Below are 103,873 nucleotides of genomic sequence, written 5' to 3'. Positions count from 1 at the left end.
TTTGTCTTGCAAAATAGCTTAATGGGGCAATATCAGAACTTCACAGAGTGTGGAAATGGCTAGCTGAACAAAATGTACTGTTCAGATGGCACTGTGAATACAAATGTATAGGATAATTAGTACTAGTACTAGTTTTCTCAAAACTAGTGTGATTTGTCCTCATGATGTGTATAGATCCCACCCAGCCTACTCTGTGCTCACATAAATGTTACACAGATAGGGCAAATCTATCCTTTTGTGTCCAGATAATACCTCTTCCCCACTACAGATGATCCCCACATTAATAAATCAGATTAAAACTTGCCACACTAAAGAAGGTGGATCTCCATAATAGCATTGGTCTCCCCACATCTACAATCCATGTTGCTCATGCATTTCAAGTTCTCACCAGACTTCGGTTCCAGCTGTGATTCATCCATTTTCAGTGCAAAGTATATTAGTTGGTAGGCAAGCAGGAAAATATTCCCCCCACCCACCCAATGTGTTCTAGAAATCTGGGCGTGGACTGAAAGACCCCTTTTACTCTGTGGAATTCTACTCCTTCCAAGGTTAAGTAAGTCGACTGATTGAATTGGAGCCTCCAGTCCAATGTCTGTGCAGCGTGGAGTATCAGAGCGGAAATAAAGAGGCCTGGTGTTGCATTAAGGTCTCCATTTCTATAAATCACATCCTACAAGGTGCTGAGGGTGGACAATCATTTAAAGCAGCAATTTTAAGAGAAAATTACTTTGATCCTCTTCCAACTTTGAGGCATAACTTTGACTTGGCAGTTCACTGTAAAGAATACATTAGTGTAGCTCAAGGTCGCGGTTTGTTTTTCCTAGCAAAAGCACCTAAAGTTAAAAAGGCAAGGCTAATTTCATTCTCCCATTAATTTGCCCTTTCTGTTGTGACAGAGTTAGCCTTTATTTTATCAAGCAAGAACTGTAAGCATGCCTAAAAGCTTCACATTCTTAGTCACACAAGTCTTTTAGTCAGGTAACGACGACAGGCTATGGTTCCTTGGCAATAACAGAAATGTTAGTTCCTCCATGGGCATCTGTGGACACAGACATACATACAGGTCATATACCTGTGCAGAGCCATGCTCATAACATTCTAGAGCTAAATAGCTTTTGGCAGCCATCATGGGGGCCCTTCCCAGCTCCACTGCATATATTTATTGTAAATGTCCCTCACCAAAGATCCCCGAGTTCCAGAGCAGAACAAATGAAATGTCACAGAAGGACAGAAGAGTGAGTTGCGTGAGTTCACAGATGCCCAAAGAGAGGTTCCTGAATGTTGCTATCTCCGTGGCAGATGAAAAGAAACGCAAGTAAAATGGAGGGAACCTGTGTGATATACGCAGCAGAGTCACCAGGGCTGCGAAAATGCTTGGGCCCAGCAGGGAACGATTCTGGGATGTTCTGTGCAGGCTTATTTGCTTGCATTCACAGAGACTACAATGAAGAACTATAATTACAGACAAGCAACCTGTTATTATTTGTATTCTCTGTGACTCATATACTGCATATGTATGGTTAACAAGGACGGGAGATATGGGGAGATGTCATATCGGAACAGACGCCAGAATGTTGACCAAACAATAAATCAGTCCATGCACAGGTATCCAGTCTCTAATGTCAGACAAATATGGATGGCTGAGACCATGTAACACCCCAAGAGGTGCAACCAAAGTTAATATTGTCTTTGTGGAGTGACTCTTTAGACATTCAGGCACGTGTAAATGAGCAAGTTCATAGGCTTGGGAAACAGCAGTCATGGCCCCATCTTGTGAAACACTGAAGCAGTATCACAGCTGGCGCTAAGAGAAGCATCTGAACAGCCAAATGGGCTGCTGGCAACAACTCTGATGTTAATGACTGCACTGCAGATGGTATGCTCAATTATGAGGAGAAGAGAGGAAAATAAGTAGCACACCATGCTGGGAGTCAGTAGTGAAGCCTAGGCAAGGCCTGATGGAGGTGTTGGCAACAGTGACAACTGAAATGCTTGAAGGGCAAAACCCAATATTGCTGACTGCACAATCAAAAATGTTGGTAGAGTTGTTTATAGTGGTGCTAAGCTAGAGAAAGAACTGAAGTAATTTTGTCACTGCTGCTGGACCCCACAGAGTTAGCCAGAACATTGCTAAGATTTATCTCAAATGGCCTCTCTCCATAAGACAATGGGTACTTCCTCTGATGAGATATGGGAAAGGATAACTCTCCATGTCAGGGTTACCTTGGTCCTGATAGGATAAGGGCCATAGTATCAGCGGTAAGAGACTGCTTGTAGGTGATCATGGAACAAAGACAGGCTAATTGCCTTAGAGAAAGAACAAAGGAGTTGACAACGGATGTCCGAGCCAGCGGAGCCTACAGGCAACGCCCTGAGAGCTCTTTTATTTATTTAGCATGATTTACATAATATGTTGTGAGAGACAGATAGGATACTAGTTACCTAATCGTAACCAGGATTGGCTGAAATAACCGTTTGATCTTATGTTCTAATTCTAAGCAAAAGGGCAGAATAAGGGGTTACCCCACCTGCTGGCAGCTGCCGCTTCCTGCCAGGAGTGTATGCACGTCACTGGAACAGAATGCAGCTACAACCTTTAAGCAGAAGTTTCCCACTACTGCTCTCCACTAAGTCCAGCAGTAATAAAAGAAGTCTGTTTAAGTATTAGAGTGATGGGAACATTAATAGGGATGGGAGGCTACATGCGCAATACTCCAAGATGGGATCTTGCCCCTATTTTACCTCCCCAGAAGAACCATTTTCAGGAAACGTCACCAGAGCACTGTCAAGCAGCCTCCATTTCGAATTGAGTTTAATGGTTGAGGGACTCTTGCAACTGGTCTCACAGTGAGATAACAATGCCACTGGAGCCAAAATCATGGTACTGTATGTATGTTTGCCAGTGGTGAGGTAGGAGAGTAGGAGAAACAAGAGGAAACTCTTCAGCCATAAGTGTGAGAAGCTCCTTATCAGCTTTTTGGGAACTCCCTTCTCCTTGTGTTCAGAAGAGCCCTATATTTTAATGCCTTTTTCATGAGCCAGCATCTCACTTTACCTGTTCATGGGGACTTCAAAACATTTGCTGCATGAGCTGCTTTTCCTCAGAAATAGGTCTTAATCCCAAAGGCTGGGGTGCAGGAATTCTCAGACTAACAAAGTTTTTTGATACTGGATGTTTCAGAATCTATTTCTTTGAAGTAGAGGATATTGACGGTTTTGATTTTGAGGTTTTCAAGCTTATAGGTGCAGAGAAGATCAACTGGAGTACCCTCAAAAGCAAAGGGGGGCTAAAATAGAAGTTGAAACAGTTAAGAGAGGCTGATTTTGAGTGGACCAAAGAGTGGCTTTTAGTAACTGTTCCCACTTGTACTGAGATTCTTAGTTTTTTTTTTTCATTTCTATCAAAGTGGAGCCTCCACAAATGGATCAAAGATGGACTAAATGTATTTCTCCCAAACAAAAAAGTTACCTAGAATATCTATCCAATTTTTCCCCTGCACTCAATGATTTTCTTTAAAAAAAATAAGGCCACAAAGGGCTTCGCAAATCCACAAAGGGCTGTTGCAGCTTAAAAAGGCAGAGCCCATAATTGTGTAAAAAGTGAAAAAAAAAGTCTGAAAAGTAAGTTTTCATGGGAGGCCAAGCTGGCCGCATCATTCCTCTCCTTCCAGAACCAGGCCAAGACATTTATTTTCAGGCAGGTTTTTCCTTACTGACAGACTGTCTAAAAGAGATTTTACAATAAGACGGTTTGCATTTTGTCATTTCTAAATCTGTTTTAGTAATACTTTACCTAACATTCTTAATATAATGTTATTAATACCAGAGCACAGAGTACTGTCCTCTGAAGATGCTGGCCACAGAGACTGGCGAAACGTTAGGAAGAACAACTTTCAGAACACGGCCAAAGAGTCCGAAGAACCCACAACAACCCAATTTGAATAATTCACCATTTTTAACTCTAATATTGTGTTTCCATGATGTAAGTCACATTGGGGTCCTTCCTTGGGAGAAAGGCAGGGTAAAAATATTTTAAATAAAATATTTTAATATCTACAGAACTACATACCAAATAAAGCCACTCAGTTGACAAGAAAAACTTGCTGATCAGGAGAATGTCCTGGAAAGCTGCTCATTGGGTGGTGGATGAAGAGGAAATGAAGGATCCTAGTTATGGTAAGCTGGGGGTGAGAGTCCGGCTTCCCCTCAAAAGCTACTGACTTTCAAATGACTGGGGTATGACTCTGCACAGGCATAAGACCTCTATATACACGAATCACAGAGACCAAGAAGAAGCAGCAGCAGCACTCTGCATTCTTAGGAACACTGCTTTTACTCATGCATTATATATTTCTGGGCTTTAAAAAAACCAGGCTGAAAAACTGAGTTTACCTTGATGTAAATCCTCAGTTCTAAGTCAAATTCTAGTAGGTAATAGCTAGTCTTTTGTTTCTGAAGTTTGGATCCTGTGTGTTAAGCAAATCTGTCTCTTGGCTTTCAAAGTGCTTTTAAATCATAGGTGCACAACTGTGACCCTCCAAGGCTATCTTGCTGCCTAAATGCTGTGCAGAAGGGAAAGGTCAAAGTGCTCCTACCAGACCAGAAGGCTCCTCACCACATGCCTGCCAAAGCAGGGAGGAGATGCTGACACAATTTCCCTTCTGCTCTGCATTTAGGCAACAGGATATCGGTTCCCATGTTTTGGGCTACCACTTTCAGAATCTGTCTCTATTGGCTTTGCTGGTTACTAGCACTGATGGGAGTTGCTTCCATGCTATATATACACCCTAACCCTACAACCAAGAACATCTATACAGTGGACCCTTGACTTACAGAATTAATCCGTATTGGAACGGTGGCTGCAGGTCAAAAAGTCTGTAGGTCAAGTCTCCATTGACCTACAGTGCATTGAAAACCGATTAATCCCGTAACAGGCCGTTTTTGTTCCATTTTGGTTTTTTTCTGGTCTGTAAGTCAATTCTCAGGCTGCAAGTCAAACCTAAATTTTGCGGCCAGAGAAGTCTGTAAGTCAAGCCGTCTGTAAGTCAAGGGTCCACTGTACTACATATTTTGTTGTTGTTACGTGCTGTCAAATTGAAACCAACATAGTGACCCTTACAGAGCTCTCAAGGTGAGATATTTAAGGAGCGGCTTTATCAGTTTCACATCCCCAGGGAGCTTCCATGGCTGAGGGAGGATTTGAACCCAGACTTCCAGAGTCCTAGTCCATCACTCTATCCACTACACCACACTGGTACATAGCTGGTTTGAAAACAGAGTATCATGGCTTCCTCTGAACTCAAGAGTCATGGTAACTATAAAATTAGGGCGGTATTCCGCACTCTTCCTTAAGAGACTTTTAGGGTAAATGTGCAACAGTTTTCACTCATCACACTACATCATACCAGCTATGAGCTATGCATACAGGCCCACACATAAAGATTGTGAAGCAGGTTCAATAGCTGGTTTGAATGTGTAGTGCAGACATGCCTTAGAACATGTATTCCTCCACTGTTTCCAGCAGTCTGCACTGCAAAAGGATTCGGAGAGGACAAAGGTGGGAGAGAACTCAGGGCTGAGATAACAGGGCTTTGACTGTCTTCCAAGCTGTGATCAATGGTGAAAGTTGACAGTTTCTCTCAATATATCCTTTCCTCCCCCTGAATGTTATTTTCTCTTATTTTATTTTATCCATAGGGAAGAAACCAGGGTTTGAGGGGTTTCAATTGGATTTATTTTGAATATTTAACTCAAATACTCATTTCCATGTACAAAAGTAAGATGTTAACATCCTTAAAGAAAGGGAACTAATGGTGAATCTGATGCTTGCGCCCCCTTGCGGACTAGGCAAAAGTGGTCCTTCTCCATGCACTGGGCTTCTTCCCCATCTCAAAATGGATGGAATTAGTGGAACAACCAGAAAGGGGCGGGGGGGGGGAGGCCAATCAAAATAGGCAATCAGAGCTTCTTTCCTTCATGGAAAGGCCAAAGCACTTCAGGTTTACTAGATTAGAGCAACAGTTATGTGCAATCAGCCAGCTGAGGACGAAAGTCATGCAGAGCAATTCTGCTTCGGGGGGGGGGTGACCTATGGTGCAGAAATTGCTCTCTCCAAAGCCCCTTGAGTGCTTGTCCTGGCCAGGATAGAGGTATATATTTTCTGTCCCACCCCCGTTTATAATGCATTTTTATAGTTCCCCTTCAATTTTTTCAATAGAAGGGAAAATATTTAAAATCAGTTCCAGGGTTTCAAGGTGACTGCTCGCCTCCAAGGAGATCCCTTTGAAGTTTACTGTGAATCTCTCCAGTGTATGGCTGATGTCTCCTTGCTGGAACAATTTAAAAATTGACAATGGCACTTTTGCTTGTGAATTAATCTGTTCACTTGAAATCACCTAAACTAAGCACAATCCCAAAACCTTAGCAGTAAGGTAAGTTGAAACAACAATAACAACAACAACAACAACAATAATTCAAAATAAACACTCTTTCACACATATTAAATACTTCAAACAGCTTAAATGCAAAGCAATACTGCACCAACGTTCAATATTATTATGGCTTCAGTCTGAAATGAGCGGATACATCTGCACAGTTTTGAAAACATATAAATCAACCGTTTAATCAGCACCATCTTTCAATCCATAGACTCAGTTTCTAAACAATTTTAAACATCACACAGAAGAGGAACACCATCTATCAAGGGACTCTAGAAGGAAGATCTTGCCAGCAACCGGGCCTGCAAGCATCCACCCAAGTCTGCTGCCATTCTTTCTGCAAGACACAATTTATTATCTGTTGTTATGGGGGGGAATCAGAGACAAAATTACACAGAAACTCTATCCTTGAAAATATTTATACCTCTTGTTCTTCTATTTTGTTAATTTTATTGCTGTAAATCAGTGGTTCCCAAAATGGTCTTGGATCCCCAGATATTATTAGACTAAAACTCCCAGAAGCCTTCACCACTAGCTGTGCTGGCCAAGATTTATGGGAATTGTGGTCCAAGAACACCTAAGGTTGGGAAACATTGCTATATATATATAATTCTTCTCTAATCAAGGTGGTAAACTTGTTCTAAAAATCCACATTATAGATCAGTGCTTCTGCTCTCTACTCTTATGGAACCCTTATTTATAGAGAACTCTGGAACACTGACCAATGAAGACATATATCACAAAGGATTCTGAGATCATCTCTAGAGCAGGGTTGTGAACGTTTGGCACTCCAGATGCTTCAAATCCCAAAATCCCCAGCCTATATTGCCAAAACCAAAGGACTGTGGGAGTTGTAGTCCAAAACATCTAGAGTGCCAAAGGTTTGTCTCCCCTGCTGTATGGTATGAATTCTCTTTGCTGGCCAGGTCTTTTATTTATTTACACAAGCATTTAGGACTACATCAGGGCCCCCAGAGATTTCTACAAAAATAATAAATTTAAAAACAGAAATATTACAATGCAATTTTTTCAGCAGTTCACACTTAGTAGCTTGGGAGTTTGAAGATTTCATTGTGATGTCCCAGGACCAGAGATGGGCACAAATCACATTTTGGCGGTTCGATCTAGTTTGGCACTGCACCCGAACAGGTGCCCTTCCCTCTCTCGCCTCCTCTGTGCACTTGCCCATTCACCAGCTGCAGTGTGCTTCCCTCCCCTGGGCCTTCTCTGCATAAGTGTCCATTCATTGGCAGAACTGCGAGCTTCCCTGCCCCACCTCCTCATCTGAGTGAATCATCTGGCAGAAAAGGCACAGGAGGGAAGCGCCCTGCAGCTGGAGAATGGGCAGATATTTTCCACGAATTGAAACCCAATTAAATCCTGAGCATGAAACACCACTGAACAACCTGAATGATCCATAGCTGACATTTTGAGTCTCACATGGATCTTAGAGACTGGCAATGGAGAGGGGGATACTGTCTGGTAGTAAAGATTTTAGGTAAAGGTAAAGGTTCCCCTTGACAATTTTTGTCCAGTCGTATTGGACTCTAGGGGGCGGTGCTCATCCCCGTTTCCAAGCCATAGAGCCAGCGTTTTGTCTGAAGACAATCTTCCGTGGTCACATGGCCAGTGCAACTTAGACACAGAACGCTGTTACCTTCCCACTGAGGTGGTCCCTATTAATCTACTCGCATTTGCATGCTTTCGAACCGCTAGGTTGGCGGGAGCTGGGACAAGCGACGGGCGCTCACTCCATCGCGTGGATTCGATCTTACGACTGCTTGGTCTTCTGACCCTGCAGCACAGGCTTCTGCGGTTTAGCCCACAGCGCCACCACGTCCCTTAGTAAAGATTTTGATACATTGAAATTGGGGAAACAATGACAAATCATAATCCCATGGATAAAATCATCTTGCTTGCTAGAAATGATTGGATATTTTCAGAACATATAAACATAAAACTTGATATGTGAATTTATAATGAAATATGAGGTTAAAAAATATGGCTGCTCAGAGCATTATTGTAACAGTTTGTCCTATAGCTATGTCACAGGTTGTTTACAATCTCCTCGGTACTGTTTTTCATAGCCTCTTGAAACATTCCACTCCAGTATATTTTTTGTTAGAAAATGGAGAAGAAAGGACCTAAAGCAGCGTACCTTGTCCGTGCCAGATATCAGTATCTTTTTTCCATCAAGTCACCCTGTGGAGAACTCCTCAAAGAGACAGACCTTCTTTCAAGGACATCATCAATTTCAGAATCAGTGGCTCCCTGCAAAACATTTTCTCCATTAACCTGAGCTGTTCCTCAGCAGCAGAACTGCTAAATGCTCCTGACCAAAAAAACAACAACAAATATATCAGCTGTTCCAGGAAATTTAAAGCAGCTTATTAGTGTATGTTCAGGGACAGCTAATGTACGACGCTGCCCTCAATAGATTGCTAGCCAAGGGTACCTTTATGTTAAAGTTCATTCAGTACATGCATCATTTTAGAGAGACAACAGCAAGTAATGTCAGTTTGGGTTAACTCAGGCATATCTGAGTTTTTATCCTAGGGATCCACCAATTAGGAAATGAAATCAGTTTCGAACTCGAACAAAGCATAAGATCAAGTTTCTGGAGGCAAGGAAAACGATCTAAGCATTTTATGAACAGAAAACAGCTCTTCTCAACATTCAAAGGGATAAATAGGGAGCTATGCACTCAGCTTTCAGAATGAGGCAAGGATCAATCAGTTTTTCACATGGATCTGGTATCTCTTCCCTCAAACTTGTACCTACTCCTAAAAGGATGCCAGTGTCAGAATCTTCACACCCCATTCCTTTTCATTTCTGCATTAATGTGTAATTTTTTGAATAAAAATAAACATGCATTTGTGTGCAATTTACCCTAAAAGTATATATATATATTTGTAAGCCTTTGGTATGCATTTTGATCCAGGAACTGTACTGCAGTATTGTAATGTGAAGGAGACTAGTGCTCACATCTGTGCAGCAGTGCACAAAAGTACAGTTGTCAAGATCAATTGTCCCTTACATTGTAAGCTGAAGGAAGTTATCCAACATCTCTAGTGTTTGCCCCTTCTGATGGCAGCTGCAGGTTTAAATTCATCTCTGAGCTAAGGATGGTGCAGATGATGCCATTTTGGATGCATAAAGTGTCGGCTTGGAGAAATGACTTCACCATTAATTGATGTATGTACTGCCTACAGTTCATGGGCCCATGAATAGCACACTTCAGTTGAGCAGCTTCTGTTGTCTTTTAACAAGAAGCTATAAGCTAGAGACAGGCATTGCTTGCTCTCTCTATACAGAACAGCTGTACGAAGAGTGGGAACCTCTTCCCACAGCTTGGGGTTCTGGCAGCTGACCAAATAAAATCTCTGCCCCTTGTATTCCATCTTCTGCAATGCCAAGCCTGATACATCTCTACTCTTTAGTCAGACATCTTAGATTTGAACTCAGGTTCAAAAAGGAGAATCAAACAACTATGTTTTCCCTAATTTGCTCCCATTCCTTAGTGGGTTTTAAAAATTGCTTTTATATTCCTTGAATTACAAAGTTACAGAAATATGCTTGTTTGTTTTAATATTTATCAATATTTATTTCTTTAACATGATGATTGCTTTTATTTCTTGTGTCAATTGTTTTATTTCTTGTGTGAACATATTGTGCAAATATGGTGTACAAATAAACCAGGTCTATGTTTGGCTTAGTTCTTACTTTTCAATTAAACTAAATTAAATTAAAATTAAATTAAATTCTGCACATAGAAAACTACCACTTCAACAAAAAAGCTGGGACAGAATACCTGCCACTGACACCTGACTTTCTATGTAGATGATTTAAATATATATATACAGTGGTGCCTCGCATAGCGAGGTGTCACATACAGCACTGATGGTACCTGTCTGTCATGGGTTTGGAGGGAAAGTTCCATCCTATGGGGAGTGGAAGGCGGGACATCAGGGGGGAGGAGCTGTACTGTATATATATTTGGAGCTTGTGTGGAGAAGAGGAGTTGGAGTCTGTGTGTCAGACTGGGTACAACTGTTTGTCAGTTAGTACATACCTGATAGGTTCAGGTTTCTGTTTAGGTAGCCAGAACTGATAGGTTCAGGGTCTGTGCGTTACCTTAAAGGGTTCAGTGGGAACCAAGCTGTTGTATGTGTGTGATTGGGGTTATGCCACGTTACATTATCCTATTTACCTGATTCTGTTATTTATCCTGTTTGTTATTTCAATAAACCTTGTCCTTTTATTTATTAAAATCCATTCCTGGTCTGTGTGACTCCTTTTAGGGAATGGTTGGTGGCAGCATAATTACAGGGTGGTATACTCCAGTAGGTCTGGGGTTGTCACATTGATTGGTGTCCAGCGTGTGGGATACGACTAGTCCAGTTGTCCAGTGGTCCAGCAAAGCCTTGGCAAGTGTGCCCAGAGCAAGGGGGGTCTAGTCAGGGACAATCTGAGGGCGCGTAGGTAATCTTCTAGGCTTACCTCACGGGGAGGTAGGCTAGTGGAAGAACGTGCAAACTCAGATTGGGGGACTAGATTAGGGAGCTCTGAGGCAACCCGTTTTGGCGGGAAAGGGCTGAGGCAAAGCTGCGTGAAGTAACAGTGATCTAGCCTGTCTGCTGAGAGGCCTAGCAGAGGGGGTGGATTCTGCCTGGCAACAGTTGCAAGTTGGTGCTGAAGGAACAGCAGCAGTCTATAGAAGGCTGTTTCTGAGGCAAAAGGAAAAAAGTCGTCGTTTTATTTTGAGGCTTGACTTTTGAAGGCAGCCTGTTCTGGGGGGATTATGCCCTTGACTCGAAGCCAGATGGCAGAAATGGGGGAAGTGAGAGAACCACAGGGAGACCAAGGTTCTGAGGAGGAATTTGGCTCAGTGCAGGATGAGAGCACAGGAGAACTGACCTCAGAACTCAGGAAAATGCTCCTAGCCCAACAGCATGAACTGAGGGTGAGGGAAATGGAAAAAGAAGAAAGATTAGAGAGAGAAAGAATGGAGGAAAGGGAAAGAGAGAAACAGAGACAATTTGAAATGGAAAAGGAGGAGAAACAGGAAAGGGAAAGAGAGAAACAGAGACAATTTGAAATGGAAAAGGAGGAGAAACAGGAAAGGGAAAGGGAGAAACAAAGACAATTTGAGTTAGAAAAAATGGCGTTTGAGCTGAAGAAGCTGGAGATGATGAGTGGAAATAGGAATAACAATAATAATGAGGGGAACCCAGGGAATGGGGAAGGCAGCCTGTCTAAAACTGACCTGAAGAAATTCCCTGTGTACCACAAGGGAGATTGCCCTGAGGTGTTCTTTTCCCTCGTGGAAAGAGCGTTTGTGGACTTCTCAGTAAGGGAAACTGAGAAGATGACTATTATGCGATCTTTAATCAGTGGCAGCCTGGCAGAAGTCTATGCAGAGATGCCAGTGGAACTGCTGAAAGACTTCGCTGAGTTTAAAAAACTGGTGTTTGCCCAACATGGGATAAATGCGGAACAGCTGAGGCAAAGATTCAGGTCACTCACAAAAAAACCAGAGCAGACTTTTACCCAAGTGGGGGCCCAACTGGTGAGGTTGCTAGAGAAATGGCTGTCTCAGGAGGGGACAGAGACCTTCCAGCAGCTCAAAGACCTGATAGCGCTGGAACAGTTTTATTCAGTCCTGCATGGGGAACTAAAGTTCCATGTTAGGGAGAGGAAACCTAAATCGGTGACAGAAGCGGCAGAGATCGCAGATTTTATTTACCAAATAAGGAAGCCCTTAGGTGCTGAGGGGAAAACTGTGGGTAAGCCCAAAGAAACCTACAGTAGGTACTCTCAGGGACCAGGGAAAAACCAGCAAGGGGGAGGGGCCCATGTTGAAGGGAAGCCCTCAGACATGAAACCACCAAGACCTCAGGTTTTGGAGGGAAAACCAAAACCAGATGAGAAAGACTCCAAGTACAGCAGAAAATGTTATTTCTGTCAAGGAAAGGGCCATCTAATCTCAGAGTGTGAGAAATTAAAGCAGCTAAAGGGAAATTTGCCTCATGATTTGAGTGGAACCAAGCCAAAAGCTGTGTTCTGTGTCCAGACAGAGCAAAGCTCCTTGCCACTGAGGGAGCCTGTTGCCATGGCGACTCACTCTGGACCTGTTACATCTGCTGATCAGGCTGAGGAAAATGGTCCTCTTGTGGAGGTCAAGCGCTGCTTACTAGTGAGGACAGATTCGCAATTGTTTGAGACCGCGGGGTGGACGTAGGAATACTTGACCATCAGTATAGGGGGCTAAGGGATACTTGTTCCCAGGTGACCCTGTGCCATCCAGACATTATTCCTAGGAAGTATATAATCCCAAATGAGAGCCTGAAGGTGGCAGGGATTGAGGGGCAGGTGATCTCACTGCCAGTAGCTGAGGTACCTGTGAGCTTTCAAGGCTGGAGGGGAGTTTGGTGGCTAGTGATTTCATCGACTCTGCCAGCAGCCGTGCTCGTGGGAAATGACCTGGCTGAACATGTGAAACGGGTGCTAGTGATTACACGCTCACAAGCTACCACGGGGACAGTTCAAGGGGGTACTGAAGAGCCCGAGGTTGAAGCAGATGAGGGTAGTCCCGAAGCCGTAGCAGAAACCTTAGCCACGGACAGCAAATTTGGCCAAGAGCAAAAGGCAGACGCCACTCTCCGAAAGTGTTTTGAAAAGGTGACAGACACCCAGCTAACACCTGAAACCCCAGCGAGATTTCGCGAGAAAAAGGGAATTTTATATAGAGAGACCCTGATGAATATCTCAAAAGGGGGAGATGGGATCAGAAGTCAGCTAGTGGTACCTGAAAAGTATCGCCCCATGATCTTACAAAGGGGGCACTCTGACGTGTTTGCTGCGCACTTGGGGGTGAACAAAACACAGCAGAGAATCACACAACATTTTTACTGGCCGGAAATAGGGAAGCAGATCAAGGAGTTCTGTAAACAATGTGATGTGTGTCAGAGGCAGGGGAATAACCGTGACAGGACCAAAGCGAAGTTGTGCCCTTTGCCTGTGATTGACACCCCGTTCAAATGTATAGGAGTGGATATTGTGGGACCTTTGCCCAAGGCCACAAAGAGGGGGAACCGGTTCATTCTCACCATTGTGGACCATGCCACGAGGTACCCCGAAGCCATACCCTTGACTAACATCGAAACTAACACAGTGGCAGATGCCTTGGTGGGGTATATGTCCAGGAGGGGATTTGCCTCAGAAATAATCACAGATTTGGGCACATCGTTTACATCAAAGCTCATGAAACGGTTATGGCAAATCTGTGGAATTAAACACAAGGAAACCACTGCCTATCACCCCGAAAGTAATGGGTTAACGGAGAAGTTCAATGGGACTCTGATGCGCATGATTAGGGCTTACTTGGCAGAGAATCCAAACAATTGGGACCAGAAGCTGCAATCCCTTTTGTTTGCTTATCGATCAGTGCCACAAGCCAGTACCGGGTTCAGTCCGTTTGAACTTTTGTTTGGGAGAAAAGTAAAAGGTCCACTTGAGTTAATCAAACAAAATTGGGAGCAGATCACCCAGGATGACCCACAAGATGTTGTGACGTATATAGACACGTTAATGAATGACCTGAACAGAAACCTAGAGCTAGCAGCAGAAAACCTGCAAGCTCAGAAGGTCAGACAGAAAACCTGGTATGACCAGAAAGCCAGGGAGAGGCACTTTAACCCAGGGGAGGAAGTGCTTTGGCTTAGGCCCTGCAAAGAGAACAAACTGCAGCTCAAATGGGCAGGACCATACAGGGTCATTTCCAAGATGTCAGATCTGAACTACCTTATAGAACAGGAGGAACACCAAACACGAAGGGTGGTACATGTGAATGCCCTGAAACCCTACTACAGAGGGGAACAGAGGGTTTTATTTGCCATAAAAGCAGCTGAGAGTGAGGAAGCTGAATTACCCTTCTGGGAGGGTAGAGGGGAAGTGAAATACAACCCAGATGAGGTGAAGATCAGTCCTGCACTCACCCAAGACCAGCAGCAAGAACTAAAAGTGCTGCTCACTAAATATCATAAGGTTTTTTCGAATAAGCCGGGGACAGTGAAGGGAGTGATGCATCGGATCCACACAGGGGATGCACCCCCGCAAGCAGTATCCCCATACCGAGTGACGGGACCCTATAGGGACAAGGTGCGGAAGGAGCTGGACGAGATGCTTAGGGAGAACATAATCGTCCCCTCTTCTAGTCCTTGGTCCTCTCCGATAGTCCTGGTGGACAAGCCTGATGGGAGCATTAGGTTTTGTGTAGATTACCGGAAATTAAACCGCATAACCACTCCTGATGCCTACCCAATGCCCAGGCTAGACAACCTGATTGAAACCATAGGGGGTTGTCGGTTCATTTCATCGTTGGACCTAGTAAAGGGTTACTGGCAATTAAGGATTGATCCCAGGGATCAGGAAAAGACCGCATTTTGCAGCCCTTTCGGTCTATATGAGTTTAGAGTCCTTAGTTTTGGTCTCAGAAATGCACCAGCCACATTCCAAAGGCTGATGGACCAGACCTTAGCAGGGCTCAGTGACTTTACTGTGGCCTACATTGACGATATAGGGATCTTCAGCAATACCTGGGAAGATCACCTGAAACACCTGGAGATAGTGCTGCAGAGGTTAAGTGCAGCAGGGCTAACAGTAAAGGCAAGCAAGTGTCAGCTGGGTAGCCCAGAAATAAAATACTTGGGTCACATAGTAGGGGGAGGAGTGATCAAACCCCTAGAGGCCAAGATAGAAGCAGTTCGTGATTGGCCCAGACCCAACACCAAGAAAAAAGTCAAATCATTTCTTGGGTTGGTGGGCTACTACAGAAAGTTCATCCCGAGGTTTAGCGAGATAGCGACTCCGCTGACCGATCTGATGCGGAAGAAGACTGATGACCGCATCCCGTGGACCAGCGACTGTGAGGAGGCGTTCCAGAGGTTGAAGCAGGCGCTCATCCATTATCCAGTGCTGCGTGCTCCTGACTTCGATCGGGAGTTCATCATCTACACCGATGCGTCTAACAGCGGGGTAGGAGCAGTTCTTTGCCAGGAGGATGAAAATGGTGACCAGCATCCAGTGTCCTACCTGAGTAGGAAACTCCAGAAAGGTGAGAGACATTTGGCAACCGTGGAAAAGGAGTGCCTGGCCATAGTGTACGCGATTCAGAAGGCCAAACCTTACATCTGGGGAAGACATTTTGTTCTGTGCACTGACCACTCACCACTGCAGTGGTTAAAGACAATGAAAACCCATAATAGTAAACTTATGAGGTGGGCTTTAAACCTGCAAGATTATGACTTTGAAGTGAAGGTGGTCAGAGGGTCAATGAACTGTGTGGCTGACGCCTTGTCAAGAAGACCCGACGAGTGAAGACGGCGAAAAACCATGGACTATGTATATTTTGGTGACCAAAAGTTAAATGTACCTGTTTATTGAACAGGCTTGGTTTGTATTAATAAAGGTAACTTGATGTATTGTAAATATTAATGTTTAAATGCATAGGTGATATGTTTGACCTAGAGTGAGTAAGTATGGTATTGTGTTATAATGTATAACTGTTTATATGTTTTGATCCTGGTTGTTTTTTTGGAGAAAAGCACTTTAGCTTTTCCCCTGCAAAACAACTTATAAAGAGGGGAGGTGTCACATACAGCACTGATGGTACCTGTCTGTCATGGGTTTGGAGGGAAAGTTCCATCCTATGGGGAGTGGAAGGCGGGACATCAGGGGGGAGGAGCTGTACTGTATATATATTTGGAGCTTGTGTGGAGAAGAGGAGTTGGAGTCTGTGTGTCAGACTGGGTACAACTGTTTGTCAGTTAGTACATACCTGATAGGTTCAGGTTTCTATTTAGGTAGCCAGAACTGATAGGTTCAGGGTCTGTGCGTTACCTTAAAGGGTTCAGTGGGAACCAAGCTGTTGTATGTGTGTGATTGGGGTTATGCCACGTTACATTATCCTATTTACCTGATTCTGTTATTTATCCTGTTTGTTATTTCAATAAACCTTGTCCTTTTATTTATTAAAATCCATTCCTGGTCTGTGTGACTCCTTTTAGGGAATGGTTGGTGGCAGCATAATTACAGGGTGGTATACTCCAGTAGGTCTGGGGTTGTCACACGAGGTTAATCCGTTCCGGATTAACCTTCGCTATAGTGAAACATCGCTGAACGGGACAGGGAAAGCCATTGGAACACATTAAACATTGTTTAATGCGTTCCAAAAGGCTCCTTTACTCACTGTTCAGCGATGCTTCCTATGGCCGGCAGCCATTTTCGCGCCCTCGTTAAGCGAGGGGAGGGCGCGAAAATGCTGCACGCGGCCATTTTGGGGCTTCCGGCGGCCATTTTGTCTGCCGAACAGCTGATCGTCGGGGCTTCGTTTTGCGAAGATCGGTAAGCGAAATGCTTACCGATCTTCGCAAAGCGAGTTTCGCCCTATCTAAAAGTCGTTAAGCGATCGCATTAGCGATCCCAAAAAGGGATCGCTATGCGATTTCGTCGTTGTACGGTGCGCTCGTTAAGCGAGGCACCACTGTATATATATATTACCACTTTTCAGGAGAGCAGTCAGTCATGTCAGCCCAACCTTGCAATTTGACATGACATATTCCAGATACGGGCTTAGCAGCTCACTGAGGGCCTGACTAGATGAAGTCAAGGGGCAGTTTCCCAACATTATCTTTTTGCTGGAATGCAACTGGGCAGGAGGGCTCAACACATTTAACGACAACAGTGGCAGCAAAAGTTCCCTAATACTTCCTCCTCAGACTGTTTCATCAAAACTGCTTATTTGGGAGGAATTATTACAGGGCTCCAGAACCTCTTTTATATATACTGTATTTATACACACTCGGAAAATGCTCACATACCTCCCACAACACATACCTCATTTAGTGCAGCTCTGAAAACCTAGCTTCAGGTTTACAAATATACTGTAAACTTTCTGTTTGTAAAGGTGACTTTTTGAAAAAGCCAGTATTAAATATTTGTGACTACCGTGGTGCCTCGACTTACGATCATCCTACTTATGACCATTTCAAGTTATTTATTTTATTTATTTATTGGACTTATATACCGCCCCATAGCGCTACAAGCACTCTCCAGGCGGTTTACAATTTAATTATACAGGCTACACATTGCCCCCCCAGCAAGCTGGGTACTCATTTTACCGACCTCGGAAGGATGGAAGGCTGAGTCAACCTTGAGCCGGCTACCTGGGATTTGAACCCCAGGTCGTGAGCACAGTTTTAGCTGCAGTACAGCGTTTTAACCACTGCGCCACCAGTTCCAGCTGCAAAATTTTGCTTCGACTTGCTGTCAGAGCTTCCAGTTACGAACAGAAAAAGGCAGGGGGAAAAGGGGAGAAATTGAAATTGCTAATTGTAGGTGGCAACGAGGCTGCTTCTTTGTAGCTCTCGCCCCAGCAGTTAGAGAATGTGCAATCCGAGGAGGCTGCCTGGTAAGGTAAGGTGCTGTTTTCTGCTTTTTAAAAACTGTTGTGAGTGGGTTTTGCAGCGTGCTTTTGGGCTGGGGTGTATGTTCCTGTGCTGTGTTGTTGTTTTGTTTTTTTGGTGATTTTTTTTTTGCAGCCCCAGCACCTTGCAAACAGGGCTTGCTCCTTTGTTTATTTTTCGTTTGGATTTTTTTTGGCAGTCCCAGCACCTTTGGGGCTTGCTTTGCTGTTTATTTTTGGTTTGGGTGTTTTTATAAAAGCCCCAGCGGCAGAGCTTGCTGTGTGCTTTATTTTGGGTTGTTTTTTTAAAAAGCCCCAGCGACACAGCTTGCTTTGCTGTTTATTTTTGGTTTTGGTTTTTTTTAAGCCCCAGTGCCTTCCAACCGGGCTTGCTGTGTGCATTATTATTATTGTTGTTGTTGTTGTTGTTGTGCTGCTGCTGCTGTTGTTACTGTTGTTGTTGTTACTGTTGTTGCTGCTGCTGCTGCTACTGTTGTTGTTGTTGTTGTTGACGGAACGGATTAATCGCATTCCAAAGCATTTCAATGGGAAATGGTGCTTCAACTTATGACCATTTCGAGTTATATCCATCTTCTGGAATGGATCATGGTGGTAAGTCAAGGCACCACTATATAGAGTAGGGTGATTTAGGACTTGAAGCACTCAGTAATAATTCCATTGTCTCTAGTAGTTCACCTTATGGAGCCAACCCCCCCGCCCCATGAGGGAGGGTCAGATAGCTGGCTTAAGCAGCAACTGTGGGACTGTCACAAAAGGGCAGCAAATCGTTGACTTGACTAATTATTATGACATTTGTATTTCTCAGGGATGTGAAGAGGCACTTGGTGGGATTTTCTGACTTGGGAAATATGGATCTGGATTTGAGTTACATGTGGTAATGGTAATGTTGAGGCGTCATTTGCTGTTCCACCCGGGGTAGCAAACTGGCCCTCATAAGCCCATCATACTCACCACAGAAAGTCTCTGCCTGGCTTCATCTGAGGTTAGGAGATTCCTCACTCTTTCATTAATCTCTTCCCAGGTGGGACTGGGGCTGGAGTATATCCTGGAAAATGCCAATGAATTCAAATCGCCTTAGGCTAATTTTTTTGTTTTCTACACACACAGGCGCAGTCACTTAAGCAATGCAATTCAAAACATGCATCTGCCTTCTGAAGCAGTGATCCTTAGCAACTTACTTGGAAGGAGCATTAAAATTATTAGAATCTACCCCTGTGCAAATATGTAAATGCCATTAAACTGAATCCATTACAAATACATGGATGCACAGAATAGATATGGCTCTAGCTCAGATATCAATCTTGCTTAGCCAGAGCAAAGCTCCATATCACTTTCCAACATCAGAAGCTGGGAATCTCCATTGTTCAATGCTGGTACATTGTTTTGGATCCTGTTGTGTACCAATAATGCATCACATTCTGTTCACACAGCAACATGGGATATCACACTTGCACAAAATGGCCTAAATTCTGTCTGTGTAACTTTGTGCTGCGTAAGCTGCTTGTGTCATCAGCTCACACCAGTAAAACTGAGGAGTTTCAGGATGGGGGGGAGGGAGCCTTAACTGTCAAAAATCATTACCAGATTACTACCTCTGGCAGTGATAGGCAGGAATATTTGACAACTCATCCCATCCCACCCCATCCCAAGGCTCCCAAAAACTTACCAGGGTAAAACAGAACCTCAAATGGGGTGGATGGGTAGGAAGGAATTATTTAGTTCATTTAAAATACATTTTACTGGTGCAAGCTGAAAATTATGCAAACAGGATTTGGGCCACAGAGTCAGTGCAAACAGAGATCCCCATTTTGGAAACACAGGTTATGCTTACATAAGGTCACAGATAACCTTTTCATGCAAAGATGCTAGATCCACTCCTGCTACATCTGTTGCATGAATTGTTTGACTCAATAGGGATCCTGGAAAAAGCTACTTAAAAAGAAGTTTCCAAGCTTTGGTCTGAATACAGATGTCCCACTGAGTTATTAAGCCTGATCTCTTATTCCAATATGGATCCTTTGTGCATCTGTCTTCTTTTGAAAAGCCATGCCAGCTAGGATAGCTTAACCAAATTATTTTACATATGAATAAACCTGCTTTGAATATGAATCCAAAATAAGCGCTGAAGATAAATGACTTTAATATGGAGAAAGATTAAGCCAAAACTATGCTTTCATTTCTCAGTGAAAGAACAAATGATAAGAGACAAACTCAAATAATGAATCATGAATATTTCTTCTTCATAGTAGGGCTATTTGCTCCCACAGAAATGCAAACCTACCTGTTGGTTTTGAAGCATTTCTCAAGGTACCTGCACCTTCAGGGGTGAGTCTGGGATGACCAATGAGGGACCTTTCCAGTCTAGGGGGTATCCTGGACCCTCTCCACCAGGGACAGCCCTTGGCATATGTTCAGCTATCTTTTAGCCACTATGTGAAAAGGATTCTCTTCCCTGATCTTGCTGTGGATAGCAGTGGGTGCTTGTTTTTGTTCCTTGCATGATTTTACCAATCTGTGGCTCTATTATTTACATTCAGTTGACAGTGATGATTGGCTTTTTAGGGGAAGTGTTGTTTATGACTTTCTTAACTTTGTTTTGTTTTTCAATTTTCAAAACCACATGCCTTAGTTCAGTGGTGGCAAACCTTTTTGGGCTTGCGTGGCCAAACTGAAAACAAAACAAAACAAAAACAACCCAGCAGGCAGCGTGCCACGGCAACGTGGCGATGGAACCAGACATGGCGGTGCAAGGGGGAATCCTGGGCACGGAGGTGCCTCAAGACCCCACTCCGGATCAGCTGCCAGCAGAGAGAGAGAGAGAAAGAGAGCGAGACTGAGACTTAGCTGGTAGGTGGCAGGGCTTTTCTTTTTGGGCTTTTTTGGCTTCTTTGCCACAGTGGGTCAGGTGGGGGGAAATTTTCCTAATTACCTTATACTGAGGGGGTGGGGCTTTGTTTAGGCAGGCAGGTCACATTTTAGTAAAAGAATTACACTGCCATCATTCCAAAAATAAAATTTACACACACAGTGTCTGACTCACTATTAGCTTCCTTCCTCAGTCTCCATTGCTTTATTTATTTATTTAGTTGGTTTGTTAGGCAGGCAGTAGAAAATGAAGGGATTTCTTCAGGGGCAATCCAAGGGGAAGAAGGCTGTGAAGTTACGCAGGCTAGGTAGCAGCACTGTCATCATGACCACCACGTGCACAGCCACGTCTACGATAACCAGTGCCACTCTCCCTCTTCCGGTGCCTTTCCAGGCAGGCAGGGACCAAAGCTTCCAAAAGAACTGCCACTCCTCTTCCTATAGGAATCTGAGGAGTTACTGGTTTCTGAAAATCCCCAGTCTGATTTGGAACCAGTAATGGCAGGGCAGGCTTCACAGCCCCCCACCCCACCCCTGTCCCCAGAGTCATCTGTTCCCTCCTCCCAGACCAGCAGCACCCCTGGGACACAGAGTTCTTCCCAGGCCAGCAGTCAGGGGCAGGCAGTGGGTCTTCGTTTGGGCAACATGGCAGAGGGGCCATGTGGGATCATTTCATGGTGCTCAGCGATGACCCACGGCTGGCATGCTGCAATATCTGCCTTGGGGTGGTCCGGAGGGGGTCAGACCCCAGGTATCTGTCCTCCAGGTATCACCTTCCGCCAACATCTGGAGAGGCACCACCCAAGGCTCCTGTCCAGCGAAGGCACTTCGTCCGCACCATCTGGGGGAGGGAAAAGAGCAGCTCCAGGGGAGGCAGAAGGGAGGCAGGAGGAGGCGCCTCCTTTCAAAAGGGCAGCCACAGGGGCTTCTGGGGCTGGGAGCATGGGGCAGGCCATGCTCCATGAAGTGGCACCCATTGAGTCCATCATGACCCTTAGCCGGCGGTCGAAGGGCAAGGCCCAGCAGGCAGCCACTTGTCTCATCGCTGAGATGATCACCCTGCTCAGACTTCCACTGTCCATCGCTTCCACTGGTTGCTGCATCTGCAGCAACTGGTGCTTCAGATGCAGCGCCCTGGTACAACCTCCTCTCATGCTCTCATCACCAGATACAGCTGGCCCTGTTGCCAGGGTGACAGAATCGTCTCTTTGTGTGAGTCTGTGAGAGTACAACCCCATTGCCTGTCCACCTATGAATCCAGAAATGCTGGAGGCGTGCCGATATACTGCCAAGACAACTGGGCCAAGAGTTCTTTCCCCACTGTTACATAACAACCCTCCCCCCCCCCAACCACCAACACTGCTCATTCCTCTTACTTCCCAAGGCTTCTGGCTGATAGTGATGGACATAAGGAGGAGCAACAGCAACTGCTCTCACTGATTAGCAACTGGGATTTCCTGCCATACAGAATGTTGACACTGGGCCTGGCTGATAATTGTCTAAAGGTGTTCTCAACCTGTGCTGAGAAGACGCCCATCCTGCACCAGGACTTGGTGACCGGTAGTGCTTTGAGGAGGCAAATGAAGCATTGTGGGAAACAGGAGGAGCGTTGCTTGAGTAACTGACAGGTGCTTTTGTTTCCAAAGATGAAGAAGCAGGATCCAAACTATAGTGCTCATTTGGCTCCCTGATAACCTGTGAAGAAAGGGAAAACTTATTGTAAAGACAGATTTTAGATTAACTTTGTGCAGAGACTGAATTCAGGGGTGCAGAATACTCTGAACATTAAAAGCAAGGCAAAACTAGGATTGTTATAGGGTTCTTCTGTTCTGATTTTGATAAGTATTGATAGCTCAGTTACCTCTTGCCTGTTTCAAAGAGCTTAACATCTTTGTCTAAAAGAAAAATATACCAGAATTAGCTATGACAAGATATCAGGAGACTAGACCATAGAAGGCAAGTACAGGCATTATGAAATAATTCTACGTACTCTTCACAGTAACAGTTCAGATACATGGCACTGGCTTATATCTGAGCTAGTTTTATATACTCCATTGTAGGAATGAAAATTATATTATTACAGGTTACATAAACTGTCCCCTCTGCCATCCACTCAAAATATTCTGATTTTTTCCCCCTTAGGCTTATTTTGTAAGCTCAAACAACACTGCAGGAAAGAACAAGTCTTTTAAAAAATCACAGATATTTCATTAGTGAAGTTGCTAACGATGCTTTTAGAGACTGTATTTCTAATATTACCTTAGCTGCTGGGCATGCTGCTTTCCAACTATCAAACGACAATGCTGCAAGAAACAAAAGAACAATCCAGTCTAAAGAATTCAAATACTGTACCTTTTATGTTGTGCATACACAAGGAGAGAGAAAGGAGGGCCTGAGAAAAGACTGCATGCTAGTTTAACTGCACCTGTTTCCTTTTGGCCAAGGCTCTACATTAGTTTGTATCCAGACCTGAGAAACGTCTTTTGATAACTGCAATGTCAACAGTGGCCCTAAGTCTGTTATGTCATCAATTCGGTAGACAATATATAACAGTGCCCCACAGAATAATACTGAAATAATAGATTCTTGCTAGACAGAACCTAGGGGTGGAGATTTCTGAATCTAAAGTAAAGCTTGAAAATGTTAGGGTTTTCTTTGTTTTGTCTTGTCTTGTTTTATTTCTGGGTTATAACTCCCAGAATCCCTGGGAGTTGCTATCAAAAAAACCTAACATTTCCAAGCTTTAGTCCGAAGGAAGAATCCAGAAAAGCTGTGGATAGCCTATGTCACGTTTCCACATGGCCCTTGGTTGTTTCACCAATCAAAGGCACAAGCTACGCGTCATTCAGCTGCCACCAATTGATTACATCAGCTTTGTTCACTATTAATGACAGAGGTCTGGGCAACGTATCATTTAATGATCAATTAGAATTTTTTTATTGTTTCAAGTGATAAAAGACCAGTCAAAGTTGTTAACTCTCAACTAAAACCTTCTTTCTTCTAATCTCTCCCCTCTCTTTCTCTCTCTCTCCCCTTTTTGTTTTCCCCTCACTTAACTCCACCCCCATCAACTCCTATTGGTGCATGAAAATATCAACATAAATATTCATGAGCATGGTGAACACTACAGCCTAGCTGTGGATATTCCATGGTAAGGAATTCTGAGGGCAGCAACCCAAAAACCTGGTAGGACAATAGTTGCCCACTCTTCTCTAAAAGATGCAGATTTGTTGGGAATGGCTTAACTTCCTTGGCTTTTGGTCTAAAAGGAAAAGGAGAAGAAAAGCATCGAGCCTTTGTGCGTATTGAGGGGCAGGAGGCTGAATACTTGGAAACCCCTACGTCATGGTATCTAGTGTGTTAGGGTGAACACAGTGAAGGGACCGCCACAGCAAGATGCTTCCACCAACATTTGCTCCTGTTCTTGTCATGCTTTTTGGCAAAGAATAGCAGTACTTCCAGGGCTGGAGAGGACAGACTAGAGATAGGGGCATGGGTTTCTCTGTCAGCATTTAATAAAAAAGGAAATTGGCAAATGTTTTTGAGGCCCATTTTGTATACATGCTGGAATGGGAAAAATGGATCCAAGGCTCAGCTGAATTCTTCTTGCAGCTGGTTGGGGGGAGTTAACACAACAGAGAAGGGGGGGAAACACTTTTTCCTGGCAGTGGTGTGATCTCTGTGTAGGAGGCAGCATGAGTTGCATCCCCTCCTGGTAGATCTCTCGTGTTGTTGGTCAATCAAAAGCTGGGAGTTGCTAAGCTTGGAAGCCAAACTTGCCAAGTGGAGCTGGCAGGGATAGTTTCTCCTCAAGTCTCGCTGAGGAGCATAAAACTGTTTCCCAGTGCCTTTCCAGAGCAGCCTTCATCAGTCTTGAGTGGCAGAATGGGAAAGCACAGAAAGTTTCCCTTCAGCCAGAACTACACATTAGTCACCCAGCATCTAGAAAGCAGTGCTCTCTCAAGTTTCAGAACTGTTGGCTGTAGAAAGACATTAGTGCTCTAAGCTATGGCTCTCCCATTTCTTAACTAAGACACATGACTGTGCAATCCCACATCACAGCTCCTTGCCATAGATTGAAAATAGTGTCAGGAATAATCTGTGCATCTACATAAGAACACCCACCCCATGCATTCCCATGTTAAAACAAATCAGAACTCTTCCGCCAATGCCCAGAGAGAACAAAAAGTGTGTTTTGTAGAGCGTTGGGAATCAAAAACAGATAAATCCAGATCCCAAGTTCCCCATAGACACATTCTTGGGCTCCATTGCAATATAAAGCATCTTCTTCCTGACAGGCATATTATTATTAGAAAAACCCAAGGTTTCTACTGGCAGCAAAAGAGGAAGATATACCCAGAGGGGCAGGAAGAACAGAATCCTGTGATAATGGAGGATTTCACCAGGACACATGTAAATGCTCAAAATGTATATGCAGGCATTTTTTATATGTCTGATTGCATATTCACTCATTCCAAAAGAAAATGGTGCTGTTGGAATTAAGACATCATAAGAGCAGGAAATATGATTTTCTTTGAACATCTGTTTCTAGCCTCGGACTTGGAACAAGTGGAAGAGAACTGCAGCTTGCATCCTGATCCAAACTCCATCATTTTGAGCCACAGCCTGTTCTTTTCCATGGGATTGACTTAATAAATGTGTTGAACGCAAGACATACTGTCTAAAGAGGTACTCCGCTTTCCACTGAAACCACTGAGTGATGGGTACCCAAAGTGAATCTGAAGGAGTAAGGATGACAGATTTCCATCTACACAGTTGAACAATAGCTTAATTATATGCTATACCTATTTATTTATTTCCATTTCTTATTCTTGTTTCTTTCCTACCAGCGCCTGGAAATCAACACAGCTATTTCAACCTCTGGTTTGACACTTAAATCCAGTAAATATTGATGTAATTCTGTTTACCTCGTTTTAACTGAGATTTGTGATGACTTCTTGAAGGACTTGTATTTCGACCCAGTACTCGCAGCGGAGTTTGTTCGGCAAATGATTTAGAAGTATCTACCTAAAAAATGAAGGAACAATGAGATTGCATTCTCAATGCAGTTTACATAGGTGTTAGCATTTAAATATAATTATTACACTAAGAGCTTCACCAGAATAGAAGTGAAAAATCCCCTCCTTTTTGCCTGTTTTGTACTTTGGAGAGAAGGAAATTGCTGCAAGAATTTTTGATAAACCCACTACCTGCCCACTGAACCAAAACCTCTTTTCTTGCTTGTCTTTTTTTCCCCTCTTCTTTACAATCTTCCTAATAGGCTGGACTATTCGAGTTTTGGACTTTAATTTGTTAATATAAACCACATCTTGATGAATATTTACCACAATTTTGCTAAAACTGAAAACATTCTTATCAGCCTTGCTTCTGGAAAGCATGGAATCAGCTTAATCGATTAGAATATGTGAGTGCCAATATCTGTGATAGTTAGCATGCTTGTCCTTTCTGCCAGCTAAAAACACCACCAATGAGCTAGTTTAAAAACACTTTGAACAAATGAAAAAAATGTGTTTTCAGCTATTCAGAGAAAGCAAGGGTGACTGTAATTCTCCCAACAAGTTGGCTGCAAGAGAACTCTGGGTCATTAACAACAATATAAACACCAATATTAAAACACAATAAAATAATACATAGCAACAAGATAAATTAAAATGGATGGCAATGAAGGTGGTAAAAGGGTGATGAAAAGGATGGCAAAAAGGATGGTAAAAGGGGGCTGAGATCTTAATGGTCAGGAAAAGGCTGGTGGAAGAGCCAAGTCTTCAATGCTCATCTGAACCCATCCAGCGAAGGTGCCAGATGGATCTCAGTGAGCAGGTTGTTCCACAGGCGGAGGGCGACCGCTGAGAAGGCCTGGTTTCTTGTTCTTTTCCTCCAGGCCTCCTTTGGGGTCAAGGCCCTCAACCGCCCTGCCTGTGAAGAACAGATATTACAGACAGATCTGGCTGGGAGCAGGTGTTCTGATAGGTACCAAGGTCCTAAACCGTTTAGGGCTTTGAATGTTATCATCATAACCTTGAAGTCGATACAGAAATGAACTGGTAACCAAGGAAGGATGGCCAGAGTGGGGGAGATGTGTTGGAATTTCTTCACTCAGTTATTAATCTGGCCACCAAATTTTGGACCAGTTGAAGTCTCCACATCAGCCTTAAGGGTAGCCCCACGGAGAGAGCACTGCAGTAGTCTTGAGATTACAAGGGCATGAATCAGTGTCATGAGTGCCCCTGAGTCCAGATAGGGATGCAGCTGGGCAATCCTCCGAAGATGGAAATGGGCTGCCTGGACCACAGATGCCACCTGGGTTCCTTGGTGAGATCCGGGTCCAGACAGACGCCCAAGCTGCGAACCTCATTCTTTGTGGGAAAAGTCACTCCCCCAAAGGAGAGGGAGTTTCTCAACCCGCTGACACCAGGGCCGCCCATGATTTCCATCTTGTCTGGATTCAACCTCAGTCCATTTGCCCTCATCCACTCCAGAACGGTCCTCAAGCAGCATTCAAGGGTCAGAACAGCATCCATTGCAGTTGGAAAAAGGAGAGTTAGAGCTGGGTGTCATCAGCATACTGATGGCACTGGGCCTCACAACTCCAGATGACCTCACCCACCAGCCTGATATAGATATTAAATAGCATTGGCAGGATGATCAACCCCTGAGGAACCCCACAATTGAGGATCCCCACAACTCTGGATGACCTCACTCAGCGGCCTCATATAGATATTAAATAGCATTGGCAAGATGATCAACCCCTGCAGAACCCTACAATTGAGGATCCACAGGGTGGAAGTCATCTCGCCAAGCTGCACTCTCTGGGGACGGTCCTCATAGAAGGAATGGAACCGTGCCAAATCGAGGCCACTGATCCCCAACTCGGAGAGCTGGCCCAGGAGGATACCATTGTCGACGGTATCAAAGGTTGCTGAGCTATCGAGGAGGACCAACAAGGACATATTGCCCCTGTCGGCCTCCCTCAGGAGGTCATCCTGCAGGGAGACCAATGCTGATTTGTATTCCTGGGTGACCAATGCCGATTAATGTCATTAATTCATGGGGTGTGTTTTTTTTCTGTCTAGCAAAAAGTTCAATAAAGGCTTCCAGGTTGTTTTAAAGTTTGTCAATGACTTGTCCTTTATAAGGTCTGAGTTTTGCCATTTCAGCAATGTCCAGCACCTTAAATAGGCATTCTTCTGTTGTAGGTGCTTGCTCCACTTTCCAATATTGTACATAAAAAAGTTTTGCTGTTGTTGTCGTATATCTTATGCTACTTTACTCTTTTCCACCTGATTATCTACTATACTCAGAAGAAACAATTCTGGTTTCAATTGCAGATTAACTTTCAATACATTTTGCATTGTTATGTGAATTGACTTACATAACTTTTTAGCTATTTTACATGTCTATCACAAGTGGAAAAAAGAACCATCTTTCTCTCGGCATTTCCAGCACTTGTTGGTAACCCCTTTATACACTTTAGACAACTGCTCTGTTGTCAAATACCATTTGTACATAATTTTATAGAAAGTTCCTTTAAGATTTTAACACAATATAAATTTCAATCCATGCTTCCACATTCCCTCCCATTGTTCCATTTGGATATTATATCAGAAATTTGTGTCCATTTTACCAAACATTCTTTACCTTGCTCTTCCTCTGTATCAAATTTCAAAATCATTTTATACATCTTAGCAATCAAATGATCTTCATCGTTACACAATTCTTTTTCAAAGATAGTCTTTTCTTCCTCAAGTTCAAATATTTTCCTATCTGTTTTAAATCTTTCTGATAATTCTACATATGCAAACCACTGACCTCCATTAAATCTACTCTTGACTTCACCATTCCAATTTTAAAATATCTTTGTAGGTTAACCATTTACCTTTGGGTGTCATTTCCCTTTTAAACAATGCCTCATGTGGGGATACCCATAGTGGCATTTTAGGTGAGAGTTTTGATTTGAAAAAGTTCCAGATCCCTAAAATAGCTTGCTGTATATAATGGTTATTAAAATCAGCATTTATTTTCATTTTATTATACCAAAGATACCTCATGTCACCCATGTGCCAAATTGTGACCTTCCAAATCTAGTAATCTTCTCTTACTCAAGCTGCCTGGAATGCTACATAGCATGGAAGCGGCTCATCATCATCATTTGTTGCTCAATGTAATCCATTCTTTCAACCAAAGTAAACCGCCTGGCAGATATCCTTTGATTTGGATCCCCTGGGGCTTCTCATTGGCCAACAGGGAAGGGAGCCCCTCTGCCAGCTTTCATTGGCTGGTGGGGAATTCAGTCTGAAGTCTGTGAGACAATGGGACAAAGAGACAGCCATTTCCACTCAGGTCCACCTGCCCAGCATAAAACCAGAGCGTGCAGGTCAGTCTGCAGATCACCAGCCTTTTTCCTTCATCTCTCCCCCGTGTTTTATGGTGGTGGAAAAACGTGACAGTTAAGGTTTGCTGCTTGAGTACTTGGAGTTACAGTGGTGCCTCGTTAGAGAGTTACCCCGCATGACAGTCTTTTCGCTAGACATTGGCTTTTTGCGATCGCTATAGCGATTCGCAAAAGAGTGATTCCTATGGGGAAATTTCGCTGGACAATGTTTGGCCCCTGATTCGCAAACCGATTTTCGCTAGACGATGATTTTGACAGCTCCCTCCGTGCTCACAAATAGGTGTTTTCAGGACCTAAGCTTCGCAAGACAGCGATTTAAACAGCTGATCGGCGGTTCGCAAAGCGGCTTTCCTATGGCCGATCTTCGCTAGACAATAACAATTCTTCCCCATTGAAACACATTAAACAGGTTTCAATGCATACCAATGGGGAAATGCTTTTCGCTAGACAATGATTTCACTAAACAGCGAGTTCAGTGGAACGGATTATCATCGTCTAGCGAGGCACCACTGTATTGGTCAGGAGTTCTGGGCACTCTTGGGTTCAGTGTTCTCTCCATTAATTTTGTCCCAACTTTGCTGTCAGTGGGGACCTGATGGCAGAGCCCCACAATACACTAAGCCTCCCGGGAAGAACTGGGACAGGAAGTAGGTTCCAGACAGCTTACTGTCCTACTTCAGCGGACAGCAGTGGTGGAGGGAAGGAGGAGGCAGCTTGGAGAGAGTAAGCAAGTGCTGGGGCCCATGAAGGAAGCTTTTGGGGGGGGGTGGGATGAAGGGAAACAAAACACCAATGATGAAAAAGTTCATTGTTTCATTTCGCTTCATGAAAGCACAGTTCCCCAAACTGCCCACAAATGAACCACGAATCAGCCGGGTTCATATTCTGTTTTGGTTCATGGTTTGTTTTGTGCCCATCTATAATAACGACCTTTTAAGCACAAGCTGGATCGCACCAAATTTCACAGTGTGGACAGGACTCCAGTATGAGTCTACAATACAAATCAGTTGCAACCACACTGTATGTACTAGTTTTAACACTGCATATTCATACTCTGTAATTGCATTAGTTGTGAATAACCATAAATATATGGTTACTCATACCTGTTCAATTTTTCTGGGTTTTTAAAAAATTGTTGTTGTTGTAACTAAAGGTATATACTTTGAACAGTGATAATTTCCCAGCCATAATGTGCAAGCATAAACTCATTATTAAAGCTTTTTTGTGTTCATTCAAAATGACCATTAAATGACAGTCTATCAACAGACCAAAAATGGGTTGAATACTCTCTTCATGACAGAAGTTTCTTGCTCACTCCATACAGCTCTTCATTGCTTGACACCCTGAAAATAAACATTTAATGCCTGCATTCCCCAAATGGCTCTTACAAATTCATATTACTGATGTAATAATCTGCTCTGTTAAGTCTTGGTGTGATGTATCTCATTTGTTCCTGCAGTACTGAAGCAAGGCTGTGGAAATTTGTGAGAGGTCAATTCCAGCATAATTTTTTGTTGTTTTCAGCACTATCCTACTAAATTAAAAGCACTAATAGGCAGTATGATGTAATGCCTAGACTTGACAGTGGTGGCAAGAACCGAAGTCCCACAGTAAAGGCTTTTCATGAGACCAGGGTGTATGAGCCTCTGAAATGGCTGGAGTATATCAATTATGGATACACCCCTCCCTGTGCCCCACAGAAGGAGGCTTCTTGGCACAGGAAACTACACTTCTCATGATATCGCCATCAAAAAGCTTAAGCATAAAGAGCAGCATCCTAGATTCCAGGATAGTTATGGAGCAAGTGTAACAACAAGACCTTCCTGCCAACTTAACAGACCCTGGATGGCTCTACCAGAACAACAGGGCATGCTTCATTATTGACACACAGGCCGCAGCCTGGCTGGTCCTCTGGACCCCATTAAAACCCAATGGCATCATCAGCACATAGTAGGTTCCTTAGCAATCAGTTTAGACTCTGCATTGGTACCTGAATCAAATCCAAATTGGAGCCCATCCTTAATTATTGAATCTCCAGTTAGCACCACTGAAAAATCAACAATGTCTAAATGTTAGCTGGGTGGTATCATTCTCAGGACTTACATGTCTAACTACAAAAGGTGGCTTGTGGTCAGCTTCTGCTTTGAACTTTACGGACCTCAAGCCCTGCTGCTGGCTGTCCCTGAGGAGCTCGTGCCGACGCCTTGCTGGACTTGGAGATGGAGAGCGGGACTGTAAGGACCTTGTAAGTCTCTGACAGGTCTTTTTCTTTGTCGTCCTCCATCGTGCCGGTGAGACACTCTTTCGCTGGGGCGATGCTGAGGTGGCCCTTCGTGACCTTGTCCTATTTCTGTCCTGCAAAACATACTGTAGTCTGCACTTCCTATCGCAAACTGCAAAAAGCAATGGAGCAAATATCCAAAGAGTAACAAACTCCACCCCAGCAAAACTTCATAAGTTCAGACTGTATAATGAGAAAGGCCCTTGAAATGGAAAGGGAGAAGTCATGTCAGAAGGGAGAAGCTAACTGTAGACTGCCTGAAACCTTCATTCTATGAAACAGGTGGTGATCAATGGACAGCAAGTGGACTATGGGGCCTGAGTGATAAACTTAAGAAAGATGCCTCCAACAAGAGCCAGCTGAAAACTTCAGACAAGCCTACAAACATAGCTAAACAGTCAAACTCATTTCTGAATGTTTGTTCCCCAAATGATTCTGATTCTAGTATATATATTCTAGTAAATATAACCTGTCAGTTGAGCTGCTAGAATCTCAAATGTGCATGTTGAGGGAAAATACCTCCATGTAACTTTCATATTAAAATGAGAAAATGTTTGATTATATACAGGAAAGTCAGTGTCACAATGAAATCAGCAACACTCTGAGAAGTTATTTTGCCCACAACTTCCAAAGTAGCCTAGTCAGCATAGCCACTGAGAGATGTACAGTGGTACCTCAGTTTATGAACGCCTCGCTTAATGTAATTTTCAGTTTACAAAGCAAAATCCATTGAAATTAGTGCCTCAGTTTAAGGGTTTTTTTATGGGTTTTTCGGTTTACGAAGAAAGTTTCCCCAGAATGCATTGTGCCTGGAGGTTTATGGTGCCGCCCCCATCCCTATGGCAATCCGCATTTCAGTTTTAGGAATTTTTCGCATGACGTAATGTCTTGTAGAACACATTAAGTTCGTAAACCGAGGTACACCTGTAGCTTTAAAAAGTAACTTTTCCAAGCTCTGGGAAGAAATAGAAAAAACATTTCATTATTTCTGCCCAAGTCTTATAACTCAGCATTCTCTAGCATTCTGTGAAGAATAAAGCAAATGAAATCTACTTTAGAGAATAATTTCTTAAAGCAGATTTCATTTCCCTCTCCACTGATTTGAAAGCATAAAGACCTTCATGAAAACCATGCAGCAAATAGATTAAGCCCCAAGAAAATATTTTTAAGATCCAAATGGTACTGGACGGATATCCTTGATGCTCTAAGGATCAAGTGCTCAGCCTCTCTGACACAGACTCTCTCCAGACTACTGTGTTGATACATAGTCTACTATCAGTTTTCCAATGAAGAACAAACCATTTATTTTACCTTCAATTCTAAAACACCAGCTGAAAGTGTGTTAAGTAGATCTGCTTGTGCAATCGGAATGACATCACCATCAGATTGCTGCTGATTAAAGGCTTCCTTTTAAAATCTCAGTGAGCACATGATTCATTGCATTGTGTACAAACTGTGTGCACAATGAAGCCACAAAAGGAAGCCTTGATCAACAGCGACCTGCCACCACTGGTGAGGGCATCACTGCTGCAGAGGTGAAGTTGTGCAACAAGGTTTCAGTCACTTCCATTTTGCCAAACAGCCAATTTCAGCCCTACTTTTAGATTATCAATGAATGAAAGCTCCCACTCATTGTTAATTTATCTTTAAAGATTTCCTCACATTTCACTGAGTGACCAATCAGTAAGACAATTTTATTTATTTATTTATTAAATTTCTGTACCGCACCATCTAATGGCATGGATGGTTTCCAACAAAAGGATAAACATGAGTATAGTGAAAACAACCATCCCCCCATCCACATCACTATATATATATATAAAGCAGCTCACAAAGAGCACAAGATGGTGAATACAGACAAAACAACAAAAATAAATACGTAAAAAAATTATAAAGGAAGAATGTGATGATCAAGGAACAAAACTTTGTTTAAACAATGGATTTTTTGTTCTTGGCCCCAAATCCAGAAAGAGAGATTTGTGCCTGCAGCCTTCCCTAGCCATTTCTATTTGAAATACGTATCTGAATCCTAATAAATGAGTGGCTACATCTACTTTAACATTACTTTTTTAAAAATAAGAATAATAATACAATGTAAATAAGGATTTTTTAAAAGTGCAAAATGGAAGAAGACAAAGCAGCTTATAAAGGAAGAACAATGAAAACAAAAGGAGGAAAATGCATCTGCTGATGCCAAAGGGCAACCTGTTGCATTTTTAGCAACCAGTTATTGGCAAAAAGTCTGTTGCATAGCTACGCAAATGGTGAAGCTTTTGGAGGCAAATTGCCCTGGGTTAACAAAAAATTATAGACACTATCAGTTGCACACAGAGTCATGCAACTCAGCATACAAGAGAAAATGTTTACAGCAATTTCTTAACTTCAGGCAATTTTCCTCCAAATGTTATGTCATTCATGTTGCACCACCATAGCTAGAGTCAAGAAGATTTGGACTATTATGTGCAACTAGCTATTTGCCTGCAAATTTGACTGTACTGTATCCTCTATAATATTAAAAGCAGATACTAGTTTATTGATCTTGAATTATGGGGGGATACGTACAGATTAGTGAGGAAATGCACAACATTTCTGACAAAATTAACTACTGTTGGGATTATTAAAAGGTTAGATAAATGGTATTTTTCAGATTTTGAGGCTTTTCAAGGTTGCCATTAATCTAAGTAATAGGTGAAAGATCTGCCTCAAAGTGAAATCAGTATGATTCCTTCCATACTATGTGGATTGCTATAATGAAGTAAGGAGCAAAATTAAAGTGTGCTGTTTAAACAGTGCTCCACAGGGCTTAAAGCTCAATCTGGGCAGTTTACAATTTAATTCTGCAGGTTACACATTGCACCACCACCCCGCCCACAAGGGAACTGGGTACGGAATTTATTGACCTTAGACGGACAGAAGGCTGAGTCACCCTCGAGCTGCTGACCTGAGTCCAAGATTGAACTCAGGCAGAGTCTTCACTGCAGTACTGCCGTTTAACCTCTATACTGCAATGATGCTTAAATTAAAATTAAATGTGATCAGACACATTTCTCTCCTTATGAGAGTAACTAGTTAGCATTTCTTACCCAATACCACCTTCTGGGCATAAGCGGGAGTTCTGTAATAGTTGTTCTTGTGGAAAATTCTAATTTTGGTGCAATGCCCTAGAAAATATTAGGAGGAGTCAAATTATTGTAAATAAATGCAGTAAACAGTCAGCACATGAGATTAAAGAACTGCATATATTTTTAGTGCATTCCTCTCATCTTAACTGGAAAGACCTGAGTAAAAAAAAAATTTGCGACACCACACAGAGAAAATGAATTCAAACTGGCTGTCCAGACATATAAAACCTGCAATCCTAGCCACACTTACTTGAGAGTAAGCATCATTCAACTCACTGGGACTTATTTCCAAATAAGCATGTAAAAGATTGTACAGTAAGCATATCAAAAGCCTCCCAATGAAGATAATTTATTCATAGAATGAGTGTGTATCTAGCAGTTAACGATGAATTATGGCAATATTGTTGTTACCACAGGAAACACCTCTCTCTCTCTCTCTCTCTCTCTCTCTCTCTCTCTCTCTCTCTCTCTCTCTCTCTCTGTATGTGTGTGTGTGTGTGATTAGCAATTACTCAGGTCTACATTTTTTTAACATGCATAATGATATACTTAAAGAGACACAAATACAAACTGATTCTGTATAATCAGTTTTCACCGCTGAAGCCTCTGTGCTGCAAGGTCAGAAGACCTGCAGTCGTAAGATCGAATCCACGCAATGGAGTGAGCCCCTATCGCTTGTCCCAGCTCCCGCCAACCTAGCGGTTCGAAAGCATGCAAAATGCAAAAATGCAAGTAGATGAATAGGTACCACCTCGGTGGGAAGGTAAACAGTGTTCCGTGTCTAGTCACGCTGGCCACGTGACCACAGAGGACTGTCTATGGACAAACGCTAGCTCTATGAGTTGGAAACAGAGATGAGTACCGCCCCCTAGAGTCAGACACGACTGGACAAATTGTCAAGGGGAACCTTTACCTTTACCAAGAAGTACAAAGTACTTCAAGAAGTATAAAGAAAGGAGCTGTTAGGTTTTGAAGTGGTGCAAATCCTCACTTCTTCGTACCACTGACTTAAGGCAGACTATAATGTCAAAACCTAGCAAGGTCTAGAACTCCCTCCTCAACACGACAGCGGGATGGCATGGACAGTCTCCTAATCGACTTGACAAAGTGTTACATGTGAACCAATTGCCACAGTGCGATAGTCCGTGAGGAGCCACAAAAGAATGAATGTGAGGCAAGAGCAGAGGTGTGCGTTTATTGTTGTAGGCAACTTTGGCAAATTTGGAGACCAAATCTGGGTGCCCAGCACCTGTAGGCAGATTGCATGAGATCTTGAATTTATTTATTTTTTTTTAAGGAAAGGCAACAACATAAACACTGGAAATGGCTGGACATCCCTTTCTGGTTTTGATTGTGGGTTTGGCAGATGATGGGGTTGGAGAAGTACCCCCAAACCTGTTTGATGTGGAAATGGCTCTCTTGGAAATCTTCAAGAGCAGAAGACACATACTACTCACCAAACTTATTTTTCTGATTTTTGTTTAAACTATGTGTCATGGGAAGGAATTTTTACAAAAATCTCTTGTGGGTAACACACAAGCTGTGTCCTGCATGCTTACAGACTTTGTCTTTTTAGAGCACCTGCAAATATTTTATTCAGACCAGCCTAAGAGGCCAATACATGATTCAGATTCTCTGTAGACTGAAAAGACTTATGATCCACCAGAGATAACAGTCCTCAAGCCACCTACTCCATCTGATAAATTCTCCTTTTGTTGTTGTTCAGTCGTTAGATCGTGTCTGACTCTTCGTGACCCCATGGACCAGAGCACACCAGGCCCTCCTGCCTTCCACTGCCTCCCAGAGTTGGGTAAAATTCATGTTGGTAGCTTCGATGACACTGTCCAACCATCTCGTCCTCTGTCGTCCCCTTCTCCTCTTGCCTTCGCTCTTTCCCAACACCAGGGGCTTTTCCAGGGAGTCTTCTCTTCTCATGAGATGGCCAAAATATTGGAGCCTCAGTTTCAGGATCTGTCGTTCCAGTGAGTACTCAAGGCCGATTTCCTCCAAAATGGATAAGTTTGATCTCTTTGCAGTCCAGGGGACTCTTAAGAGTCTCCTCCAGCACCACAATTCAAAAGCATCAATTCTTCAGCGGTCAGCCTTCTTTATGGTTCAGCTCTCACTTCCATACATCACTACAGGAAAAACGATAGTTTTCACTATGCAGACCTTTGTCGGCAAGGTGATGTCTCTTGCTTTTTAAGATGCTGTCTAGCTTTGTCATCCCTTTCCTCCCAAGAAGCAGGAGTCTTTTACTTTCGTGGCTGCTGTCACCATCTGCAGTGATCATGGAGCCCAAAAATGTAAAATCTGTTGCTGCCTCCATATCTTCCCCTTCTATTTGCCAGGAGGCAATGGGACCCGTGGCCATGATCTTAATTTTCTTGATGTCGAGCTTCAGATCATTTTTTGCAATCTCCTCTTTCAACCTCATTAAGAGGTTCCTTAATTTCTCCTCACTTTCTGCCATCAGAGTGTGATCATCTGCATATTGGAGGTTGTTGATATTTCTTCCAGCAATCTTAATTCTGGCTTGGGATTCATCCAGTCCAGCCTTTTGCATGATGTATTGTGCATATAAATTAAACAAGCAAGGAGACAATATACAGCCTTGTTGTACTCCTTTCTCAATTTTTTAAACATTTATTGATTTTTCACTCTATCTGCATTTGATTTGTGCTTGTCAAACATCGTGTTACATGATTTGCTTACAATTATTTGTTTTTTACATCTCAGTGTCTTCCCAGTTGTCTCCCCAAATTCCAGACACCTTTCAAACATTCAAACCATTCATGTACATATTTTAGTACAGTGGTGCCTCGCATGACGACGTTAATTCGTTCCAGCGAAATCACTGTAGAACGAAAACGTCATAAAACGAAAATTTTAAAAGCCATTGAAACGCATTAAAACCTGGTTAATGCGTTCCAATCAGCTAACAACTCACCGTCCAGCGAAGATCCTCCATAGGGGCGGCCATTTTTGGGGGCCTGTGCAGCGAAAAATGGCTCCTAAACACAGCGGGGAGCCATTTTGAGCACTCGGCGGCCATTTTGACAACCTGACGGTCAGCTGTTTTGATCATCGGGAAGTGAAAATCGGTTCTCGAAACAGGGAACCGATCATCGCACAGCGAAATTCCCCCATTCAAAACGTCGTTTTGCAATCACTTTTCCAATCGCAAAAACCTCATAGTAATGCAGATTCATCGTTAAACAAAGTGCCCGTCTTGCGAGGCACCACTGTATATAATATGGCTACTATCATAATATTAGTGTACAATATTCTCAAGATCTTCTAATAACATTCTTAATAAAAGTAGTTCCAGATCCATGCCCCAACCTTATATCTAGTTTAATTTACCTTAAAAAAACCCACCATATTACATCTTTACCCTGGTTAAAGCTCCCTCATTTCAATTTAATTCTCGTTTTTAATATAAGTGATATGCTCCTTTACAATTCCCGAAGTTAAATATATACATGTTTTTCAACATTACGGGCCCCCTTCCTACTTTTCCCCTTTTCATCTTTCTAAGTAATTCCCTCTCTTATTTCTCTTTTTTCACTTTTTGTTTCTGTCTCTCTAAGCATTCTGCCATTTTTCATGCCCTCTGAAACCATTTTGTGCATCTGATTTATCTCCACTAAATCTTTATGCACTTGGTCTATCTTCAATAGATCTTCCAAGGCTTTTTAAAATTAATTTTGCTGATTTCCCCCCTTGTCTACCCTTAATACTCTCCTTGGATCCAAGATTGAAGTTGTTTCTCTTAGGTTTTCCCCATTAATTTCCTTCAGTTTCTCTTTTGATTGGCATACATCATCCGGCACACTCTTATTTCTTTCTTCGTTATTCCTTATCTCTTGTTGACTATAATTTTTCAGATGTTCATTGAATAATTTTGCCTCTTGGTCATGGGATCTCACTATTTCTAGTATTGTTTGAAGGGTAGATTTTGCTTCTTCCCAAAATTGTCCTTGTTGTGCCATTCTGTTCTAGCTGCCCAAGAACTTAAGCCAAGATTTGAAGCCCCCAAGTCTCACAGTCCAGTGTCCTAACTGATCCCTGGCAAATTGATGCCAGCTAAACAGATATTCCAAGTCTCCAGAGTCAGTCTAAAGAGTCCACTTTGGCTAAATAGGCCTGAACCAAGATTTAAACCCCCAAAGTACCAAGGTGCAATGCAATGGTTGTATCTGTGGCCTGATGGCCTAATTCCCACAGGTTTACACCAGCTAATCAAACACAAACACTTCCAGCTCCCGGGGCAGTTTCAGATGATCTACTTTGGCCAAATAGGCCTGAACCGAGGTTCAAAACCCCCAAATATCACAGTCCAATCCAGTGTTTGTATCCATGTCCTGGTAGCCTAGTTCCCGCAATTCTGCATCGGCCAAAAGTGGAATTCCAAGTCCCTGGATGTGGTTCCAAAAAGTTCACTTTGGCCCATATACTAATTCCAAAAGTACAGTTTAAAAAGATCCACTTTAGGGTTAATTTGTCTATGTTCCAGCTAGGCATGAAAAAATCAAAAAGAAATAAAAAAACAGGTTTCCAAGCTTTAAACAGCAGTAGAGTGCTCAAGGTCACTGTTCTGGGCATTATGCCAAAAGACTTCAAGTAGTCAAAACATAACTCCAGACTTAACCAGTAATAACTTACGAGAAAATTTCTTAAGATTTATAGCGCCAAATTATAATATTCTTAAAGTATATTTTAAATGTATTTAAATTAGTAGTTAATGTCCCATTAATCTTTAAATTATTTTCTTTGCATCAACTATCCTTCTCTCCAGATTTTCTGCCGCTCTATGATTGATGATAGATGATTGATGATTGATAAGAGATTCTTTTTTCTGTATATAGGAATTGTCTTCTCCAGGGGTAATCATAAGCAATTAGTTGTAAAAATATATCTCACCTGATAATAACACTGATGTTGAGTAGCTGATTGTTGCTTCTCTTATTGCCGGTTGCCGACAACTTGCAAGCAAGCTTCCTAGCTGCTTGTTTCTGCCCGTTGGCTGATTAGGGAGTTTCCTGGATCAAACGGGGATGACGGCCATCTCCCCCCCCCCCCCCCGTGATCAGAAGGCTTCCCCCCCCAGTTCACCACCTCTCCGGGGTGGTTTCGACACCCTGGGGTGTCCCAAACAGGTCAGAATTCAGCCCAGGGGACAGAGCTCTGTCCTCCTGCTGCTGTCTCGTCGCGGCATCAAGCCAGTCTCCACCTCCTTTCCCAATTTTGAACCAATCAGTTGTTCCATATCCAGTTCTGTTGTTTCCTGTCCTACATATAGATTTCTCAGGAGATAGATAAGGTGGTCAGGCACTCCCATTTCTTTAAGAACTTGCCATAGTTTGCTGTGATCCACACAGTCAAAGGCTTTTGCATAGTCAATGAAGCAGAAGTATATGTTTTTTCTGGAACTCTCTGGTTTTCTCCATAATCCAATGCATGTTAGCAATTTGGTCTCTAGTTCCTTTGCCCCTTCGAAATCCAGCTTGTACTTCTGGGAGTTCTCCGTTGACATACTGCTGAAGCCTACCTTGTAGGATTTTGAGCATAACCTTGCTAGCGTGTGACATGAGTGCAATTGTACGGTAGTTGGAGCATTCTTTGGCACTGTCCTTCTTTGGGATTGGGATGTAGACTGATCTTTTCCAATCCTCTGGCCACTGCTGAGTTTTCCAATCTCGCTGGCATATTGAGTGTAACACCTTAATAGCATCATCTTTTGACTGGAATGCCATCACCTACACTGGCCTTATTGTTAGCCATGCTTTCATCATCATCATCATCATCATCATCATCATCATCATCATCATCATCATCATCATCATCATCATCATCATCATCATCATCATCATTATTATTATTATTATTATTATTATTATTATTATTATTATTATTATTATTATTATTATTATTATTATTATTATTATTATTAAAAACAATTTTTATTTAAGCATACAAGTACAAAACACCTAACATCCAGCAACTACAACGAAAATGCAAAAATAGAAAACCCATAAACAAACTGGTTTCAGTATTGCCCATCTGGTGATGTCCATGTGTAGAGTCGCCTCTTGTGTTGCTGGAAAAGAGTGTTTGTGATGACCAGCTTGGTCTCTTGACAAAACTCTATTAGCCTTTGCCCTGCTTCGTTTTGAACTCCAAGGCCAAACTTACCCGTTGTTCCTTTTACCTCTTGACTCCCTACTTTAGCATTCCAGTCCCCTATAAGGAGAAGAACATCTTTCTTCGGTGTCAGTTCTAGAAGCTGTTGTAAATCTTCATAGAATTGGTCAAGTTCAGCCTCTTCAGCATTGGTGGTTGGTGCATAAACTTGGATTACTGTGATGTTGAAAGGTCTGCCTTGGATTCTTATTGAAATCATTCTATCATTTTTGAGATTGTATCCCAGTACTGTTTTTCCCACTTTTTGACTATGAGGGCTATTCCATTTCTTCTACAGGATTCTTGCCCACAATAGTACAAGATATGATCATCGTCTGAATTGAATTTGCCCATTCCCATCCATTTTAGTTCACTGACGCCCAGGATGCCAATGTTTAATCTTGCCATCTCCTGTTTGACCACATCCAACTTACCAAGGTCCTTAGATCTTACATTCCAGGTTCCTATGCAGTATTTTTCTTTGCAGCATCGGACTTTCCTTTCACTTCCAGGCACGTCCACAGCTGAGTGTCCTTTCAGCTTTGGCCCAATCACTTCATTAGCACCGGAGCTACTCGTACTTGTCCTTTGCTCTTCCTCAGTAACATGCTGAACGCCTTCCAACCTGAGGGGACCATCTTCCAGCATCATCTCTTTTAGCCTTTTGTTTCTGTCCATGGAGTTTTCTTGGCAAAGGTACTGGAGTGGCTTGCCAGCTCCTGCTCCAGGTGGATTGCGTTTAGTCAGAACTCTCCACTAGGACCTGTCCGTCTTGTCCCTGCATGACATAGCCCATAGTTTCTCTGAATTACTCAAGCCCCTTCGCCATGACAAGGCAGCAATCCGTGAAGCAATCCCTGGCTTAAACAGAGGACTTACTTTTGAAATACTATGCAACACTGACAAGAAAATAACCTGGATTAAAAGGGACAAATGACCTAGCAATTATGTAAAGGACTGCTGTGCAAATTCAGTACCACTGAAAGTGTTTGGATTTATTCCTGAACAGATATGCATAGGATTGTTCTGTCAGATAGTCTTGCAATGAAAAGACTTCATTAAAATGTAAAATGGAAGCACATTTATAGGTTAAATTCAAGGGAAATTAGCCGAAAGTACCAACTGTTGTGCAATGCAGGGTTGCAATTTTGTGATGGAATGATTGTGTGTGCTTTCTGAAACAGAGTCTGATAAGATAGTGACTTTAATATATTTGTAGTAAACCATTACAAGGTATTGAAAGGAGCTTAATTTTTAACAGCCTTTCAGATTATTTTTCAATCTGGAGGCAAAAGTCAAAGTTTTTGCCCGCTTTTGGAGAGCACGAAGAGGTCTATTAGCCAAGGGCTGCCGCTTCTGCTTTCCTAAACTTCCTCCCTTTAACGCATCGGTTTCATCATTAATTACAGTCATTTGCTCCTTTGGCTTCATTACTGTATCAAAAAAAAATGTGGAGAGACGCAAGGTCATTGGTGGCTACCTAGGATTCTTTTGTTCCAAATCAAATTATTCAAGTTTACCATCATTCCTGCTAAGAATTGGAAATATGGTTGTTGTGGGTTTTTCGGGCTTCTTGGCCGTGTTCTGAAGGTGGTTCTTCCTAACGTTTCGCCAGAACAAAAACAGCCACCCACAAACAAAGTATTTCTGCCATACATCAAAGGGGTCACAGACCGCATGGGGAAACTTCTGGAAAAACACAACTTACAAACAGTATTCAAGCCCACCACAAAAATACAACAAATGTTACGGTCAGCAAAGGACAGAAGGGACCCCCTCACCACTGCAGGAGTATACCGGATACCTTGCAGTTGTGGCCAGGTATACATTGGAACCACAAAACGAAGCATCCACACCAGAATCAAAGAACATGAGAGACACTGCAGACTAAAACAACCAGAAAAATCTGCAGTAGCTGAACATGCCCTAAAACAAACTGGACATGAAGTTCTATTTCAAAATACTGAAAGACTGGACAACACCAGCAATCATTACGTCAGACTGCACAGGGAAGCCACTGAAATCCACAAGCATCAACAAAACTTCAACCGGAAGGAGGAAAGTCTGAAACTCAACAAAACCTGGCTCCCAGCTCTCAAAAACACAGAGTGCAAAAGGTCAACGAACTCCACCCAGCCACAAGGTCAGGGGATTACTACACACAAAAGACCAGCTAATGACACCCATCAACCGCAGGGACAGATAAATTCCCCTCCTTATCAAAACAATACAGCCACAACAAAACATACTAATTAACCATCTCCTGATAGGACAATAGCCTTCTCACAAACAAGCCTTCTCACAGCCATAAATACTCCACTCTCAAGCCTTACCCAGAGCAGGGTTTGCTGTCCTCTGAAGATGCCGGCCACAGAGACTGGCGAAACGTTAGGAAGAACCACCTTCAGAACACGGCCAAGAAGCCCGAAAAACCCACAACAACCATTAGATCCTGGCCGTGAAAGCCTTCACGAACAAATTGGAAATATCTTTTTTTTAAAAATTAACTATTTTTGTCCCCAAATGCTGTAGGGTTGGGACACTGCCAGCTGTGAGGGCTCTTTGACCAACTCAAAGCTACATGCACAGCTCAACTTCATGGCGAAAAATTGTTATAATGGGGTTGCCACTCTTGGGTTTGCAGCAATGCAAGCATACAAAACAACCTATTCCATCTCTCATCCTATCAAGTTACAAGAACATTCCTAAAGAAGCAGCCATCATCCAGCCAGAAATTAGAAAAGTAACTCTTAGGGCTGGTGATTGTCTTGGCTGGAGGAGTCTGTAAATCTGAAAAAGTGATTTTTCCAAGCTTTCAATTAGCAAAATAGGGCAAATCATGTAGATGCAGTTACAGAATTCCCAAGAAATATGAGAAGCTATGGCAGTCTGCCTATTGTCAGGAGCTGGTCATACTTATTTCCTGATTGCACTTCTATACTGCTTTTTGGCCAATGCCTTTGAGAGGTACATGATCAAGGCACATAGCACATATTACTTTAAGCTTGGTGCAGTTGCACTGGGTACCTATTTTCTTATTCTGATGTGTTTCTATTCTACACACAGACTGAAATCCTGTTGCATAGTTATGCAAGCATGAACTGCCATAAGTTGAGAAATTATAGCCATTATCTGTTGCACTCTAAGGATGCTACTACACAGAGAGGGAAATGTGAATTAATTCACATTCTTTCACTGTGAAACAAAACCTTTCCATTTAACATAAGCATCAATTACAATTTTATACATCTCAAAACAAAAACTTACAGTTTGTTTATAGCTCTTTGGAGCTGGAATATCTGTCTGTTAAATGCAGACCTTTTTACCTTCCACGGGAATTCAGCGTTGTTATTATTCTTGTTGTTTATATTCCGCCGGATGCAAATGCGGATTTGGCGCTGGGTCATCTGGGCGATGAAATTGGCAACTTGCAAAGTAAATTTCCGGATGCTGTATACATTATTGCAGGAGACTTCAATCATGTAGATCTACGTGCAGTCCTCCCCAAATTCCAACAACATGTAAGGTGTGCTACTAGGGGGCTGAACACCTTAGATAAGGTCTACACGAATATTGCAAATGGATACAGGATATTACAATTGCCACACTTGGGCCAGTCTGACCATATGTCCCTGTTTTTAGCTCCGGAGTATATTCCTCTGAGAAAACAGTCAGGGCCAGTAGTCAAGACAGTGAAAAGCTGGCCGGAGGGAGCAATGGAGCAGTTAAAGAACTGTTTTGAACAAACGAATTGGGAAGTTTTTGACCATCCTGATCTGGAAGAACATACAGCTGCAGTGTTAGGGTATATGGCACACTGTATTGACACGGTCACAGTGGATAAACGTATCCGGGTTTATCCCAATCAAAAACCTTGGATGACCGGGAAGGTTAGACGCCTGTTGTATGCTAGAAATAAGGCTTTTAAGTCTGGGGATGATCTAGACTACAGTGCAGCAAGAACGAATTTGAGGAGAGGCATTAAGCAAGCTAAGGCCGAATACAAGAGGAGAATTGAAGACTGCTTTCTCAGCAATAACATGAGGCAAGTTTGGCAGGGGGTTCAACAACTAACAAACTACAAAGCAAAAAAGGTTTCCTCGGGCGGAGGCGTGGAGGTGGCTGAGGAGTTGAACAACTTTTTTGCTCGATTCGAGATTGATCAAACTGAAACTGTTCGTTTGCCATCATTTACTCAGCAGAGTCCCCCCTTCATTGTGAATGAGCAGGATGTGAGACAGACTATGAAAGTGGTTAACTCCAGAAAAGCAGCTGGACCCGACTTGATTCCTGGTCGGGTGGTAAAAGACTGTGCTGATCAGCTAGCCGGGATATGGACTGTAATTTTTAATCGATCCCTGACACTATGCGCAGTTCCCGTCTGTCTCAAGGCTTCCGTCATCGTTCCACTGCCTAAAAAGTTGCCTACAAACAGTCCGAATGACTACAGGCCGGTGGCACTAACTTCAATCTTAATGAAGTGCTTTGAGCAGTTAGTTCGGAAATATATTATCTCCTGCCTTCCTGATCCCTTTGATGGGCTTCAGTTTGCTTATAAAGAAAATAGATCAACCGAGGATGCGATCAATACTGTGCTTCATATGGCTTTATCCCACTTGGAAACACAAGGGAATTATGTAAGAATGCTGTTCGCGGACTTTAGCTCTGCTTTTAACACCATTATACCCCACAGATTAATAGACAAACTTAAAGATCTTGATTTTCCAGATTCTATCTGTCTGTGGATTTTGGATTTTTTAACAAATCGTCCACAAAGGGTTAAACTGAATGACTACATCTCTACTGACAAGATACTCAGCACTGGCACTCCACAAGGCTGTGTCCTTAGTCCACTACTGTTCTCCATTTATTCATCGGATTGCACCAATAACCATCCCAGTAATAGGATTATCAAATTTGCAGACGATACTACACTAGTAGGACTTATCTCTGGGGATGATGAGTATGCATATCGGGACGAGGTATTACAGCTATCCCGCTGGTGCAAAAAAAACAATCTTTTATTTAACATCCAAAAAACCAAGGAATTCATAGTGGACTATAGGAAAAAAAGAGCAGACATTCAGCCACTGTATATAGATGGAGTTTGTGTGGAACAGGTGGTTGAATATAAGTTTCTTGGGACTATCATAACAAATGACCTGACTTGGAGTGCAAACACCGCTGCGTTAATCAGGAAGGCACAACAACGGTTGTATTTTCTAAGGATTCTTAGAAAGCAACAATTGACTGAGAGTTTGTTGATCACCTTCTATCGGAGTTCGATTGAGAGCATATTATCCTACTGTCTCTGTGTATGGTTCACGAGCTGCACAGTGGCAGAGAAAAAGGCAATTCAAAGGGTGATTAAAACGGCCCAAAACATCATTGGCTGTTCACTCCCCTCTTTGGAAGAATTGTATAAGAACAGATGTAAGAGGAAGATATCTAACATACTGAAAGACTCCTCTCATCCGGGACATCAGCTCTTTAAATTATTACCATCAGGAAGGAGATTCAGGGTATTGAAAGCAAGGACAAGCAGATTCAAGAACAGTTTTTACCCAAGTGCAGTATTGAGTTTAAATGTGGGGCCATAGGTTTTTGGTGGAATTTAAATTGCTGAGAGAAAACGGGGTATCTATATTTGGATGGTGAAAGTTGTGTATATTTTAACTTTTTTTGTAGTGTTGTCCAGTTTTACTTTGGGGAAGAGCACCTCATTTCGTTGCACCCACTTGTGAGCGCAATGACAAATAAATTTCTTATGTCTTATGTCTTATGTCTTATGTCTTATATAACACTCATAAGCAATATGAGTTACCAGTTCAACTGCAGTAGTAACCAAATAACCAATAGGCTACTAATGCACATGGATCTTAAGTTCCTATTTTAAGTATAAGAAGCAAAGTCAGATCTTGCAGTAGGCAGGGACATTCCACAATCTAGGCGTCACCACAGAAAGGCATCCTCCTCTGTCCACTTCCTACTGCCTGATAAAGTTTGGTGGGAGGTGGAGAGCTCAGCCAAAGGAATCTTGTGGCCAGAAGGCTCCTTTGCTGCCACGGGCCATTTGCTTGCACCATCAGCCAGAGGGACAAGGTAAGGCCAGTGGAGATTACTGCTGCTCCCACTCCCTTTGCTTCTTTTCAGAGGGCAGATGAATAGAAGCAAGGACAGGTAGGAACGTGAAGATTCCAGGCTTCATTCACACAGCCCTTACTTGGAGGCACAGGCTGCAACAGGTTCCTGACGATGCCATCCACTGATGCCAATCCTCTGATGCCATCCACCACATTTCTAATGGCACAAAGATGCATAGCCCAGTTCCTGGGTGTAAGGCTTGAGGAGGCTTATATGGCTTCCAGCTCCAATTCCAAGTACTCGTCACTAATCTTTAGTGGCCTAGGTGAATTTGGAGTTGTATAATTTAGATAACATCTTCTCTCTGTCCCTCCAAGGTCAGCTCTAGTTCTTCCAGTCAGGGTTAGAACTCTAAGGTACAAGACCAGGTTTTCTTAGTGATTGCACATTATGGAAAAGTCTCCCTATGGAAGCCCATCAAGCAATTTCATCCTTTTTTTCTGTCCTCAGCTTTTCCAAACATGGAGGTTTATCTCTGTCCGCTTCTCTTAAATGTGCTGAGCCTGTGTCCGCAATGGCCGCAATGACATTGTTGTGAGTATTAACTATTTCAGCATGCTAAGCAATTCTCAGTTAAAGTGAGCTGGTCTATAATATGAAAAATAGGTAGATAAACAATCACTACCAAATATTAGGAATAATTGAAAAATTCATGTCAAAATTAAGCACTCAGAAGACACTTTCATCTTTAGCAAATGACTGACCATTCCCAAACAATAATAACTTACTGGGAAAGAAGGATATGTGTTCATTAGTAACTCTCTATCCACTCCTGGATACGTAGGTGTCAGCTTGGGTTCAGGAAATAAAAAATCTCTAGTGTTCTCTTCATAAAAAGCTAGCTCTTCTCTCTCTGAAACACAAAAATAAAAGAGTTAAGTGTATTGAGATAAGACTCATCAATCAATTGACTCAATCACAGTCTCTCCAATGGAACACAATGTCCTCACAGAGTATGGCAAAAAGGACTTTTTAATTGAAATATAGCACTCTTCTCCAAGGAACATACTACTCCACTGTGCATAGGCCACGCTGGCCTGCTAAAACCAGCGAAGAAAATGTTGTTTCTTCACTTTCAAAACAGTTCAGCTGTAGGTGTCTAATTTTTAGGTTTTGGCTCAAGAACAAATGCCTTTCATTTAGAAAAAGCAAGAGTAACATCCTAATTCTTAAAGATGAACACGTTGGTAGAAAATGGTTAACTTCTTTGTTAACTGTTACTGAGCTCAAAAATCCAGTTTACAGAAAAAAGAGATTGCTATTTCCAAGAGGTCCTTTGACTGCCGCTTTATAAACAAGGGGTGTTTTAGTATAAGGTTTTTTTTTCTGTAATAGAACACATGAAATAAAAATCAGTGTATGGCTACAATGCCAGAATCTATGAGAGTACTTGAATCATCATTACGGTAGTAAAAGTTTTATTGGAATTCAGAAGAACTAAGAATAAAGCTGCAAAAGGATACAAGTATGTATGAGCCCTGTATTTTTTCACCCATGATTAACAAAAAAAATTGAGCTTCTTAAAGTAACTTTTCTCTCCTATGATACATTGTGTGGAGGGATTGTTATCTGAAGCATACATAGGCTGAAATCCTACAACCACTACTATAGGTGTAAGCCTCTTAAGGCACAATGGCTGAAATCCTGTTGCTTGGTGTAATAAGTAGCAACTGGAGTTAGCCCACTGAATCAGTGAGGAGCTGATAAGTCAACTCTTTTGTATGTTCCATTGATTCAATGAGCCTATGCTAGTTTTGACTTACTAAGCTAAGAAACAGATTTCAGATTTCAGTGGGACGTGATTTGCATATTTTAAAAGCCTTAATTTTCTACAATGTGCAAAATTACAGGTTTTGCCTGCAACAAGTATAGATTCTTCTATAGGACTGAGGCAACCCATGATTCATCCTGGTTTTCTCTGATGCCTTTTGGAGTTGAAAAATGATTATTCTCTTCCATCTCTCCCTCTCTCCCTCTCTCTCTCTCTCTCTCTCTCACACACACACACACACACACACAGAGAGAGAGAGAGAGTGCATTTCTCTATTTTGTACATATGACACACATACACACACACTCTTCATTACTGTTGGCAAAACAAAAGAAAAGAGAGAAAAATATTGTAGCACTGGGAAAACTAACACTTTATTTCAGTGTGAGCTTCTTGGATCAAAGCTCACCTTCTCAGATAATAAAATAATAATCATGTGCTGTTAAGTCAATTCTGACTTATTCAGGGTTTTCCAGATACAGAGTAACAGAAGTGGTTACCATCCCCTTCTTCTGAGGATGTCTTGGGACAGTGCAGCTTGCCCATGACTACACAGGATGGCTCTATCCACATGCTAAGCCACAAATGCATTTACACATATCCCCATGACCAGGTGAGGATATAGACAATAGACAATGTGGCAGTGCTTTGTTACTTTGATTTATTGTTCATGGGAATATATATAAACGTATGTCATGTATTTGCACTCCAATGTCTGAGGAAGTGGGCGGTGCTCCATGAAAGATAATATTGAAGTAAAAATCAAAGAATGTCATAGTAGACCCCGGTATCCACAGAATCAGCATCTGTGATTTCACTTATCCATGGTCTGAAGAGATTTAAAAATTCCAGAAAAAACTATTTTCACATGTATTACCAGAACTAGCCACTTGATGGAGCCTGGGTCCAAGCTATGAATACTTTAAAGCAGTGGTCACCAACCTTGGGCCTCCAGATGTTCTTGGACTACAACTCCCAGAAGCCTTCATTACCACCTCTGCTGGCCAGGATTTCTGGGAGTTGAAGTTCAAGAACATCTGGAGGCCCAAGGTTGGGGACTGCTGCTTTAAAGAACACATCGCATGTTGTAGTCACTAGATCTGCTCTCTCTCTCTCTCTCTCCCACCTCATGGGGGGCTTGAAACCAATCCCCAGTGCATATGGGGGTCCCATGGTAATTTAATCTTTCAAGTACTTCAATATTTCTCTTTCTTTCTTTTCTTTTCTAAACATATTGAAACAGACTAACACAGCTCCTTCTTTGGAAATCTCTTCACTACTGAAGAAATATCTTTAAGAGGTTCAGACCCCTCTGCCAATTCAGACCTAGATAAAATTCAGTACTTACAGGCATCATTTGCTGTTTTGACATTTTGTATACACCCAGGAGCTATTTCCCATATTCTAGAACCAAGTCATATAATTGCATTGTGAGCTAAAATTCATCCTCAGAGCTGAAATTAATTTTAATGGTATATTCTCAAGGAATTATGTGGTTACGTAATGCAATTCCCACATCATACTGCCCAAATGCAACCAAATCAAATCAGTTGTGTCTAAAAATTAAATTGACTATATCTTACTCTTGTTTGTGGAATGTATAACAATTACCACTAACACCATTAAATTTAAGACATTTTGTTGCCCTCTGGGCACTGATATTCTTGCACATGTCACTGAGATTATTCTGTAGTTGGATCAGTTATGAACTGTACAGTCTGAATGATCCCACAAGGCACAGTTCATTAGACTAGCAGCAAAAACTGAAGAGACAGAACACAGACAAAGAATGAGAAGGAATGAGAAAGACATACAGTATTTGAGTTTGGTCTACTTGGATGAACATACAGAAGTGCTTAATGGACGATTTAAAATACTGTCTGCCCTTAAAGTGAATGAGAATTGGGTTTGAGAAATGAAATGATGCATTCCCAGCACCGGAAAACTCTTATTATGAGGAAAATACTCTTGCAAACATTGAACAAAGTGAATTGATGTCCTCTCTAAGCAACTTGATCCCTATCTACTGTACTATATGCAATCTTTCCTGCAAGCCAGTTTCCACCCACCTGCAGTTAAACTTCAGTCCTCACCTAGTTTATAGTGGTCCCAGCTTCAGTGAATATGGTAAGCTAGTAATATTCCAAAACCTCTATTGTTACAGATTTTTCTTCTACTTTTTCTTCTAGGGGATCCACCACATGCCACATAAATACTTTATATCCTATAGAGTTCCAGGTTATGTTTTAGGGAGCACAGGCATTTCCCACAAAATGCTGGACAAAGTGCTGTGTCACTACTAAGAATGAATGAGAACTGATGCTACAACACAGCCAGCTCTCCCCTATCTCGGCATACTGGAGAGGGGAACCAGAAAGAATGGTCAAAACTGGAAGGGTTAGGAAAAATGGTAGGAAGTTTGTCCATCATTATCATATTTCTCAATGGAAAATGCCAATAAATTTTTAAGAACTGCCCCCTACAATTTTTCCCCAGAACATCATTTGAGACCACTTTCAGATTTCCTCTTGGCTTAAAAACAAACAAACAAACAAAACTGTTGATACATTTTCTACTCTTAAACTTTGCGCCCTCTTTTCTTCCTGTGTTTCATCTGATTGATCTCTCCTTTTTGAGTTTCCTGACATCTTTCTTGCATAAAATTAAACTCAGGATCAAACAAGAAGGCTTGTTCTGCCACCCTGTGTTCACTTTTTAGAAAGCTACAACAAAATGTTGCCACACTGCAGTTCACCCTCCAGCTCAGTCGACGGAAACCCAATGAAAGTAAACCTACTGTATTAATGGAACTTACTAATTACTAATTAGTTCACATACTAATTTCCCATTTATTTAGAGTGTCTCCTCTACATGGTATTGACACTTTGAACTGTAAATTATATTGTGGTGTCTGCAAATAAAAACTCTGGCAGAGGTGGGAATCCCAGACAGAAAGAGAATATCGCTAACCAAATATCATCAAAGAGAGTTACACTTTTATTACAGAGCAGACAAAAGTTCTGGCGAACAATCTCTGCCCACCCCACCCCGCTTACCTGAAGGTATCAGTTCAGATAATCGAAATTGAGTTACATTTTCTAAAAGAAGAAAGGGAAGGAACATTATTCACAGCATATGAAGGATTGTATGGCACTTAAATTATACTTTCAGTGCAAAGATAAGCAAATTTTGAGACTCTGTGAGAATTTTTTAAAAGTTTATTTGGCTGAAAGTTTAATTTAGTTTCCCTCTCCATTTCTCCCACTCTCTACCCCCAAAAGCTCAAATTTCCCCTTAGTAGCCTCTTGCCTTTGATGCTACCAAACCAACTTGGATTATTTTCATAGGCAGAAGGAATAAATATTTCATCTGACGATTTGAGATAGTCAAATGAAATATTCCCAATCCTATCTTTCAGCATGAAAGGAGAAGACTGACCTACCAGTGTGGTGTTCACCCTCGTGCCCCTTGCTTGACCCTCAAGCCTCAGAGCACACAAAGGCAAACACTCCCCTCTTTTATACTGCTGCCACCAGGTGATCACTAAATCACCATAACTTCAGGAAGATTCAGGTTCACACTTCAAGGTCTTTTAAACAGAACTTTTGTTTATTGAATACAGAAACTTAAACTGATTCACGGATGTCTTCTTTAAATCAATTCATCATTAACAACAACCTTCTATTAGATAATACACTCCTAAGTCTAATCACACCTCAGAATTCCCCAAACTTCACACTCTATCCCCTTCTCTCATATTCCACTCTTACTGACTGTTACTCTTACTGTCTCTGTGACTCTGACTGACTGCCTCTGACTCTCTGACTCCGCCTCTTATAGCATCTCTCTCGGCTCTGCTTCTCAGCAACATGAATATGCACGAGCAATTACATCACAAAACATGAACCATTGACCTAATAAATGGGGAACACTACAGACCTCCCCCCTTAAATATTTTTTTTGGGAGGGGAAACACATTTGTGTGTTTGGGTAGTATGGGCGGTATATAAATTAAATAAATAAACAAACAAACAAGCAAACAAACAAACAAACAAACAGGCACAATTGCATAACTTACATAACATTTCACAGTTCTATAGGTAACATCACATTCAATATAACAATTTCCATTCCTATTACTCTAAAAATTTTAAACAATTCCAATTCCTATTACTCTAAAAATTTTAAACAATTCCCATTCCTTATACTCTAAACATTTCAAACAATTACCATTCCTTATACTCTAAACATTTTATTAATAATCAATAATATACTTTACCTTATCATTTACACTTTACTATTATTATTTATTAACATTACCAACCTTACAGAAATCACAATCAGGAAACTTTTACATAAATAATTAAACTGTGAATCAAAGTCCATTTCAGTTTATAATAAAAGTCCTGGTATCATTCTTCACATCTCTGTCCATGAATATTCAATTTTTAATCTCATTTACAAACAGAACATTTATAATACAATATCAGCTTGGGTTATCCATTCCCATCAGTCATTGGGCTTTCAAGGCACGATCTGAGTCTCTTTTGCCAAGTCCAGGTTTGCAAAGTCCAAGACAGGCTCACTCCCGCAATCATCTGCAAGGCACCGCACCTTTCCAAGTCCATAGCTTGAAGCATCTGTAAAGAGGGTGAACTCATTGTGGTAGCCAGGTGCGCTGAAGACTGGTCTGGATGTTACCGCCTCCTTCAGCTGGACACACAACTGCTGGCACTCAGGAGTCCCTCTGTCAACCATTGGCTCCTTTCTCCACAGCCTTTTTCGTCAACTGGCGGTCACCGGCCACTTGGTTGTCCACAGGATGTTGTCTGCTGGTCGTTTTATTTATTTATTTATTTATTTATTTATTTATTTATTTATTTATTTATTTATTTATTTATTTAACTTATATGCCACCCACACTACCCGAAGGTCTCTGGGCGGCTTTATAATGAAGCCTGCTCTCTTTCTGGCTTGAGGCTTCACTATCTCATTTGGGGAAAGGGTAGGCAGTTCCCTCTCCTCCTCCCAACCATCTCTGGATGCGTCCCTCTTTAAGACATCAAAGCAGATGCCTGTCTCTTCATTCACATATTGACCCACAGGTACTTTTACTGAAATGTTTTCCCTATGTGGGGGACCACTATCAAGGGTCTCTTGAAGCTTCTTAAGTGAGGGTCTTTTAAATGCAATCTTAAACGATTGGTTGGTTTTCAATGCACTGCACTTGTCATCTGATTCTGTTTCTTTATTCAGGGATATGTCAGGTAGGGGTTTACTTTGCAAAGTTTTAAGATCTACTTGTTCTGCCCCTGCCAAAAGCAATTTTCTCCCCACTATAGTTCTCAGTTCTACTACTAGGTCCTCAGAACAGACTGCTCTTTCCTGGGCCTCATACAAGCTCTTCTCTTTTCCAGCAGCACTTCCCAAGCTTGGCTCTGCCATCTCTAAGGACTTTTCTTTATATAAAAGCTCCTTATACAGGCAAGACCTTTCAGGGTATTCAGGTGACAACAAAGTGGGTGTACTCGTTTCTGCTTCAAAGCAATCTACCAAACTAATCTCCTCCTGCTGCTCCTGAGCCAAATTATTTTTAATTGAGTTTTTCACAAGCATGAGATCAGCTTCAGAACCACTCTTAAGCTGGGTATCCACGGAAACCTCTCCCTCCAGGCTCCCTTGTGCTACAGTATCCAATTCTACTGCAGAAGGAGATTCCTGGCCTCCTGGTGAGAGTGTAAGTGCAAAAGCACTCTTAACATGCTCTATCAAATGCAACCCATCTCCATATATCAAGTCTTTGTCAGTCACAGATTTCTCTGGCTGTTCAGGGGTTAGTGTAATACAATCTTTCAAAGTACTAACTTCCATCTGTTTCTCAATACAGGAAGAAATATTAAGGGTTTTCAAAATGCTCTCATCAGCCATTTTGGTTACTTCATGGTTAATTTCTGAACTGGGGCGTCCCTGAATAGATTCAGAGGTGAGGGAATCAATTTTTCCCTCAGGGATTGCTAACTGCTCCCTCATGGAACACGTTACTTCAAAAGCACTCTGCACATGCTCTATTAAGTCCAAACCAAGTAGAAAAGCTGCTGGTATTTCATCTGAAATGGCTACCTGCCACTTTCCAGACCAATTCCTATAGCTTATTTGAATTTCAGCCACTTTTAACTCCACAGTTTCCTAAGGTCATTGTTCTATTTGGAATTATATCATCCGTGGTTATCAGATCAGAATGTACTATAGAAATCTGAGATCCTGTGTCCTTTATAGCAATGTATTTTTTTTCCTCCCACCATTATCTCTTCACCAGAGTTTCTGAGAAGGGTATTGTCATTTCTAATGTAAAAACAATGAACTACAGGGGCTTCAGGAATGTCCTCCTCAAGATCAGTGGAAGCTGTGATTGCCATGGAAACAGGACAATGTTTACTGTTTCCCTCAGACGATTCAACTTGTTTTAAACAGTAAACCTTTTTGGTTTGATTATCATTCTTCCATGTATTAGGATTATTCCGCACACACTGGAATTGTAAATGGCCTGGCTGTCCGCAGTTAAAACATTTATAGTTCTTTCTCTCATTCTGAGGCGATTTAATGAACTTTGACGCAGGGTTTATTTGCTTTGGCGGGCTAGGTCTTGGCAATTTAGGGGAAAGACTACCCTGGCCTTCTCCTCCTGTTGTTTTCCCCTCAGGATTGGATTTATTATTATTATAGTTTTGGACTTTTAATTCCATCAGTTTTACTCTCAGTTCAGCTCTGAGCTGTAATATCTCTTCCTCAGCCCTCATTTCTAGTTGTTTTTGCTCCTGCTCAAAATCAATGCAAAAACATTCGGGACAGTCCCCTCTTTTGTATTGGGAAAACTTCTTAAAATCAATTTTTTTGAGAATTCCCCCTCCAACATTGTTGTTATTGTTACGATTAATGTTTGGAGCAGAAATTTCTAATTGTCTCATCTGTAATTGAAAATCCATCTCTTTTTGACTTAGTTTCATTTCTCTTTGTCGTAACTCCATTTGTCTAGCCTCTTGCTCAGCTTTGAGCTGTAGTTCCTTAAATTTAAATTCCCGTTCCAGCTTCCATTTTTCAAACTCCTAGGAGCTTAATTCCTTTTGTTCCTCTGAGGCACCCTCATCAATTTCCTCCTGCTCTATTTCAGATAAGGTTAAGTCACTGTTTCCCTCCATTTCTTGAGGTAAAACCTCAGCCTCAGGATTCCCTCTTTTGGTACGTTTAGGTGGCGTATTTACTTCTGGGATGATTAGTACAGAGTGTTTACTTATTTTTAAAGGACCTGTCTTCTTTTACTTCCAGTCACTAAAATAATTCTATTTCAAGCAAAGGCCTTTTCTTCTCCTCCCTCAGATCTGCTCTGACCCCTGGCTTCGGCTTTTTCACAAGTGCACTCTAAACTCTTAGAGCCTTGAGCCTTAAGCTAGCCCACTGGTCCTCAGATCCTGAGGTAAAATACAATAATTTTCTTTCAGAGTCGTTCCCTATCTCAGACCTTTCAGATCTGGGTTCAGAAGCCCCCACCACTAAGCTTTTCCCAAAAGCTCTAGTGAGGAACCAAACTTCTTTGCCACAGATCTCTGTCTAAAAGGTACCCTTGATTCAAGAAAAATTATTTTTAAACTCAGGCTTGACCGGAGTTCTTCAAGTCCAAACTCAAGCTTCACTGGATTCCTTCATATCCTGCCGCTGGACACCAATTGTGGTGTTCACCCTCGTGCCCCTTGCTTGACCCTCAAGCCTCAGAGCACACAAAGGCAAACACTCCCCTCTTTTATACTGCTGCCACCAGGTGATCACTAAATCACCATAACTTCAGGAAGATTCAGGTCCACACTTCAAGGTCTTTTAAATAGAACTTTTTGTTTATTGATTACAGAGACTTAAACTGATTCATGGATGTCTTCTTTAAATCAATTTGCTATTAACAACAACCTTCTATTAGATAATACACTCCTAAGTCTAATCACACCTCAGAATTCCCCACACTCTATCCCCTTCTCTCATATTCCACTCTTACTAACTCTGTTACTCTTACTGTCTCTGTGACTCTGACTGACTGACTCTGACTCCACCTCTTATAGCATCTCTCTCAGCTCTGCCTCTCAGCAACATGAATATGCATGAACAATTACATCACAAAACATGAACCATTGACCTAATACATGGGGAACGCTACAACCAGCTTGTCTCAATACATGTAAAACAAGAATCAAGACATACAGTACTAGCTGGAACAGAGATAAGAGGAAATCATGGCTTTCTGTTACAGTACAGTTACAGTTTGAGTCTGCTTGATCTGTCCTTTCAGGCCCACAAGAAGGAGATCAAAAGCTGTCACTGATCTACAACCTATGACTTTGATTAACTTGCTTCTTCAAACTAGCTACTAGAACAGATCAGGAGTTGAAATCATGGTTTGATCCTGGCCTGTTATCACTAACTTGAGTTAAAATGTCACAAGGATCTTTACCTAGTTTTAATATTAGTTTCTTAGATGAAAGAATATGTAAGCTTGAGGCTATATTGTATCATTATAGCTGCACCAGTTCATTAGCTATATCTATCTGAAATCACTAGAGTATATTCAGCCTAAAACATTGCTCAGGCAATGTGACTTAATATATACTATCAGAACATGACGGGAACTAAGGTTCCTGGGACTAACCTTATCTCTGACACTGCACACTCAAACTAGCCTGCACACCAGTGTCATCTACACACATAGCATGAATATTTGTAGAGAAGGGAACTTCTTTTGTAGAGCTGTAAAGGTGATGGCTCCTTCCTCGCAGACATACATGTTGCATTCATGAGTAACGGCGGAGGCTGCTTAAGAATGTGTGAACTCAGAGGTGGGATTATCTAGTCCATAAACCAGTTCAGTTGAATGGGGCTACCAATAATAGGAGGAAGATGTTTTCAGAAACTTACTTGCCAGCAGTTCTACAACAGTGACAGGATCTGTAGCCTTTTCAAATACCTACAGAACAGAAACAAGAACGATCAACTGATCAGAGTATTTGCTAGATTGGTATACAGTGGGGTCTCTACTTAAGAACTTAATCCGTATTGGAAGGTGGTTCTTAAGTTGAAAAGTTCTTATGTTGAATCTGCATTTCCCATAGGAATGCATTGAAAACCATTTAATCTGTATCTGCTCTTTTCCATCCATAGAAACTACAGTGGAACCTCTACTTAAGAACTTAATCCATTTTGGAATGGTGTTCTTAAGTTGAAACGTTCTTAAGTTGAAGCAAAATTTCCCATAGGAATGGACTGAAAACCAATTAATCCGTTCTGGCTGTTTTTTTGTTATGTAGAGGTGCGTTCGTACATTGAAGCATTAGTTCCCCTAGGAACTAATGCAAAGCTGGTTAATACGTACTCTACCACTAGGGGGAGAAATTTTTTTTAACCTAAGATGACCTAAGGTTAAAAAAAGAGCAGGAAAGGTTTTTTTCCTGTTCTTATCTTGGATTTCTGTTCTCAAGTAGAAGCAAAATTTAGCAAATGGAGCTGTTCTTAAGTCGGATTGTTCTTAAGTAGGGACGTTCTTAAGTAGAGACCCCACTGTAATACATGTTTACTGATTTATTTAATTACTCATATATTTGCACTCCAGTGTAAAAGACTGCATCTCTCTATACGAGCCTGCCAGGGCTTTAAGATCATCAGGGGAGGCCTTTCTCTCAGTTCCGTCACCTTCACAAGTACATCTGACAGGGACGCAGGAGAGGGCCTTCTCTGTTGCTGCTCTCCAGCTCTGCAACTCCCTCCCACAGGAGGCCAAACTGGCCCCATCTTTACTGTCCTTCTGCAAGCAGGCAAAGATCTTTCTGTTGAGGCAAGCTTTCCTTTAATAACTGGTAGGCTGAGAAGAGTTTTTAAATGAATGGTTGTAATCTATTGTTTTAAATGACTTTTTAGTATTGACTTTATTACTGTTTTTAATGTAACACTTGTTTAATTCCTTTTTAATATGTGCATATCTACTGTTTTTAGCTTCTAAATATTGTCTTTTTAATTATGTAAGCTGCCTTAGGTTCTTTTTAAGAAGGCGGGACAAAAATAAATAAATAAACAAACAAATAGATGGACAGGCAGACAGACAGACAGACTTACCTGTATTTTATAGTTCTATATCACATCAATGTATCAGATGTAATATTGTCTCAAAAAATGTGAAGTGTCCTTTTGGCTTGCAGACCCATTGATGAAAATGAAAGTTCAGGTCATTGCTATTAATAAAGCCAAGGAACAGCTCAGTCCTAGGCGTGTCTACTCAGAAGCAGGTCCCACTGAGTTCAATGGAACTTACTTCTGGATAACTAATTTGAGGATTGTAACCTAACAGTAATTTTTTTAAAAAAAAAAAAGCTTGAAATGGTCTAATACATATGACAGCCCCTGCACTGTGAAGAAGAACAAATGCCACTGGGCAAAATCAAAATCAAACCATGCTAGAGGAGTTCAGACAAAATCTTCAACAAGGATGGTTTGAGTGGGCTCTGGGCAAGATGCTCTATTCCGCACCTTCTGCCTGTGTTCTAAGGATGGCTGGCGCTGGCAGGGGGCAAGTCAACACTGAAAAGAAACACAGAAAGCAAAGCAGCAGGTGCACCTGCCAGCATTTTAATTTACCCAGAATGCCAAGAAATATTTACAAAGAAGGCTAAGATGGTAGTGGCAGCTGCCTTGCCTGGTGTTTCTCTTCAAAGAGCTAGGCCATTTTGAAAAATTGTGTTTTCTTTTTAAATTTTAAGGAGGGACATGATCAACTGAAGGGCATCCACTATCATGCCATGCACTGTAAACTTCACATACATTATTCTCATATCTCACATGAAAATACTCATGTGTATTCCTACGAGTTCCCAAACATAGACTACATTTCTCCAAATTTTTTTAAAATTTCAAGCTATATTAAAAGCTTCCAATCTTTTTTAGAATTTGCCCTGATTTGAATAAGCATTCCCTATGGACAGCGTTCAGATCCTAGATAAAAAAAAAATCTTAGGATCATAAAGACTCTTGTGGCTGCTAGCCAGCAAGCAGTGAGTAACAGCCCATCTCAAAACAAAGATCTTTTACATTGGGGCTGTAATTACATGGACCCAGATGAAACAATTTAGTATCTTTCTCAAGTTCTAGAACAGCAGTGGGGAACCTGGTACTTTCCAGTTGTTGTTGAACTCCTGTTCCCATCAGCTTCAGGCAGCACAGCCAATGGTTTAGAGATGATAAGTCCAGTAACACCTGGAGGGCCACATGTTTCCCATTTTTGTTTCAGATTATTTAAGGAATAAGGAACCACTGCTGCTCTAGAGCACTATCCTCTGGACCAGTGGTTCCCAACCTTGGGTACCCAGATGTTCTTGGACTATGACTCCTAGAAATCCTGGCCAGCACAGGGGAAATGAATAATATAATATCTAAAATCCCTGTTCCATTCTGTACAGTTATCTGAAAGGCTACCATATAAGTGGAAAATAATAATTGTTTTTTGTTCCAGAGGAAGAACTAGATGGATAGAAATGGCAAGAAATGAGATTTCAGCTAGATGTTGAATGATGGGGAATTTTATGTGTGTGCATGTGTCTGGTCTCTGGGTGTCTGTGAATTTCGTTGTATGTGTATATACTTACAATGACAATAAATAAATTATTATAATTATTATAATTATTATTATTATGTTAGGGGACTCTTCTTCATGGAACAAACTTTCATGGGCATGCCTTTCCTAGAGACATATCATCCCATGTCAAAACTGAATCCAGTATTGCAGACCTCTGACTAAGCAGAGCGTGGGACTAGATAAACGTCAGGGTCCCTTCCAACTCTTCCAGCTGTGTGGTTGAATGGTGCTAACAAGGCTGCAGCCCCTACATTCTTCTTGTGAACTTTCCAGAGGCATCCAGCAGAGCTGTGGCCTAACTCAATAAAACCGTGCCTATGCTCAGAGAAAAATCAATGCAAAGACTGTGATAAAATCCCAAGTTACCTTTTCAAACCACATTTTCTCATGAAATAAGAGAGGAAAGATGGGAGGAAGGCAACCAGTTTCCTTGCACTGACCCAGGAGGCCAACGTGGAGATAAACATCTTTCTTCTCTGTCAGGTACACTCCAGGACAAGAGATCTTTAAAGAGAGAAGAGGCAGAGGGCAATTAGAAAGGAATTAGGAAATCATTGAAGCCGTGTGGAACAGAAGATCAGTGGGCTGGGGGGGGTAGCTATTTCACACGATTCTGTCAAATTACAAAAGGAGGAATAGACATAATAAGAGATGGGACAACCACAACCATTTGTGGATCTGAAAATCTCCCAAACATTTACTTTGTCCATTTATGCCACAAAAGGCAGGTGAAGGTAAAGAAAGAGCCAACACGTGGGTAGAGCTCAGACTGACAACAGACAAATAATATAATAATGTGTTTAATATATTTAGTATAAATATTTGTTACAAGTTACATTTTGTAAAGAGCATTACTTTTCTAGCACTGGAAAGAGTAACAATAGTGGGCTTCTTTTAAAACACTAGAAGGAGCAAAACAGCCACGTGTCATGAAGACTGGCTCTCAGGCCAGGCAAGATGTCAGCTTTCTGGTGCTGCTGTGCAGTCCCCCTTGTTGGATGCACAGCTTAACATAGTGAGGGGGTTTGTGTGTGTCAGAGGACCCAAGAACAATGCCGTCAGGAAGCTAGACTCCATGACAAGCCTGAACTCCTAGCAGAGCCACCCAAGGCAGAATATTCACAGCTGAGACACCAGACGAAGTTGCATCCATCTTCTTCAAGAGTAATGGATTGACACATGGAGACAAAGTGAACTATTAAAATGGCTGATGCAAAGAAATAGAAAAGAACAATAAAAGGGGGAAAAACAAGATCTCTTCCAGAAGTTCCAAGAAATCAAAGGGAAATTTCAGCCTAGAGTAGGAATGTTGAAAGACCAACAAGGAAGCACACTTTCTGACCAGGAGAAAATAAAGTGAAGATAAAAACAGTATACAGACCTCCTCTGAAACCACAAGGAAAAAATAAATCACCAAGAGTAGATAGGATACTGATAAAAACTATTTCAAGCCACAGAGAATGAATCTGTCAAAATTCCAACAAGAAAATGCCAACAAATATGGAAAACGAAGTACCTGTAATGGCCCACAGGTTGGCAATATTCAATATACATTCCAGTTGCTAAAAGAGATGCCAAAGAATGCAGTAATGATAGGACCATTGTTCTAATTTCCCTGGCAAACAAAGTGATGTTCAAGGTGTTGCAATAGAGGCTTTTGCAACACCAAGAAACATTCAAGATCATATTGCAAATATTACAAATATCTGCTGGGTACTGAAGCACATCTACACCTTTCAGAAAAACATATTTCTGTGCTTTATATACTACAGCAAAGCTTTTGAAAAACTATGGGTCACTCTGAAAGAAATGGATGGGCCTCAGCACTTGATTGTCCTGATGCGTAACTTCTATTGTGGACAAGAAACTACCATTAGGACAGGAGATGGAGAGACAGAATGGTTTCCTGTAAGCAAAGGTACCAAACAAGAGTGCATTTTATCCCCTTATCTGTTCAGTCTCCATGCAGAATGTATAATACGGAAATCCAGATGAAGGAGGAGTGAAAACTGGTAGAAAAAAAAATCAATCATTTAAGATACTGTATATAAATGACACCATCTTACTGGCAGAAAGTAGCAATGACTTGAAACAATTGTTACAGAAAGTGACAGCTGTTGGTCTTTCCTGCCAAAGCAGGAGGGCAGTTGAATGTTAAGATAACAAAAATCTATACAATACAGTACTGAAGAACGACACAATTTTAATGTTGACAGTAAAGAAATTGAAAATCTTAAATGGTTCAGTCAATCCAAGTAGATACTGCTGCCAGGAAATCAGAAGGTGGCTGAGACTTGGATTAGCAGCAATGAAGAAACTAGAAAAATCATCACGTATGTGTCACTGGAGACCAAGGCCAAGGTACTCAACACTGTTGTATTCCTGATCACTATGTACAAGTGAGAAGTCTAGGCAGTGAAGAAGTCTGACAAGAAAAAAATTATTTTGAAATATAGTGCTGGAGAAGAGCTTTGCTGATATCCTAGGTTGCCAGAAAGATGAATAGTGGGCCCTAGAGCAAATCAAGTTTGAACTATCTCTGGAAGCAAAAAAATGATTAAACTGAGGTTTTGATACTTTGGGCACATCATAAGAAGGCAAGATTTCCTGTAAAGGACAATAATGCTAGGAACAGTTGAAGGAAAAGAGGAATGCCAAATATCAGATGGATTGATTCCATAAAGGAAGTCAAAAGCTAGAGTTTAGAAGAATGGAGCAGGGCTGTTGATGACAGGAGTTTTTGGAAATTGTTCATTCATAGGGTCGCCATGAGTTGGAGGTGACTTGAGGGCAAGAAATAAATACAAGAAACGAACGTGCATTCTTCCTCTTCTTCTTCACCCAGAGAGTCCTGGGCAATTAAGAAAAATAAACTCTTGTCTTAAAAATAGTCCTTGCTGCTGCCCATTCTTGTAAACAACGTTTTGTCATCAAAAATCTATCTTTCTGACTTTTCATTCGAAAAGGGAAAATTTGGGAAAGATTCAACAGCAATGATAACAATAGCGAGGTCTCTGGGAACGTGCAGAATGCCGCCAATCTCTCTCTCTCACACACACACACACACACGCACACAATCTCTCTCTCTCTCTCCCCGGTTGGCCACGCACACGACCGTATAAACACGCGCGGGAGAGCACTCCCGCCCCTCTCACCGCGTGGATCTGCAGTTCCACCACTACCTTCAACGGCATCGCACCCTCGGTCTAGTCTTGGGGTGGGGGGGGTGTCGGGAGTACGAGGAAGAGGGGATCGCTCGCTCGCTCGCTCTGCCGCCGCACCTGCTGGCTGGCGCGCGAATGGCGGGGGGCGGGAGGAGGAGGAAAGCGTCGTATCGCCATGGAGACGCCAACGTTCTAACGTTCCACCCGAGGAAGAGGGAGGGGCTACCTCCGAGGCGAGGCACGCGGAGATCTGTGGCGCCCGTCGCGCGCCTCCCTTTTCAGAAGCACTCTCTATTGACACGTGTCGGCCTGTTTCCGAGAAAGGACTCTTAGCTTTTGCTGCGGCAAGAACGGTCGATACTCCCGTGGGTTTGAGTCCGTGAAAGTTCGAGCAGGAATGAACTGACACCCCCCCCCCCGCCCGAGAGGCGCCTCTGACTCTGGCCTAGCCTTGCGTGCCAGCCTCTCTTCTGAAGAGGCTTTCGTGGGGGTGGGGGGGGGAGAGGATTCGGCACAAAAGCGGGGGGGCGGAGTTGGGGGGAAGAGAGGTCCCCTTGCTGGTCGTGCGCCTGGAGAAAGGCCGTCGCCCATCGAAACTTAGTTTCTGGTCCGAACGGTTCCCAGCCCGGTATCGCCCCATGTAAGAAAGGGAAGCGAATCCCCTCCTCCCGAGAATCTGGTGACTCCCAAACGCAGCCGCTTCCTCCTGAAGCCCCGAGCTTGGACGATTCGTTTTATCCTCAAAAAAGGGAATCTCGTGAAGAGCGTTAAGATTGCCCTGCGGGCCCCGAACCTCCTTCCCCCGCCCAGCGTCCTGTTCGCAGGGAGGCCACCCCACTCTGCCGGTGAGCTCCATTCATCTGCGGGGTTTAGTAAATAACTGCATTTCTGCCTGTTGGGGGAATTAAAGAGGGTGAGAGGGAAAGCAGAATATTGTCCTGCTTCGAAGACTTAACAGATTTATTTCATTTGTCTTTCCAAATCCATTTCATACACAACTGCGTCTGTGTAAAAAAAAAAAAAAAAAAAAGGCAGTCTTGATCCACGGAAACTCACTCTCAAATAAATCTTAGACTTTATTAAAGCTTCCCCGTATTACGTGTTTTCCCCCTTTCCTACTTTTCTTTGCTCCATTAATTTTACTTTTGGTTGTTGTGGGTTTTTCCGGGCTCTTTGGCCGTGTTCTGAAGGTTGTTCTTCCTAACGTTTCACCAGTCTCTGTGGCCATGGGTATCTTCAGAGGACAGGACTCAGAGAGAACAGAGTGCTGTCCTCTGAAGATGCCCATGGCCACAGAGACTGGCGAAACGTTAGGAAGAACAACCTTCAGAACACGGCCAAAGAGCCCGGAAAACCCGCAACAACCATTAGATCCCGGCCGCGAAAGCCTTCGCAAATACAATTGTACTTTTATTGCCCCGGCTCCATCCCACGGAGTCGTAGGAGATGTAGTTATGATGATAAAAGGCAGGCTCGGCCGGTAGAGCGCGCTAGTTAGTGCTCGTCCTCGAACTACAACAGGGAATTTCCAAACTGCAAATCCCAGGATCCTACAGGATGGAGCCCTGATGGCATCCTTTCCCTTCTCTGTGTCCTGCAGAGATGCCCGACATGCCGAGGATGGCGCAGGGAAGGCGTCCCTTTCTCTCAAGGGTCCACAAAACCCTCCCCGCTGCTTCTCTTCTTCCCCCCTCCCCCGGCCCGGGTATCGCTCAGGCTTCGCGAAGGAGCCCAGCTTTCCAAAGAAGAAGAGTCGGCGCCACGCGCCCCCCCCGCAGGCCAGCACGCGCTTCACAAGCCAAGCCCTCCCCGTCTCCTAGCAACCACTGAGGCTTCCTTGTTCTCACGTGACAGAGCCAGCGTGGGGAACGCCTAACGGAGGGACGCCGCCTTGTTGCTGCTGCTGTTATTGCCGGAAGTAGCTGGGGACTCTGTTTCCGGTCGGGGTCCGTAACAGCCCCGGGTGGCAGCGGAAGTCCGGTGAAGGGGGTCCGATTATTTGGTTTCTCCTTTTGGGCGACGCGAGAGGGGATGGCGTTGTGGCGGCCGCCGCCGCCGCTGCCCTCCCGTGATCTCTGCCCCGCGCGGGAGGAGGAGATGCCACAGCCAAACGCGCAGGTATACCGTCGATCGCGCCGTTGCTCCCTCACGTACGGCCTGCCGCGGGGAGGGGTGGGGTGGGGTGCGCACAAATGCGGGGAGCCGAACCTCCCGTTCCAGGTGCCAGAGGAGGCGGAGGGAGGGTTCCCCTTCTTTATCCCTCAGTCGGCAGTAGCCAAGCAGAGGGGCGGCCTCGGGACTCGAACACAGCTTCTCGGGCTCGGAAGAGATGGCAGGGCGCTCCCCTTGCCCTTCCCTCGTGTTGTTCTTGAAGATAGGGTTTGGCCTTCTGAACTGGGCGTGGGCGTCATTTGGTGCATCAGAGTTAATGAGAGAACTCCTAAAAATGTCCTCTTTATTTTTTAGTATTGGGTGAGGTTTGAAGTTGCCCAAAAAGGTCTGCCAAGGGACTGTTTTGTGGAAATATGGGATGAAATGTGTTGAAGCCAAGCTGAGGTTTCTGCAGCTGGTTCACCCTCGCCCCTAAATGCGCCAAGAGGGATGAGGGGCCCTGAGGAATGAGATTTGTACAATGAGGTGTGACAGAGATCATCTTCGGTGGACAGCCTTCCCTGTTTCCTATCAGTTCTGTGTTGCTGCAATATGGCATGTGACCGATCACATGTACCAATTTGCCACCTCTGTGGTCCACGTGATGTGGTTCCAGATGTGTTACTGTGAAAATTTATTCTGCCAAACTGTTTCCAGGTCACGTTTGGACATGTTTAAACAAATGTGTTTGATAGGATTGTAGCTTTAGACAACAATCCTGTGCATAGTTAATCCAGGAGAACGTTTTATTGCACTCAAGAGGTTTTTACTTTTTTGTATATGTGTATGGGATCACACTATTGGTAGGACAGGATCACTAAAGGGAACCATAGTTATTGTTAACTTTAATTCCTTTACTTATTTTTTAGCGGTGTTGTATTTATAAGCAGTCTCTGTGTATGGATGATGCTGATATTTTATTATAGAAATCATTGTAATATGAAATTTAGGAGTGCCATATGTTTTAAATTAACATGATTATGAGCCCTTTGTGCTGCAGCATGTTAAGTGTGTTTGCCTATCCAATCACACCCTATCAAAGCACTTTAAAAGGCTCAAATAAATCCCTATTTTCCTCTTTCTTTTACTTTAACTTCAAAAGCTTTAGTGCAGTGACTGGCTAAGAGCACTCTTGAATGACCCCAAATGGTAAGATAGAATATATCATTGTAAAAGCATAAGAACAAAAATGCAACACAAATCTCAGTGCAACCTTAGTTTTATATGAGTGGTAGCCTTAAGTTAAGAGGCGTGGTGACGCTGGGGGCTAAACCGCAGAAGCCTGTGCTGTAGGGTCAGAAGACCAAGCAGTCGTAAGATTGAATCCACGTGACAGAGTGAGCACCCGTCACTTGTCCCAGCTTCCGCCAACCTAGCGGTTCGAAAGCATGCAAATGCGAGTAGATTAATAGGGACCACCTCGGTGGGAAGGTAACAGCGTTCTGTGTCTAAGTTGCACTGGCCATGTGACCACGGAAGATTGTCTTCGGACAAAACGCTGGCTCTATGGCTTGGAAACGGGGATGAGCACCGCCCCCTAGAGTCGAAGACGACTGAACAAAAATTGTCAAGGGGAACCTTTACCTTTGCCTAGCCTTAAGTTATTGAAAATACTTATTACAGTAATTATCATTGTGATGTTCTCTGCAAATATCTAGTTGGATCTGGCCATAGAAATGATACCCTCAGAAGTAGTGTATCCTTCTTCTTTTAATTCTTAGCTTTTTAAGCTGCAAACCCCTCATTTTAGATAATTTTCTGTATAGTCCTTGGGGCATGTCTGTCTCAGAAATGAGCTCATTTGTCTGCAAGTTTTATTGCAAGCCCTGCCTGTCTTACTCTCAAGAAATGTAAAGCTTTCCTCCCTTTAACATGCAGATTTATAATGATGGGATTGAACTGGCATGTCAGCAACAAAAGGAATTTGTAAAGAATTCTGTGGAATGCAAATGGAATTTAGCAGAAGCCCAGCAGAAACTTGGCAGCTTAGCACTACACAATTCTGAATCCCTGGATCAGGAACATGCCAAAGCACAGGCTGAAGTTGCCGAATTGCGGTGGAGGGAGGAAGAGTGGCGCCGCAAAGAAGAGGCATTAAGGCAAAAAGAAAGACAGGATCTGTGGAACACTGATGTTTGCAGCAAGGAGGTATTTAATAAGGTATGGAACAAGCTGGCTTGCATAAAACCAAAACCACCCTTCCATAAGAGGCACTGGTGTCACATAATAAATTTAGAGCATTTATATAGCACCTGTCCAAATTCTGGCTTCTGCCAGTGTTTCTGACAGGATTAATATCTGCCCAAATTTGTCTTTTGCTACTTCATAGGAATAGTGTCCGTGTTCAGATTTCAAAGTGCAGATTTTTTTTGGTACACCGGCTTGGCTCGAAAGAGCCTCGTGGCGCAGTGGTTAAACCGCTGTACTGCAGCCAAAACTGTGCTCACGACCTGGGGTTAAATCCCAGGTAGCCGGCTCAAGGTTGACTCAGCCTTCCATCCTTCCGAGGTCAGTAAAATGAATACCCAGCTCGCGGGGGGGGGGGGGCAATATGTAGCCTGCATAATTAACTTGTAAACCGCCCAGAGAGTTCTTGAAGCACTATGGGGCAGTATATAAGCAGCACGCTTTGCAAATTCAGAAACAGGGCTTTGATCTAAAAGCAATTAAGCCAGAGTGCTTTGCTGCTCCCATTTAGTTTAGTAGTCTGACTCTTGGATCAGTACACTAACAATGCCATCCTGCATACAACTATTCAGAAATAAGCTCCATTGGGTTCAAAGATCCTCACTCCAAAGTCGATGGGTATAGGACTGCAACCTAGAATAGTTAAATTTAGGTTTGCTTTCATACTTGGGCACTTTAGTATGCATAGCTTTGACACTGTTGGATAGAAGTGGAACTAAAATATACCACATCTATGGCACTAACATTTTTACAAATTTGGATCTATCCATCCTTTGGGCAAGATTCAATTACATGCGCACTCAGAATGAAGTGTCATTCAACAGAATTCCTACTCTCATTTAAATTGTCCTAGAATTAATAGCTTCCCTCATGCCCCTTATTAGTTTCATCTGTTCAGTCCTTATGACTTTGGTATTACTGAATTGTCAATATTTAGTCTATTCCTGGTGTGGGTAGTTCTGAACAGCAATGATGGACAACTTAGTTCAGTGAGCAGATTACAATTTCTCATAAAAAGATAAGGGGCAAGCTGCTGATAAGGGAGATTCAGTATCACTTTTTCATTCCACACTGGCCAAGCCAGTGTTCCAAAAAAAATCACCATAATACAGTATTTAAAAAAGATGGAATCTGGTAAAAGGTGGGAAGGACAACCAGAAAAACTGGACTCTAATAAATTAGCCAAGTGATTGTCAGTTCTTTCTAAAATCTCAGGTTCAAAAAATCAAATTTTGAGTTGCTTTGATAAGTTCTTCCATTTTCTCCTTATGTGTATGAAGCAAATTTTACTGATATTGCCCTGGAATCTGAACTTGGAACAATTACCATCTGTTTTCTCCAAACCCATTTCTCTAGCATTGTTTTGTTCTTAGGATGAATTATTTGAAAAATTGCTTGTAAGCTGCTAAAGCATGATTTACTTATTCATTTTGTGTCTGTTCTGCTTTTCCGCTGTGATGTAGAGTCCCAAGACATTTTACAGCATGTTTTAAAAACAGTAAATGCAACTAAAATCAGTAGTAAGTTGTAATTTTAAAATTTATGTAAACACATTTAATTAGCTTAAAGCAATTGAAAACATTTAAAATACATTGGAGAGAGTGAAAGTGTGTTATCACTCTGTAAAAGGTCCTTTTACCACAGTCCATTCAGTTGTCAAAGGTCTGCCAGAGGAGAAATGTGTTTGTCTGCCACCAGAAGAACAGTGTGAAAGACTTGCACAGATTCAGAACGCCCATCTACAAGTCTCCACATGCTCCCCAAAGATCTTAAAATCAAGAAGCCTCTGATGGGGACATACAAATCCTTTAGATAGCCTAGATCCAAGTAATATAGGTTACTCAATTTATGCTGTGCTACAGAGATTCTTTTTGAGGAAGAATCAAGGCATGAAGGCAAAAAAACCCACCTTTTCACACGCTGCCACCAGTTGATCACTAAATCAACGTACTTAGGAAAGATGAAGGTCAATTCATCACTGTCTTTTGAATAAAACAGGTTTACTGATTATAGATGTTTCTATAATAATTCATAAGTATCTTCTTCAGGTTCATCAAGCATCAATAACAATCTTCTATATTATCTTACAGGTTACTATTCACTCCTCAGACTAATCACTCCTCAGATTCCCAAACTAACTCAGCATAATATTCAGCATAATAAGGGTGAACCTCGTGGCGCAGTGGTTAAACTGCTGTACTGCAGCTAAAACTGCTCATGACCTGGGGTTCAAATCCCAGGTAGCCGGCTCAAGGTTGACTCAGCCTTCTATCCTTCTGAGGTCGGTAAAATGAGTACCCAGCTCGCTGGGGGGGCAATGTGTAGCCTGCATAATTAAATTGTAAACCGCCCAGAGAGTGCTTGAAGCGCTATGGGGCGGTATATAAGCAGCACGCTTTGCTTTGCTTTTGAACACCACAGTGAGTTTCAAAAAAGGTAGCTGTGCAATAATCATGTCTTCTTACTAAACTATTTATGATTTCCTAAATACTCAGTCAGCAGTGTTATTCTGTTTGCCAGAGTTTCATTAATCAAAAGGAGATGACAGAAACTGAAGATGATGCATCTAAGTCATTCATGCAAAAGCATGAGCAGAAAATTAGGCATTTTGGTAAGTTCACTTTTTTCTCCTGAATCTTTATGTATTATACCATGTAACAGTATCATATCAACTATGTGAAGTCCCATTTTAGAAAGTGTCACATTTAGCATAAATTCCATATTCATGCTCCCTTCCTAGCATTAACCTTAAGTGATGAGAAATATGGAAAACAATCTCTGTTAAATTCATAGGCTGAAGTCTTGTTGGCAGTTCTAAATATGCAGTGGTGATGACAGCAGTGTATGGGGATTTCATACTGTATACAAGTTTGTTGAATTGTGTACAAGTTGTGTGCGCCTGAAAATCACCTTTAATTAGCAGCAAATCTCCTTGGTCACTTTTCAAGAGGATTTCAGCCAGAGTATACTTCAGGATGATTACAGCAACATACCTTACTTGCATGCTGTGATGATTTCATACAGTAGGACCCCCATAACTGTGGGATTGGTATCTGTTGTTTTACTTATCCATAGTTTGCCACATCCCCATATGCAACATACAAGGGCATCCTCTTACGGCCTTTGTCCTTTTGTATATAGGATTCCCCATATCCATGTTTTCAGCCATCCACAGTAGATCATGGAACCAATTCCCTGCAGATATGGGGGTCTTACTGTATTCATCTTAGGGCCCAAAGTGTTACAGAACATTTCTTTGCAAAAGAACTGTTTTGGTTTAATGTCATTATTTTTCCAGGCATGTTGAATAGATGGTTGGACAGTCAGAGATTCCTCTCTGAACACCCATATCTTGTCTGTGAAGAAACCGCTAAATATCTCCTCTTATGGTGTTTTCATCTAGAAGCTGAGCAGGTATAATTTAGAAGTTATCCTCATTTAAAAGGGAGCAGAAGTTTCTTCTTCTTTACCTCATTTTGTTGCTAGTAGAGATTTCTAGATTTTTCCTACTTTTTTGCTTCATCTGGTTCTAGACGTCTTGACTTCCTAATGGAGCACATAAACACAAAGTTCCCAGTCTATACCAAAACTCAGATGTTCTTCAGTTGTCAGATGGCACTATAGGACACTATAATGATATCATCTTTTCTGCTTGGCTGAACCATCACAGAATCAGCAGAGGGCAACAAGAAGATCTGATTTTGAAGAACCTGAAGTAACAAATTTCTGTCTGTAGCATAAGCCTACTTATACTGATTTCAGATTTAGGCTTATAAATTAAATTTAAAAGCCTAAATCCCAAATCTGTGTGTTATATATCATACAGTAGTGCCCCGCATAGCGACGATAATCCGTTCCGGAAAAATCATCGCTATACGGATTCGTCGCTATGCGGAACAAAAAGGCCCATAGGAATGCATTAAAACGCGTTTAATGCGTTCCTATGGGCAAAAAACTCAGTTATGCAAAAATCCTCCATACGGCCGCCATATTCGCTGCCCAGTAAGCGAGGAAAGGGTGCGAAAACACTGCGGGCGGCCATTTTTTTTACCCGGTGGCCATTTTGGAACCGCCGATCAGCTGTTAGAAAAAACATCACTATGCAAAAATCGGTAAGCGAAACAGCTTACCGATCGTCACAAAGCGATGTTTTACCATTTAAAACATTGCAATGCGATCACTTTTGCGATCGCAAAAAAAGCCATCGCTATGCGGATTTGTCGTTAAACGGGGCACCCATTATGCGGGGCACCACTGTATTTGCAATTTGATATTTAACAAGACTTAGATACCTTTTAAAAGGTAATGACCAGAATTCTTTGGGTGTTTGTATAAAGTTTGCCCAACCTGCTGTGGCTAACTGCATCTAATTGATGAGGTGCTGGAGTACAGTTAGGCACATGGCCAAGTACTGGCACCTTGGTAATTAATTAGTCACAGCTAGCCATGGCAAGTTACGCATGACTTATTAAGAATTAGCAGGATTCTGGTCAATGTTTTGTTCTGAATTGACAGCTAGTCTTCATATCCTCTTGCTAGCTGTGAATTGGCCTCTTTAAAAAGCATCAGCATAGAAAGTTTTCACACTGACGCTACACCATGGTGGCTGCAGTTTGCCCACACTTTGTCCTCTTTTGAGCACACTTTACTATGGTTTTCTTTTCCAGTTCTATTAATTATTTTCAAATTTAGATGTTTTTGAATTTATTTCATTACTTGTAGGGATTTTCAGAAGAGGAGTATCCGAGTAGCTTATACATCTTTCTCAGATCTATGTACTCATCATTTGAAGCGATTAGTATAGCTAATTGTTTTAGACGATGAGCTAAGATGTTCACATGTGAGAACTCATCTGTCCCAGCAGATTAAGTGACAGCTGTCTAGATAATTAAGAGGCTAAAGGGGAAAATCATTTCACATTAACCCCCACTGAAAATAGCTTTGTCTCTGGTAGCTGCTGAGAGCTAACAACTGTGGAAAAGACTTATGTGTGGCATGGGTAAGATCCAGTTTTGCTACAGTGTAACATAGGTTAATGGCACGTTATTTGATGCTAATCTGTTGTGGTGAGAAAGAAAAAATGTGTTGCATGTTAACTTGTTATAACTGCCTTCTTTTCAGAAAGGAGCTCTGATGGAACAAGTAGCTCATCAAGCAGTGGTGATGCAGTTTATTATAGAAATGGCCAAGAGCTGCAATGTGGATCCACGGGGATGTTTTCGTCTTTTTTTCCAAAAAGCTAAAGTGAGTTATGGAGAGTGAGGATAGAGGGCTGCCTTGCATTGGTTGCCTGTTCACTTCCACATCGATTTTAAAGTCCTAATGATTACATACAAAGCCCTAAACGGTTTAGAACCTCGATACTTGGTGGAGCGCCTCCTCTCCCCAGATCTACCAGCACCACTCAAACTAGTCAGGAGGGGCAATTGAGGGGGCCTAATGGCAAGGGAGGTCCAGAAAGAAAAGGCAAGACACCGGGCCTTCTCGGCAATGGCCCCTTCTCTTTGGAACAAACTCCCCTCCGAGATCCATTTGGCTCCCTCGCTGGGCATCTTTAAAAACCAGCTTAAGACCTGGTTATTAAGACAGGCCTTCCCTCCAGGCACTACATAATTTATTCTTTCATCCCATCTTGAGTTATTGTTATTGTATATTGTTGATAAATTGTTATTATATATTAATTGTTTTTATTTTCTCTGTTGTGAGCTGCCCAGAGTAGACAATGTCTAGATGGGCGGCATATAAGTGCAATCAATCAATCAATATTGTTTGAGGAATCCATTTTAAAGCTTAGGAGGAAAAAAATAATCTTTGGTAGCTGGATGTGAAAATACGTAAGAAGTACTCCAGACTATGTGGGTGCTGAGGGTCTATCATTGTCCATCTGTTTCCTCCCACTAAAGAACTTTGTATCTAGAGAGAGAGAGAGAGCACTGTCTAGTGGACTTCTTCCAAACTGCTCAGTCTCTTTTAAAGTGATGAAATTCATTACAGCAAATAGCTACTGAATGTTCCCCTCTTTAAAGAGTGCCTCTATACAAATGAACAACTAAGAATATTGGTATTTATCAAGCAGGTTTATTATAAAACTTCACATTCTGCTATAATAGCAAGTTTCAATGCTTGACTTAATTCTGAAAAACTTAATTCATTGAAAGCTATTACCGTAATCCTTTACTTGAATCCTTAATTCTATAATGATACCATAGCCGTAAACATATCTACTTTGAAGAGATTTCCATTTGTTTGGGATCCAGTTTTTTTAAAAGTACCTATTTTTTACTTGCTTTGTAGCAAAATGTCTTGGGTGGGGTGCAATAAATGAAAGCAGACTAAAATAAGGTAATGTAAAACAAGTTAATAAACTAAAACCCACAATCTAGTAGATCCAAGAAGACCACATTCTTACTAAGTTAATAAATGCCAGGCCTTAATTTGACATCAAAATGGGGACAATGTATTACCTCAAAGAGGAAGGTATTTCACATCCAGAATGCTACAGCTGAGACGGCCCTTTCCCACATCCGCATTAAGTGTACCATGTCCAGTGATAAGGCATGGCGGAGGGCCCTTTGTAATATAAATTGTACCAACACTGTTTAAATTGCTTTATGAAAATGAAATATAATGTTGACATTTGGGTTCAGAAACAAGGAAGGAAAGGTAAAAAGTTGGTTTTTTAAAAATTGGATACATAGTTGTACAAGTTGCCAGTCTGGTGTAGTGAACAGAATGATGGATTGGGACTTGGAAGACCTCGGTTTGTGTTTCCACTCAGTCATGGAAACTCATCTTACATGTCTTTTACACTTTGTTAGGATAACAATATCATAGTCAATATCACACCGAGGGTGACAAAGTGGATCTATCTCATGGTTGCATGGGACCCTTGTTTTGAGACGTTTAATGTAAGAGATTTATACTGTACTCAAATTGCCATCCTAATGATGTGTCTTAAGAAAGAAAAACTTTTGTACTTTATGGTAGCAGCCCAAGTGGATTTAATTTAAATCAGTTTTTTTGTGTTGGCTGAGAGTTTAGAGTTCATCTTTTGGGCTTCAGTTTGTCAAAGGCAGTTTTAGCTCTTGATGACTGATCATTGCCATCATAAACTTCAAAAACATCAGGGAAGACTAAATAAAAATTTTATAGGCTGAAGTTGAAGTGTCATTATTCTGCAGTGCTGCTTTTCCCCATCATTACTTGGGAAATTATTAAAAAAAACTTGTGCTAATCCATAAAATAAAAATGAAGGATCTATGCACAGTATGAGAAACTATGAATATCTCATAAAATGTATGTATTTATGAAAATCACATAATTAAACTTCCTTTAAAGCAGAATTTGGCTTACCTATCTGTAGAATCTTACCTTGTAGATTTTTCCCCAGAAGATATACAGTGGCCAGAATCCAACAAAAAAGAAAGCATAAAAGAAAAAAAGCTTCATAACCAATGAACAGGTGCCCATTTAAATCCATGAAATACAGTATATTAAAGTATTTGTCAGAATTAATATTTTTTGGTTTGGCACATAAACAGTAGCGTTGGTGCTAAGTGAGGAACATAGGCAGAGATTTGTCATCAAATGCTATGTAGTGCCATTTGTTTATAATTCTTTTTTTGTGGCTTTCTATGTAAAGGGTTTGATTGACATAAAAAGGTGGGCCTCTCGCTCTTCTTGTTCTTCAGTCAGTTGTGCATTTTGCTACTTTCCAAATAAACCATTAAAAACATTTGATCCACCACCACCCCTGCAAAGGTTTTGACTGATTCTTCCTCTCCTTGCTAAAGCATAAAGCCATCTAGCAACCAAGTAGAACAACAGTATTTGTTGTGATTGCATGTTGCAATTGCATGAGTTCCTTCCAGTGGCCGAAATCCCATTGGTGTTAATTTACCTGAAAGGGGAATGGGGCTTTTAAAATTAAATTAAAGATATCTTCAGATGATGACATCATCTAGCTTTCCCAGTATAAATTTGTGCCGACTGGGTTTCAGCTAATATCTTTATTTTACTTAATAAATTCAAAAATTACCAGGAGTTTATTCTGAAGTTATTTGATTGTACAATATATGTACATTTTCTTTGCTTCCTTAGCTATGTGCACAAATTCATTGCTACTCAAAATCAGTACAGTGGAACCTTGCAAATGATAGAAATATTTAAAAACTCTGACTTAAAAAAAACTAGTCGTTCAACATGCTCAAATCATTTCCTTTTACTAGAGTATCTATTTTAATTGTATTTTAATTGTTTTATCTTTTTATTGTATTTTAATTGTTGTAAGCCGCCCAGAGACCTTTGGGTAGAGTGGGCGGCATACAAGTTAAACAAACAAACAACAGGTGATTTAGATTTATGCAATTTGGGTAGTTTAAATCATGGTAACAAATTGCTTCTCATTCATGAATTGCTGGATCCATGCCTGGGAGCCTGTTTCAGTGCAGTTCCAGAAAACAACAAGCCTCTTGTTAGTTAGTAGCAATCTCCTGTTACAGCATGTGCCATTTCTTACAGTTGATGTAAAGCTGCAGTTGGCTTCTGGCCAGTGAAACAAGTGCGCTGTGTACAGTAATTGCTTTTTGGTCTGTTTCTCAGACAGGGGAAGAAGGCTATTTGGACGCATTTAAAAACGAACTGGAAGCATTCAAAACAAGAGTGAGGATTTGTTCCCAATCACAGAAATTTCAAGCAATGCCTGTTCAGAAGCCCTTGTTTCACACTGATAATTCTATAGGAGGACTTGCATCTTTTCCACAGGTAAGACCTGCTTAACTGTATTTCTAGTGAATTTATACCTAGTTTAAGGTAGTTTCTGCCATCTTTACACTTAAATGTCTTTCTAGGAAAAGTGGTGTGTTTGTTGTTTTTTGTTTTTGTAACTTTTTTGTAACATGATTCATCTTACGAGTAATTTGTTTCTCACCACTAAATGCAGTAAAAGCCTGGAAAAGCACCATGCACACACAGAGTTTGGGGCCTCCCTGGCTAAGGGAAAACCCATCTTGTTTTGAGTTTTGCTGCTGTGAAGAAAGTGGTTGGGCTAGCACAGTCTTGTCTTGAATGAGTAGATGACTTGAAATTCCATCAGGCCAGCAAGCAGAGAGATGGAGTCCTCTGTTTCTTCTCTCCCTAGCACAGAGACTGAATTAGTCACTGGAAGAAGAAATCCTCCATACCCAGCATCAAAACACAGTTCACCATCCCACCTGAACTAATTTCTGTCAGACTAGCACAAAGATAAAATAGTGCCACTGGTTGGGTGGGTGATTACAGAACCAGGTCACAGATATGGTGGTAGGTCTTGAAGGATTTTAGAAGCTGGCTTGTTCAAAACGATCTTCTTTCATAGCTCATGAGCACAGTTAATCTATATAAGAAATGTTGCTTCTGGTCAGCCTGATATGAGCTGTAAGTAAGAAATACCATCCCAAGGATAGGACAAGGAAGTCTTTAATTACCAAAAATTACCACTACTGGAAGCAGTGATTTTTGGTAATTAAAGACTTCCTCTTTCCATCCCATTTTCCCTATGGCTTCTCAACAATGGAAGGATTTACTGAGAACCTGTAGGCCCTTGGATAGAAGGGGAAATGTTTAATCTTCAAAAAAATTGCTGTGGCTGATGACAACATCAGTCTTTTGCCACAGAACATTCATGAACAGGCAGGCTGTCAGCCAGTGCTTTGAAATTATCTGTTTTGGGATATGAAGTGGAAGACACACTGTTGAAAATACATGGAACATCAGTGAGTTTTATAAGACTTGCCTACTCAGATATCTCACCTCCAGTTCTGTTTGTGCCTTGGGACCTTTCCTAACATAGGTCAGCTTTCATTTCCATGTAATGGATCCCAGCAGATAGTGTGCATGCCATTATTTCTGGCTCCGGATAGCATGTATGATCTCTCTCTCTCATCCTGATAAGAACTCTGGAAGTTATTTTAAGTGAGATAGTGTGACTTTCTCAAAGTCATCTAGTTAGCTTTGTGGCTAAGCAGGTAGTTGAACTTAAGCCAGCTTGCTCTAAGTCCAGCAGTCCAAACTAGATGTTGTGAAGTGGCAACTTCCATCAGCTCTAGCCAGCATAGCCAGTGGGATGGGATCATGGGAGCTGAACCAGCAACATCTACAAGGCCACACATTCCCCTCCCTTGCTCTAACCGCTACATTGCTGTGGCTGCTACTCCCCATGTTCTAGGCTGTGGAGTGACTCCGTGAAACTGTAAATTTGCAGTCACCCTTTGGACTCAGTCATTGTTGAAACATATACACTTACAGTGGATAGAAGGGAGCATTCCAGCCTCATTCTCTATGATTCCCGTTTCAGAGTCCTCCTACATGTGGAGGGCGATGAGACTGAAGAGGAGAGACTGCACTGTTTGTGGGTGTTCTTTGTGTGAATCAGGCCCTGGAAAGTCAGTGCCCCGACTCACTTGAAGAGCTCTCCTTTCTCTGCAGTTCATATGTCGGGGAATAGTGAATCCAGAAAAGGTGGTGGGATAGTGTGCTCTCCTCTACCCATTATAAGTGTATCTTCTTTAATAATGACGAATAGAACTGATTTCTTCTCCTAACCAGCTTCATTGGTATCAAGATCTCAAGTAGCTGGCATAGCTGATCAAAATATTGCTGTTACTACCAAGTTAAACTGTTGAGGAATTCTTCAGGCTCTGGAACATACCAGCGTGTTGTATCCTATGATGCCCTGCCTTTCCTGGAATCAGTTTCTTGGGTTCATTTTCATTACTTAAAATGATGGAGACGATGATCTGACTTCTGCACTAAATGGTTTGATTGACATGAAACAAGCTGCTGGTGCTAGTAACAGTTGCATAGAGGAAAACTCGATGGAATATGTGAGATGCCAACTCATATATGAGGATTGGTAGTAAGTAGTATAGGGTGAATGGTGCAAGTTGCAGTGTCCACAGGCCTGTGGGTGGTTAAGAGAGTGGAAGCCTGTTGCATCTTGGAGCAGAACAGCTGTTTTCCTTTGATGGAAATTGACTTTTGTGCTTATTGTGCTGTTCTTTGTTGCAGAATGCAGATTTACTTCAGGGTTGCAGCTTAAACTCAGTGGTACACAGAGAAGAGGAAGAACCTAAAATGATGGATACAGTATAGTGCTTCTGAGACTGAATCAATCACTCATATTACAAAGAGAAGAACACAACAGCTTTCTTCAGACTTATTTTTATGGGTGCTGCACTTTATTTTGAAGTTTTTTGTTTGTTTGTTTGAGCGGATAATCCAGAAACATTCTTGTCTTTTGTTTAGAAAATATGCTGCTAAGTTTTTTCATTTTTTAGAACAGGAGAATTCTTGTGTGTTGCTGAATGTGAAACTGGATGTTTTCTGCTACTACTAAACTTTGCCTTTTTAATTTTAGGATTGTAGTATGAAAAAAGGATCTGCACAATTGCAATGTTTACAGTTGATTGATTCTTGGAGGAATCTGCTTTAATCTTGTTAGAGATGCCCATGTCTCACTCTAAATGCTGGTGATCATTCTAATGCGTTCTATTGTTTGCATAATAGGCGCTTAAATCTGATTTTATCATGAATAGCAATAAATCACTGGTTGCTATTAGCATTGCATATTTGGGTGGCTCCTCAGATAAAATCATGTCCTTTTAACTCTTCTGCAGGGGTGAAATTGTTGTTTCCTGCTTTAAGATAAAGGCCTTTTACTGTTTATTTCAACACTTCCATCTTGATGTGTTAGTGACCACAGTTAACTAATAACAGAATTAGAAGCAGCATTTATATTTAGGAGCCATGCCCCCTGAGAAGTTGGATGCCTTTGAAAGAGAAAACTGAGAATTCTCAGTCACTGATGCGTGCCTGAGATGAAGAGAAATCAGTACTCCTTGGTTACCTCTATACTTTAGAATTTTTTCATAGTGTCTTCAAATGGCAGGCATAGGCAAGATATCACCTGTCAAGTGCTGTTGGACCACAGCTACCATCAGGCCTAGTCAGTGCAGCTGGTAGCTTGGGAGGCTGGGAGTTTCCGCACAGCAAGATCTGAAGGGCTGTGCTTTGCCTCTCGCTGACTTAAGGAAATTCTGGGTGCCAAATTAACTTAAAACTGTTTTAAATTGCATCTTGTGAGTATGAGCTGTGAAGTATTCTATTTTTGGTAGGTTGTTGGATGTTTCAGAACCAATAATCAGTTGACCATCTTCAAACCAAGACATGTTCAGTAGCCAAAAATGATTTTGACCTGGTCTTGGTTCCAGTATGAGGTCAATATAAACTGAACTCATTCAGTTTTCCCTGTGTATTAGCTGTGCAGTACCAAAAGTACAGTATGGAAAATTACCATCCCCAGTGCGTTGCTGTATCACAGTTCTCAGTGCTTCCATATAAGTATACTTTGGTGTGGGGATGTGTTGTAAAGATGAATGTGGTATTATCATTTCCTGCCAATGCACAGCCAGATCCACTGAGTGCATCTTAACCATGAAGCATCTTGAGTTGAGTATGTCCCTGAACCAGAAAGGTATTGTTGATTTGAAGGATTCTGCTGTTCATTTGGTCATGTTCCTTTGTTGCTATTTCAACTGGTAAGTAGGACTACGCATATAACCCTTTCACTGAGTTTGGCAATGGGAACTGCTATGGAGAAAGCTACTGAAACTCAAGCCATGTGCAAGTTCTCCCAGACTTCTGGGATTTTGGCCTATATCTGCAATATAATGTAAGCATTGGCTAAAAATAAACCATAAGTGTTGGGGAGTGAGTCCACATACCGTTGTGGCCTAGAACCTACAGTTAAAAGGGAAAGGCTGTGTTCTCTTTCTTCCGAGTGATAGTCTTTATTGCTGGAAGACTGAGAGGAGTAGTGTTGATTGTGAGATGTGAGGAATCATGACTATTTTATATTTTGTATAGAAGCAATGCCTAAGCTATGAGGATAAAATTGTCAGAAAGGTTAAATTGAATCTGTAGAGATTATGTATCAATAACATTGAGTGCTTGCGCGCAGAAACTTCTTCCATGTAAAGAATCATATTTTGAACAGCAGCTTCTTTGAATAATATTGTGTACATGTGTGTATTAAATAAAGCTTCTTGAACTTTATATTGAAAATTTTAACCCCAGACTCCACAGTGTGTTTGGAGTAGGAGCAGAAACCTGCAGCAAGGGGTCAACCACACTAGAATTGGTTAATCAGCTGCTAGTGGAACAGAAGATTGGAGCCTGTTGTTTTCATTAGAACTATTGAAAGTGTGACCCAGCCCGATAATCAGCCCATTGTCAGTATAAAGGACAGTATCAGAGCGTTTATTGAGTTATATAAGCATAAATAATGATATTGGCAAGATGCCTCCATTCCTTCAAAATCCTATATGAAAAACTAATACCTTGAGTACCTTGTAGGCCTATTAGTCCCTCCACCAGTATAGCTTAATAACAAAAAAATGAAAGATGATTTAAATAAATTTGTGCAACTCATTCTTATATTTGAATCTGTAATATATAGTTCTAATATTTGTCATTGGTGAGAACAGAACTCACATAATAAGGAAGGCATGTCATGTTTAAAAGACAGCATGGTGTGGATCAGAGAACTGAGCTGAAATATCACGTAGAAGAGGATACATGTTTTGGATATCAGGGAGCTACATATTGAGGCATTCCTGCTCCCCTGCCAGAGTAGCTAATGTGTCTTTACGCCTGCAGTCCCCCAATTTATACTAAAAACCTGCATCAAGCTAGAAGCAAGAGAGCAGGACGGTTGGAAAGTCCTCACTCCCCTGGCACTAGATACAGAAGCCAAGCACTGGATTTTGACCAGTATCTGTACCTGACATCTAGAAACATTAGAACCTGCCTCCTTGAATTCCAGCTTAATATGTTAAATGCTATTGACCTGAAACACTAACTGCTAGTATTAATATAAGAACTGCAGTTTGTTTGTCCCTATGATGATACTTTGCTGAAGAACATATCTGGCCAAGAAATCAAGATTTTTTTTAAAAAAAAACCTATTTTGTAAGGGGTAGAGGACAATGGGAGAGCCATAAGAAGTAAATAAACAAGTAACAAGATTCAAATACTGTATTGCTAACGTTACCTTGGCCATTTAATGCTATCCTGCTTCCATGGGACCTCCCATGTCCTTTGCACGTTTCATTGGTGAATGGCATTGTCTTTACTACTCAGATATTTGCAACACAAACCATACATTCATGGAAGCAACTCCCAATGAGTGTCATTTCCAGTTAGACTTGGGTGGATTATATACCTCTTAAGATTTCTCAAGGAAATTTCCTTGAAAGAAGGTAAGCATAATGAGGGAATACAAATTCAAGACATTTGCAGAAATCCTCAGCAAGAAGATTAAATCAAAGGAATGGTTTTTGCTTAAATGCACAGTGAATTGGCAAATTTGGAGAAAATCGTTGTGGAAGTGTCAGAGAGAAAAAATAATAGAGTTCCTTCCAGTCTTGAAGTGTTTAGCTGTTAAAAAGTGAGGAGATAATGTGCATAGCAGTGAGCCTTCACTACACCATAGTCTTAGATGCTTTTATCTGAGCTTGGAAGTCTTAGTGGTGTTGTCTATACTGTATCATGTTACTCTTGGGGATACTAAGAGCAGAAGAATGGTTTATTTGCAAAACTCTTAATAACCTCATATAATGCAAAATGTTTACTTATTGTTTGAAGGGAGCATTTTAGGCATTTTCTTACAAAAGTTACCACGTTTAAGTAATATTTTGTTGATGTCACTGATAGTGGGTTACTTTTAGGGTTTCATAAAATGAATTACTTTTAAAAGTTACTTTCAAAGTTCTGACTTTGATGCTCCTACCACACCATTCTTGGACAGGACACATCATTTTATATGATTCCTTGGACTCTATTGGTGAATATCACCTGGGTTTCAATACAATTTGTTAATTTAAAATGTACCCTCACCATCTTTTGCATCAAGTATAACCAGTTCCTGGCAAAGAAAAAATAACTGCCAGTTATTCATACAAATAGACAACACAAAGCCACCCTGTTTCATTTTACAAAGGCTCCCAACTAGTCTGATATTTGGGTCATGTGCAGCTGTCAGCAGAATCTACAAACTTCAGTTTCCTGCAATTTCTGCTAGAATTGCAGTTCCAAGTGTCAAAGGGGTTAGGATGTTTGATGGGGAGATTTAAAGTATTAATTTTGTACCTGTTCTAAACCTGGATGTCAATTGAAATTAATGCATTTTCCAGATATGTTTAAGGTGGTTGTCTTAAACATCATACATCATGCAGAAGCATATTTGCATTTACTGTTCAGTAAATCCAAAGAACCAAAGCCATTCCCTAACAGTTTTAACTATAAATACAAAGGCCTACAAATACTTTTTGCGTGCATGTCTATTTGGACCTGCAATTAATTCATCTGTTGTTTTTTTCCTAAAGATGGAGATTGTGGCTGTTCTCACCACAAAAGAGGGTTTTAATTACTAACCATGATCAGCTCCCAGTACAGAAGCAGGATGAACTAGACCTGGGACTAAAGCTGGTGAATATTACACCCTGCTTCACAGAACTCTGCTTTTAAAAACAAGCATATCTGCCATTTCACAAAGCCAAACTACAGTTGCTAAAATATGAGCTACAGGTATGCTTTGATTTGTTTGTTGGACCAAAACAAGGACAATCAGTCCATCAGGATGCTCAGGAGTCTTATAGTGATCTCAATAGGCGCTCTAGCCTGTGGAGTTCTTAGCAGGACATGCTGCTTTGTAATGTCATTAAAGGAAGATAATTTTAGAAACCTTAAGAGTGTGACAAGTTTGCTCCGCAGTATAATGTAACTTGTAAGGCTGCCCCAGGTGAGTTTTGAAAATGAAAAAATAACTAGCTGTTAATAAAATGTAATGTGTGTTCTAGTCAATGACATTTGGGGTACAGCAGGAAATATGTTTTAAAATCACAGGATGGCACAGTGCTGCTTAGTTGCATCAGTTGGTACATAGCTTTGAGCAAGGTGGGCATTCTCCAGAGATGTGGGCCTCCACTCACCCCTCCATGGCTCTCTGAGGGCACTCTTGTGCAAACAAAAGTATGGGAGAGGGTACTGAAAAAGCTACTTCTCAAAACAAATTGTGCCCTCATGCCCCCCCAAAAGGCACAAACTTCCTAAGCCCTAAAAATTTGAGGGAGAAAAGATGCCACTGACAACACACAAGAATACTGGGCACATTTTGCCTGTTGCCTTCAAGTTGGAACCAACTTACAGCAACTCTAATAGGGCTCTCAAGGTAAATGCCTGGGTGGACATTCAAACCCTTCTAAGTCCTAGTCCACCTTCTGAGTCCTAGTCCATCTTCTGAGTCTTAGTCCACTCTATCCACTATACCACACTGGGTATCCCACATATTGCCCATCCCTGACTAACCTCATTGAACAGAAAAGTTACTGTGGAAGGTCTTGCATTAGCATTGACATTCAGCTGAATTAGCAAGCCTGAGCTCTGGGAACCTAAATGGACATCCATAAACAAAAAAACCCTTTGACCCTTTGCAACTGCTAAAAGGGCATGTTCCAGTCCTGCCCCTTTCTTGAAGGTACTGAAGCTCCTTTAGGTTCTGTCTTACTAGAAGGAAATAGGAGTCCTGTAGTTCTCCAGATGTTGATTACTAACATCGTCCCTCACCATAGGCCAGGCTAGGAAGTCCTGGAGTCCAACTACATCAGTTCATCTATGGAGTCCAACAGGGCAACACCTAGAGTAGCTCCCTCTCAGTTATGGAAATCATTGCCCTGAAAACTGATGGGAGCCGTAAGAGTTTTCAGTGCAAAGTTTGGTAAGTTGCTGTAAAGATCTTCAGTACTGCATCGGCCTTTCAAACTACTGCCTTTTAACAAAATGCATAGATCTGTGTTGTACTTTATTAAAAATCAGCTTAATATTAAATTAATTTTACAAAATCCAGTACATCTAATATAAAAATAGCACTTCACCATTAAACTACAAGAGGACAGGAAAACTAGGTGATGACACAGAATTGAAATGTGATCATTGCAGAGGTTTCTCTTGGCTATTCATCAGTATGGCACATTATTTTCTAATTCCCCATTCCCAGATCACCATTATTCTAGTACAGACAAGAACATCTATTTCTGGAAGCTTGGCTATATGCCATTAGCTTTTACTTCTCAGGAGAGTAACGGCTCTTGCTTCAGTTGTGCGTAGTGGCTCCATTCTGACTGATTTCAGGCAGCTTGGTTTGAAGGAAATTATGAACGTGTGGCCAGATTTTGTTGGTCTCTGTTCCAGAGAAAGTATGAAGCACCGCTTTATGGCTATAGAAGAGAGAAGAAATACATTAGTCTCACCTGCTCTTTCAAGTTCCTTACCTCTTGGTAGAACTGCAGCAGAGGTAGGAACTGTGCAGCCCATAGCCTCATTGTGGCTGGAAAGAAGCTTTTGTGTGAAGGAGAATTCTCCCATCACCAGAAATATAAATGGTGTTCGTTCAGAATAGAGAATTCTGCCCCCTCAGAAGCGTTCTCCATTTGATTATCCCACACACAGCCCCTGCAACTGATACCAATTCCACAATAAGGATTTGTAGAAATCGAAAGTGACCAGAGCATCACTTCTGATTTCAGAAAAATGAACCGCTGTAGCCTGCCATAGAAACTCAATGGCAGGGGAAAAAATTTTAAGGGGGGCTTTTTAAGGAGAAAGGCAGGGTAAAAACAATTTAAATAAATAAATAAATGAGGGAGCCTTGGAACTTCTGTGAGGGGAAACCTGGAAATTTTTAATTTCCTATATATATCACAGTTGCTAATGACATCTTCAGGTTTATGCAGCATAAGTTGTGAAACATGATTTCAAGCCATTGTTTATTAAAAGTGCTTATACATTGCTTTCCTCCTCACCAGGAAAGCAAGGTGTAATAAAATCACAATCCTACATAGGACCACTGCATGACTCGCTATAGGAAATAGTATGTACTGTAAATAAATAAATCTAAATAAATAGTCTGTTTAGTAATGTAATTATAACAAATGGTTTACTTTTGGTAACTAGGGTGCATTGAAATTACATTTTGAAATAATGTAACAAATAGGAATAAAGCTCCCTTGTTGGTGCATTTTAAAAGACATACTGTACTTGGATGCATTTTGACAGGAATTCTTCAAGATTTATGCCACTCTCCCTAAGAGACCTTTTTCCATTAAAAAGCAACAAGTAGGACAACAATTTAACACAACGACTCTACTTTGAAGGATGACGGCCATTTGGAAAGCAAGGAGGTCATGAACGAGATTAGCACACAAGAACTTGCAAGTTGTCAGCAAGAGTCTGAGTGGAGCTCAGCACCTCATCTCATTACAGAGCTCTTAGCTCACCAATGTGAGTGGTCAGGGTTTAAAATAAATGCTCAGACATGAAACATGCCCATGTGACCTCAAACAAATCATTCTCAGCTTCACCTATATTACTAATGGCATAAATCAGAAGAGCTGTAGTGATGAACAAAACAAACTTCTATGTAGTACAACATTCTCTATCCACATCAGCCAACCAGATAAGGAGACGCCAGAAGGAGCACATGAGAGCAGTAACACCTGTCCACTCACATTCCCCAGCAACTGATAATGAGAACAGTAATACATAGCCACCCAAGTTTAGTAGCTTGTACAAAAATTCTCCCACTGCAACAAGAGCTTCCTCCTCACTCTTTTGAACTTCATTCAGGGGCAGAGTCTACATGGCCCCCTTTGCACAAACCACATAAAGAGTGGGGTGGAAGTAAAATCACTCCTGTTTCTACATCACTGCTTCTGTACAATACATAAAGCAGTTCTAAGTTTGTCTGAGGATTTTAAAGAGAAAAGGGTTAGAGATCATGCTGCATTCTGAAATGTGTCCAACACAAAATAATATTGATTGATTGATCGATTGATTGATTTGATTTGATTTGATTTGATTTGATTTGATTTGTACCCCGCCCATCTGGTCTATGCGACCACTCTTAAGGCACTTACCGGTAATATTCAAGGACAGGTTTGGTTTCCGCTTCATACGATTTCAGCCTCTTCATAACAGTTTCAGGCTTGTCATCATCACGTTGAACCAGAGGCTCTCCTGTGTTATCATCAAGGCCCTGAGTATGGAAGGCACAAGCATCCTGTAATTCATTCATCCATTCAATTTTTCCCCACTCCTATTAGTGTCACAGCACTACTCTGGGTGGGTTGTAACTCGTAAAATAGAAAACAAAAATAAAAATAGAGAGATCAAAACAAATGGCAATAACCCTTAAAAAAAAAAGATGGTACCGATTAATCCCAGAGCAGATGGAAGAAAAGAGAGGAGGGAAAAAGAGGAAGGGAAAGAAAGAAGGGAGGGGAGAAGGTAGTCAGCTGGGGTCAGTGTGGAAAGCCTCCTTGAAAAGCAATGTCTTCAATTGCTTCCTAAAAGTTCACAGGGAGGGGACTAGGCAGAACTCCTCTGGAAGCTGGTTCCATAAAGCTGGAGCCACTGCAAAGAAGGCTGTACCTAGACCCGCTGAAGTCTCCAGATCAGGTTCAAGGGGAGACCCATGTAGAGGTCATTGCAGTAGTCAATCTGGGAAATGACCAGGGCCTGCACCTATGTCCTGAGGGAGTTCTCATCTAGGTAGGGGCAATGCTGGGTGATTAGCCTAAGCTGGTTAAAGACTGATCTGGACAAGGTTGCAATCTGGGACTCCCAAGAAAAAGCTGGGTCCAGAAGAACGCCCACTTGGTCCCTAAACTGGAGGGGAGGACCATCCCTCATAAACTATCAGAGGTCTGCCCCAGAAGCAGAATCTCTGTTTTGTCCAGGTTCAGTTTGAGCCTGTTAGCCCTGGTCTATTCCAGTACTGCAACCAGGCAACACTCCAGTGTCTGGACGGCACCCACTGCAGAGGTGGTAATGGAGAGATAGGGTTGCATGTCATTAGCATACTGATGGCACCTTACTCCAAAATTCCTGGTGACCTCCCCCAATGGCTTAACAAAGATATTAAACAGCATTGGGAATAGTGCTGACCCCTGAGGAACCCCACACCAAAGGGTCCAAGGTGACAACACCACCTCCCCTAGCTGAACTCTCCGGACACAGTCCTTGAGGAAGGATTGTAGCCAGCTCAATACACACTAAGCCCTTAATCCCAACCTCAGAGAGCCTATCTAGGAGTACCAACAGGGTGCATCTGCCCCCCTTAAAAGGTCATCCCGCAGCGCGACCAATGTCATCTCAGTACCGTCGCAGCCTGAATCCAGACTGGAATGGGTCAAGGCAATCCTGCTCCTCCAGGTATGACTACAGTTGATTGGCCACCACCTTCTTGATCACCTTGGCTAGGAATAGTATGTTAGCGATTGGACAGAAATTGTTAAGGTTGTCCAACGCTAACTGGGGGCACTTGATGATGGTTCTGGCGATGGTTTATCAATTATCAATTGATAATGTTCACAACGCAATCCATCATAGCCCCCTTCATGGCTCTGATCAGCCACTCTGGGCAAAGATCCAGCAAGGAGGTGGTGGGTCTACAGCTAGCCATCACCCTGGAGGATTCTTCCTTTACTACTATTTCACTGTCCATTGCTTCTATGAAAGGCACTGTTGACTCATTTGTCTTCCAAACTGAGCTGTAAATTACGCAATCTGGACATCCCGTTTTAAAGTCCTCCTTTCTCCATTTCGTCCATTTGTGTTTCTAAACCAGAAGTCAATACATCATAAAGTAAGGAATATCTTCATATTTAATAGTCAGTTTTCTTACAGTTAGCCACAATCTACTCTAATATCTAATAATGGAAGGACACGGAATGCATAACAATAAAATTGTAGCCCAAGGAATCATCTGAACAATTAAGAGCCAGCTAATTCATCCTGGGCCCTCCATTTCGGGCTGCCTATAACTGCCAACAGTTGGCACTTTTGTAGCGCTATCCACAGAGTAACATGAATTTTACATTCTCCTGGAATATCCATTGTACAGAAGGCTAACAAGGAAATTATTCTTACTTTTTATTTGCATGAAAAACATCAAAATCTAAAGCAAAATGAACGGGCAGCAATAGATTTCAGTGTCACTTCACATTCCTGGCTATTACTGGCAGAGCTCAAAATGTTACTTTTCAAAAGAAATTTGTGCTTGTTACTCACTAGTTTGAGTAAACAGCAGATAGTTATCGTTCCTGTTATTCCATCAGCAAACATACCTTACTCTGCTGCTCATTAATAACATGATACCATTCCACTCATTTCTGCCATTTTTTTATTTAAAGATATTGAAAAGCATTCCCAAACAAGAGCCCTCCCCTCTAGGACACAGAAGGTCCTTCAGCCACCCCCCTGCTGAGAAATGACCTGCATTTCCCTCCTTTTTAAATTGTTCTTGAGATGCAAACATTTTCCCCTTTGTTTTAAACTCCAGCCCAAGCTGCACAGTTCTCCCAACAAAATAAAAGCATTTCACGGGGCTTTGTGATGCTCCTGGGAGGAGTCTACATCTATACCATCTTGAGAGGTATGCATCTTACAGATATCATGTGCACTGCTCTAGCACAGAATGCCTTCTTCTGCACACTATATAGAGCCAGACGTGGTGGCGCTGTAGGCTAAACCGCAGAAGCCTGTGCTGCAGGGTCAGAAGACCAGCAGTCGTAAGTTCGAATCCACGTGACGGAGTGAGCGCCCATCGCTTGTCCCAGCTCCCGCCAACCTAGCGGTTCGAAAGCATGCAAATGCGAGTAGATAAACAGGTACCACCTCGGTGGGAAGGTAAACAGCGTCCGTGTCTAAATCACACTGGCCATGTGACCACGGAAGGATTGTCTTCAGACAAACACTGGCTCTATGGCTTGAAGAGCGGGATGAGTGCCGCCCCCTAGAGTCGGACACGACTGGACAAAAATTGTCAAGGGGAACCTTTACCTTTACCTAGATCTTAAGGTCTCTTGGGTCTGCTGTCATTCGTGTCTTCAGGAAGCTTTCCCAATAGCTTTTACCTTAGTGTAGGAACTGCGTGGCTTGGGTTTCAATTTAAAGAAAAAAGGGGGCAGCAAGAAGGAAAGAAGTAGGAAAACACGGATCTGTTCTCAGTGGAGGAGGCAGAGACCTTCAATGAGTGATATGGAAATCTCCTGCAAGAAAAAGGGTTTTTTGGATATCACATTTCTTCTCTGAAAAACAGAACATCATTTATGGCTGCTATTGCAAAAAGTTACTAATTACAGTAGGGCCCCCATATCCATATGATCAGCAGCTGCGTTTTCACTTATCCACCATCTAAAAATATTAAAATAAAAAAATCAGAATATTTTCACATGTAATACCAGAGATGGGCACTAGAGGGAGCTAAAGAACATGCTATGGATACTTGATGGATATCCAACAAACTGCGCTAGAGCACAGACAGAGTTCTGACTCCTGTCCTCTGAAGATGCCGGCCACAGAGACTGGCAAAACGTTACAAATTAAAACCTTAAAAATATTGCCAAACAGCCCGGAAAACCCACAACAACCATGTGAAAATATTTTCTGCCCCCCCAAGGGGTGTGTGTGTGTGTGTGTGTGTGTGTGTCTGTGTGTATGTCTGTGTGTGTGTGGTGTTCACTATTATCCATGGTTTTCGGTATCCGCTGAGGGCTTGGAACCAATCCTCAGCAGATTGTGGGGGGGATTTAGTGTAATTAGTTACTTTCTGCAATAGCAGCCATAATGTTCTGTTTTTCAGAGGAGAAATGATGTCTCCAGAAAACTTTAAGAACATGGCCAAACAGCCGGCAAAACCCACAAGAACCATCTCCAGAAAATTCTTTTTCTTGTCTCAGTATTTGGAAGTAACTCAGATATTTAGTACATGAACTAAGGAATAAACGGGAGAAAGAAGTAAGGATAATTGTTTCCACATGACTACCCCAGAGATGGGCATTGCTTACAGGGACTTTGGGGGGATTGAACTCAAGGTTGTAGACCCTGCCACTGGCAGGATGGATCCAGCGTGCAGTTAGCCGTTGTCTGATAGTTTCAAAAGGCACATCTAAGTCAATCACAGTGTCTATTGGGCACACTTTATCCAGAGCCTCTGCCTGTGGAACAGTTCTGGGAAAGCCTGTGGGGAAAAAAGTAAAAGTCAGTCGAGAGAGGATATGGAACCCTGTCCCAATGCTGCTACAGGATACAGACCAGCCTGCTTATCTGAGCCATCTGAGGACCTCTGCTCCGCCAGAACAGGTCAGCAGTGTGCCTCTTTTCCAGACGTGCAGTGAGTGTATGTACGGTCAGATCAGATACCTTCACTTAAGGGGAGCTGATGGGGAGGGTTGCGTTGCTTTGTACCATGGCATTGGACTGTGCAGCACTGTGGCAGTGTCCAATTCTGTACTTCTGTGTTCCCAAGGCAAAGTAGCAGGCTACTCTCCAAACACAATGAAGTGCTGCTTTAGGTTAGATAGACATCAACCAGCCCTGGCTTCAAAAAGAAGCTGATCAGAACATCCGTCCAAACATGCACATGTTCATCTTGTTCTTACATAGTTACTAGGCAACTATTTGATACCAGGTTCAGTTCAAACTAGCAAACTTGGCTATTAATGCTCTTACGTAGTCCAAAACACCAGTGCCTTAAAGTGCCCTTCGCTGACCCGGATGTCTCCAGAAGTACCAGACTAAAATACACATTGTCCCCAGCCACCACCAGTGCACTGACTGGTGGCTATGTGATATGTTGTTCTCCATGCCTAGAGGCTGGCAGGTTGGCAAAGTCTTCCTCAAGAGTCATCAAGCCCCCTAGAAACCCATTAGCAAATACAATCTATCAAACTGAAAGCAAGCAACCTATCCCCATCACCTTGGCCTTCCCAACCTCACAATACTACCCAGTACACCTCACAATCGCCTTAGGTGTACAGCCTTTGTATAAAGCCCATCACATCTCAGTCTCCTTTGGTCTCCCTTCAAGAGAGGAGAGCTCTCAAGAGATCACATATATTTGTCCACTCTCTGTTGATCACTGCTATGTCACTTTCTATGTCTTTTCCCTATCTGTATCCTTCCCCACCCCACACACACTTTTCCTGAAGAAGATGAGGAACCTACTGGGTGAGTAACTTTCATTCTTGACAAGCAAAGTTGAACAGCTTCTGGGAGCTGGTGGCCTCTGTTGCCATACACGCCCCAATCTATGGAAGTCTGCACCCCATCACCATCATGGCCTTGCTGCCACTGGGGAAGAGATACTTTTAAAGCAAGAACATCTCCTGTAAAACTAAGCACAAGGGGAGTGTGACTTTGTCTTGAAGCTGAAACTTTCCCCAGACCAGTAACTGGCTTCAAAACAAGATGCAAGGCTTGCCATGGAATTCCATGGTTCAAAAGGGGGGGGGGGTGTTGGATCCCATTTGCTGCTATAGCAGGCAGAATAATACAGAAAGCCATACTTTAATTCCCCCCCCCCCAGAGCTGCAGACAGTATCTTGTCTACCCTCCCATAAAGAAGCAGCTGCATTTTTGCTACAAACATACTGATACTGATGGAATGCTATAGCCATCCGTCCTTTCATGAGAATTTATTTGTTTTACTTTCCTTTTTTTTCAGATCTCTATTGCAGACAATGAAATGAGAATGGCTTTTGAGAATTATTTTAAATTTGAAAATAAATTTTATTGGCAAGTAAAATAGAAATCCAGAAATAGCCAATCTTTACATGGAATCATTTGAAAAAAATGTTACCTAAAATGATTCAGGTATATTGATGATATTTTTATAATTTGGATGGGACAAGAGAATTTGATATTACAATTTCTTATATGGGCGAATTCTTTGGACAACAACATCCAGTTTGACCTGGAATATCATGAGACAGAAATTCATTTTCTGGACCTGATAATAAAAAAGAGGCAGGCAAATTATACACCACCCTTTTTAAAAAAAAACCGCAGATTGCAATTCTTATTTAAGATTTGACAGTTCTCATCCTAGACCTTTAAGATACAACCTTCCACATGGGGAATTCCTTAGAATCAAAAGGAATTGTACCAAGAGAGAAGATTTCATACAAAAATCTCATCAATTAAAAAAAAAAACATTGTCAGCAAAAGGCTACCCAGAACATGTTATTAACAAATACTTTACTAAAGCTATCCAGACCAGAAGGAATGATCTTCATAAACAAAATAGAAATTGAGGGAATCGTATTAATTGCGTCCTCACATACAACCATGCCACTGATAAAATACAAAACTGTATCAAAACCCATTGGCATATCTTGAACAATATACAAAGTTGTTTACAGAAACCACAAATCTCTTTCAAAAGATCTTGCTGACATTTTGGTTAGCAGTGAATTTAAAGAGAAACAACAAAAAAAGAGAGGTTACTTACCTGTAACTCTGGTTCTTCAAGTGATCATCTGTGAATTCACACTAATGGGTTAAGTCTGCACCTGCACAGAGGTCTCGGAATAGTCTAGACCTAAAAAGTTCACTAGGATCGCCCCCCCCCCACAGCCCACATGGTCCGCCCGTCCTAGCAATTACCTCAGTTCCCCAATGCCTCTGCTGCTCCAAGAGAAAGACAGACATGACGCAGGTCAGACTTAACCCATTAGTGTGCATTCACAGAGACCATGAAGAAAAACCAGGTTATATCTGGAAAGTCACCTCTACCAACAGGACACCATCCATGTGGGCATTGTTTCTACTGTAAAAACACCAGTAGGATGACAGAGTTTACAGATATTCAGTAGGGCAAAAGATATACCTTAACCAAATTCATGAACTGCAATACTAAAGGGGTAATTTATGCTATCAGGTGTATTTACAACAAACTGTATGTGGGAAAAACATCTAGACCCCTTAAAATCTGTATAGGGGAACACCTAAGCAATATCAGAAACAAAAAAAAAATGGGAACTCCCCTTGTGAGTCATTTTATTCAGCATAACCATTCAGAAAGAGATCTAAAATTCTGGATCCTAGAAGTTGTCCCCACACATCATGAAAAGGCTCTTTTTAAAAAAGAAATAGACTGGATTTTAAGGTGAAATTCTTTATATCCTTCTGGTCTCAATGAAGAGATAGACTACATTCCCTTGTTGTAGTTTCATATTATTTCCCTCAGATACTTTTTCGAAGGGTAATTAGCCAAGGAAGGCTAACATGCTAGTTTGACCTTGTACACAGCTGTGTAGTATTTTGTTTATCAACTGTTCTTTTTCTGCCCCCACGGCACCACTGATCCAAAAAGGAGTGAGAGATTGTCCACAAAAATATCCTCAGAGACAGATTCTACATAAGCTTAATATCAGCGGTATGTAAGCTGATTTCTTATGTTTCCTTATAAATAATAGCTATTCTTCATGTAAATCACTTTTAATACTTAAAAGTAAACTATGACAATTATATTAATGTATTAATGCTAGCACAAAAAGTTTTTTAAAATATCTTATATGTTGTCCCAGTCAAATGAGTTAGCTCATATATGTGCTCTTTCTGTTTTATTTATTATATTATAGCTCCTGAAGAAGGCTAAAGCTGCAATAGCCAAATCGCCTTGGGCTTATCTTTGAATAAAGTATTGATACCCATTTTACATCCTGGGACTACCGTCTCTCCTTGCTTGACAGCTTCAGTGGATGTACTAGTTCTTTTTGTTCTTCTTTTGAGAATCTTTGACTAAACTATTGTATGCTAATCAGAGGTAAACCTGTCATTCCCTCTTTTGTTGATTTTTTTTCTAATTCTGTTCCCTGTGCTCATCCCTTTTAACTCTCACTTAAATTCTTCCTTCCATTCAGGTGCACTTTCAAAGCACTGATATGAGACAGCAGCATTTTTACAACAGTTATTGCCCTCTATCAACATGGAAAGCAATGCCTGTCACGGTTCAGCTATGAGAGTCTTTGCAAGTAGCTCTCAGCTGAAGTGTCACTGAAGTCACAGATCTGACTGCTGCTTCCAGTTGCAGATGTGGCCTCATACATTTCAGTACACTGTTCATGACAAGGAAATGACTCAATAGCAGGCCCATTAGATGGAGTGCTCAATTCAGAGTGCAGATGAGGGAAGCTGGAGTGGTCTGGTTCATGCTTAAAAGGTTCTTATCTTTAAAACAATCTATTTTATCTCGCACATGATCCATCTTTCCATTTACATTGATCAATGTTTCTTCTCCTGTGAGAAAGGTCCAGATAGCTCTTTGGATAGCTTCCATTTGTCCTCCTTCTAGTTAATGACACTCCCCTTCCTGCCTCCTGTCCCAACTTTTCCCATGGCCATTATTCAGCAGGTTGTGGAGACTTTTCCTTTTTTGTTGTTAAATGAAGTGATATAATGAAACAGCTATGTATTTATGTAGCATAGTACAGGTAACACTGCCAATGTGTCTTGTTTATCTAGAATAGCGCTGCATCAATAGGAAAATATAAAATAAACTTTAAAGTGATTGAGTGGATGAAAATAGAAGAGGGAGGGTTCTCCATCACCTTTCAGTGCCACAACCCACCAAATTCATCATAAGGTTGTCATCTCAGATAATACCGCCCACAGCTCTATTGGTGTGCAAATTAACCATCTACATGGGCTACAAAATGAGCTAAGTAGGAGTGCTCCAAATTGTGCCAAAAATCCCTGTAGCCCTACCATTCTGCAAAAAAAGGAGTGAGACAACTTGAAAAAGGGATCTCTCTTAAGTAAAAATACATGTAGGTGCTGCAATTTGATTTGGAGCAACAGCACCAAAAGCAATCCAATTAGCAAGCTATATACTCCTCTGGATCTGCCTTCAGTTTGTGTTTAGACTTCAGATGGGAGCTTCACTGGGTTGAATGTTTCTTCCTACAAAAATAATTCCCTATCTCCATTTAATCTGACAGTGAAAATTCATCCTGTTGCCTCCAAAGAGCCGAGAAGGGATTTTACACATAGAGCCCACACTGGCCCTGTTGGGGGAGGGGGAGTTTTCTGCCTTCTCTGTACTATTTGACTGTCTCATCTCCACTTGTGACTCAGGAACAGCTTATATTTGTATATACTTTAGGATATATGTTTGTACAACCTAGTCATACTTCTTGTGCAATTTTCAGTTTATGATGCACAACTCCAACAGGATTCTAATCAAAATGTCTGGTTTGTTGTTAGGCCTTTGTCCTCTAGATAGGAGGCAAAATTCATTTATAACCTATACTTATGATTCCAGAATCAGCTGGAAATGTTGAGGAGAACGGTCTGTTGCTTCCCTACAGATTCCATCTTTCCCATGTATTCAAGGCAATGATGGGGAACATGCCAGAATGTAGGAGAATGGTAACCACCACCATTGCACTGAATAACTGGCCCACAAATCAGATATTCCGTTCACCCTGTGTTTGGCCTATACTGTACTACTTCCCAGCTGAAATGAAATTATGACTCATAATTGTTTAACTATAGCAGTCCACAGCTATACTTAGTTTTAAATTAAGTAATAGCAGATAATAACCCTAGCAATGATTTAAGATGATAGTAATTTTATTTATTATTTGATTACAATGTCAGTGACAATGATCACTAACACTATTCCTTTAAATAATTGTCACTGTGGCAAGGAAGGAAGGAAAGCAAGAAAACAGCAGACTTTTGAATAGCAGCAAAGACCATGCAGGGAGCTTCACTGCAGCAGTTTTCCTGTTCCCAGGCTTTTCCATAATCTTCACACTAAACAAAAGTGAATATTGCACTCTAGGGAATGACAAGACCGAAGGGCTAGCACAAAGGTTTCTCATGCAGACACTCAAGGTTCAGATTTAATCTCCATTCTGATGTTTGTAACAGGCCTCCCTGTCTCACATCACGTCCAGCAAATGTTGCCAGTTCCTGGAAGCTGTTTAACCTACAACCTCTTTGCTTATACAGTGGTGCCTCACTTAACGAGCACCTCGCTGAGCGATGAAATCGCTTAATGAGGCGCTCTGGGCCATCGCTGGAGCATTCGCTCAGCGATGGCCCCTATGGCGATTTTTCGCTTTGCGATATTCGCTAAGCGATTCGCTTAGCGAATATCGCATAACGAAGCGGGGGAGAACAGCTGATCGGCGGTTCCAAAATGGCCGCCGGAAGGTCCGCGCCGCATTTTCGCGCCCTGCCCTCGCTTACCAAGGGCGCGAAAATGGCAGCGCTATGGCAGAACCTCGCTTAATGGTGAGTTTTCAAGCCATAGGAACGAAGTTCAATGCGTTTCTATGGCTTTTTTTATTCCGTTTAGCGATGTTTCGCTATAGCGAAGGTTAATCCGGAACGGATTAACCTCGCTATGCGAGGCACTACTGTATACATTCCTGACAAAGATTGTCAGGCTTGACAAAGACACTTTAAAATGGCTTCTCTCCCTTCAGGAGCATAGCTTTTGCTTTTCTGAATCACAGTTCCATGTTCCATTCTATCTGTCCTCCTTGGCCACATATCACTAAAGAAAAAGACGGTCAGAAAAGAGACACGGTTAAGTTATAGGAACGTAGGAAGCTATCTTATACCAAATCAGAAAATTAGTTAATTTACCACAGTACTGTATTGTCAGCTCTGACTAGCATTGACTGTCTGAGGTTTCAGGCAGGCTTCTCTCCTGGCTCTCTGGAGATTCCTGTTACTCCATGGCAGCCTCCCATCCAAGTACTAACCAGCTCTGACCCTACTTAGCTTCTGAAGTCAATTCTCTGCTTCATGACAAAGAAATAAATGTTCTTTCTTTCCCTGTCTTTAAAACAGCATTCATTTAGAATTCATTCGTTCCGTGGTTAATGTTGTCTTGCCAAAAAATTGTCTTGCAAAACGCGTCTTCCCACAGGAATGCATTGAAATCTAATTAATGCCTTCCTATAGGCAAAAACGTCAGAACAAAGTCAAATTTGGTTTACAGGGGGTTTACTAAATGCTCTTTAAAGTCATACATATTGTGCAGATGATTTCAAAAATTTCAATCAAAAACTTTAACTTTTTAAAAATTATAGAAAAACATTTAAAAATCAGCAGTCATGAGGCAGGAACAAAAAACGAAAAACATTCATCTTGCAAAGCACGGCCATAGGAATATTCATCTTGCGAGTCATCAACCCCCTTGCCAAAACCATTTGTCTTGCAAGTTTTTTTTCCTGCGAGGCATTTGTCTTGCGAGGCACCACTGTATTTGTTTGTTTGTTTTCTCATACTGGTTACAAAAGGTAGATAAGTTTAAATTCAACTGGTTTTCAACCTTCATTCACCAGGATGTAACAACAACAACAAAACCTACATTGAGCAAATTGGAATGTTTCCTTTGTCTATGAGAATTCCAAAGTTAGGGCTGTGGTTAAAGTGAAGTTCAGTATTCTCATCTTGTATTTCCTGAACTTACTAAGAGTTCCAGTGTCAATCTACCCACAAGTAGAGTCAACCCACTAAGAACTAAAGTATATAACGTCTATTTATCAGTTTCACAGGGTACCAAAAAAGGGCATGGGATTGTTTTTTTTTGTCATGATAGCATGAACAGGAGCCAAAGAGGAGGTAGAAGGGTCCACATGTGTCTTGGACCCTTTTACCTCCTGGCTTAGCCTGATGGGTGACCATGTGAATGCACCACTGGTCACAGAGTGCTTCTTCAATCCAACTGCATTGGAGAACAACAAGCGAGTTTCCAATATTCCATTATTTGGAGCTGAACAAGCTACCATCTGGTAGCTGTTTAGCTGCAAGAGAAGATGCTGGATGAGACGGATTATCATGCTTTGTTGCTGCATGAAACTCAAGGACATGTGTTTTTGTTTTTTCTAGCATCCAGGTTGGCCACAGGCTTGAGTTTGCAAGAGCTGAGCAGGGCTGTTGAGGACAAGACATTGCAGAGATAGCTCATTTATAGGGTCACCATAAGTCACAGGTGATTGGACAGCACATAACAACAACAGCAACAACAACAACAACAACAACAACAACAACAGTTGCTGGTGATTGATTTCAAATTTTCAAATCTTTGCAAAGTTTATTGTGCTTTCAGTGTTCGTGTAGAAAAGAGTCCCAGAGAACCAAGAGAACAATACACATTGTCAAGAGGCCACTCTTGACTGGCCATGAAGTTGCAACAGAACACTCACCATCCAGCAACAAGTGGTTCTGGTCTAGAGTTCTCAGCGCACTTAGCATCAGTTGGGTCATAATGTCATCAGGGATCAGTCGCCCTTGATCGATATATGACTTAGCTAGTATCCCAATTTCTGTGGAAACAAAAACATATGAAAGCCTCCATAGAGTCCCACATATAAGTGGTTTATCTTTAAACTTATAGAGAGAGGCAAGGATATCACGTGACAGCCGCCATTTATCAGAAGAAAGTATTTTGGTGAGCTTTGAGTAAGTCTCAACAGACCTGTCAGATGACTCCCTGGGCCCTACAGTCTCCACTGCCTCTGCATTCTACGTTCAACTTGGCCTTCTGCATCCATAGTCTTCTTCCTGTGCTTAGAGTACAGCACAGACAGATGTAAGACCGCATAAAGCAGCCAATTTCTCTTTTGCTCAATAACCAAACTGACTTTTCTCATATTTAGCTGTGGGATGGACTTCAACACCCATCCTTAAAGCCTGACTTTCAATTGTCATAGTAAACTCAGTAGGACTTGGCTTCCAAATACGCCTGCATGAAACCTCTTAATAGTACCACTTTTTCTGCCTAGCTAAAGTCTTTGGATAGTTTCTTGAGCACCAGGGCTGGTAGTGATACATTCTGAAGTGTAGGAGTTCATCATAATTGCTTAACAGGACCTGTAGATTCCAACGTACAGTATACTAAGGAGCAACAAAGGGGATCAGTGTGTCATAAATGTTGGCCTTCTCAGAGAGAGTGAATGTTTAACTAGTGTTGACTTGTGGCCGTTGAAAGGTGTATTTAAACTGGCTAGGTGCTTCTGATTTTGGCTCCACATGAAACGGTGAGCAGCTGGGGTGGGGAAAATACACCGTATGCCTTTACACACATTCCACAGTCATAGATTTTACAGCACGTTGATCGCAATTGCTAGATCACATGTGCAAAATCATATGCAATGCAGATGGGTAGGTAATGTGGTGGCATGAGTTGATGGGACATGTAGGCAAAAAAAAAAAAAAACCATCTGGAGAGCTACAGTTACCCAGGGTTCTGGGGTAACCTACAATTTACGTGCATGTGCACACAAATACATAAATTTTGGAAGCTTTCTTATGTATATCTGCATATTCCAAGATTCAAATGTTTAAAATTCCTGGTTTACCTTTGCTATGGGAAAGGGAAGTAAGATGCAGTATAGCCCAAACATCTTTCCAGGCTATGGAGAACTGTGAAAGTTATCCTTCCAGCAAGGCGTGCAAGCTCTCTGTCTATCTATCCTGCCCATCTTGCCAAAGGCCATTCTGGGCAGTTTACAAGACATATAAACAACATGATTAAAATACAATTTAACAGAACAGAAAATACACATAATAAAATGCAAAGAAACAGTATCATCAAAACATAAAAATGCATTTGCATTAAACATTCAGAACAGAACAAACCAATGAAGGGCTTCCTAAGCAAGCACTGAATCCATGGATCAGTGTTTCTAATACAGACTGTGAAGGATCACAGTGCTTTCCGTTCCACCCAGGAGCAACATTTGGGAAAATGTAGTTTTGTGGGTTAAGTGCAATGCCCTTCCCTAGAACAGCAGTGGACAAAGTATGGTCTTCAAAATAACAGCATTATAGGCAATGGTGAGAACTCATGGGAGAGGCAACAGGGCCACACCTTCTCAGCTGTGCCTCTCCCTGGCAAAGTCTGATCTGGCCACTGTGACACCTGCCTTAGTTATAGCCTGGCTAAATTACTGTAACGTGTTCTATGTGGGGCTGCCTCAGGAAAGGGTTCAGAAATTTCAGCAGATCCAAAATGCAGTAGCCAGATTGCTGACCAGGCCTACAGGGATTACAGCTAACTGCAACTAGCTGCTGATCCATTTCTGGGCACAAATAAGTATTGGTTCTAACCTAGACAGCTAGAGCCCAAGCTGTCTCAAAGACCCTTTATGAGCCTGCTTGAGTGTTAAGATCATCAACAGAAGCCTTTCTCTCGATCTTGCTACCTTCACAGATGTGTTTGGTGGGGACACAGGAGAGAGCCTCCTCTATTGTTGGAACTCATGAGCCTCGTGGCGCAGTGGTTAAAACGCTGTACTGCAGCTAAAACTGTGCTCACGACCTGGGGTTCAAATCCCAGGTAGCCGGCTCAAGGTTGACTCAGCCTTCCATCCTTCCGAGGTCGGTAAAATGAGTACCCAGCTCGCTGGGGGGGGGGGCAATGTGTAGCCTGTATAATTAAAAATTGTAAACTGCCCGGAGAGTGCTTGTAGTGCTATGGGGCGGTATATAAGTCCAATAAATAAATAAATAAATAAATAAATAAATAAATAAATAAATAAATAAATAAATAAATAAACTCCCTCCCAGAGGAGGCCAGGCTGGCCCCATTTCTATTGTCCTTCTGAAAGGCCTCTCTCTTCCGGCAAGCTTTCCTTTAAATGGATTGTTCTGCTTTACTCCTGTTACTATTGTTTTTAGCTTTTAATAATGTCTTTTAATAATGTAAACGGCCTTGGGTCCTTTTTGGGGAGAAAGATGAAGGTAAAATTACATTAGATAAATAAACAGAATTTAGTAGAGCCATGGATTCAATGTACCACGTGGGAACAGAGGGTGAGAGGATACTAATAGCACTGCTTATTAGTCAAGAAAGCTAAGTACAGAAGAAGCCACAGAGACTGGCGAAAGGAAGAACAACCTTCAGAACAAGGCCAAAGAGCCCGAAAAACCCACGACAACCACATTCTTTTGTTTGCCACGAAGAAGACTTCTGTGGTGGCCTTCTAGACTAGAAAAGCATCTGGTTGCCTGATACCAGAAGCAGAGACAGATTTTACTAACTTAGAAAGCTATCTCCCTCTTTTCCTACCACACAACCCCTGGGGCAGTTTATAACAAACTGCCAGCAACAGCTTGGTAGCAACATCAGGTTTCCAACTTACAAAAATGGGGGAGAGAAGAGAAGCAGCTCTCAGATCTCAGAAAGCTGTGCAGAACAAGGTGTGTTTTATTTGCCATTTAAAGTGCTCAGTGGCAAAGGCCTTTGTCCTTTCAGCAACACGATTCTTTCAACTTAATGGCATTTCCAATGCCTCTTAAACCAGTCCGACAAAACAAGTCTGAGATATTGCCATTCTTAAAATTATACTACATGTACTCTCCAGTCCCCAGTACAATTTTATCTTTAACTTCTTTAGTCAGGTAGCGAACAACCGCCTGGCACAGGTGAAGAAGCACCACAAACATCCATTCGCTCGTGCCACCAGGGCTGGTCACTAGTTTTTTTAAGCAGCAGCAGCAATTTGGGCGCTTCAGTGGACCCCAGAGGCAGCAGGACCTGGAAGTCGGTGTGTGTGTGTGTGTGTGTGCGCGCGCGCACACACACACACACACACACACACACACACAGAGAGAGAGAGAGAGAGAGAGAGAAGACTCCCAACTCTTGCTGAGCTGTAATTGCTTGCTCCCTATGGAGATGCTTCCATCCTGTCCCCTGGAAAAGAAACCTGATTATTCCGCCTCCCTTGAAGGCAGTGAAACTCTTCGAAGCGACAGCCAGCGATCCTGTTACTCTGTAGCTTTCCAGAGTCCCTCCCTGGCCGCCCCTCTCACGCAGCCTCGGAAAGCGGAGGTGCCGCCGAGCGCCCATCGGCCCGGGTTCCAGGCTCCCCGCGGACCCCGCCCCTCCCAGCCCGACGACGGGGGGGGCACCGAAAGAGGAGGGCAGTATCCTCCTGCACCTCGAAGAGCGGTGGCGGTGGGAAAGCGGCACAGTTTCCCAAGTGGTCGCCCTGGGAGCCAGAGCAAGGCTGTCAGACAAGAAGCAAAACAAAGCAAAAGCGAAACTTGAAGAAGGCAAAAATGTTGGGGCACCCGATCCCGTTCCTTAGACCAGGAGGCGGGCTCGATCCACCAAAGCTCGCATCAGAATATTGCAGTTAGTCTTTAAGGTGTCACCACGTTTTCGTCTCCCCAGCCCCACCCCCGCTTTGCTGGCTTTGGCTTCCTCTTGTGTAAGATGGGGGGGGGGAGAAGGGGCCACGTCCCCGGGCGCAGTCCTCCTTCCCAGGGACCACCAACGACCCCGGAGCCCGGCGCTCGCCTTTTCCTGCGGCGACCGCCCCCCCCCACATACACACACAATCCCGGGGGGGGGGCGTCCCTCGCTCTCCTCACCGGTGTTCTGGTTCATATTCTCCCGCAGGAGATCCCCGCTCGAGAGGTGTTTCAGGGCGAAGTGCTTGACGATGCGGGCGGAGATGGTGCCCTTTCCAGAGCCCGGGGGCCCCATGATCACCGCCCTCAGCAGCAACCCCGGCAGCACCATGTCGGGAACCGTTCTGGAGAGGCGGGCCCTGGAGCCAAGGCAGCCTCTCCGGGCGCCTCCCACGGGCGGGCGGGCGAGCGGGCAGGTGGCGGCGATCCCGGCGAGTCGTCCTTTGGGACCGCCACCGCGCGGCGGGTGCTGCAGGTCCGCCTCGCCCCGCCTCCCCACCCCGGATCCCGGCGGCTGGTACGAGCGGCAGCTGTGACGCGGGGGGGGGCGGGGGGCGGAGGCAGGAAACGGGTGGCGCGCCTCGACGCGGCCGGGCCAGCTCCGGATCCGCTCCTCCCCCGGCTTTGAGTCCGACCCGGCCTCCTTTCGCCTGCCAAACCCGAAAGCAGGCCTTGCTGAAGAGCGGGAGCTTGTGGCCACCGTTTCTCCCCAGTGGAGGCTTTCGTTCCCCTTTCACGTCGCTCCTCCTGGTTCACTTCCCCTCGCCGTTTTGTTACTTCTGAGTCAACATCCCGATCCGAATAGGGACCGACATCCCCATCGCCCCCGCGGCTGCCAAGGTGCGCTCAAGACGCCTCCAAAGTACGGCCGCTTTCGAAACGAGGGAGCTCCATCATGCCCTGTCCTC

General features: G+C 42.1%; 3 protein-coding genes and 1 long non-coding RNA gene across 6 annotated transcripts; 2 read left to right on the top strand and 2 right to left on the bottom strand.

Annotated features, from left to right (window-relative positions):
* Positions 1 to 8,595: 8,595 nt before the first annotated feature.
* Positions 8,596 to 63,655, bottom strand: SPATA6L (spermatogenesis associated 6 like). 3 transcript variants are annotated; one of them, XM_078385045.1, is made up of 12 exons: positions 63,543 to 63,655; positions 60,727 to 60,864; positions 57,657 to 57,705; positions 51,758 to 51,799; positions 47,659 to 47,783; positions 34,562 to 34,639; positions 31,301 to 31,552; positions 25,716 to 25,815; positions 23,047 to 23,090; positions 22,304 to 22,482; positions 18,874 to 18,967; positions 8,596 to 8,708 (listed from the first exon to the last, which is right to left on the bottom strand). In XM_078385045.1, the coding sequence occupies exons 1-12, from the start codon at positions 63,552 to 63,554 to the stop codon at positions 8,613 to 8,615; spliced, it is 1,209 nt and encodes a 402-aa protein (XP_078241171.1). In that variant the 5' UTR covers positions 63,555 to 63,655; the 3' UTR covers positions 8,596 to 8,612. The 3 variants fall into 3 exon arrangements, with proteins under 3 accessions (XP_078241171.1, XP_072848249.2, XP_072848250.2); XM_072992148.2 differs by having other exon boundaries at positions 63,516 to 63,597; XM_072992149.2 differs by lacking the exon at positions 51,758 to 51,799 and having other exon boundaries at positions 63,516 to 63,597.
* Positions 63,656 to 65,441: 1,786 nt separating this feature from the next.
* On the top strand, positions 65,442 to 80,969 carry CDC37L1 (cell division cycle 37 like 1, HSP90 cochaperone). Its single transcript, XM_072992150.2, has 7 exons — positions 65,442 to 65,642; positions 67,554 to 67,835; positions 70,383 to 70,473; positions 71,161 to 71,276; positions 72,984 to 73,106; positions 76,464 to 76,625; positions 78,909 to 80,969. Exons 1-7 carry the CDS (start codon positions 65,556 to 65,558, stop codon positions 78,990 to 78,992), a joined length of 945 nt encoding a protein of 314 aa, XP_072848251.2. The 5' UTR covers positions 65,442 to 65,555; the 3' UTR covers positions 78,993 to 80,969.
* Positions 80,970 to 84,742: 3,773 nt separating this feature from the next.
* On the bottom strand, positions 84,743 to 103,466 carry AK3 (adenylate kinase 3). The gene is made up of 5 exons (XM_072992147.2): positions 103,146 to 103,466; positions 98,969 to 99,088; positions 90,806 to 90,978; positions 86,873 to 86,991; positions 84,743 to 85,174 (listed from the first exon to the last, which is right to left on the bottom strand). The coding sequence occupies exons 1-5, from the start codon at positions 103,294 to 103,296 to the stop codon at positions 85,051 to 85,053; spliced, it is 687 nt and encodes a 228-aa protein (XP_072848248.2). The 5' UTR covers positions 103,297 to 103,466; the 3' UTR covers positions 84,743 to 85,050.
* LOC140704851 (uncharacterized) lies at positions 94,094 to 94,458 on the top strand. The gene is made up of 2 exons (XR_012084313.2): positions 94,094 to 94,176; positions 94,382 to 94,458. It is a non-coding gene; the product is annotated as an uncharacterized LOC140704851 (long non-coding RNA).
* Positions 103,467 to 103,873: the final 407 nt, after the last annotated feature.

The sequence above is a fragment of the Pogona vitticeps genome, chromosome 2, assembly GCF_051106095.1.
Source record: "Pogona vitticeps strain Pit_001003342236 chromosome 2, PviZW2.1, whole genome shotgun sequence".
Lineage (NCBI taxonomy): Eukaryota > Metazoa > Chordata > Lepidosauria > Squamata > Agamidae > Pogona > Pogona vitticeps.
Note: the sequence above shows the minus strand (reverse complement) of the source record. Positions and strands in the feature narration are given on the sequence as shown.

Coding starts and splice junctions, on each gene's coding strand:
- SPATA6L (XM_072992148.2), bottom strand. CDS start 63,554: ATGCCGTTGAAGGTAGTGGTGGAACTGCAGATCCACGCG. Junction 22,483..23,046: donor CAGCATGCCCAGCAGCTAAG/GTAATATTAGAA, acceptor CTTTCTTCACAG/GTTATCAGGGAGCCAAATGA. Junction 18,968..22,303: donor TGGGCGTCTTCTCAGCACAG/GTTGAGAACACC, acceptor GGCATTTTCCAG/GATATACTCCAGCCCCAGTC.
- AK3 (XM_072992147.2), bottom strand. CDS start 103,296: ATGGTGCTGCCGGGGTTGCTGCTGAGGGCGGTGATCATGGGGCCCCCG. Junction 86,992..90,805: donor TCAATCCCCCCAAAGTCCCT/GTAAGCAATGCC, acceptor TTCCATACTCAG/GGCCTTGATGATAACACAGG. Junction 85,175..86,872: donor CCTGTCCTTGAATATTACCG/GTAAGTGCCTTA, acceptor TCTCTTCTATAG/CCATAAAGCGGTGCTTCATA.
- CDC37L1 (XM_072992150.2), top strand. CDS start 65,556: ATGGCGTTGTGGCGGCCGCCGCCGCCGCTGCCCTCCCGTGATCTCTGC. Junction 73,107..76,463: donor TTTTTTTCCAAAAAGCTAAA/GTGAGTTATGGA, acceptor TCTGTTTCTCAG/ACAGGGGAAGAAGGCTATTT. Junction 76,626..78,908: donor GACTTGCATCTTTTCCACAG/GTAAGACCTGCT, acceptor TCTTTGTTGCAG/AATGCAGATTTACTTCAGGG.